At 49.6% G+C, this 131,131-nt stretch overlaps 4 protein-coding genes across 8 annotated transcripts; 2 read left to right on the forward strand and 2 right to left on the reverse strand.

The window, feature by feature from the left end:
- The first annotated feature begins 2,470 nt into the window (after window positions 1–2,470).
- On the forward strand, window positions 2,471–27,665 carry CEP72 (centrosomal protein 72). Its single transcript, XM_080681450.1, has 12 exons — window positions 2,471–2,576; window positions 3,803–3,930; window positions 7,617–7,809; window positions 9,934–10,042; window positions 12,105–12,283; window positions 14,041–14,253; window positions 15,720–15,997; window positions 16,838–16,961; window positions 18,047–18,243; window positions 21,758–21,884; window positions 25,819–25,930; window positions 27,145–27,665. Exons 1-12 carry the CDS (start codon window positions 2,495–2,497, stop codon window positions 27,302–27,304), a joined length of 1,902 nt encoding a protein of 633 aa, XP_080537576.1. The 5' UTR covers window positions 2,471–2,494; the 3' UTR covers window positions 27,305–27,665.
- A 2,656-nt stretch (window positions 27,666–30,321) lies between these two features.
- TPPP (tubulin polymerization promoting protein) lies at window positions 30,322–61,481 on the reverse strand. Of its 3 annotated transcripts, none has more exons than XM_080681451.1 (4): window positions 61,365–61,481; window positions 42,468–42,788; window positions 35,270–35,423; window positions 30,322–34,991 (listed from the first exon to the last, which is right to left on the reverse strand). In XM_080681451.1, the coding sequence occupies exons 2-4, from the start codon at window positions 42,782–42,784 to the stop codon at window positions 34,797–34,799; spliced, it is 666 nt and encodes a 221-aa protein (XP_080537577.1). In that variant the 5' UTR covers window positions 42,785–42,788; window positions 61,365–61,481; the 3' UTR covers window positions 30,322–34,796. The 3 variants fall into 3 exon arrangements, with proteins under 3 accessions (XP_080537577.1, XP_080537579.1, XP_080537578.1); XM_080681453.1 differs by having other exon boundaries at window positions 61,251–61,373; XM_080681452.1 differs by lacking the exon at window positions 61,365–61,481 and adding an exon at window positions 44,000–44,539.
- A 25,883-nt stretch (window positions 61,482–87,364) lies between these two features.
- Window positions 87,365–112,700, reverse strand: BRD9 (bromodomain containing 9). 3 transcript variants are annotated; one of them, XM_080682122.1, is made up of 16 exons: window positions 112,507–112,700; window positions 111,684–111,898; window positions 111,249–111,381; window positions 109,087–109,147; window positions 108,546–108,690; window positions 105,008–105,118; window positions 104,153–104,265; window positions 102,702–102,834; window positions 100,603–100,678; window positions 99,258–99,359; window positions 97,868–98,000; window positions 95,779–95,890; window positions 94,830–94,868; window positions 92,385–92,484; window positions 89,518–89,685; window positions 87,365–88,196 (listed from the first exon to the last, which is right to left on the reverse strand). In XM_080682122.1, exons 1-16 carry the CDS (start codon window positions 112,556–112,558, stop codon window positions 88,096–88,098), a joined length of 1,794 nt encoding a protein of 597 aa, XP_080538248.1. In that variant the 5' UTR covers window positions 112,559–112,700; the 3' UTR covers window positions 87,365–88,095. The 3 variants fall into 3 exon arrangements, with proteins under 3 accessions (XP_080538248.1, XP_080538247.1, XP_080538246.1); XM_080682121.1 differs by having other exon boundaries at window positions 104,153–104,268; XM_080682120.1 differs by having other exon boundaries at window positions 104,153–104,328.
- Window positions 112,701–112,720: 20 nt separating this feature from the next.
- On the forward strand, window positions 112,721–130,399 carry TRIP13 (thyroid hormone receptor interactor 13). The gene is made up of 13 exons (XM_080682123.1): window positions 112,721–112,997; window positions 113,841–114,006; window positions 117,106–117,235; window positions 117,945–118,000; window positions 118,733–118,823; window positions 120,109–120,181; window positions 123,322–123,385; window positions 124,125–124,211; window positions 124,493–124,599; window positions 125,506–125,659; window positions 127,621–127,733; window positions 128,966–129,035; window positions 129,459–130,399. Exons 1-13 carry the CDS (start codon window positions 112,906–112,908, stop codon window positions 129,552–129,554), a joined length of 1,299 nt encoding a protein of 432 aa, XP_080538249.1. The 5' UTR covers window positions 112,721–112,905; the 3' UTR covers window positions 129,555–130,399.
- The last annotated feature ends 732 nt before the right edge of the window (window positions 130,400–131,131 follow it).

Consider the following 131,131-nt stretch of genomic DNA (forward strand, 5'->3'; position numbering starts at 1 on the left):
TATTTGCTCCTGATTAGCTTGTGGGCGTGGCTTGTGGGTGTGGCTTGTGGGTGTAGCGGAGTGATGGTTAATTTGCATATTACTCTTTTATTTGATAGTATGAGCACAAGAGGAAGTATATCCACTGCGAAGCTGTCCTTGATCATATGCTTCCCAAGAAAAAGCTTTGATGCGGTAACGGGAGGGTGGGAAGGGCTTGCTCCCTGGGCTGATGGCCTCCTCGAGACTTGGAAGCAGCATGGACCACAGGCACATCAATGAGAAGTCTTTCAGGTGCATCTGCTCAGTATCCACTTTGTCCAGGGTTGGGGTGAGCCAACAGAGCAATCAGGCTCAACAGTGCCTCACAGGTGACCAAGGACGGTTCCCTCCATCTGGCTGGTAAAGACCCACAGAGTTGGAGCACGGGCTGTGTGCTGGCTCTGGGGGTCTGTGTGCAAGTGTGCATTTGGGTATATGGCTGAGAGCCTGCCTGAGGGTGTGTAGTGGTGTTAGTGAGTGCAGGAATATGCATGTGTGTGAGTTGTCAGTGGACACAGGGGAGATGTGGGTGTGTGGGTTCATCTTCAGGCTCACGGGAGCTCCTATATGACATTGATTTTCAGTCAAATTGAGCCCAGTTGGCCACTGTTCCCTTGTTGGCTTTTGTCACAATGCAGAGATGAAAACTCATAGCAGCTAACACACTTCAGGAGCACATAGGTTCCCCTCAGCCGCTCTGGCTCTGAAGACCTGGGATAAGCTCCTGAGTCTCGGGGAAGGTGGGAAAACGCCCCATTTTACATTCCTGGCTCACTCAGAGCATCTCAAGAGGAACTTCAAAACAACACCTGACTAGATTTGTCACCACAAAAAAAGTGGAAACAGACAGGTTAAATAAATGTGGGTTTAGTTCATGATCTAATGTGACCATTAAAAATGACGTTTAATAAGTGATGTTGAAGAATATCTAGTAACTGTTTATAAAAAGCAAAAAAAAAAAAAGCATCTTTGAGAATGCTCAGCATAATCTCACCACTGTTAAATACACACAGGCTTGGAAGACATCCCTGAGGATACACGTGAAAGTGTTAACACTGGTTATCTCTGTGTGGTTTAATCTTTGTTTTCTTCTGAAATTTTTTGTCTTTCCACAATGAATATGCAACACTTCAGTAACAGAAAACATGATTTTCAAAGTTTTTATTGGCACTTCCAATACATTAGATACACTGTGTGTGCTGTCCCATAGGACATGTGCAGAGGTTTGTTCTCCACAACTCAGCCCCAAAGACTGGGCCACCTGACCTGAAGTGACCGCAGGCAGGAGGAAGCCGCGGGTGTTTGGAGTGTGGGCTGTGCCTGACAAGCTACTTGTCTTCCGTTGGGGCCGACAGAAGCCTTTTGTCTGCCTTTGTTTGCTTCTGAAAAGCAAAGATATTTGTTCACTTTCCTGGCTGCACAAGTTCCACTCAGCGGAAACCTGGTGTGGTGACCACAGCTGGCCTGGGATGTGCTGGAATCCTTCCAGTCTTGTAGGAAGGGGACTGCGGAGCAGTATCGGGACATATTGTGTTACAGGACAATCTTGACCCAGTGTTACTGAGTGCTCTCCTGTCGAATTAATCGCTCTGCACAGGTGCCCAACGAGGCCTGGGTGCCAGGTTTGAGGTTCTGCTCTGCTTAGTATGGGGCACCCTGCATAACCCACCCTGCACCCCACCACCTGGGCTGTGACATGCCAGGGGACGTTACCAACAAGCTGTTTAAATCTGGGGTCAGGGGTAGCAGGGGCGCCCCCATATACCAGGAGGGGGGTAGGGAAAGGCACTCAGAGCGCAGGGTGGGTGGGGCAGATTCAGACCCGGAATGGGGTCTTCCCTAAATCCTGCAGATCTCAAAAGTTCCTCATGACACCCCATAAGGACCCAGAGGGACAGACACGCAATGAGCTTTCCGGGAGCGGGTGCCTGGCTAGAGCCGACCCCAGAAATCGCCGGGAAGTTGAGGACAGAGACGGAGGATGACTGGCCGCCACCGAGTGGCTACGGAGGGAGAGACCTACGACTCCACGTGCGGGGGTTCCGCCCAGGACGCCGGGGCAAGGCTGGGAGCCCGCAGAGTCCTGAGGTGGGGCGGGCCTCCAGGTAGAGCGGGTCCCTACGGGCAAGCGGTCTTTCCAAGGGAGGGCACCGCGCCCAGCAAGCGGCAGCATTCCAGGGGCATCGTAGGCAGAGCTGGCCGGGGTCGCCGCCCCGCGCCCTAAGAGGGGCTCCAACTCAACCCAACCCTGTGGCTGGTGGCCCGACCCACCCCCCTCCCCTCCTCCCAGAGGCCCAGCCATTTTCTCCACCCACTTTGGTCCTTGGCCACCCCTTTCCGCCGGGTTCCAGCTCCCGGCCACGCCCACTAGGAGGCCCCGCCCCATCTCGTCCTGACCACGCCCCCATGCCATCCCTAGCGGGGGCCTCAGCGGCCAAACAGCGCAGGCGCAGGCTCAGGTCCGTTTGAAAGCATGGCGCCGGCGGGCCCGCGGTTGGTGCTGAGTGAGGAGAAGATCTGGGAGAAGAGCGGCCTGTCGCCTCACCACGACCTGGGTGCGTGGCGGCGGGCAGGCCGGCTGGCGGGCGGGGGGCGCTGGCTGAGGGCGCAAGCTTCCCACCAGACGGTCAGGATCAGGCCAGAGAGGGCGGCACTAGGACCGAATGGTCACAGGCCAGGGTCGTGAGGGTTGGGGGTCCCCAGGGGCACGTGTGCAAAGGAGGGGGTGAGGGGTGGAGGGCTGGGTATGGGGGCCTGTGCGGGGAAGAGGTGGGATGTGGGGGTAGGTGGTTGGGGGTGAGGGGGGCCTAACTGTAATTGTAGATTTGTCTACTCCTTTCACTTCATGTGTTTTGAAGGTGTGCTATTTGTGGCAAACTATTTAGGATTTTTATGTCTTCTTGTTGGAGTGACTCTTGTAGCATAATACTTTGTGGAGACATCTTGCCCCGATAATTTTCTTTGTTGAGACATCCACTTTATCTGATATTAGTGTAGCCACTCCAGCTGTACTTTGGTGTTCGCAGGGCATATCTTTACCCATCTATTTACTATTTTATCTTTTAACCTACCTATATCATTTTATTTGAAATTAGTTTCTTGTAGATAGTGAATAGTTCATTCATTTTAATGCACTCTCACAATCTCTGTCTTTTATTGTGTGTTTAGACCATTTACACTTAATGTAATTATCAATATAGTAGGGCTTATGTATGCCATTTTATTATTTGTTTTCTGTTTGTTCTCTTTGTTTTTCTTGTGTTGTTCCCCTTTTCCTGCTTTCCCTGTGGTTTACTTGAATATTTTTAGTTTTCTATTTTGATTTGTCTTTTATATTTCTGAGCATATATATATATATATATATATATAATTATTTTTTTAAAATATATTTGTATTGACTTCAGAGAGGAAGCGGGGGGGGGGGGGGGGAGGGGAAGAGATAGAAACCTCTCTGGTGAGAGAGAGAGAATCATTGGTGAGAGAGAACCATTGATCAGCTGTCTCCTGTTTGCCTCACACTGGGGATCGAGCCCGCAACCTGGGTATGTGCCCTGATGGGAATTGAACTGTGACCTCCTGGTTCCTGGTCCATAGGTTGATGCTCACCCACTGAGCTATGCCAGCCGGGCTGAGCATATCTTTTTGTGTAGCGTCTTTAGTGGTGAACATAAGCTGAAACTTTATATGCAATTCTTGTTTTTGAGATTATGATATCTTGCTTTTATGATGATTTATTTTCAATTAAAAATAATGTTAAAATCTCACAATTTTCTTTTCTTAGCTGAACTTCAGTCATTATCTATTCCTGGAACTTATCAAGAAAAGATTACTCACCTAGGAAATTCTTTGATGAGTTTAACAGGTCTAAAATCTTTAGATCTCTCACGCAACTCCTTGGTTAGTCTGGAGGTAAGTTTTAGGTTTGTGTCGTCTTTTTTTTTTTTTTTAAGGAGGAAGTTGGGAGAGGTTGTTTTATTTTATTTTATTTTTAATCCCCAGCCGAGGATATGCTTAGAGAGAGGGGAAGAGAGAGAGAGAGAGAGAGAGAGAGAGAGAGAGAGAGAGAGAGAGAGAAACATCGATGTGAGAGAGACACATTGGTCAGTTGCCTTCCGAATGCTCCCCAACTGGGTATCAAACCTGCAATCCAGGTATGCTTTGACCGGGAATCGAACACACAACCTTTCGGTGCATGGGACGATGTTAAACCCATCTTTTTTAAAGGAAAATTTATTACTATTAGTAGCAGTGGAAACTATATTCATAATTAAAAATGCAATGTTTTATAAATATGTTTATAATACTGGTAAACTGTATACTTAAAAATGATTTAAGCGTGCAGTTGTTTTTCTTGTGTTTACAATGAACTAGATTTCTTAGGCATCACATTACATCTTTACTACTCTGCCAGCAAAAAGTTGTAACTCTCTGACGAAGACAGTTGTATCTTTAAAGGAATAAAATAAAACCCAGAAGACTTGTGTGTGTGTGCCCATCACTCTCCATCCCTCTGTCAGCTGTGTTTTTCTTCATCCACTTTCTGCACTGCACCTCTTTTTATAGTCTGCCTCTCGGTGGCTGCAGGCCTTTGAATGGCAGGGCCACTAGTGTAGTCTTGCTGCAGGGGGTCTGACCTAGCAGGGGCTCAGTCCTGATGAGTAAGTGAGAAGTTAACACAGGTGATGGCAAATGGTGTATATGGAGAGAGGGGTTCTTGCCTGAAAGAAAGGCAGCACATCACTGCCCTGGATCATGATACTCTCAGCGCCCCTGACATGGGGGTCAGGAGTCTGCTCAGAGTCAGAGGCGAGTTACAATCCAGGTTGCACCCAGTACTGGCTCATCTCTCAGCCTCCAATTCTCAGTTTTCTAATCTGTGAAATGAGAGCAGTAGTAGGGCTTACCCTGTAGGGTTGTGTGCAATGGGATGAAGTTATTTGAGTAAATCACTTAGCGTGGTACCTGCCAGCTGTCCTTAGTCACATCTGTTATGAACTTCCCTGAACTGTCATATCACTGTGTGCAAGACAGAAATTGATAGACAAGAACACATTTCATCTTTATGCTCTTCCTATAATATTATAAGTTCATTTGTTAAGTTGGTTGATCACTTCCTACTGGTGGCCCATTTTTCTGTGTGTTTTTTAAAATTTTTTTATGTTTTTTTTAAATAAATCTTTATTGTTCAGATTATTACAATTGTTCCTCTTTTTTCCCTCCCATAGCTCCCCTCCACCCAGTTCCCATCCTACCCTCTGCTCTTCCCCTCCCCCCACCCACCCACTGTCCTCATCCATAGGTGTACGATTTTTGTCCAGTCTCTTCCCACACTCCCCACACCCCTTTCCCCCCGAGAATTGTCAGTCCACTCCCTTTCTATGTCCCTGATTCTATTATATCCACCAGTTTATTCTGTTCATCAGATTTTTTATTCACTTGATTTTTAGATTCACTTGTTGATAGATATGTATTTGTTGTTCATAATTTTTATCTTTACCTTTTTCTTCTTCTTCCTCTTAAAGAATACCTTTCAGCATTTCATATAATACTGGTTTGATGGTGATGAACTTCTTTAGCTTTTTCTTATCTGTGAACCTCTTTATCTGACCTTCAATTCTGAATGATAGCTTTGCTGGGTAGAGTAATCTTGGTTGTAGGTTCTTGCTATTCATCACTTTGAATATTTCTTGCCACTCCCATCTGGCCTGCATAGTTTCTGTTGAGAAATCAGCTGACAATCGTATGGGTGCTCCCTTGTAGGTAACTAACTGTTTTTCTCTTGCTGCTTTTAATATTCTCTCTGTGTCTTTTGCTCTTGGCATTTTAATTATGATGTGTCTTGGTGTGGTCCTCTTTGGATTCCTCTTGTATGGGGTTCTGTGCACTTCCTGGACTTGTATTTCTTTCACCAGGTGGGGGAAGTTTTCTGTCATTATTTCTTCAAATAGGTTTTCAGTATCTTGCTCTCTCACTTTTTCTGGCACCCCCATAATCCGGATGTTGGTACGCTTGAAATTGTCCCAGAGGCTCCTTACACTATCTTCATATTTTTGGATCCTTTTTGCTTTTCCGGTTGAGTCTTTTTTGCTTCTTTGTATTTCAAATCTTTGACTTGATTCTTGCGATCCTCTAGTCTGCTATTGGATCTCTGTATATTATTTTTTATTTCAGTCAGTGTATGCTTAATTTCTAGTTGGTCCTTTTTCATATCCTTGAGGGTCTCACTAAATTTATCGGCCTTTTCTAGAAAATTCTTGAAAAACCTTATAACCATGGTTTTGAACTCTATATCCAGTCATTTGCTTTCCTCCATTCCTTTCATTTGTGACCTGTTTCTTTGTCTCCGCATTTTGGCTGCTTCCCTGAGTTGATAGAGTGGCTTTGTGTGCTAGGTGTCCTATAGGGCCCAGTGGCTCAGCCTCCCCAGTTACCTGAGGTGGACACTCTTGGTGCACCCCTTTGTGGGCTGTGTGCACAGTCTTTGTTGTAGTTAAGCCTTGATTGTTGTTGGTATCACTGGGAGGAATTGACCTCCAGGCCAGTTGGCTGTGAGGATCAGCTGTGTCTACGATGGGAGAACTTCTGTGCTGGAGACACCCTTATGAGACAAGACTTGCTTCAGTGGGGCTTTGGTGCTCACTGAGTCTGCCCCCTGAGTGTGTCCTCTATGGATTAGAGGAGTTGTAATCTGGATGGTCCTCCTCTGACCCCTGGGTACACTGGCTCTTGGATCTCCAAGGAGATGCTAATTTAGCCTCTGCCTGAGGCCACCCATCAGGAGCTACGGAGAGATCTGCAGATTCCTCTTCTTTGTTTGGGTTTTGGAGTGGCCCAGATAAGGCCCAGCTGTGAAGCAATGCAAGCTGCTGTGGGGCCTTGGGCCTTCTTTTGGATGTTCTGGGTCTCACTGACTCAGCTGCAGTTTGTTAGGTAAGTTTAGAGTTCAAGGACCAGACCATTCATATGCAAAAGCCTCTGCACTCAGCTTGGATGGGGCGGAGTCTCAGGGCGGAGCAAACAGCATTGGCTTCCCGTCAGCCCTGCCCTAAGAGGCCCCTGGGTCTCAGTGTCCCGCTGTAATCAAGCACCTCTGCGATAAAGCCGCCCTCGAGTTTTGCCCACTGCCAGACAGTCCAGTTTCTCCCCGTATGAGTCTGGGTCCCCAGAGTCTCGCCCGGAACTGGAGTTCAGAGCAGTTGGGAGCTTTTGTCTCCCTCTCGATAGAGAAAGCCAGCCGCACACTCAGTTGCCAGCCCTCTTCGTGCGTGCGCCTCCGTACTTCTGCCTTCCGCAGCTCCTCTGAGTCTCAGTGTGCTTTTCTTCTAGTTGTAGAATTTCCACTCATCCAGCCTTCCTGTGGTTCTGGATGATGTCTGTTTTATCTTTTATTTTTTCTTTTATCTTTTAGTTGTAGTTTTGAAAGTGTTGTGCGAGGCAGCAGTTCAGGTGTTTACCTATGCCGCCATCTTGGTTTCTCCCTGGCCTTCATCCTTTTTAAACTACGATAAAGACCACTCAGATGGCATCTTCCCCCTCTCTGTTTTTTTGGTTTTTTTTAAAGCGTAAACTCATTCAGCACTGTGTCCTGTTAACAGGGTATTCAGTACCTGGTTGCATTGGAAAGCCTCAATCTTTACTACAACTGCATTTCCTCGCTAGCAGAAGTGTTCCGGCTCCACTGCTTGACTGAGCTCACGGACGTGGACTTCCGACTAAACCCTGTGGTGAAGAATGAGTCTGATTACCGCCTCTTTGTTGTGCACATGCTCCCGAAGCTCAGGCAGCTGGGTAGGTGTGGTGTGCTCACACCCTTGCTCAGTAGAGCCCTGACTGGTGTTTGGTACTATCAGATCCATCGCACTGTTGATCTTCCTGAAAAGGGAAGTTATTTTATACTCTGATGGCATGAGTCCCTGTATTACAGAATGGGTCTTATAGGAAAGCCGCCTGGGAAGGTGACAGGGAGCCCCATGGCCAGAGATAATTGCCAGGAGACCAGGAGCACAGGCATGGGCTGGACTGCTCAGTCTCAGTCTGGCTTCGCTGTCTAGCTGTTTGACTGGGGCCTGTTCCTGAACTTCTGGTGCCCTGTTTCCATGCATGGCCCCTGGGCATCGTCTCAGGCTCAGGTGGACAGCTGGATTCTGCTGGCTTGGCATCTACCTGGAGAAATACAGGACTATAAGTTCATTGTGCCACACCCTCCCCCAGATGACCTGGATGAGAGAGGGTGTTCTGTTGGTAGGTACCGCCACCATTTAGGCTTATTAACCCATGTCTCTAAAAAAAATGGATCGCTGTGACAGCCTCACAGGCAGAGTTTGCAGGTTGCCAACTGGACAAGTCCTTTCGGGAGGATCACACCCAGGGAAGCCACATCAATGCCTTCCCACCTGCTTCACCACCCACCAGGAGGGGTCTTTGCCCTGAGCAGTGAGGCCATTGGCGATTCCGATGCTCCCTCACATCGCACTTCAAGGGGAGAGAGCTGGAGCATGAGTCCAGGATGCACTGACCATGCCAGTCATGGGGAAGGGAGGGAGGGGGCCTCAGACCCTTAGTCTTCTTGTGTGAAGGGTGGTGGTGAGTGCTGGGTAGCTGTGGTGCAGGAATATCTGATTGAAGGGTGTGGTCATGTGCCCCAGTGATCACAGCGTGTCCCTAATCCATTCACTTCACGGCGAGGCTGGGGATGCATTTGAGGCATCTCCATCTCCTGGGTTCTGACCTAATGACACCAAAGTGAGACCCACATTAGGCCAGCATTTGTCAGGGAAGACATTGCTCCACACCTGTCCCTGTGGTAAATACTAAGCTGCAGGCAGACCACTGCCACTGTCCTGTCACTTCCAGCTAGTGTCTGTAGAAACGCATGTTCTGCATCTCTTGGCTATGAGTGGATATATGCACATCTCAGCAGCACATGCGTGTCAGCTTATCCTCTAGTCCCCTCTGCACTGCCTGGGCCTCGGAGCAGGCCTGGGCTGTGGGTATGAATGACTGACCCCCAAAGGGTCAAACCTACTTAGAATTTCAATGTTTCATTTTAATTTTTAGATATTTTGGAGGAATAAGTGCTTCTGTTCTAACTTTTGACTTTAAGTAACTTATAAATAGTTGAATTGGGCTCTTTTTCAGAAGCATTACAATTCTTATTATGGGAAATTTTTGCAATCTTCAGTCTTAAATAATTTCTTTTGTCATAAAAGTTTTAGGTTCAAAATTGTATAATGTTTGTATAGAGAAGGGAAATGAGAGTCTTGCCACATGGGAAAGTTATCTTCAGACATGAAAAAGGAACATAATTGAAATTCAAAGTCATTGCAGGACTGGGAGTTGCTGAGTAGAGGCCTCAGGCCCAGAGCACACATGTGGGGACAGTTTACACTTATCTCTCTGTTTCCCAGTCCTGAGGATCTGAGGATCCAAACACACAGCTAAGATGTCTCCTCTCTTTAGTGTGTTCAGAAATCTCGCACCAGAGATTCTTAGTGTGCTCAGTGTGGTTCGAGAACCTCGTGCAGCACCCAAAATGTACATTGATAAGAGGGAGCCCCGAAGGAGATGCCTGTGTGTGAACTTGTCTGTGTATTTCTTTTCCTGGGGCAGTAGCCTGCCTCCAAAGCAGTGTCTGAAGAGTGAGCTTTGTGGGAGCAGAACAGTCCTCTTGGAATCAGCACTCAGCATCCCTGAGAAACCACGTGTAGCCACCAGAGCCCAGCACCCCTTTACTGGGTGTGCTCAGTGCTTATGGGGGACGCTGTGGCAGGGTCAGCCCCGAGGGGACAGAAGGTCCGGAACAAGTGGTGGCAGCTTGGTCATGTGTGGTGTGCTGCAGGGCGGTGATGGGGTGCCGGAAGGTGCACCTGCTCCATGGTGGTGTTTGCTAGTTTCTCTGGCATTTCTCCCTAGATGACCGTCCCGTGAGAGAGAGCGAGCGGAAAGCATCCCAGTTGCATTTTGCTTCAGAGGAATCACTCGACTCCACACAAAGCTTCCCAGCTGTTTGCAGAGTTGGAAGGTATGAACACGAGTGGTGTTCAGATGTGGAAAGAAGGTGCTCAGGCTTACCTATTCATAGAATGACTAGAAGATATAAAGCTCTGTATTAACTAACACATGTAAATGTTTTTGTGCTCTGAACGCCACTTAAAGGGCAGACATGCAGGAAAAGGGAAGCAAAAATGCCCGGATACCAGATGGGACTCAAGGAGACAGTGGGACAGAGTCTCTCTCTCTGTTGTCCACATTTTCTGTAAATTATTTTTAATGTTAAAATGTTTGTTAAACTAATACATGTAAATAAATAGCACAGAAGACTTGTGATGAGAAACAACAGTCCCCTTTCCCCACTGCCGGGCCCACTCCTCAGAGCAGCCACTTTCATTCACTTCTGTGATTGTCTCTGCTTCCTTCCTCATCCCCGGAAAATACAAATTAATTGCCATTTCTGGGTGTGCACACTTGAAGCAGGACCTGATAGCTGCCATAGCCCCTTCCCCACCCCGTGGTGACAGTTTGTGGGCTATGCCCTCCTGTATTCTCTGCTCAATGCCCTGTGGCCAGTGCTCAAGGCTCTGCTCTGGTGGGGCTGTGGGAGCATGTGCCCTTCCCCCTCCTGCCATCTGCAGCTTTATGTTTAATTTTAGATTGTCAGGGTTGATAGTATTTAAATGTCCTAAAGCCATAAAGAGTCTTCATGCTTTGTGTATGGGTTGATTCTAAAGGCAAAAGTCAATAAACTGTTTACGTTTCTTATAATGTGCTAGGATTATTCACTCCTTGTACATCATTTTGTTTTGTCTGAAGTTTTTAATAGTTTTTTTTTTCTTCTAGCATTATATGCCTTAGCTTATTTATAAATTCCTTAAATGTAAAGGTCAGCCAACTTTTTTTGTAAAGAGCTGGAGAGTGAATATTTTAATTTAATTTTATTTATTTATTTGAAAGTAATTTATGAAATTTTATTTCCATTTGCCACTTTTAGGGGAAGAATCAAATGATCTCTCCACCCTGACAAAAAGAATTCTTGCTTATTTATTTCCTTTTTTTTTTTTTAACACTTTATCATTTTTTATTACTGTTTATATACATTATATTATTTTAGTTTCAGGTATACATCCCAGTGATTAGACATTACATAACTTACTAAGTGATCATCCCAATAAATCTCACACCCATCTGACACCATACATAGTTATTCGAATATTATTGACTGTATTTCCTATGCTGTACTTTTTATCCCCATGACTATTCTATAATAACCAATTTGTACTTCTTAATCCCTTCACCTTTTCTTCCCTTCCCCTCCAACCCCCCTCCCATCTGGCAAGTGTCAAAATGTTCTCTGTATCTATGAGTCTGTTTCTTTTCTGCTTGTTTGTTTATTTTGTTTTTAGATTCAGTTGTTGATAGGTATGTATTTATTGCCGTTTTATTCATATTTTTTATCTGTTTAAAGAAAACCCTTTAACATTTCATATAATAATGGTTTGGTGATGATGAACTCCTTTAGCTTTTTCTTGTCTGGGAAGCTATTTGTCTTTTGATTCTAAATGATAGCTTTGCAGGGTAGAGTAATCTTGGTTGTAGGTTTTTGCTTTTCATCACTTTGAATATTTCTTGCCAATCTCTTTTGGCCTGCCTAGTTTCTTTTGAGAAATCAGCTCACAGTCTTGAGGGAGCTCCCTTGTAGGAGAGGGAGATCATCTTCTAAACCACCTCACATTTTTGTCACTTCATGTTAAAATAGAAATTTGGAACATCATATCCTTTAACTTCCTTGATCATATGATATGCTAGGAAAAGAGGAGCTTTCTGAACTTTTGTTCTTGAACAAACCGTAGTGGGACTCTGCACATACTGGATGGTGTGATGACATCACACACCCTTGCTTTCCATCACCAGTTGTCCTGCTGGGTCCCTCCTAGACCTCACTTTAGTAGAGGCACAAGAGCCATTTCCTGCAGTTACATCAACTGCTCTTCCCAAGAGCCCTGTGGCTGTGCTGGCAGCACATTCGTGTCCCCGCACAGGGTCTGCTCAGGTTGGAGCGACAGCACTGAGTTGGCTTTTCTTTGCAGACTGCACCACTCCAGAGTTAAGTGCACTGACCCCTCAGCCAAGAAGTGCTTAGTCATGGATGCGGATGACGAGGCAGTCCTGAACCTCATTGCCGAGTGTGAGTGGGACTTGAGCAACCCTCCTAGGAGTACAAGTTCCAGCCAGAAGGAGCAAGAGGATGACTTCCATAGTTCCCAAGGTACACTGCCCCACCCGAAGGCCCAGCGGGTCCAGCTTGCTCTGGGCACAGATGTACTTTTTAGGAAGCTTACTTTTAAATATAGAACCTTCATGAAGTCCTGTGTACTTATAAATATCAGTAATTTGGATTACAGAATTATAAAAGGAAAAGCCATGTATTTAAGTTGAGTATAGTCATATACTACATGGTGGTTTAAATTCTTCCTCAGATCAATTACAATTGTAGGGAAAAGGTAAAATGTCCAAGTGGGCAAGAAGGTAACATGTCCTGTGGCTAGTGGAACTGATGTCTGTGTCAGCCTCAAGGGGGTGTTCAGTTAGCATTAGGGAGCACTTAGAGCTCAGGCTCACGCGTTAGAACTTTAAACCTGGCAAGCTCATTGTGAAGGCTTCTAGTGCAGGCATGAAAGTCATTATTTTGCCAGGGACTCTTTCCCACTGGGACTTTAGCACCATTTCTTCTTCCATTATGAGTTTCTGAGAGCTTTTCATGAAGACGACAACAGGCTGAGGTATAAGTTTGGGCTGAAATCCCAGGATTCACCTGCTGGCACAAAAACATCTGCTCTTTGGGTATCCTTGCCAGCTCTTAGATGTTCAGTCTTTTTCATTCTGGCTGTTCTTCTGAGTAAATATTAATATTTAATTATGGTTTTAATTTGTATTTCAATAAAGTCCAGTTTATCAGTTTTTTCTTTATATGATTTGTGCTTTTTTTGTGCCCTGAAAAAAAAAAAATCTTTGTCTGTCCCATGCTCATGAAGATTTTCTCCTGTGGACGCGTACATGTCCTTTGGTTCCAGTGTTCAGGTCTGTGCTCCTCCACGCTTAAGAGTGGATTTGTGACCGTAGTGAGCGATGGGTCAGGTTGTCTCCCCCTCACTCCCACCCCATAGATCCAGTTGTGCTAATGCTATTTGTTGAAAATACTGTCTTTTGTCTCATTTAATAACCCTAGCACATTTGTTAATTCAGTTAACCTGAGTCTCTCTCTGGGTTCTGGATGCTGTTTTATCTGTCATCATGTCTGACTTTGTATCGATGCCACACTGTCTTTTTTTTTTTTTTTTTTTTAATATATTTTATTGATATTTTTACAGAGAGGAAGGGAGAGGGATAGAGAGCTGGAAACATCGATGAGAGAGAAACATCGATCAGCTGCCTCCTGCACACCTCCCGCTGGGGATGTGCCCGCAACCAATGTACGTGCCCTTGACCGGAATCGAATCCAGGACCCTTCAGTCCGCAGGCTGACGCTCTATCCACTGAGCCAAACCGGTTTCGGCGCCACACTGTCTTGACTCCTCAGCTGTATAGCGAGTGGTGGTTGGTCAGTGTCAGTCTTGCACCTGTTAACACTGTTTGAAGTGACTGCTAGACTCACTACAGGTTTAGCGGTTGCATTATTATTTTTTAAAAATATTTTATTGATTTTTTTACAGAGAGGGATAGAGAGTTAGAAACATTGATGAGAGAGAAACATCGATCAGCTGCCTCCTGCATACCCTCTACTGGGGATGTGCCCACAACCAACGTACATGCCCTTGACCAGAATGGAACCTGGGACCTTTCAGTCCATGGGCTGACGCTCTATCCACTGAGCCAAACCGGGTAGGGCAGCGGTTGCATTATTAACTCACTCAGTCATCTTTTTCTTATTTAATTGGTACACTTAATAGATATAACACACTGTCAGAAGCTTAAAGTGTAATTTTTAATGAACTAAAACTTTTTAAATGTTCTTTAATAAAATAGAATCCAGACATCTGTTGAGTCCTCACTTAGTCCAGCACCAGTGTGGGGACTCCATAAAGAAGGGCCATGAGAAGAGGAAAAGCAGCTCTAGAGGATGTTGTCCAGAAAAGAGGCTTCAGAACCAGTACTGTGGAGAGCTCCCGCCCCAGCAGGGAGACCAGCCCGAGGCCTGCTGCTCCTTCGGACATCATGTGCACTTTCTCCCACACCCAGGTAATCTCACGCAACAACTGCCATTGACTCCTTCTTAATCATGCCTATTTCTCCTATTCTCTTTCTTTCTTTGTTTGTGGAACTCTCTAAAATGTCTTAGGAAAGAACCTTATACATTGAAATTTAGAATACAACCACACTGGCCAGATGGTTCAGTTGGTTGGAGCGTCACCTCCTACACCAAAAGGTTGCAGGTACGATTCCCCATCGGAGTGCATGTGAGAGACAACTGATCGATGTTTCTTGCATTAATATTTCTCTCTCTCTCCTGCCCACCCCCACCCCTTCTCTCTTTTTTTCTCTCTCTTCCTTCTCTAAAAATCAATGGAAACATATCCTCGGGTAAGGATAAAAAATTTAGAATATTCATATTTCAGATTCCTAGTCTGTGAGTACTTCATTGCTTTTCTGTACACACACACCATACTTTTTCTCCCTCTCCCTCTCTCTCACTCACACACGTACAATTTCTTATAACTGCATGGGCCCAGGTTATGACAATAGCTGTATTTTAAAAAGTAAAGATGAAGAAAATGAGTAAGTTAATTGAGAGTGTTGTGTGCACACATGTGACAAAAATGTCAGAAAACTTCCCAATGTGAGTGAACCTAGCACCTTCCTGAGGCTTGTTCAGGTGAGTTCATGGTTCTTCGGCGTTGGGGTGGGTTGTGGTGATGACCTGCCCAAGTTGCCTGTGGCCACTGCAGAGCAGGGTGTGATGTTGAGTCCAGGTAACACACACCCCTATTATATTCTCTACTTTCATTGTCCTGTTCTTTCACCCTATATCCTGAGACTTCATAATGATGCTGTGGTGTATGGGTACACAGGACCTCCATTTCTGTTGACTGTCAGAATTCATCATTTCACCTCTGTTCACAAAGGTGCATGTGCTTGACCTTTAGACCTCTTTATTGACCTGTAGTCCTTGTGAATTCCCAGAGTGAACACAGAAAGGCTGCCACAGCAGAATAAGGAAGTTTCATATCTACATCATCCAGACCCCTAAAGTCAGCACTGACCACATTTGCTCTGTTGTACCCTTGTCCCCGCCCTGTGTGTGTGCATGTTTCTATGTGTGCATGTACATGTGTGCATGTATAGACGTATGTGTGTCCATATGTGTGTATGCACACACTATCTTTGTCAGCAGATGTGGGGCCGTGTCCCCTGAGGTAGGGAGGGTCCCAGGTGCTAAAGTTAACAGAATCTCCTAAAGGAACAAATTGTTGAGTCCTCTCTAATTTCCAAAATTTTCCTAATTTTTCCATCTTTGTTATACATAATTTTGGCAAGAAAACATATAATCATCGGTCACTTAATTTGTTAAAGTTATTACTTCAGTCTTGTTACTCTGATGGATTTCCCATATGTGCACACATGCATACACACACAGTGCATGCACAGGTACACCTGTGCCCAGAGAACTTGGTCTGATGAGGGTTGTGTTCTCCCCTCTGTTATAGACTGCATAGCCATTGAGAACTCAACCTCCTCTTCTCAGACGTCAAGTTTGTCAACACAAAAGGTGCTAAATCCTTTGCCTGGTCTTGAAAAGTACAGGAAGCGAAGAATGCCTGGAGGGAGATTCCAGGCCCCTGCAGACCAGGAGTGTCTCAGCTGCCTGGAGGAGAGTCTGAGCAGGCAGAATGGCTCCGAGAGCAGGAGCGAGAGGACCTGTTCTCACCTGGAGACGTCTGAGTCTGAAGAGCAGAGGCCCCACAGCACGAGTGGTGCCAGGGAGGTGAGCAGAGAGCTGAGGGTGCCTGGATGTTCTAGTTGAGGGGCTGATGTCTTTGGTAACACCGTGTCTTCTATTTTCAACATTAACTGTGATCCCAAGATAAATACAGCTCTTAAATGCATGTTTCATTGGTGTTTGTCACCTCTCTATTTTGTTTGAAATGTGCTTCCATGCATTGGGACCCGGACATGGCAGGCTGGCTTCCCGGCTGGTCACTGCAGGCTGTGGGTCAGAGTCTGCTTTTACAGAGGGCCTGGCTGTCATCTGTTCTTACATGCAGTCTCTCACTGTCTCACTGTCTGGATGAGGGAAGGAAGGAAAATGGGATGTGCGCAGGCCTTTCCTGTCTGCCAAGGGATAGCACCAGGGGCAGAGCTGTGTCGCAGATATGCATACTCGCTATGGGTTTGGGACTTTACAGGAGGGGGTGATGCCCAGGGCTCCCTCTCCTCTCGGCTCAGAGCTATGACCTCATGGTGGTCGTCCTTATGGAAAGGGCACGACCCGTGCTCCGCAGATAGAAGACAGAAATCTGTGTGACTGCACTGTGTCCACCCTGAAGACTTTGGCTCTGTACTCATGCCTGTCACCCTGGCCCAGTGTCCGGATTCAGCTTGTGATGGAGGTGTTTGTGCCGAACACTCACTGGGCTGGTCTCAGCCTCAGTTCTAGGCAGCAAGGAGCCAGGCCGTAGTGCTGCCATGCTGACCCGTTATAGGATATGGGCTGTCCTGCCCCTGGTGTGAACTTGGGCCAAGCAGTGCTCCCTTGGCATGTGGTGTTAGAAGCCTTGTGTTTCAGGAACTGAAAACCTATGTCATGGTTTTGTTTCTATTGCAGGTGTCTCCCAAACTGCTCTCAGCTGTGCCACCTGGGAAGGCCACCTCCCTAGAAACACTCCTCGACCTGGTGGACAGGTACTGGAGTGGCTGCAAGTCCCTGCATAGCAACGAGGTGTTCCTGGGTGAGTTGGGAAGGGACAGTCAGCTCATCAGTTCAGAGCCACGTGCAGGCCCACCCTTTGGGTAGCATTGTGTTAGTGGGTACTTGCTCTCCCGTGGGGTTCTGGGTTCCTCACATGCTGCACCCTCATCAGCTGTCACTGTGGCTGCTGCACTGCAGGGAGTACCCTGACAGTGTCCTCTCAGTAACTGGGGGCTCCCCTGAGGTATAGCTTTTGGTTTTCCCAGCCACTGGCTTTGGTGTTTGAGGAGATGCCTCGTTGCCTGGTTTTGTTGGAAGTGCCATTCACAGGTATTTGGTTCTCATGGCTTTGTTTTCATATGGGGATTTGGAGAGGTTAAAAAGCTGCTACTGTCTTCTTCAACCTGGCATTTGCCGAGATTTTGATGGAAAATAAATTTTTTTTTAAATAAATTTTGATGGAAATTAAATTCTGAGGTCCAGGAGGATGGCCCCTCCCCTGAGAGGACTTTGGTTTGCTTCCACCTGGTGCCTGGGTGCAAGAGCACATTGAGGACCCCGTCACCCAGAGTCAGAATGTGAAACAGGGTGCTGCATCCCCAGTGGGACATCTCTTTCCTCCTCAGTCTGCAGGGCGATGTTCAGTGTCCCAATGGGAGTGGGGACCTGCCAGCCCTCTCCTTCCTGAGAGACCCTGGGCCCTGCTTGAAGCTGCCATCCTAGCCACACCAGAGGCTCCTGAGCACTTCAGAATCAGGATGCCCCAAGAATGCTGATCCCATAAATCTACACCCTCTTGTTAGGATAGCAGCAGGGCTGTTGAAGAGAGTGTGGTGGGCTGCTAGGGCATTCAGCCCAATCTTCCTAGTTGTAGCCTTCTGCTGAGGGGTACCTTTTCTCTGGAACAAAACTTTTTTCTGCTCTTTTCTGCCTCTCATCCTTGACTGGATGTAAAACAGCCTGAGTGAAGGTAATGTTGATGGTACCCTAATCCCTTTGCAAGTCTCCATGCCTATCAGTGTTTTTAAGGCATGCAGTCTGTGTTATTCAAAATGTATTGAACATATTTTGTTTACACGTTCTTTTGGCATAAATGCAATAATAATACTTGATTTTTACTTCTAGCTCAGGCAAGACATATTTTGTCATCTGTTCAAGATTTTACAGCAACTCAGGACAGTTCGACAACTGCGAGTGAAGAAATTAACTACCTGACTCTTGAAAATAAATCTTTGCAAAATCACCTTGTTGAACAACAGCAGCAATATAGTGAGAAGATGAGTGAGGTTGTGTCGGAGCTCAACAGCACTCGGAAAGAGATGGTGAGCCACGCCCCTCGCATTTCCTTTTGTTCACAGATGGGGTGAAAACATTGTTTTGACTTCACAGAATGAGGGGGGATTCTTCACTTCCCCTTAGCTGCTATCGGGCTACAGCACTGGGGCTCCTCTTCCCCTCCAGGATCACAAACCCTCACCACAGGTTTCCCCACCTGGGGGAACTCTGGCCTGATTTTGTATCACTCCCAGACCCCACAGCAACAGCTATTTGCAGATGGAGGCATCGCCACTTCTCCCAGCTCTATCTCTTTTGACTGGTTGCCTTCTCTTCTGAGAAAGGGTTAGTGGGAGAGACAGAGAGAAGATGAAGCTGGGCTTAAAGTGGGGTTTTTGTGGCCCCATGTTCCCTGGCCCAGGTTCCCCAGACCTCTGATGAGAGAGGTTTCAGTTAGCTGTGTGATCCTAGGGTTCTTGCTCCTGTCCTGCTTGCAACAGCCACAGGACCCCAGGTGTCCTATTGGACTTGAGGGAATTTCCACCACCAGGTGGCACCAGAGGGCAACCAGTGCCAGCACAGCTGGGCCTGCTAGTTGAGCCTAAGACTTCCGGCTGTTAGGGATGCACTTGTCCTTTGTAACCTCACCATAAGACCATCACACATAAATGTCTACATTAAAAAAGAAGAAAGATCTCAAATGTACAACCTAAATTTAAACCTCATAGAACTAGAAAAAGAAAAACAAAGTAAACCCAAAGTTGACAGAAGGAAGAAAATAATAAAGATCAGAGCAGAAATAGAGAATAGAAAAGCAATAGAAAAAATCAACAAAACTCAGTTGGGTTTTTGAAAAAATATATATACAAAATCAACAAACCCTTAGCTAGACTAAGAAAAATAAGAGAGAAGAATCAAAATCAGAAATGAAAGAGGAGACATTACAATATGCCCCAGAAATAAGTAAAAATCAGAAAGGACTATTATGAATGGTTATATGCAAACACATTAAATAATCTAGAAGAAATGGATAAATCCTAGAAACATGCAACCTACCACGATTGTATCAAGAAGAAATAAAACCTGAACAGACCAATAACAAATAAGGAGATTGAGCAGTAATCAAAAAGCTCCCAAAGAAGAAAAGACCTGGGCCAGATGGCCTCACGGATGAGTTCTACCAAACATTGAAAGAAGAATCAATACTGAACCTTCTTAAACTCTTCCAAAAAATAGAAGTAGAGGTAACACTCTCAAACTCATTTTATGAAGCAGCATCACCTGATTTCAAAGCCAGACAGACACCACAAGAAAGGAAACTACAGGCCAGTATGTTTGATGAACACAGGTGTAAAAACCTCAATAAAATACTAGAGAACTGAATTCAGCATCACATCAAGAAGATTATTCACCATGATCAAATGGGATTTTCCCCGGAATGCAAGGCTGGTTCAACGTATGCAAATTAACATACCACATTAACAGATTGAAGGATAAAAACCACACAATCATCTCAATAGGTGTAGAAAAAGCACTTGACAAAGTTCAGCATTCATTCATGATTAAGAAAAATAACCTTTCAACAAAATAGGTAAAGAACATATGTATATACAACATTTATTCAGCCTATTTAAAAAAAGGAAATCCTGTCATTTGCAACAATATGGATGGACCTTGAGGTTAAGTGAAGTAAGTCAGGCAGAACAAACTGCATGATCTCACATATGGGATATTAAAAAGTTGGAGGGAAGCTACCTGCCCAGGTGGACCATAAAAGCCTGGGATCTGCCTGTACTCTTGCTGTGGCGACCATGGGGCCTTCCTGGAGGAGTTAAGGCTCGAGCATCTGTTCCCCTCAGCACCAGTGCTGTGGCTCCTATTGAAACACCCCTCACCAGGGAACATGGGAAGCACACCCCTCACCAGGGAACATGGGAAGCACACCCCTCACCAGGGAACATGGGAAGCACACCCCTCACCAGGGAACATGGGAAGGTGGGTGCTCCCTTGTAAGTTGGACTACCTCTTTTCCTGTCCTCTCTGAAGGACACAGGCCTCAGCCTGCTGACAGAGAAGATGCATGCTTATAGTCATGTGCCACACAACAACATTTCAGTCAATGCTAGACTGCACATATGACAGTGGTTCCATAAGATTATAATGGAGCTGAAAAGTTCTTATCACCTAGTGATGTCATAGCTGCCCTGACGTTGTAGCACAAAGGTTGTAAAAATCACCAGAGCTGTGGTGATATGGGAAACAGCTTTAACCAAGGTGTGCCTGAGGATGACATTAGGGAGCTCCTAAAGGTGTTGCTGTAGGACTGACTACTGAGGAGTTGTTGGAACAGGAACAGGAATGCATAGCTGAAGAAGAAACAAAAGAAAAAGAAACTGCAGAAGATAAAGAACCCCCAAGAAAATTCACAGTGAAGGGTTAAGCAGAAGCTTTTGCAGACCTCAACAAGCTCCTTAAAAGTTTAGAAAACATGGGCCTCAACACCAAAACTTTTTCATTAATAGAGCGAATGCTTGTGGTGCATTGTTTGCTTACAAGCAAATTATGATGAAAAAAGGAAGCAAGCTGAGCAAACCACCCTGGTCATATTTCTACAAAGAGTGATGTCCTCAAGTAGAGCCTCAGGCAGGTTCTTCAGGAGGTGTTCGAGAAGAAGGCATTGTTATAGGACATGACAGCTCCATGCCTGTTGTTGTCCCTACAGACCTTGTGGGACAAGATGTGGAGGTGGACGACAGTGATATTGGTGATCCTGACCGTGTGTGGGCCTAATGTGTGAGTTTGTGTCACAGTTTTTAACAAAAACAATTAAAAAGTAAAAAAAAAAAAAAACATTTTTTGCAAAAAGGTCTATCGAATAAGGATATAAAGAAAAAATATTTTATACAGCTGTACAGTGTGTTTGTGTTTTAAGCTACGTGTTATTACAAGAGTAAAAAGGTTAAAAATTTAAAGTTTATAAAGTAAAAAAGTTATAGTAAATTAAGGTTAATATACTATTGAAGGAAAAATTTTTTTGTAAATTAGTGTAGCCTAAGGTACTGTGTTTATAAAGTCTACAGTTGTGTACAATAATGTCTTAGGCCATCACTAACCACTCACTCACTGACTCACCACAGCAACTTCTAGTCCTGCAGGCTCAGTTCATGGTAAGTGCCCTACACATGCATACCATGTTTTCTCTTTTATACCGTATTTTTACTGGACCTTTTTTGTGTTTAGGTATGTTTATTCCCACAAATACTTAACATGTGTTACAGTTGCCTGCATTACAGTAACATGCTGTACAGGCTTGTAGCCAGTGTACAGTGGACTGTACCATCTAGGTTTGTGTACACAAAATGACAAAACAATGCATTTCTCAGAACATATCTCTGTTGTTATGTGACAAATGACTGTACAGCTTTTCACATTGTGATTCAGAATTCTGATATGTAAAAGGAAACTACTATCTGGTTATTTCAAAGGATTTTATTTAATTTTCTATATGCATCTCACTGAAGTTGATTTGTCATTTTAAAATGTATTGTTCTGTGACCTTAGGATGACTTGAGGCAACATTTAGACAGATCTTTGGAGGAGAATAGTAGCTTAAAGTCTCTCTTGTGCAGCATGAAAAGAGAAGTAAAAAATGCAGATGCTTCAGCTGCGTTAAATTTGCAGATCACTGGTGAGTTTATGGTTTGTTTGGGACCACTGCTTGGTGAAATGTACGTGTTTAAACACTCATGAAACCTATTTTAAACTAGAGGCCCGGTGCACAAAATTCGTGCATGGGGGCGGGGGTCCCTCAGCCCAGCCTGCACCCTCTCCAATCTGGGACCCCACTGGGATCGGGCCTAAACGGACAGTTGGACATCCCTCTCACAATCCAGGACTGCTGGCTCCCAACTGCTCGCCTGCTTCCCTTCCTGATTGCCCCTAACCACTTCTGCCTGCCAGCCTGAAAACCCCCTAACCACTCCCCTGCCAGCCTGATTGATGCCTAACTGCTCCCCTGCCAGCCTGTTTGCCCCTAACTGCCTTCCCCTGCAGGCCTGGTCAACCCTAACTGCCCTCCCCTGCAGGCCTGGTACCCTCCAACTGCTCTCCCCTGCAGGCCTGGGTCCCCCACAACTGCCCTTCCCTGCAGGCCCGGTCACCCCCAACTTCCCTCCTCTGCTGGCCTGGTCACCCCTAACTGCCCTTCCCTGTAGGCTTGATTGCCCCCAACTGCCCTCCCTTGCAGGCCTGGTCCCTCCCAACTGCCTCCCCTGCTGGCCATCTTGTGGTGGCCATCTTGTGTCCACAGGGGGGCAGGATCTTTGACCACATGGGGGCAGCCATCTTGTGTTGGAGTGCTGGTCAATCTGCATATTACTCTTATTAGATAGGATTTATTAGATAGGCTAGAGGCCTGGTGCATGGGTGGGGGCCAGCTGGTTTGCCCTGAAGGGTGTCCCAGATCAGGGTGGGGGTTCCCTTGGGGTATGGGGTGGCCTGGGCGAGGGGCCTGTGGTGGTTTGCAGGCCAGCCACACCCCCCGGCAACCCAAGCAGAGGCCGTGGGATCTGGGATTTATTTATCTTCTACAATTGAAACTTTGTAGCCTGGAGTGGAGCCAAGCCTTCTGCTCACTCCGTGGCGGCAGCCATTTCTGTTGGGATTTATGTATCTTCTATAATTGAAACTTTGTAGCCTTAAGTGGAGGCCAAAGCAGGCCAGGGCTGCAGAAGCTTGGCTTCCTCCATCGCCATGGGCAACCCTAGCCTCCTGCTCTCTCCAGCTCTGTGGCTGCCACCATTTCTGTTGGGCTTTATTTATCTTCTATAATTGAAATTTTGTAACTTTGAGTGGAGGCCTGGGCCTGCAAGGGCAGGTGGAAAGCTTGGCTTCCTCCATTGCCAGGGAAACCCAAGCCTCCCTCCTGCTGTCTGTGGCTGCAGCCATCTTGGTTGGGTTTATTTGCATATTCCCTCCTGATTGGCTGGTGGGCGTGGCTGGTGGATGTGGCGGAGGTACGGTCAATTTGCATAGTACTCTTTTATTAGATAGGATTATTACCAGAATTCAGAACCAGCAAATAATGTAAAATAGGTATTAGAGCCCACACCCTTGGTTGGTCTGAGTTGCTTTGGCTCATGAATGATGCGCATGCTTGCCCATGGCACGCTCAGGTGTATATGGAAAGAGAGCTGTGCCTGAGGGAGAGGCGCCTCCCCTGTGGGCTCCGACAGGTCCTCACTGCTCAGTCCTTTGACTCCTTAGGAGCTCAGGGATCATCCCATGGATGTGGCGCCATGGACCATGGTGCCAGCCTGTCTGCCCCTGGCATGTGCAGGATACTAGCCTTCTGCTCAGCCTTATCTGTTCCCAGCAGGCGCAGTGGCCTTTCTCCTTGATCACTGTACCTTCCAGACCCAGATAATTTTCATTTTCCTCTCTTCACTTCTTTGATTCTGTTTTGCCATTTTACAAAAGTCCACTCTCAGTATCTCAGGTTCAGATACTGGGCTTTAGAATGAGGAGGTGTTGGTGGTATCTGTTTTCCATGGTAACTTTCTCTGGATGAAATGGGGTCTCTTGAAAGTTTTAATTTCACTGAAGAAGGACAGGTTGAGCATCTTTTCCCATTCTCACCTCTCAGGGATCCAAAAGCTTTTATTTAAAGATCCAGATAGTAACTATTTCAAGGCCTTACGTGTGGCCTCTGTCCCAAGTACTTACTGTGGCCTTTGTCACATGAATGCAGCCACAGAGAGTTGCCCTGGTCTGTCCTTGCCCATTGTGTTTATTGGGTTAATTTATTGAGTGGTAAGAGTTGTTTATAGTCTTCTCTTTTTTTAATTCTTTTTAAAGAACAGTTTATTGATTTTTAGAGAAAGAGGAAGGGAGAGGGAGAGAAACATCAATGCAAGAGCGCAATATGGATCAGCTGCCTCTTGCATGCCCCCCACCAAGGATAGAGTCCACAATCCTGGCATGTGCCCTTGACCAGGAATCTAACCAGCAGCCTCCTGGTGCCCTGGACGATGCCCAACTAACTGAGCCACACTGCCTAGGGCTGAATTTTTATTTTAAAACTTACCCCTTTGTATCTTCTGTTTCTTTGAGATGTCATTGGCATGTTCACTGCTCTTGGGTTCCTTCTAGTTCAGCCTTCCTTTTGCCTTCTTGCCTGAGCTCAGCCACCTCCTTTCTAACGTTGTCTGATTCTGAATTTAGTTCATTCTGAAACCGTTGTGGTTTTTATCTGTTCTGGGTGTGGCTTTTGTTGTGCTCATGCCATAACTTGTGTGGGGTTTGACCTCAGTACATCTCTATTGTTCATTGTCAAGTGAAGTCTGTTCTAAATTTCTAGAAGGAGCAGGGCAGACGGCTTCTCTAACTTCACAAATAAATATGGTAGCCTCCTTTGCCCTGGACCCCTCATCATCTGTTTCTCTACAGAATGGCCCTGTTCTAGAAGGGACTAGGCAGGTCAGCCCCAAGGGGTCATGGGGTGCTCCAGCCCCTTCAGACTACACAGGACACCTCCCACTCCACCCGAGTTCATCTCATTTGAAGAGACTGAACCCCCTCATGCCAGCCCTGTTCCCTAGTTAGCCTACAAGGATTTCCCAGGAAAACGGGATGCTTGGAGGTGCTCTGTCCTCAGGTCAGCTTCCCCACTGCTGAGTGCTGCACCCACACAGACATGGATACCATGCAGAACCGTGGCTGCCTTGTTAGGGGTCTTGAGGCTACCTTATCACCAAGTGCTATAATGTTGTCTGTGGGGTTCTGGTATTGTCATCTAGTTACTCTTGGTGTCAACTAGTGTAGGGTTCTGAGCTCTGACCCATGCCACCACTGCCCTCTTCCCAGAGGCTCATCATGCCCTCTAGGGAGGTTTGGGTGGACACAGATTCTGAGTAGGGTTTTCTTGTCCAAGTGCAGGAGGACGCCCTCCATTGCTGGGGTGATCATTGTGAGAAGGATCCACTGTCAGTGTTGGCATCCCTTTGCCCATTACCTTCCCATGCTGGCTTTCTTAGTGTCAGTCGTGTGGTTTGGCAGTGGCATGTCTGCATGTGGAGTTATTTGTATCCTGGTTATCCTCCGTTTGGATTTAGGAGCCCATAAATAGTAAATTTCTCCCCCACCCCCTCCTGCCTTGAGAAGGAAACCCAGAGAGAGGCAACACCCTATAGATGGACTATAGGCACAGGCTCTGTCATTGCTGGACATGGGACCTGTGGCCACAGAGGTCTTCTAATCACTGCCAGTTGCTTCTCCTGAAAGCCTCAGGTCCTTCCCTTGCCAGAGCTTGATGCTCTGGAAAAGAGGCCCTGAGGCCCACCTCTGTCATCACTTGGCCCTCCACACAGGCGAGGGTTCCTCAGGGATATCGCAGGGCAGATCCCTGCAACTTCAGCCCCGAGGAGGGAGCCAGAACTGGGTCCTTGGGGTAGACATGGTTGAATGTGTTCACCCCTGTCTTTGAGTTCCTTACAAAAATTGATCTTTTCTAAGCTATATTCTTTTTCTTGTGTCCCAGGTCCAGTTTAAACTCTAGAATTGTTTTAATGTTCCAAATGTATAAATGAATTTCACTAAATAATACTACTTATTTTCTTTATCAGGGCTTCAAACAAATGTGAAGAGGCTCTCGGGTGAAATTGTGGAATTGAAGCAGCACCTTGAACATTACGACAAGGTCCAGGAGCTCACGCAGATGCTGCAGGAGAGCCACAGGTGCGGGCCGGGAGGGGAGTGGGGCGTGGAGCCGAGGCAAGGGAGGGTCCAGGAGCTCACACAGATGCTGCAGGAGAGCCACAGGTTTCGGGGGGGGGGGGGGGAGGGGAGTGCTGTGGAGCTGAGCAGTGGAGGGTGCAGGAGCAGCAGCTGCTGGTGGCCAGTGTTCTGGGCCCGCATGTGTTGCTGTGCTGACTTGGCACTTCCATGAGCTTTTCTTTCTGCTGCAGTATTCTTAGAGGTGAGGGGCATGTGAGTGATGGTGAGTGATGATGCGGGTGTGTGTTCCCTGAGAGGTGGGACTGAACTGAGACTAGATGGAGCAGCAGAAGGAAGGAAATGAGACACAGTCACGGTACAGGGAAGTGGCAGGCAAGGCAAGATCACTCCCTGGAGCCCTACGGCCCATCTGTGGCAGGTCACAAGGTATTGGCACCATGGGATTAATGTGGACAAGGCAGGGTGCAGAGCCTGTAAGTGCAGTGGAGTGGGGTTCACAAGGAGGTGTCCACTCTGAGCCTCCGCCTGGTCAGTGGCTGTTTCTGTGGTCCAAGCAAACAGGGCTGCCACCTGCATGGGGGTTGTCAGTGGGGAGACCTGTATGGAGAAAATGGCCCTGCTTTCGCCCATTTCTTGTGATGCCACAAATGTGCTTGAGTCATTGCTGACCAAGTGAGTAGGGAACTTTGGCAAAATATAGCACCACTTTCTTTCTGAAGTCCCCTCTATAATTAAAAATGGTTAACAATATTTAAAAATGAGGACTTTCCAATTATATATTACACTGTTACAATGTCAGGATTTTTTAACGGGTCCTTTATATTTGACTGGGAATTAGAAATACTTCAGTGTTGAGTCTTTCCTAGAATTAGAACATTTTTGCTGGCCATAGACTGTGACAAGTCTTTTCAATAAACCATGCATGGCCAGAGCATTGAGGGATCCATCTATTCATGCTGAGTTGGATCCATTCCATGGATGCCGCCAGTGCTTGCAGGGCAGTGATGGCTGAGGGGTTGAGTCAGACCTGGCCCCACCTGGTCTGGAGGCAAGGGGCAGATGGGTAGCCGCCAGGAGAGATCAGGAGGGGACAGGTTTGAGGGGACATGGCTGGGGCATGTGGGGTCAACAGGCAGGCTTGGCCAGGTGAGAGAGGATGCTGCTGGAGAGGACAGCAGCAGAGCCGGGACATGGCTGCCCTGTGTTCTCTTCAGTTCCCTGGTCAGCACCAATGAGCACCTCCTGCAGGAGCTGGGCCAGGTGCGGGCTCAGCACAGGGCCGAGGTGGAGCAGCTGCACTGGAGCTACAAGGAGCTCAAGAAGACCATGGCCCTGTTCCCAGTCAGCAGCACCCGCCTCAGTGGCTGCTCCTAACCCTGACCTTCCTAGTTGTGTGGCGTGCACGTGTGTTTTCTTTACCTGGTGTACTTGTATGAGAGTTGTTTCTTCTGTTTGCAGTTATCTTGTGAGTTCTGAAATATATTCAGGGCCCACAGCTCAGTTTGCTAAAATATTCTAAAAAGACAGGATTAATCCAGGCCCTTCACATGTTTTGAGACAAAACACACTGACATATTTTAAGACAAAACATTATTAATTTTTCATCAAATGTCTTAAGATAAAGAAAATCTTGTGTTTTTCTTCCTACTGTCAAAGAGAACTATGTATGATGATTAAAGAAAAAAATTTATTGTATAATAAGCAGTTCTTATTTAATAAATGAATACATTGTTCTAAAAAGTGGCTCTTCATAAATTATAACTGATTTTTATCATTGAATTCTTTCGTAAAACAAGCTATGTACCATGGTTGGTGAGCAGAAAAAAAGTAAGTTCTGGGACTTAATAAAAGTAATATTTATAGTGTGGGAAACATAAAAAATAAAAATGTTTTGTGATATTAACATCCTACAGTAAAAATATCTACCCAAGCTCTGATTCTCTTTTTGCTTACTGTGTATTTCTGAAAATTAGGTCATAACAAGGCATAATATTAGATTTTTTAGTTTGAAAACTTTATATCTTATGTAATATTCGTTTCTTTGATAAAACAAAGTAATTTTTTAGAACAATGTTTAATTGAGGAAGAAGAACGGGCCTCGGAGAAGATGCTGTGTGTAGCTATGTGGGTCAGGACTCTCTGGGGAAGTCAGAGGGGCATCAGGTCTCCCCCATAGAGGGGTCTCTGGGCTTCAGGTGTCCTTCCATTCACCTGTCTGTCTGGTCACGGTTGTGTCCAGAGGCATCAGTTTTTATACTTAGCCAGAAAATGTGTTATACCAAAAGTATGGGGGTGGAATTTCTTGTCATCAGATCATTTTTAAACTTATTTATTGTTAATGTGGTTAATTACAAAATTTGCTAATGTAAAAATCACCTTGAATTTCTGGAGTAAGCACAACTTAGTAATGATGGGTTTTCTTTTATAGATACATTGTTATATTTAGTTTGTTAATATTTTGTTTAAGATTTTATACACCGTTTAATGTTTAACTTTGGGTAATTTAAATTCTCTGTTCCTCGATTTCTTCATTTGTAAAATGGGGTAATACTGGTGCCTGCCTTATAGGTTGCTGTGAAGATTAAATGATTTATTATAAATAAGGTTCTAGGACAGTACTGACACATAATAAGCATGATGTAATTGTGTGGTGGGCCACTCTGGTACTTCCTGTCCCTCATGACATTGCCAGCTATGTCACAAGATCAAGAAGCCTGTTTCTCTTCTGCTGAAGAGACCTCTACTTGACCTCAGTTGGACTTCTTGTGAGTGAGAAATAACTTTGTTGTGTCTAGTCACTAAGATTTGGGAGGTTTTCCACTATAGTTGGTAGTTATTTACCTTAAAATATAGGACTTGCAGGCTTTCCGTTTCTTCAGTTAGTTTTCATAAATTATGAATCTCTAGGAATTTGTTTCATTGCCTAATTTTCAAAATTTTTGGCATAATACTCAATCTTTTAATATCGTTTTAATAGCTTCAGCATTTGAAGTGTGTCCCCATGGCAGAGATGTAGAGGCAGTTGTGTCCCTTCAAGTAAGACCTTACCATGCTTGTAAGAGATGACCGCCAACTGCTGGTGGCCTGGGCTCTGCCTCAGCTTTCATCTGTGGGGCCTGGCCCTCCTGCCACGGGGATCATCTGCCATGGGGATCGCCTCCAGAGACCCTGTTGGGCTGGTGAGACTTTGTCAAGTCTTCATCATGGCCTGGAGGGTTCCCTGCTCTTGTGTCCTCCCAGTAAGATGCCAACTGCTCAGCATCTGCTTCCTATGCCCAACGCCCACTCCCCTCGGTCGTCATCTCATTGGTTGTTTGAATTTTATTTCTTCATTAATCCATCAGAAGTTGGTTGAGTTGATCAGTCCTGTCAAAGAACCAGCCTTGGTCTTCATTTCATTTTCATTTTCTGCTCTTCCCTTTCCTTTTTAGCCATGCTGAAATAAATGATACACTTGGCTTAAAAGTATTATTCTATCAATTTTCCTGTTCTGTGTTTCTATTGCTTTATTCTCTAATGGAATTGATATATTTTAGTATAAATCTGCCATATCATTTTGTGCTATTCAGTGTCTTCTGTCAGTTTTTCCCTCGCCACTGTTGCTGTTTTTAGATTTTTATCATTTAGCATTTCACCTCTACTAGTGTGGAAGCCATGCATGTTTCTGGTGTATTCTTACATGTTCATATTTATTTAATCAGCTCTTTCATGCGCATCTGCTATCATACAGCAGCCATGAGCATGGGGCTCCCCCGAGGATCCCTTCTGGCTCACACGCGATGCTCTTCAGTCATTTTAATGAAATATTGTTAATCCCACAGAGATTATTTATATAGTTAGTCACAATGTATTTGTAGTTATTTACTATTTATTCTTTGTTTCACTTTCTTTCCTCACATCTCAGACATTCCATCTGCGATCATTTTCCTTCTGCATTTATAATTTCTATGCATGTCTACTGGAGGCAGTTCCCCGTTATAGTCTAAAAATGCCTTTATTTTATCTTTATTTTTGAAAACTATTTTCTGGGATGGAATTTCAGGTTGGCAGTTATTTGATGACGGCCTTCCTGTTGGGGCTGCTGTGTTGTTTGTAATATAGTTTGTGTCCTGTACCCCTGGATCTAAACACCCACCCCCCACCCCTCCACTCCCCCAGGGCTGCATTAGAACTCGACCAGGCCTGTGACATAGCATGGGGTTGAGTCAGTGGTCGCCTAAGTGAGGAGTGAATAGTTTTGGGTGAGAGAGAGGAGGCTCTCTGCCCTCGAAGTCATGGCTCTGCACCCCCTCCCAGGACCCCTCTCAGGACCTCTCCCAGGGCCTGTCCCATGTTAGATGTTGGTGCCCATGTTATTGCCTGTCCAGACCATACACTTTGAAGATAAGAGATCCACCATTTAACACTTTATTTATCACTTTTGACAACAATGTTAACAACAGCGAACACATGAGGAGCGTTGTGCAGACAGACATTAGCTCTTTCACTAAAGGTTTGCAGGCCAGGCCTTGACAGCACCCCCATAGGTGACTCTGAGCCTCACACTCTGAGAGAGGGGGAGCAGGGCCCTTCCAACCCCAGGGATGTTGCTGCTTAATGCCATTTAGACTTTCTGAGTCAGAACACCCATGACATTGACGTTACTGTACCCATCACTCTGATAAAGTGATACACTCAGTACTCCCTAACAATAAGATGGTGTAAAAATATATTGCATGTATATATAAATTTTATTTCCCTTTCCTGAAAAAACTTAGTACAAACTAGTATATGATCACTTTCAAGTTTATTTTAAGTTGTGCAGGTTTCCTTTGTTTGGCTTGGTTTGGTTTTTCAAAAGTCTAAAGGAAGAGAGAGAGTTAACTAAAGCATCTCCAAGCACAGTGACCACTGCCTGGCATGCTGCCACACTGGCCATGCTCTCCACGTGCCCACAGACGAAGGCCAGGCCCCTGAGCCACCAGATTTCATAAAGTGTTCAGTGGTAAATCAGTGGAAGGAAACTACTCAGGGTAAAAATTTCACAGTACAGCTAAATTGTCAACCTGTACTGTATTGAACAGGTGACAACAGAGCGCCCCCATATGGTGTGTGCTGCAGGACAGGGAGTAGCCAGCTTGTGTATAAATACCCAGGAGGGAATGAGCACAAGTGGGTCCTCAAGGGCTCGCCTGTCAAGGGCCAGATGGTGAATATTTTAGGTTTCATGGGTCATGGCATCTGTATCAACCCCCCCAAGTGCCAATGTCGCTGCAAAAGCAGCCACAGATAGTATATAAGCACATGGGCGTGGCCTGTGCCATTAAAACTATTCACAGAAATAGGCGATTGTACTGGCCCAGGGTGTCGGTGATCCTCTGCCTGCTGCCATAGTCTCTGTCCACTCGGGCGGTCAGACGGCCACTGGCCTGCCCGGAGCTCTCAGCCACTGGGACACAGCGGCGAGGAGCGCAGACAGGCAGTGAGCCATGCCAGTGGAAGGCCTCCGCGGACCTTTCCCCGAAGGGTCAGCATCCACTCTAATTTTCATCTGTCTCAAAACTCAAGCCCGAGAATATTAAAGGTGTAAAAATACTCCAGTATAAATATATATCTTACTATAATATTTTAAAATCATGTAATTTGAACTTCAGTTTTGGTAAAGCTAACTCTATTCATGACTACAGCCCAGTTGTGTTAAATAGAAATAAATAGGTATTCTGGTATAATCAGTGTTCTCAAATGCACTCCTGCTGTTCTCTGCTGATGTTTGGACACCGTTGCACTGGCCCCCTCTCGGAATGCATCCTATCTCCCGGGTGTCCTCCCCTCGGACGCGGCCTGTCTCCTGGGGTGCCTGCTGTGCAGTTTTCCTTTGTTCACAGATAGACATTTAATTTCTATGTGACTGTGGTTAGAAGCTGACTGGCATTGCATAAAAACATGCAGCACAGACACACACTGCCTACGTAGTCACAATACTCAGAACCCGGTGGAGGGACATGCATGTGTGTCAGTTTTGTGCAGTGAAGTCAGAGTTTAGAGGCTACACACAGACGCAATGATGCATTCACCAGGCGATTAAAGGGGCAGAACGGTGGATACTGAGTCTGCATGACTTAGCCCTTCTTCCTCCTTCTCTGACAGAGAGGGGAGGGTGGGTTTTCAAAGCTCTACTTGACTGGAGAACAATGTGTTGGCTTGTGTGTGAGCCTGACGAAGCCTGGGGATGGGCAGGGGACACAGGGTGACCGCAGTGCCTGTGTGGCCAGCGGGACCGTGGAGCTGTGGACAGACTCCCGGCCCGGGCATGTGGGGAGTCGGGCCCAGGGTGTGGGGCTCTCCCCTGAGTTTGGGTGGACGGGGACAGGGAGGGCCACTGACAGGGAGCAGCTGTGTGCACTTGATTTCATTCAGAAAACCCAAAAAGAAGCTGCTGCTATTAGGGTCAGCAGAGCATTCTGACATTTTCCTCAGATGTGGGCCAATGGTTTCCTATCAAGTAGCTCACCTCCACCAGCCTGAAGGGGTGGGGTTGGTGCTCCGCGGCCAGGGCTGCCTCGTAGGGCCGTAGGGGTCCAGTTCGGAGGCGGCACCATGGGAGAAAGCACGGGCTGCCACGGGGTCGGAGGACACACGCACGTTGTTTCTTTTGCTTAGACCCCATTTCCCAGGGTGCTCCGGCAGGCTGGCCCTCAGCGGGGGTTGGAACCTTCGTGTGGAGGCTGTTCTTGCCTGAAGACAATGCTCTGGGACAGGATACCTGTCCTGGTGCCGGGCACCTCTCTCCAGGGTCCAGCAGGCAAGGAAGGGCTGAGAAGGGCCTGCATCCATGGCAGGCCCAGGTGACATCTGTCTCTGTGGGCTGTGGCGTGGGGAGCCTTTGCCAGCGTGCATTGCTGTAGTAGCTGAGGTCCTGCCGATTCCAGTGTCTGTGACGAGGGGAACAGTGCTGCTCAGGGGCAGGAGACCACGGCATTTCCCCATGGCAGTGCCGCCAGGCATGGGGAGAAATGTGGCCATGGAAGAAAACCTCGCCAGCACTGGAACACAAGGGCTGTGGTTTGTGATCAGCTTATTGTCAAGAAACACTGCACGTTCGGTTGTCTTCAGACACGTTTTCCACAGGTTACCCTTGCCTTTGGGTTTCCCCTAAAGGTCCATCCTGGGGGAGGAGAGAGGCACAGGGTGGGGACTGGCATCCTGCCTGCCTTTGCCCAGCCCCTGCTCCTCAGTTTCCTCACTGCGAGTAGCCTTGCCAGGCAGCTTAGGATCCCCAAGTTAGAAACTTTCGAGAGAATGGTGAGATTAGCCCTAGAAGTGGCCCTTGGAGCCTGCGCTCCAATGCCACATGCTGTGAGCTCCCAGAACCTCCAACTAAGCTGTCCACAGAGGCGGACAGGGGGATGGTGAAGGGAGGCCAGCGTGCGAGGGGCCTGGTGGAGACACAGCTGGAGATGCTGGCCCTGAGCCTTTCCCAGCCCCAGCGGTGACCAGCCCGTGTGCCATGGCAGTGCCGGTCCCTGCTTCAGCCGCCCGTGCTAGGCCAGGCCATATGACCGGGAAGGGGTGCAGAGCAGACACTGGCTGTGGCAGCCGGGCTCCAGGAAGCATTTTCTGAGACTGCCGTGGGCTTTTCCCAGGACCGGCTCCAGGACCACGTGTCCAGCAGGGGACACACCAGGCTGTGGCTGCATTCATGCAAATGGTGTGTTGCCTTGTGGCCACTGTGAAAGCGCCCACCAACCCCAGCATATGCATGGGGGAGGCCCTCCCTGGCCTGGTCTTGTTGTGCAGTTTCCTGCACTCCCAGGTCGGGAGAGTTCAGAATTAACTGCAGAGGCTGGAGCCGCAGAGATCTGTGCTGCACTGTGAGCAAAGGGAGTAGCCACGGCAATGGCAGCCTCGAGGCCCTGATTTCAGAACAGGGACGGGCAGAAGATGCCCCATCACACACCTGTCTGTGAGGGAGCCTCAGGGCCAACAGGGTCTCGTGACCTGGAGACACAGGGACAATAGGGAGAGAGTCACAGAAACAGGATATTCTGAATCTTCCCTGATCCGCTCTGGGAATAAACACACGGCCACTGTTTCTTCTGATTTCTTCTTTTCTTTAAAAAGCAAAATGAATTGACCTGTCCTTAGTTCCCATCTTAAAAACTTCTAACTTCACACTTCAGATCACTTTCCTTTGGTTTCCTGAGGAGCATTCTTTCACTGGCTCACCTTCCTTTGCACACCAGCCTTCACTCACATGACCGTCCTCGGCACAGACCTGGTCCGTGGGCATGTGTGTAAGCATGTGTGTGTGAGTGGATGTGTGGGTGCATGGGCAAGTGTAAGCATGTGTCCATGAGTGCATGAGCCTGTGTGTGCGTGTGTAAGCATGCACCTGTATGTCGCACATCTGAATGGAGCCTTCACAGACGTCCCTCTGTCCTGTTCGAGGTTCACTTCATCTCGCTGGTGCTGCTGGTTAGTGCATTAGTGCATGTTGCCCTCGTGGTTCCTGGGCAGGTCTGCTGGTCAGGAGGTCAGCATCACCTTTGGCAGGGTCTGTCCCACCTGCTCCTTTAAAACACCCCTTTCACCTGCAAACCAGGTGGCCTGTGTGGTCTGGATCCAGGAAACCCTTTGGAAATGACCATCTGTTGACTTCCCAACATGGGATGAGGCAGGTGCATTAGAGGAAGATCAGTGAGTTCAGGGTCCGCACCTGGGGTAGGAGAGGAGCATGCCGGGGCTCCAGGCAGGAGGAGGTCTGGGAGTCACCCACAGCCCCTCCACCCCAGCGTCTGAGTTCTGCCCCAGTGAGCCCAGGAATGTAAAGAAGTGTGAGGTGATGTGGGGCCAGCAAAGGAGGAAGGCCCTGTCCCCGGGGGACTGGCTACTTGCCCCCCTGCACCTTCTGGTCGTAGGTGCCCGCGTGCTTGTAGCCTGGCACGTAGCCTGACTCGTCCACCAGGTCCACGCGGCCGGCCTTGCCCTTGCCCCTGCCTGATGGGTCGAAGCGCTCCTTGTGGGAGCCCGTGAACTTGGTGGTGTCCGTGAGCCGCGACACGGTGGGAGAGGAGATGGCTTTCTGCAGGAGAGCAGGGAGGGAGATTAACTGTCATCGAACCACAGGAGAAAAAATGGGTATGTCGCGGGGAGCTGGAGAGGGGAACCAAAGTGGGTAGGCCCGAGCACAAGGGGTGCTAGTGCTCCTGGAATCCACTGTCAACTTAACCCAGGGAGGTGGCCTGGGCCAGCCCACACCTGGGGATTAGGGATCCCACCCTGTCTTTAGGCCACTGCCATCTGTCCCCTCCACCTCATGGACCCCATTTCCTGAGGGACCGGCCCAGCGGCCCTGCTCACCGTCACTCCTGAGATGATGGGGGCCTTGCCCTCGATGAGCCTGTGCACCTCTCGCACGGCCTCCTCACTGCTCTTGTCCTTGAATCTCTTCTTGGAGAGCTCCTCCAGCGCCTCCTTGAACTGCTCGAATGTGATGGTCCGACAGGACTTGCCCCTGCAGGAGAAGGAACTTGGGCACTGGACCCAGGACCCAGTGACATTGGGGAAACCTAACGCGGCCTGGCACCCACTGACATCGGGGGACCCCAGCCCTGCCTGGGGACCCCCACCCTGCCTCTTGCCCACACCAGAAGTGAGTCTAACATTAAAACACAGAACATGCCCCTCCCCCTGCAGTGTTTTCACCCAACAGTCAGTTGCCATTGGCAACAGCAGCAAATATAAATTGTCTTGGAAAAAAGCTTAAAGGAAGCACATCCTTTATGAACAACTGGACATTAAAACAGAGCTGTTGTCTGGTTCTAAATGGAGCATGTGTGTGGCCTCCACTTGGGAGGACTTTCAAAGAAAAGTTAGGGTGAGAAGCCTGTCAGATCTGAACCATAGGGAAGAGGCCTTGGTCCTGGCTGGCAGGCAGTCTGTGGGTCATGGTTACCACCCAGGGACAAGATGGGGGACTCCCAGGATACCCAGCAAGGTGTGCCCAGGGCCCGCACATGAGGCCCACCACCTGAGACCCTGCTGCCCCCTGCCCAGAGCCCGTACAGCCTGACAGGTGCCAGTCCAGATGCGCAGCACAGGGTGAGCCACAGGGCTGGGCAGAGGCCGCGTGCAACCCTTCATCCAGACGCACCGATGGCAGCACAGTTTCCCACAGGAGGTCAGTCCTACAATTTTGAAACGCTCTAAAATGGCTTTTCACCTTTTATAATTTTAACTAAAAAAAGCATTTTTGCCAGTTTGACTGGATATTCCCCAGTTCAAAATGGCAAAAATGTTTTCCACAAAAGAGCAAAGGCTGTTCAGTGGAGCCAGGATCATCTTTCACCAACTGGACATCCACGTAAAGTAATGCGCTTCGACCTGTGCCTTTCACCATATACCAAGGCTAACTCAAAGTGGTCCGTCTAACCTTATTATAAAACCTAAAACTATAGCACTTCTGAACAACATCTAAGAAAATTCTTACGACCTTGGTTAGACAGAGATGTCTTAGAAATGACACCAGAAAACAGGCCATCCAAAAGAAGGATGACTTACAACTATTTTCTTCAAAAGACACTATAATGCAAAGACAAGCCACAGACTGGGAGAAAATACTCGCAAAGCATGTCTGATAAAGGACTGTATTGGAAATATATGAAGAACTCTGAAAACTCAACAAGAAGAAGAAATCCAGTGTAAGCAATTGGACAAAATATTGGAAGCAGACACTTCACCAAGATCAGTGGGTGGCAAACAAGCACACGGAGAGACTGCACGTCGTCAGTTCCCGGGGAGACACCGCACACCACAGGTGGCCCAGTGACTAGAGGACTGGGAAGACATCCCCAGTGCTGGGGAGATGCGGGCTCTGGGGCTCTGACGCAGCCGGTGGGCACACAGCGTGGCGGCCACTGTGGAAAGCTGTCTGGCAGTTTCTTAAAGGTCACACCTATGGCATGACCTCAAGACCCACTCCTGAGTTCTCACTCAAGAGCAATGAAGTCAAGCTCACGTATTATTGCCTCTCTGCTCACAGTTCTGCTCGTGGTCACCAAGACCCAGAAATAGCCCCTGTCCTTCAGCAGTGGACGGACAAGCATGCCCCCAGCACAGAGGTTCCTTCCCACGTTACATGTGTGTCTGAAGACCGGGCCATGCTGACCGACAGGCCCATGAGCAGGAGACTGCTGATTGGAGGTTGCGGCCCAACCTCACCCCTCAGGGAGGCCATTTGGCAGGAGGGATGGGCCCTCTGGCACATTCAGAGCCGTCTGTCCCAAGGGCGTTTGCATGGACAGGACCACAGGGCAGGGGCTTAGACCAACAGTGTTTGGTGGTGGGTTCTGCCCCTCAAAGCTCTCAGACAACATCCACAAATGCATGAAGTCTGTGGGCATGGAGGGCCATTCCAGGGAAGGTGCCTGGAATGGTGCAAACACAGCCTCTCGTCTTACTCCTGCTGGTGGGTAACCTCTGGGGCCCGAAAGGCCTGTTTGTCCTGGGCTGTCACAGGCGCTCCTGTCTCCTATTCACTGCCTGCCCAGGCTGGCATGTGGATACCAGGCCCGACGGCTGGCCCGGTGACCAGCTGCTAGAGTGCACAGCCCTCTCTGGGCATTGCGGCACCAGGCGCCACCAGGGTGAGTCACTCCGGCCGGGGCGGGGGGGGGGGGGGTGGTGGCCCACAGGGACTCCCATCAAAGGGTGCATTCAGATTGGGCTGGACACACAGGTCCAGGGCCCTGACTTGCCCGCTCCACCTGGCCGGGCCAGGTGTCCCCCAGGATCCCACTGTGGCTGATGGGTGGGTCTCAGAGCCCTCCCCAGGGCACCTGGTGCCCTACTGCTGAGAGAGTCCCCAGGGAGTTCTACAGTGACAATGCCAGGCGCTTCCCCGGGGACAGGATCACATCACGCTGCAGTCCACACAGAGCGAGCCTGTTCCCAGGTGCACATGGCGGTGTCCCCACAGCTCTCCACCCCCACAGCTCTGCTCAGAGGCTGTTGTTCTGCTGGAAAGCCAGACGCAAGGCCCCTGCGTCCCCTGGGCCTCCAGGTCCAACTCAGGGCAAGCAGGGAGGGGCTGGGCGGGCTGCTCCTGAAGGCCACCTAGGGACACTCGGGCCAGTCCAGCCCTCCCAGGACAGACCCAGGCCTGTGTGTCTCCAGGGCCAACACCCAGGATGCACCCAGGATGGAGCACCCACCGTGACCCCCGTGCCCTCCTTGCCAGCACCTTCGAGTATCAGAGCGAACTGCACTCTCCCAGGCCCCTCTCTGAGGGCCAGCATCCAGCCTACTGAGCCACTGGGGGCGGAGGGATGGGAGTGCCAGAGAAAGTGCTGGTTCTCCCCGGCTCCCCTGACCAGCAGCAGCTGGGACCTGGCGACCTGTCCAGAGAGCAGCCGGGATGCCACTGTGGGCAGGAAGTGGGGTGTCGAGGGGGGGATCTAAAGCACTGATGAGGGTCAGAGAGCTGGGAGCCTCTATAGCATTCCCATCATCCCCTGGGCCAGTGAGATGTGGGGGAGCCTGGAGGAGCTGTCTGGGGGGGACGCACCCCTTGGGGAGCCCTGCCTGGAGGATTGCTTGCTATGCTCGTGGAGGGCTCTCCTGGCAGACACTTGCCCTCACCCCTGCCCAGGGCCGCCCCCTCCACTGACCGGTCTGCCTGCCTGGGCCCCAGCAGGTGTGGAGCCGAGTGCAGACCCAGTTGACAGCCACTCAAATCGTAGGTCTGGTTGCAGATGGCCCCGACCTGCCTGAAGGACAGCTGTGACCTGCCCCCCACCCCTCCCGCCCACCACATTCAGTTACTTCCCCTAAGTAGGGAAAAACACCCTCAAGGTTCTTCCTAATCCTGTGGTGGCTTGGATTTACCCTGGGAGGGGCAGGGCCCAGAGGCCTGGTGGATGATTTGCACTGCTGCCAGTGGTCACCAGAGGGCCCCACAAAGAAGCACTCCCCACCACAGCCACCCTGACACTGGGAGACCCCAACCCGAAGCTGAAAGCACAGCAAGGGGCTGGGTGCACCAACCCCAATGCCCCAACTGCACTGCCAGCCTGGAGGGAGGGGCTGGGACTGCCCCTCCCTCCCGGAGCATGGCCATATCAGCTCTCTGTGACACCCCACCCCAACCCACCCCACACTCAAGCTTTGCTGGGGCTCCTGCTATGGGTTCAGCCTTCTCTGGGCGCTGGACACCCCTGGATGGCATCTAGGCCCCAGGCCTGTGCCTCTATGCTGAGCCTCTGAGGTACACACCCATGGCCCAGGAGCCCCTGCTTCAAACAATTTCTGTGTGTCCTGGCTTTGACTGTAGGGTGTGTGGCAAGAATGGAGCAGCTTTCCAAGTCTTCAGTGACAGGGAGCCCCGCCCACCTGCTTCCTTCTAACCTGAGACCCAGATGCCAGACACGGGTTGAGCTGTGTCCCTGCACCAGTATCACAAGAAACAGGTTGCTTTCTCTGCACTCACACAGCACCCACCAGACAGGCGTGTGCATGGGTCAGGAGAAGCTGCAGCAGAGACCCCGCCCTCCTCTGCCCCCTTGGTCTGTCCTCTCCACCTGCAGGATGGGAACCGCATGCCTGACCCCACACCTGCAGACAGGATGGAAGGGGATGGTGCCGTCCATGGCCCCCCAAATGAGACTGTCAGGGTGACCCTCCTGCTTGTGCATATGAGGTCCTGATTAATTAATCTTTCAGACAGACCATCATCTGTCCTTTGGGGCGTGGAGGATGTCAGAGTCTCTGTCTAGGTAACAATAGTCTTCCATCTAGACCTGGTATAGAGCTGCAAGAAATTTGTTTAAAATTTAACACATAGTAACATCAAAACAAACAGGCACTGCCATGGCGACAGGACCTAAACAAAGGCTGCAGATACCCTGGCTGGCGTCACCGCCCAGAGCCCTGGCAACCGCCCCCAAACAGAAGAGCTGCTCTTCTCTACCAAGTCAGCAACTTTGAGGTCTCAGTCCGTCTTGCAGGATCCTGTGACCCTACCCAGGGCACTGTCCACCCCTCCCACCCAGGGATAAGGGCGTGAGTCCCTCCCACTGTAACCTGTGGTATCCAGCAAAGCCACCCAGGCAGGGGGTTCCCTGCTCCCTTCTAGGGGCCCCTGTAGCCACCACAAACTGGTCTTCACTGTGTAGCGACCACAACCCCTCACTGGGCTGGGCCATAGTTACCCGTTCTCCCATTCCATGTCCTCCAAAGTGACCTGGGCAGAGACACCAGGGGACTACAAATAGTCCTGGGCTCTGCAATGGGGGGCCCACCATGCCCATGAGCTGAGGTCCACCCTCAGCCCTGAGCCCAAGCAGCTGACATCCTGCTTCCCAGGATAGGCATGGGGAGCAGATGGAGTCCTTCCTGGTGCCCACTCACTCCTTGAAGCCAGTGCCCCCCATGTGGGTAATGGAGTGCACATGCCTCCTGCACACAGGGTTTCTGGGCTTGTCCAGGGCAGCTGTCTTCTGATTGAGCCACCACCGCACTTGCCACCTCCCCCCTTCAAGGTATTGTACGTGTGTGTGCGTGTGCACTGTGAGCTCATGTGCACAGGCAGGTCTGTGTATACATGTGTGAGCTCCTGTGTGAACATGTGTGTACATGCCTGCATGCAATAGCTTAAAGGAAACTTACTGCAGAAGAAATTAAGAGCGAGGAAAGAAGAATTGTCCCCACCTGCCCCGACACTTTGCATGTCTGGGCCAGTGCCAAGGGTGTGAAACCTGTGGCACTCCTTGGTGGGGTGACCTGTCCCTGGACACAATACTTATCTCACCTGCCTCCAGCCCTTCTGTAACATTCCCCAACAGACACAGCTCTTGGGGTTCCTTTGCTCCTGGGTCTGTCCCTCTTCCTCTCCTGGACACACTGGGTTTACAAAGACCAATGCTAAAGGCCTAGAGAACCTGCCCGGGAATTGGACAGAGGGCCCATGCTGGGCCTCATCCCAGTCCCTGCTGCAGCTCCTCCTCCTCACCTGGCCCAGCTCCTGCTCCACCTCACAGGTTCCCACTTCTTCTTCCCCTCCACACCTGTGCCCTCCTCCTCCTCTCCTCACCTGCACCCCACCTCCTTACCTGCATCCACCCCTCCCTTCAATTCCTGGTCCCACACCCTTCTCTAACCCTAGGCCTTGAGAAGGCACAGGCTCACAGGAAATGGAGTGTCCACCAGGATCCCATACCCTGCGCTATTGTGTCGTTGGGGCTCTGACCCGACTGTAGTATTTCTGCAATGTTCCACCTCTTCAGGTGAGACTGAGAGGCCGAGTCCCTCTACCTGGCGAATGCCAGTCTCCTGTGCTGGTGACTAGGTCCTGATGGCTGGCCCTCAGGGACCACTTGTGGGGCCACCTCCACCCTGCCCCAGCCAGGCCACCCCATGCAACCTCCCACTTGGTGGGAATGAGCCAACCCCAGCAGAGCTGGCCTATGGCTCCATGGTGACTGGCCCGTCTGCCTGGCGTGGCTGTCAGGATGGTATGTCAGGCTGGGGAGTTGGGGAGACCTCACCATGATGGAGATACACCAAACATTTCCACAAGCAAAGTGGGGACATAAAATCATAGGCTCTGGGGGTGCAAAGAAAAACCCTTTTCACTGCCTCTGTGCTCAGAGGAGGATGGAGGGAGGGAGGAGCCAGGCCATCAGCAGGGAGGGTGCAAGGGCATCTGAGATGAAAGATGGCAAGGTCACAGTAACATATAACTAAAGGATCACACCAACCTTGATGGACACAGGCCAAAAATAAACTGAAATAAAGCCATTTTCTAGCAACAAGTATGACCTGGATAGAGAGGGCTGGATGCTTGATGGTCTTGGGGGTGCTGTTAATTTTCCCACATGTGGTCATGGGTGCAGAGGGCAGGAGAATATTTTCATGCTCCAGAGATGCCCAGTGGAAAGGGAAGGGTGTGTGTGTAACCTTTCCTGGATACACACCCTATGTCCAGGAAAAAGGTTGTGTGCAGGAGCACATGTACATGCACACACACATGTGTCTTCACAGGTGTACAGGAACACACACCTGCATGCACACAGATGTATATGCATACGAGGAAGCACATGAGCACACTGCTCACAGTCACTGGGTCACAGCTGAAGACTCAGGTGCTAACTGCTCTGTCACCTACACTCTTCTTCATGTGCCATCATTCCCAAAGGAAAGGGGAGCCCCTCAGAGGGGCTGCGGGCAGGGGCAGGTGAGATGCAGGTCAGACCTGGGGGACAGGCTTCAGAGCGGCACCTCTCAGGCTCAGCCCACAGTGGGCCAGGAGCTCTGCCACTGAGACCCCTCCAAGCTCCCGAGGGCAGGGCAGTGCCCCCTCCCCGGGTCCCAGCTAACCCCAAGGCAGCCTGCTCTGGTTCCAATCCCTGGGCATCTGATGGGAAGGGAAGGATCTTGAAGCATCACACTTCCTCACAGCCTGTTAAGATACAAAATCCATCAGTGGACCCTGGATTGCGGCCTGGCTGACCACAGGCCTCTGGGAAGCTGGCTCTGCAGCGAGAGAGCCCAGGTCACTTACTTGATTTTGCTGAATACGATGTCCACGTCGGTGACAGTCACGTTCTTCCCGTCGATCACCTGGCAGTCCTTGCACAGTTTCGACCAGTTCTTGCCATGCATCTCCTTCCCAGTGGCTCTGGTGTCCCCATGCACCGCGAACCGCCGAAAGGCCTCCTCCAGGGCGCTGAGCTCCTGGGCCGAGGCGGTCGCCCCCTCGTTGGCACCTTCTGACTCCAGTGACAGCCTCTTAGCTGCTTTGTCCTTTGCAGGGTCCCCTGGGGATTTGGGGGGTGTCTTGTTGGCAGCCTTGGTGGGCTTTGCCTTGCTGTCGGCCATGTTTCTGGTGGAGAAAGAGAGAAGAAAGAGGTTATTCTGTTTCTTCAGGGCCGCTGCCCAAGGCTCCTCCAGCTCACTCACCGGACAGGGGGCTGGCAGGCACCTGGGATGTAGCAGGGCCCCTGGGGCCCCTCGGAGCCGAGCCCTGGGCATGAGGGGGCAGAACCCCTGCCCAGGGGCCACAGCAGGATGGTGAGCACTTGTCCTGCTGCTGGGCTCGACACTGCCCCTCAAGCACCAGCACCCTGCCAGCAATTGCTGGGTTAAAGACCCTCCCCAAATAGTCAAAGCCATCAGCAACTGGCAGGGCCATGGGTAGTGCACCCAGCTCAGACACCTGGGGCTCAGGGCCCCTTCCTTGTCACGCCCCCATCAGGGTCTCTTCCCTGGGCCACACCTGCTGGGTGACTCCCCAGAAAGACATCCTTCCCGGGGTCTATGGAGTGACGCCATCCTTGGGGAGGGGGTGTCCAGAATCGGCTGCTACCCTCACCTTAGGGCTGAGCCTGCTGCCCTCCTGCGAGTGGGAGAGGGAGACGCCAGGGCATCAGCCAGGCACAGGGTGGTGGGGGGATTGCATGCACTGGGGGAAGGCCACCACTGAGGGTCCTGTGTGGGGAGATGGGGAGCCTGCACTGACCTGCCCGTGAGGCTCTGCCTCTGTGAGGTGCCAGATCCCCAAAGGTGGGCTGGGTCCCCGGGGGCTCAGAAGATAGGAGCCCGTGCTGCCTCTAGCGGGTTCATGAGCACAGAACGCGATGCAGCCATGCAGCCTCCCACTGCAACAGGCTGTAGCCAGGGCAAGACCCAGAGATGCCCAGCCACATGTAAGATCCCCCTGGATCCCTGAGGAGTGCCTCATCTCTGTCTGCCTCGCTGAGAAAGGACACTGCCGGGGCTCAATGAGAGGACAGAACTCGGGACCCACTGGCGCACAACACACAATCCAGGGGAAGTCTGTGCAAGCTTGCTCACAACTCTGCCATTCACTGAACATCCCCTTCAATCTATCTTCTCAACACCCATTAGGACAGAGGAAGATGGGCGACTGGGCATTGTGGGGGGTCCTGGTGGCCCTGCTGAACTCAAGATCCTACAAATTCCCAACAGGAAGAAGTCAAATGCCCTCCACCACTGGACTGGATGTTCTCAGGGGCCGCGGGGGCTGTGGTCCCACTCTGCCCCCCATCCTCTGTGATGGCGCAAAAAGTGCACCTGCTGCTGAGAGAAATCCTGGACACCCGGTGATGGAGCACAGCTGGCTCTGGGTGTGAGTGAGAGTTGGACAGCACTTCCGGCTTCCCACAGGGTTCAGGGGTGGGACCAGGAGCGCTATCCCTCCAAGGAATCGGTGCAGAGGCGAGGAGTCAGGTGGCGGCAGAATCGCTTCCAGGTTTATTGCTGACACTATTCCTCTGTCTGAAACAGGAGCTTCCTGAGGGGTCGGCTGAGCATCTCTTCAGCACTCGGTGCCCAGGAAGGAGACGTGGCTCAGCAGTTATTAGAAGCATGTGTTGACTGGTGGGAATGTGCACGTACGTTCAACTTGGTCAAAGAGGAGGAAACCTCCTTGATGCTTCCAGCCCAGTGCATGGTCCAGGAAGCAGCATATCGTGAGAAGAAAGCACGCCCGAGTACGTTGGGGAGAGCTGGCTCTGGTGTTGGAACTATGGGCCATTCTTGTGCTTTTCTGTATTTTGCAGCATCCTAGCAGCACTATTTTATAGCAAGAACCTGGATGGGGGAAGCTAGGGCTCCTCCCCAAAGCGCACCCTCCCTTCCCCCGCCGCACCCCGCTCAGTGTCTGGGGCTGAGCCAACCCCCCAGGGAACCAACAACAAACCCCTCCCCCCACAAGCCACATGTGGCGGGACCGGGCACCCCACCAATGACAAGAACAAAACAAATCCCTGTGAAGTGCTCTGAGCACATGCTGACAGATACATTGATTCTGGCACGCAGAGTGGGCTCTCTGAGAGCCTCAGCCTCTAGGGACCCTGAGGATAAAGGACAGCAGGGGCGGCCGGGAGGGGGGTGAACACCAACCTGCTCGGGCACCGCACATTCCTCAGCCCACCAACTCGTGCTGGGCACGGGGCTTTAATGAGTCCATTAAAAAGTGAGAAGGAGCCCTGACCGGTTTGGCTCAGTGGATAGAGCGTCGGCCTGCGGACTGAAGGGTCCCAGGTTCGATTCCGGTTAAGGGCATGTACCTTGGTTGCGGGCACATCTCCAGTGGGAGGTGTGCAGGAGGCAGCTGATCGATGTTTCTCTCTCATCGATGTTCCTGACTCTCTATCCCTCTCCCATCCTCTCTGTAAAAAATCAATAAAATATATTTTTTTTAAAAAAAAAAGTGAGAAGGACGGAATAAGATGTGAAAAAGTTCTATTGTCGTAGCTTTACTTTCCAGCTGGATACGGGCAACAAAGAGGTAAACAACATGAATGGTGTGACCTCAGGTAGGGAGCAGTGCACCGAGGAGAATGAAGGCAGGTAAGAGGGCGATGGTGCGTGTGATTTTAGACGAATTGGCGGGGGAGCCCGAGTGGAGACTGGAACCGCAGGAAGGCGCCGGCATGTGGCTGCAATGCATGAACGGTCTGCACCGATGCTGCCCCGAATCCCACCGGACAGCTGAGGTTCCTCCCAGACTGAAAACCCCACCTGGTCTCCGTCTGCCGCCCTGCGCGCCAGAAGAAAGGGGCCCATGCTTTAAAGGTGCTGAAGAAAAGCCCTTCCAGACCACGCCCCCGGGGTGAGGGGCCGACGGCTGCGGACAGATGAGCTGGGGGCTCTGCCACACTTGTCAAGCAGGCTGTTGGTGGCAGTCAGCCTGGCGAGAATCCACGGTAACCCTGGGGAGGGCGCTGTGGCCGCCCCGAGTGGGCAGGCAGCGGAAAGGAGCAGGAGACCGTCAGACAGAAGCCTCTAACCTCAGCCCTGGGGGCGGCAGGCCCAGGGCCTTTCTCACCAGGTGGCCGGCAGCTTCAACCTGCCATGTTTTTTTCCGGAGCTGTGGCCGCAGGCGGCGTGCCTCTACCGTCAATGCCATTTTAGGGCTGTCTGTGTGTGTTGATGGGTTGTCACTTCGGATCAGCTCACAGACGTTTGCAGTGATGGTGGACAGAACGGCCCTGGAGCAATGACCCAGGTGGGAGGTGGGTGGAGCAGGGCACCTCCCCTCCCCCACCACACCCTCACTGCCCCTGCCGCCCTCAACCTTGCCAACCACTCAGTCTGTGACCTTGAAGCTGCAAAGGTAACTCGGCCACAAGACCCAGAACACAGCTCTCTGTTCTGGGTTTCTGCTTTGTTTTACTATGAAAATGCATGATCATCATAAAATATTTTAAAAATTACTTTAACAAAAATAACAGAAGGAGTTAGATCCTATGTATGATACCGGAAGATCTCCAAGACTATTGTTTGTTGTGTGGAGATGTAGGACATGGGATAGCAGAAATCACGCCCCCACTCTGGGAAAGCAGACAATGGGGACGAGAGAAATAAGTGTCAGAGCTGCTAGGAAGACTGAGGGCGGCTGGGGCTGAGGGGAGGGGTCACGTCCTTCTGCTGTTTGAATCGCCCCAGTAAATCCATGTGCTAGTTCCATAATGATGTAATCATAATAAATTTAATTTAAAAAGAAGCCGAGGGCTCCACCAGAGGTCTACTGGGATACAGGGGTGTCCAGAGAGCCCTTCTGTACCAGCAATGACAGCCTGCACACAGGGGCCTCCCTCCAAGGGCCAGCCTCCAGCACCCTACCTACTGGCTCCTCTCCTACCCTTCCTCCCCTCCACCCCCGTGGAGGCTGTGGTACCCCTCTGCTTTCCTGCGCCAACGGTTTCTGGGGAGTGAGGTGAGTCTGAACCCAGGGCAGCCTTCCATGCCCATTCCCACCTGTGCCACCCACTTTCCACATAATGAAAACTGAAGTCACTTAGAGGAAGAGGCTGCCAGGAGGTCAAAATGCCAACCCACTGAATGAAGCGTTCTCTGAGGTGTGGCCTGTATTCTCAGGTGTGTACTGTGTTTCCAGGTGTGTATTCTGCACCCCCAGGTGAGTGTCCTGCATCTCCAGGTATGTGTCCTGTATGCCCAGGTGTGTGCCCAGGTATGTGTCCTATGTTGCCAGATGTGTGTCCTGCATTACCAGGGGAGCTGACCCTCCCTGGCCAATATTCCCCTTAGGGGCACAAGGCAATGTATGGTAGAAGTGGAGACTGATCAGGTATCACTCAGACTGGCCACAGACATGGCAGCCTGGATGCCCAGCAGGCTCTGTTCCCGTTTCTTCAAAGCAAGCATTTTTCAACAGCTCGGGAAAGCCCCAGTGAGTCAAGTTCTGATTTATTTCATGGTCCATGGCCCCTGGCTCCAGGTGAAAACCCAGTCTCTCTCCTGGTCCTCTCTCATCTGCTTCCCTAGAAAGACCCCTCAGTAGCCCTGGGCTCTGATGGTGTCAAAGAGGACGGCGAGGAACAGGGAGAAGAGTAGGCGGGAGGCTGGTGAGGTGTGGGGAGCCAGTATGTCCAGTTCTGGGGGAGCCATTAGCCTCCGCCAGGTCCTGCTTGAGGCGGGGCAGGCGCTGTCCTAGAGGGGTCAGGAGGGAACTGATACACTGGGTGTGGGGCAGACTGTGTTACCGGATTTGCATTTTTAAAGGAGGCTTAGAGAGGGCAAGGCAGTCAAAAGGTGGAATTACAGACTGGAGCAGCATGAGATACAGGGGCAGGCGCTGGGTACCCAGAAGGCAGCCACCCGGGAAAGAGTCAAACAGAAGCTCCTGGCCAGGTGACCCATCTGGACCTGTGAACACCTGCCCCTGAGTGCCCACCAGGCTCCAGGGGCTGCCTCACCACTGGGTGGGCTGTCTCTCAGATATCACATGGTATCCCTGGCCCCCCGCCCCCTCACAGGGTATAGATGCTCCAAAGACCAGCCATGACAAGGTCCCTATTTCCAGAATGAACTAGGCGCCATTTCAGAATGACTCTTCCTAATCATGCTTAAGACTTGACAGCCTGAGGCAAAACCTATAGAAAAAGTGACACAGAACAGACCCCAAAAAGTGACAGTCACAGTTGCCACATGACATTAGCACACAGCGCCCCAATCAGGAGGAATGAAAATCTGTGTTAGTGACATGCCTGCCAAAGGACCCGGTGTCTGTGAGCAGGGCCAGGTGTGTCTGTGAGCAGGGCCAGGTGTGTCTGTGAGCAGGGCCAGGTGTGTCTGTGAGCAGGGGGAGGTATGTGTCAGTAGGACCAGGTGTGTCTGTGAGCAGGGGGAGGTATGTGTCAGTAGGGCCAGGTGTGTCTGTGTGCAGGGTGAGGTTTGTCTGTGAGCAGGGCCAGGTGTGTCTGTGAGCAGGGCCAGGTGTGTCTGTGAGCAGGGGGAGGTATGTGTCAGTAGGGCCAGGTGTGTCTGTGAGCAGGGTGAGGTATGTGTCAGTAGGGCCAGGTGTGTCTGTGAGCAGGGCCAGGTGTGGTTTTAAAGGGTGTCAGCAACAGCAGCTCTGTGCTCTCCTGGTTCCCCTTCCTGGACAGAACATGGTTGTGCCCTGAATATAAAGATAGATGTGAATCATCTCTACTCTCTGGCTCCCCCAAGCACATGCCCAGCAACTCATTTCTGATGCCCCACGAGCTCCTTGTCCTGTCCCCAATCTACACCTTCACCTGCTGGCATTTCCTGCAATCTGACCTGGCCAGTGGAGCGGACCATCTTGCCTCTTATAACCGGGTGCTTTCTGGCTCCCAAGGCCCCTCACAGTCTGTAGCTGCCTCTTACTTCCCCTCCGCTCTCTGGTGCCACTGTCTGTGGCATGCTGGGCATTAATAAGCCAACTGACACTGTCCTCCCCAAGTAGGAGCTGGGTGCACCCAAATGGCCGACCCTTATTGGAGTGAGGGCCTGGGCAAGCTGCACGAACACTGGGGTGAGCAGCCAGAGAGCGTGCAGAGTGGGGCAGGGGGCAGGCCAGCAGGATGCATGGGGCTGGGGACTGGCACCTGCCGTAGGGTTCCCAGAGCTCACACAGGACCATCCACACCACCTCCTACTCCCATGGCCCTACCGGGGGACTGATGTGCGAGACCTTCCTGATGGCCCCTTCGCCCAGGGAGCCTCTGCCTCGCAGACAGCCTCCCTGGGACCACCTCTGGGAAATGCTGGGCCTGACCAGCCTCTCCTCCCCAGGATGCTCTCAGACTCTCAAGGGGGAGCCTACAGAGAGAGCCCGGTGGCCCCAGCCCTGCCCAGGAGCATGTCCACAGCAGCCGCCCCTGTCCTCAGGCTCCATTCTGCCTGACTCCGCCAAACTGCTGGAAACTCAGTCCCACCCTTGAGAGGGACAAAGCCCCGCCCCCACCCTACCTTCCTGAGCTCAGAGCCCGCGGTGGAATGAAGACACCTGTGCACTAAGACCCCACTCTGCGGAGAAAGGTCCTGCAACCAGGGCCACCTGATTCCACCGTGAACACAAGAGAAACGTTCTTTGCCAAAGCACCAGGTGTAGGTGTCTAACTGGTGAGACATCACACAATCTTAACTCCGGAACCTTCTGGTGTAACTAGAGTTATGCAGAAATCCCACTGGAGAAGTCCCCTTTTAAAAAGAACAGGACCCTTGTGATTCAGACGCCTGTGGGCCTGGTTGGGAAGCCGCACCTGCTGAGCTCCTGGCGAGGCTGCTGGCCTCCGAGGAGGCTGCTTCCTGGCAGTGGCTCTGCTGTCTAAATGCAGGATCTCGGCTTGGGTTCTTGACATTAACCTCTTCCTCTAAAGGCACAGCGCCAACTGCCTCGGGTGGGCTGAGTTTCCTGGGTTGCACATGTTGCAAGCTGGATTGGGAAATGAGTGGCCGGGCCCCACCCACTGTGCTCTGCGGGAATGGGGTGTGTCTCTGAGGCTGGTGACAGATGCCGCCACAGGCCCTGCAGGTGGGAAAGGGCTCCCAGGAGAGTGGGCATCAGAAGGAAGCCGCCCGGGCTCCCTGAGCTCCTGCCTGGGCATCACTGGTCCTCCACCCCGAGGGGTGGGTGTGGTGCCACCCAAATCCTCTGAATCTTTCTTTCTTTCTTTCTTTCTCTCTTTCTTTCTTTCTTTCTTTCTTTCTTTCTTTCTTTCTTTCTCTCTCTCTCTCTCTCTCTCTCTCTCTCTCTCTCTCTCTCTCTCTCTCTCTCCTTTCTTTTCCTTCCTTCCTTCCTTCCTTCCTTCCTTCTTTCCTTTTTTTGTTAATCCTCACCCGAGGCTATTTTCCCATAGATTTTTAGGGAGAGTGTTAGAGAGAGGGAAAGACAGAGAGAGACACATCAATGTGAGAGAAATACATCGATTGGTTGCCTCCTCCATAAGCCCCGACCAGGGCCTGGGCCAGGGAGGAGCCTGCAACCAAAGTACGTGTCCTTGATAGGAATTGAACCTTTGACCCTTTGGTCCGCAGGCCGACCATCTGTCCACTGAGCCAAACAGGTTAGGGCTGAATCTTTACACCCACTGGGGGTCTGAGATACCATCTCACCACTGGGACTATGAACCAGAGCCTTTGGAGTGTCACTGGGCCCACGGCTGTGACCCCCAAGGCCCAGGGTCTGTGTGAGAAGCCCCACAGGCCCTGGAAATGCAAGCATTCCTGAGGGTCTGATAAACTGACTCCCACACAGACCTCGATGGAGGGCATGACACTTGCAGGGTTGACTGGCAGCCAGGGAGCAGCTCTGGTGATGGAGCTGAGCTGAGGGCACCTGTGGGGAGGCTGTGGGCGCAGGAAGAGCCTTGCCACATGCCGCTGGACTCTCAAAGGCAACCAGGAAGTTCCAAACAAAGTGTGCAGAAGGAGAAAAAGAAAAAGTAGAGAGAGCCTGTGCCTCCCTCTCCTCAGAGACTTCCATGGCAGGTGATCCTGGGACCCAGGCGCCAAGGATCCAGGAAGGCCCGCCCGGAAGTGTTCCCTGGGCACCATTAGGGCCTGGTCCCAGGACACTGATCTGGAGGGAGAGGGAGTTGGAGGGATAATGGTAAGAGCCCCCAGGTAAATGCCAAGCACAACTGCCCCAGTGGCACCGAGGGAGGCTTACGCCTGGCCAGCAGGTCCAGGGAGACCTGCTGTTCACAGAGGCAATCTGCCAGGCTCCCACAGGCCCTGACCTCCTGGGATATTCAGATGTGTGTGTGAGGCCCTCAGCAAAGGCAAGGTCAGGATAGGACAGTAAATTCGAAAGGCCATAGGGACCTGAAGCCGGAGGCAGCTGGTGTCTGTTCACCTCCCGCTTCTCACTTCCATCCCACCAGAGGCTCGGGCTCCCAGTGTCAAGGTCTAGGAGTATTGGTGCTGCCCCGTGGAGAGGGCACCTCCCTCCAGTAAACAGCCCAGGGGAACAAAGGCCATCAGAATCCTGTGGACCTCCCAGGGCCAGCCCAGCCCTGCCCCCATCATCTTCAGCTCTTTATTTGAGTCCATTTGAGTATAACACGGCCCTTTGGCAATTGTTCACATTGCTAATCATAACATGGCCACCCACCCCGCGGTGCCCCGGACACTCGATGTCAATGACCACTCGTCTCACCAGAGGGCCGTCCCAGGCAGCGGGAGCCTCCAAGAGCTGCACAAAGCCGCCTTTCTGAGTCCACAGTCGCCCGCCAAGCGCACGGGGATGGTCTCGGAGCCCCAGCTCAGTGCGGAGAGCAGCCCTGCAACCCAGCACCCTGCCCTCCACAGTCCTGGTGCTGAGCAGCCCGACAGGCGGGGCTGGCTGGACTATGGCTGTGTGAGTGGGATGCAGCTCCTGTCCTGTCATGTAGCCTCAGGTTGCTGCCCAGAAGGTCCATGGGGTCCAAGAAGCCTGGGAACTAATCACACCCTCGCTGTTCCCTGTTCACAGGTCAAAGGTAATTTCTCCCAGTCACAAGGGAAGAAAGAGCAGAGGAGGCAAGCTTCCCCAGGCCACCCAGCCACCCTAGGGTTGTGGCCCATCCTGCCACTGCTGTCCTCACCCTGGACCCCCAAAGGACCTGGGCAGGACAGGGCTGGGTGGAATGGGGCAGCCCCAGGACAGGCTGTGAGCTCTCCAAAAGGTGGCTCATGGGCTAGGAAAACCGAGGAAGGTGGAGTTGTCCTCCCCTACGGCTCAAAAGAATTGGTGTCCACAACAGAAACTTCTCCGGGCACCATGGGGTTGGTGGTTTCAGGGGGACCCACCTCCCAGGAGCCACACTTTACTGTAGCCCCCAGAGCCGCCCTGGTTTCCGTCAGCATGTTTCCTGTGAATCCCAAGCATGCAGCTGGCCGGCAGTGCCAAGGGGAGCACTGGGCACAGGGAGCTAAGAAAATGAGGTCTCACGGTTAAGGGAAAGCCCTCTAGGGCGACGTAGCCACCCCACTCTGAGAGGGGCCCCTTCAGGGCCCAGGACCGCAGAGCAGCTGGAAGGAAGGTCCCCCAGAACCAACAGGAACAGAAAAGCAAGGAGCTTGCTGTTACCTGCCCACTCGGGGACCCAAGAAGTCCTTGGAGTGGCCCCCAAACCAGCATGGGTACCAGGCTCCAAGATGCCTGCCCAGCGCCCCATGAATTAAATCCCATCCCTGTCACGAGATGTTCTGCCAGCAGAGCACCCAGCAGGAGCCCATGCCATGAGGTGGGAGAGAAAGAAGACCCAGGGAGCACAGGTACCACGTAGCGCAGACGGGATGGAGAACTGGAAGATACTTCACGTCAATAGACAGGCATCCACCATGTGGGGGTGACGCGTACCCTCTCGCCAGAAGTGCCCTGAGGGTTAGATGAGGACACTCATAGAAACTTCTAGTCATCATAGAAACCTCAGTCGATCAGCATAAGCCCCTGACCCCACAAGGAACCAGTGGGCGTAGAGGGGTCTCTCATCTTACAGCCAACAGTCAGGAGGGCTCTCTATGCAGGGGGCTATTATACTGGTGGCCCCAAATTAGGTGTGTCCTGTCCTCACCCCAGAACCTGAAAATGGGATCGTGTTTGGGAAAAGGTTCTTTGCAGATGTGATCAAGCCAAAGGCGTTGAGATGAGCTCGGCCTGGGTCATCCGGGCAGCACTCAGTCCAGTGAGAGTGTCCTTATGAGACAGAAGAGGAGAGACACGGACACATGAGGAGGCCACACAATGACAGAGGACGAGCCTGGAGTGCCGGGTGCTGGAAGGGGTGGGAAGGACCCTCCCTTAGAGGTTCCAGAGGGAGTATGCCCTGGGACACTTGGATCTCGGGCTTCTGGCCACAGAGAGAGTGAGTGAAAGGCCCGGAGAAGGCAGTGCTATCGGGCGTGGCACAGAGAACCCAGGGCCAAGACCCAGCAGCTGGTCCCCGTGCAGTGGATTCCAGAGGCCCCTGGAGGTCACTCCGAGCCAGGATGAGCTCTAAGTAGGGGACTACCAAAGGACACCTGTCCTCTAAGATACCCACTCTGGCTTCAGGTTAGAGGTATTTGGGCAGAAAATAAAGGTGGGTACACATTCAAGGAGAGGAAAAATACTGGTGAAGCACATGAGATCGGGACAGGAAACTTTTAAATTCGGGGCAAAGATAAACATGTGCGCCTGCTGCTGGCCTCTTCCAGATGGGGCCCTTCCTGAGCGACGAGCTGGGGCCAGAGTCGCTCCCTAGTGTGTCTCCTGCTTTGCAGATGCCCCAGGCCAAACCAACAAGGATGGCAGGCAACGGAGGGCAGGTCGGAAAGAACTGGGGTTTGCTCAGGCGAGTGCAGTGACAATAGGAACAACAGGAATGTGACCAGAAAGGACAGAGGACCTGCAGGAAAGGGCTGCTGACCAGGTTTGCCTGGTTCACAGTGTGTCAGTACCTTTAAGCCTCAAAGATCTCCTGCCCCAAAAAGCAGCCAATGTGGGAAGAGACTGACAGAACACTGTAGTCAGAGAGAAAGAATGGAGGACTGAGCAGGGCCCAGCTGTGGGTGAGACGTTGAGGAACCTGGCGCAGCTGTGACGTGCAGCACGCGTTAAAGAGAAGTGTGAGTGGGCGTGTTCCCTGCAAACACCATCTTCATCTGGGGGGGCACTGTTCAGCCCAGACAGCACATGGGCCACAGTGAAGGGGTTTTCAGCCAGGTCACCCCTCAGAGTCAGCTGGGAGCTTTGAAAATACAGTTGCTGCACTCCTACTTCCTGTGATGGAGCCAGGCCTTCCAGCCCACAGGGCAGCGCGGAAGAGTGGACAATGAGAAAACCCATCTTCTTCAATACACCCATGTGCTAACAGGAGAGAGAAAAGTAAGCAGCCAGGACCCGGGAAAGAGGGAACCCTGGACAGGCCAGCGTGCACTCAGCCGTTTCTCTGTGGGCACTGGCTGGTGCTGGAGGAAGGGGGAGTGGGGGAAGCTCTGCAGGCTGAGCACACTGTTCGTAGCTGTTCCTGGAGGGACGTGCCGGGTGAGCTGGCAGGAGACCGAATCAGCTCAGCTTCTCAACCCACAACTTGGATTCAGGTGACTCTGATTGCTAGTGCCTCGAAATGCCAACAGGACACATATAAAAACTCTCTAGAGAAAGAGACTGCCATCGAGACCATAGACTATTTCTATGAACATATTTTGATTACAATATCTAGTACACAGTAAAAAAAATAATAATAACCAGGCATATGAGGGGGGAAAGTGCAAAACAAAGGCAATAGGAACAATCTAGAGGTTCCAATTATTGGCACTCGATCAGACACTGGAGTTGAAGTAACTATGAATGCCGTGTGCAAAGAAAAAGCGGCAGCATGCGCCATATGCAAAGAAGAAAATGGACAAGATGGAAAATTCCAGCAAAAACTGGGAACTATAAAAATGTAGATAGCAACTTTGAAAGAGAATATGTTAGAAATTCTAGCACTAAGAAACACAATAACTAAAATTGAGAACTCGGTGGATATGTTTAATAGCAGAGCAGATTCAACACAGCATTAACAAGAACTCATGCATTGGAAATACCCAAGAGAAAACACCTAGATGTGATAGAAATGTGTGTGTGTGTGTGTGTGTGTGTGTGTGTGTGTGTGTGTGTACAGACATGGATATAAGGACAAAAACAACAGAAATAATAAAGATAAGCACAAAATTAATAAATTAGAAAATAAATATACACTACAGAGGTCCAACAATATAAAAAAGTTGTGCCTTAAAACATTAATTATATTGATAAATACTGGGGATATTGATCAAGGGGAAAAAAGAGATTTAAAACTTTTCTCAAAAAAAGAAAACTCCAATCATGGCTGTTTTTGCCAACAGATTCTACCTTATATTAAAAGAAGAAATAATGTCAATCTTACACAAATTCTTCCAAAGAAGAGTAGAAGATGGGACACTCCCAATCATTTTATAAGACTAAAATAATCCTGGTACCAAAACTTAATAAGGGTGTTAACAAGTAAAGAATAATTTATGGCCCTGGCCAGGTGGCTCAGTTGGTTGGAGCATCATTCATGCACCAAAAGGGTTGTGGGTTCAATTCCTAGTCAAAGTACATGCCTGGGTTTTGGGTTTGATCCCTGGTTGGGGCTCATATAGGAGGCAACCAAATGATGTTTATGTCTCACATCAATGTCTCTCTCTCTCTTTTTCTTCTCTCTTTTTCCCTCTCTCTCTGCCTCCCTTTCTCTCTCTCTAAAAAATCAACAAACATATCCTCGGTTGAGAATTTTTAAAAAAGAATAATTTATGTCAATCTCACTTATGAAGGTAAATGCAAAAATCCTAAACAAAATATTAACAAACTGAACCCAGTAATAAATAAAAAGAATCAATACCTTACAATCAGGTCAGGTTTATGCCAGGAATGCAAGGTTGGTTTAACATTAACATCAATCAATATCATTCATCACACTAACAGAATAGAGGATAAAAATCATATTATCTTCTTAATTAAATGCAGGACAAGCATTCAATGGAATTCAGCATCTATTAACCATAAAAATTCTTAGCAAATTAGAAAAAAAAAGGAAATTCCTTAATTTGATACAAACCATCACACTTAACAATAATGGTCCTGACACGAGGAGAGAAATGAACCAATAAGACAGAATAAAGCCCCAACAGACCCAAGCATATATTGACCTATTCAGAATAACAAAGGTGGCCCTGCAGGGGAGGAAAAAATGGAAAAGAATGATTTTAGTCAGTGGAGATGGGCCCATTGAATAGACACATGAAAAAAAAGCACACTGGGTCCTGACACCATCAGCTCAGCCCATGGCAGATCGAAGCGGGGAAGGCAGGGTAATGAGGATGCAAGAAGATAATGCACAAGAGCATCTGATGTCCTCAGGGCAGGGGAAGATTCCTTACATAGGACACAAGCATCACTACCCCCAAAGGAAGAGCTTATCAAATGGCACCAAGTTAAAATTAAGAACTTCTATTCATCAAAAAATGGAGGGAGTGAAAAAGCAAGCCGCAGGGAAGGAGGAATCTGCAACTTATAATGAACATAGGCTCCTCTCAGTCTATGAGGAACCCTGTTCATCAGCAGGAGAGAGACAACCGACTCTAGGACAAGGGCAAGGACTTGGCCTGGCATTCAGTGAGAGCACACCCGATGCCCAATACACGGGGAAAGTGCAAAAGACCCCAAGGCAGATACCACCACACCCTCCAGAGTGGCGGACGACTGCAAATGGCGGTGATGCCAAGTGCTGTGGGATGAGGAGCGACAGGGAACTGTGGGGGCACATGGTTCCAGCTGCCTTAACAACGTGTACTGCAGCGGGACATCAGGATAAACGAGAGCCTACACTCGTCAGCATTCACCAACAGAAACACTTGCACGTGTGCTCCAGAGAGCATCACAGAAGGTCAGGCAGCTCCATTCACCACGGCCAAAAACTGGAAGTGCCCCGCGCCCATCAGCCACACCGTGGGTAAATGACGGTGGTGGGCTCCCAGCATGGCACATACACACTGGACACGTGAGACCACACGGGAGAGCCACTCACAGCACTGACAGAAACAAGCCAGCACCGCAGAATGTGTTCTCCGTGGCTCCCTAGACATAAAGGTTGAACACAACCACAGTGGTAGGTGGTAAAACCACAGCAAAGGCACACCCCTCCCCCAGGGACAGAAGAGCAGCCACCACATCCGGCCTGGGGACAGCTGGGTGCCAGCATCCCAGGGAAGGCTGGGCGGTGATGGGAGGCTCAGATGACCTCCTTCATCCTCCAGCACCATTCTGTCCATAGCCTGCCCCCCACACAGGCACAGAGGCTTGAGGCCGACCCTGCGCCAGAGGCAGGTGGGACATGTGGCACATGCAGCACCATGGTGGCCACAGATAGATGCCATCACTGTCTTAACTCCTGGTTTGGGATGGGCTGTGGAACAGCATTAGGAAACCAGAGCGGGGTGGGGTACAGGGAGGGGCTGAGGGTCATCAAGTGGACAGTGGTGAGAACCAGGAGGCACGCATGGTGTGTGAAGCATGCTTCCTTAGGGGCAGTGCACCACCCTGCAGGCTCCTGGGAGTTCACTCCAATCAGATGTGAGGGGTCATCTGAGTTAACACTGACTCTGGGGCCAGACTCCTGGGTGTGAGGCCCACATGCACACCCACCCCCCCCACAAGGGAAGCTCAACCTGCCCGCCTGGCTCATCCCTCGCCAAAAGGAGATGAGACAGTGGGAGTGTGAGGCTTAAATGAGGTCACCTAGAGAACGCTGGCTGTTTTGTGACATTCCAGCTAGAGTGAGAGCTCCCCAGGGCGGAGGCCACACCGGCTCACCTGGCACCTGGCAGGTGCTCAGACATCTGCTGAACAAAAGGGTGCAACAGGGTTACAGGATGAGATCTCGGGGAAAAGTGGCCCAGGGCGGGGGAGATCACGTGGAGCCCACATGGGATGCCCCACTTAGCATGCCAAAAAAAATTAGAGACTTGGGACTGATGGAGACAAGCTGGGGACATGTGGAGACACTGTGCCACAGAAGAAGAGGGCATAAAGGACTCTAGGTGGGTAAGGACCTTTCACAAATCTAACTTAAAAAAGAAAAAGTCACCCAGGCGGTGTGGCTCAGTGGTTGAGTGTCGACCTATGAACCAGGAGGCAGCCATGGTTCAATACCCAGTTAAGGCACCTGACAGGGTTATGGGCTTGATTCCCAGTGGGGGGCATGCAGGAGGCAGTCAATCAATGATTCTCTCATCACTGATTTCTCTCTCCCTCTCCCTTCCTCTCTGAAATCAATAAAAATCTATACTAATAAAAGGGTAATATGCTAATTAGACCAGGAGACCTTCTGGACGTCCTTCTGGACAAAGCCATGGTGGCGGGGCTGAGGCAGAGGCAGTTAGGGGCAATCAGGCCAGGAGGGGAGGGCAGTTGGGGGTGATCAGGCCAGCAGGGGGAGGGCAGTTGGGGGCAAGCAGGCTGGCAGTGGGGGGCAGTTGGGGGTGGGAAGGCCAGTGCGGGGGGGGGGGGCAGTTAGGAGCTAGCAGGCCGGCGGGGGGAGGGGGGCAGTTAGGGGCAATCAAGCAGGCAGGCAGGTGAGTGGTTAGGAGCCAGCAGTCCTGGATTGCAAGAAGGATGTCTGACTGCCGGCAGACATCCCCCAAGGGGTCCCAGATTGGAGAGGGTGCAGGCCGGGCTGAGGGACACCCGCCACTAGTATATATATACATATATATATTTAAAGTCAGCGTGAACGTGGCCTTATAAGGATGAGCTCACAGTACCCACAGCTAAGAAGCTCAGGTCTCCGAGCGTATGGGGGGGTTGCAGAAGACATTTTAGTTGGTGCAAAAGTCAGAAAGTCATCATTTTCTTATACTTTGTGAAAGATTTTTTACAGTTGCTCCCCAAAGAAGATCCTGCATTTGGACGTTTAGAGAATCAATCACAGTCACAACTGAGCTGCCATTACAAGCCTTTGTACAGTTAAAGGGAAAATATGGAAGTGAAAACCAGTCTTAATTCCTCTATCAGGAGCCGAGATTTGGACACAGTTCCTGGATTTGGATGCTGCGTTCCTGTGGGGAGCTGCCCTTCCTCCATATGCAGTTCCTGGGGGCTGCCAACGGATCACAGACCCTACACCGCCCCCCTACCCCCGGGACCCCAGCAGGGCCAAGTAAAGCCATTGCCAGGAACTGGCACTTGAAAGCTGCCCAGGAGGCTCTGCGGAGGTGAGATGCCATGGTTAGGGATGGCGTGGATTATGACACTGTGGCTACCTCCCCACCAAAGAGGAAGCTGGTCTCCCAGGAGGGGGCTGAATAGTGTAGAGGGCTCACACGGGAGTTGGAGACGCAGGTAGTGTGGGCCCCACCCAGGCAGCCCTACTCCTTCCTTCCCACCTGTTATTTAAGCAGTAGGGTCTCGGTGGGTGTCCATTCTCCTGCCTAGTCCCTGCATCTGCCTGGTCCTGGGTTTGTAGGCTCAGGTGGACTTGGCACCATGCCCAAACCACCCTCAGTCCAGAGAAGTTTCTGGAAGGAGCTCAGGGCCTGGATCTCACAGCCCGAGGAGGACCTGATACTTCAAGGTGCCGCAGGGCCCCTTGCTCAAGATTCCCAGATGGCATCTCTGTGCATGCTCCTCCAGCCTCACCAGCAACATCACCAGCTAAATATAGGCCTGGCTCCAAGTCAGCACAGCCTCTCCCCAGGAAGCCTTTCCTTAAAAAAAAAATCTTTCAATTACAATTTACTTTCAATATTATTTTGTTTTGGTTTCATGTGTACAACATAGTGGCTGGACAATCAATATATTCTACAAAGTGTTCCCCTGGCTACTTCCAGTGCTTCTCAGCCTCTTCCACAGGGAACAGCTCTGCTGCCCCCCCGGGGAAGGAAGCCACGTGGACGCGGCATCCCTGAGGACAGTCTGGCTGCTCGAAGGTTTCTCTTAAACCTCCATCAGCCCTGAGTAGTTTTAATTTTCTTTATGAAATGTGCGCATTTTCCACCATTAGCATTTATAACCATGTACATAGTTATTTGTTGCAACTTCAAAGGATCCAGGAAGACCAGCCAAACAACGCAGGAGAGATAAGACTACAGCTTCCTCTAATCTCCATCACCCCATCATTCCAAAGAGATGGAGATACATTTTTTTTTTATTGTAGCCCTTAAATTGTGGTACCTTTCTGAGTCAGACCTCTTTGGAAACCATGACTATAGAACCACCACTGGCATGCATTTACAGACGCTCCCAGCTCCCGGAAAGTTCACCAGCACCACCTCCCCCCCACCACCCATCACTGAGCCCTGTGATTCCCACTGTGTGATGGGAACAGGGGCTGGTACCAGAGACAGGACCTTGGAATCCAGTTTAAGGCATTGGGAAGCCTTGAGGCCTGTCTCACCGCCCCCCACACACACCCCATTTCCTGCCTGTTTGGAGCTCTCCCTCCCAGCCCCATCACTTCATCCCCGGATGTGATCCCAGTGCACTCAGAGTTCAGGTCAGTTTACTGCTCACTTCCTAGAGGCCAGGGGCTGGTCTAGGCTCTGGGGACAACCCCCTTCCCCCCCCCCCCCCCCCCCCCCCGCCTCCCACTTGTGCTCCCGGAGAGGGAGGCCATGGGGAGTGCCTGGAGGCGGTGGTGGCCAGGGTTGCTGGGTCCTTTTATCAGCGTCCCCCGATAGGGGCTTGATCACAAGGAACAACAACAGCCTGTAATTCTTGGAATCGAGAGTCTAGGGACTCGGCAAGTATCTAATAAATGTCAGGGGAATCAGCCAATGAAATGCGCAGGTGGATGACAGCATGGCCGGCTCGTCCCAAAAGGTGTCGGATCCTCGGAGAACACACAACGCCTATCAAAATAGCAGTCCCAACAGGGAGGCGCGAATTAATTCCGCCCCCCCCCCACCTCCTCGCAAGGCTTCTGTACAAAACCGAAACCTCAGAATAAAGGGTTTCTCGGGACCCTCCCTCAAAGGCAGGCACTGGCCCCAGAGGTGCGTGGGAATGCACCGGCAGCAACCTCTTTATCTTGCGGGTTCGGTACTCACAGGCGATCAGAAAATAGAATACCCCTTGGGAAGCTTCGATTTGCAGACTGCAGGCCTGACACTTGGCCCGGGAAATGTGACGTTTGTGCCGGACCCATTGGGCTGGGAACCTGAGAGGGGCAGCGCAGCCCTTGCCCAGAATCACGCTCATTCTGGGCCCCTGGACACAAACGGCCGTTCCGTGCTGCAGGGCAGTGGCTTCATTTCAAACCCGTTTAGTCTAATTTCCCACTGTCTCGTGGGGAGCGGCACCCCAGGCCTGGGCGTCGCTAAACAGCGCTCCTGCAGCTAGACATGAAGGGCGGGGAGATACACTGCCGCGCGGCGTGTGAAAGAAGGCGCAAGAGGCACCTCTCCGAAGAAAGGCCAAGTGCCTCGCTTGGGGCCCAATTATAAACCTCCTGTCCTTTGCACCGCCAGTCTCCCCCGCCCGCCTCCCCCGTGTCTCCATTCCCGCACCCTACACAGCGCCGACCTCCTGGCAGTCTGGGCGCAGGTGGCGGGCGGCGCAGGCTGGCCTGAGGCCCTGCGTCCCCGAGGGGTGTCCCGTCTGCCCGGTGCGCCGGTACCGAGCCCCGCGATCGCTTACCTCGCAGACGCAGGGACTGCTGCGGCGGCGCCTCCGCGACTCGGCCGCGCGCAACCGAGTTCCTGGCGGTGCGCTCGCGCCGCCACCGCCCCGGCCCCGCCCCGGCCCCGCCCCCACTGGTCTGCTCACGCCCTCCAGCCTCGCTTCGCCCGGCTTCACGGCCTCCACCCCCAAGCGCCCCACGCGCCCCGCGTGCCCCAGACCCCCACCCAAGCCAACCCCCGGCCCCGCCCACATTGGCCCGAGTTTGCCTCCAGCCTCGCCCCGGCCCCCACCTCAGCCCACCCGGGCGCTCCGCGGCCCCGCCCCCGTCCTTCCAAGCCGGGGGAGCGCGCTGGCCTCACGGAGGCCGGTCCAAGCGCCGCCTCTGCCTTACAAGGCCGTCTCTGCGCAGGCCACCGGCTCTACGCCCAGGGCCGTGGGAACCGCGCGGGGCAGTGCCGGTAGGGCCCGCAGCCGGGGCCCGGTCTCCGCGCCACCTCCCACCAGGACGCTGGCGATGGAGGGTGGAGGCGCAGGGAAGATGAATGGGTGCGCAGACAGGCTTTCCAGGATGGGGCAGCCAAGAGCACTGGCCTCTTCGCTAAGGCGCTCGGGCCAGGAGGGGGACCGGGGTGGCGGGGAACTCGGACCGCACGGAAGGTGGGAAGGTCAGGGAGCGGGGAGTGGGCCGCGTTCGGGGATTTGAGGAGAGAGTACGCGGGGGAAGGTTGTGTGGTGAGCACCTGGGTGGAGCACCGAGGCAAAGCAGCAGGTCCGTGCCCAGCACCAGCAGCAGCATCAGCACCATGGGCAGCTGGCTCGCCTTCCCCCACCCCCCGCCCCGCCCCCGTCACCGACAAGCAGCGGCTGCACCACCACCCTAGCCCTCCACTCAGCTTGCGGCCTTCCTTCTTCCTATGGACGATGTGGGTCTCCCCTGGTTGCCTGTGTGAAAAGCGTCATCCTGAAATCCTCTTTTAGTTTCTCCCCTCCCCTCCCCTCCCCTCCCCTCCCCTCCCCTCCCCTCCCCTCCCCTCCCCTCCCCTCCCCTCCCCTCCCCTCCCCTCCTCTCCCCTCTCCTTCCCTTTTCTTTGGGGCACCTGCTGCCCGTTCCCCCACCTGGCCCGTGCTGCAGAGGGGAGGGGCGGGTCAGCCTTCAGCAGAAGGTTCTCCAGCCCCAGCCAGGGAGTACTGGCCAGAGTGCTGGACTTGGGGTGCAGGGGTCTCCCTCTAACCCTCCAAGACCCCTCCAGTGGAAGAGGTCTCAGGCTACTGAGAGGCTCAGCCTCCAGGGGGGAGGGTGGCCCTGAGATCACTTCTAGCTTCACTGCTATGGTTCCTTTGGAGCTAGCCAAGGAACCCCACCCCAGGCTCTGTCTTCAACCTCCTGGCTGAAGACCCCTCCCCCACCCCCGCCACACACACACACACACACACACACACACACACACGCAGGCACACACACACAGGCTCTGTCCTCACTCTCCCAGCTGCAGATGCCCTCCCTATAAACACTTCTAGATTCGATCCTGATTCTCCTCAATGAAGACCCCCTGCGCACACTTACCCATCCTCCAGGTGTGTCCTGATGTCAGCACCTCAACTGAACCACAAGCGCCTGACGCAGGAGTCAGCCTGTGGGAGCACAGCTTCCAGGCTCACCGCAGAGTCCAGCCAGGTCAGGGAGCCTGGCAAAGGCGACAGAGGAAGTTGGGGTGCTGAGCCAGAGAAGGAGCAATAGGTGTTGGCTGTCCACCAGACCACAAGTGAGAGAACATGGTTTCCTGATGCTCACGAGCCACACGTGGCTGCTGCACAGCCCTCATGATGGTCCTGGGTCCCAGTGCCTTCCTCTCAAAACCGCTGGTTTCTACTTCTGCTTAACACTGGCCCAAGGATGGGCTTCTAATTCTCACTCCCCTGAAAAGTTCCATACCCCAGAGGCCAGGCAAGTCCAAAAACTTAGAGTTGGAGAAACAGGGAGAACTCAAGCCGGTCCCCCTGAGGCCCTGCTCCCCTGACTCACGGTTCTGTTCTATTTAGGTTGAAGCTGGGCTGTGCCTTCTCTGTGTCCACACAGGCCTGGAAGTTATTAACAATGCAAATGAAGTAACGAAAAACATTACTAGTATGTTCGCATAATCATATTAGCCAGGTGATGGTTTAATTCCATTTTTCAAAGCCAGCACAGTGCTCTGACATAAATGCAGTGATTCTGCCAACCTCTTCCTCCGTCTTCATGTGCCCACCCCCCTTTGTCCTCTTCCCTGTGTCTCTTATAACAACACGCTCATTGGGTTTGGGGCCATCGGATAATCTAAGATGATCTCATGTCGAGGTCCCTAGTTATATCTGCAGAGACCTTTCTCCAAATGAAGCCACATTCTGAGGTTCTGGTGGACTGTCACACAGTACAGATGCTCTTCCTGGCTCTCCGGCAGAGGTCATCTCGACCCAGCAGCCATGGCAGGTCGCCAGTAGATGTCTCCAAGTCCCTCGCTGCGCGCGCCACCCCCCCCAAAAAAACCCCTGACTTCCTGAGCAGGTTTTGTGTCACACAGTGGGGAGCATGAAGGACAACCCAGCACCCCGTGTCTCAGGTAATGATGGCAAGGGAAGGGTCCCACCCAGGCTCCCTGACAGCCCTTCACTGAAACAGCCACCCAAGAGCCAAAGATTTAAAATTACCAAGACTGATTTTAAGTTTGTTGCCATTAAAATTATTTTTTATTACTTCCTATAAAACTTTCTAAAGAATGCTGAAGAATTTCCTTAAAAGCTACTTAAACTCATAAACTTATCAACATTACTAACCAACAAGAGTAAGCACATTGTACCAAGTCCATTTTGAATTACTTTCTTCCTTGAATAACATAGACATGTTTAGAATAACATGTTTAGAAAACTATGAATGTCTTTTAAAATATGGTTTCCAAACTGAGTAAATGCAGAGTTCGTTAAAATCACAGATAGCCAAAAACAGAGGAGGAACACTGGTTCCCTCTCTTCTTGGCTCTCTTAGAAAGAGTGGAAGCCTGTGCAGGCAGAGGGGATCGGTGGGTCTTGGGCGCCCCTTCTGGGCCCTGGAGTTAGAGGGTGGGAAAGGGAAGGGTCTGGGAGATGTGCACACATTTTCTTTCTTTTATTTTAAACACCTTCTTAGGCCAGTTCCTTCCCCAAGCTCCAGGTCATCAGGCACCATGGTCAGGGGTGACTCTGGAGGAGTGACTGCTTCTACCTCAATGAGCTGAGCTCCACACTGGGGACCAGGGACAGGTTGGTCCTGATCCATCCCCGAGGGATGTGGAGGGTTAGGGATGTGGAGGCTTACTTGGCTGAACTTCCTGGCCCAGCACAGTCACCTCCTGTTTAGGTTCTGAAAGTTGGTTAGGCTGGAGGGGCACTCATCCTGGGGGCCTGCCCCTCATCTAGCTCCTTCACAATGATGATGGCGGGGGTGGGGGCAGCACACTCTGGAAGGGCGGCCTGGGGGCTCCTGAGGCGGCACATTCAGCAGGTGAGTGGCTTAAAAAACGGTGGGACATCTACACAATGGAATACTATACTGTTGTAAAAAAGAAAGAACTCTTACCATTTGCAACAACATGGATGGACCTGGAGAGTATTACGCTAAGCAAAATAAGCCAGTCGGAGAAAGATAAAAAATCACATGATCTCACTCATTTGTGAAATATAATGAATAACATAAACTGATGAACAAGACATAGAAGCATCGAACAGACCCACAAACCTCAGAGGGAAGGCAGGGGAGTAAGAGAGGGTAAGAGATCAACCAAAGGACTTGTATGCATGCATATAAGCATAACCAATGGACACAGACACTAGGGGGGGTGAGAGCTTGTGCTGGGGGCAGAAGCGGTCAGGGAGAGGTCAATGGGGGGGAGGGGAGGAGACGTGTGTAATATTTTCAACAATAAAGAATTTAAATTAAAAAAAAAAGATTGGGCATGGCAGCACCAGCTTGGTAGCAGAACCCTGGGAACCATCCTGAGGCCCATCCACAGCAGGGGGGCGGTAAATGCAGTGTGGAAGGACAAAGCCACAGAAGCAAAAGCAAATGGACTGCAGTGACACAATGTGGACAGTCTTGGCAATTTGGTATCAAGTGAAAAAGGTGATTCCCCAAAGATTCAAACTTTACATATACAAAAATAAAACAAAAAAGGGCAACCAATGGATTGCATGTACTTTTTAGAAATATGTGTAATCTAGACTACTAAATTAAAGGGAAAACATGAGAATGAAGAACATGGGTAGGGTGCAAGGACTTGGAATGAGGGCCACGTCGGCAGATGTAGACCATGTCAGGACCCTGCCTTTTTTTGAGTGGTGGTCCTTCTGCTGTTATCAAAATTAAATAACTAGCCCTGGCTGGGTGGCTCAGTTGGTTAGAGCATAGTCCTGATGCACTAGGTAGCAGGTTCAATCTCTGGTCAGGGCACATACAAGAATCAACCAATGAACGCATAACTAAATGGAACAACAAATCTATGTTGTTGTTCTCTCTCTCTCTTTCTCCCTCCCTCTCTTTCTAAAAAAAATCAATCATCAAACAAACAAACATTAAGTAAACTTACAAAGCATGTCGTGCTTAGATCAATGATGAGTCTGTGTACCCAAACCAGGATTATGATTAATGTAACTCTGTGCGCCAAGGTGCAAAGCAAGTGTGTGGTGATGATGGGGCAGCTGTTTACTGAGCATCACTTTGAGCCAGACACTGGGCGGCAGTGCTCATGGTCCCTCATTGGGACTTCTCACGCATCCTGCTCTGGGAAGTAGATATTAATACTCCCTTATTTCCGCATGAGGAAACAGGGACTCAGAGGTCTAACAAGCTTACTCAAGGTTATCTAGCACTAGCAACACTTTGCCCTACATCCTTTATCACCTAACTGTCCACCATCACTTTATAGCTGATGCATTGCAAAGCTGGAGGCAGATATCAGTACACCTCACAGCAAGCATATGACACTTCAGTTTTAGCAAAAACCATTTTGTACTCTATCTGCTTCCATCTCCACATTCACACCTCCTACAGTTAAGAACAATCTTGCCCCTCACTTTTTCTTCTATTCCACACTCACCTTTGTTGTCATTTCAGTAGCATCCCTGAGAACACTATAACCGCTTAACATGTCAAACAAGCAACACAGCAGATTGTCCTAACCTCAGTTCCCGGGCAGCCTTCGACCCTACCTGCCTCTCACCCTTGCCTGGGAGGCTCAGTAACCAGCAGTCCTGGCTTACCTTCATCTGTATTGGTGGGGCGCTCTCTGGGCTGGCAGGAGTGATGGAGCTCGGATTCAGCACCTAGACAGCCCCAGAAACTCCCTAGGTTCACTCTGCATGGTTGGAGCAGAGAAAACACACGTATCAACAAAGAAGGCCCTGGCTAGGGGGTCGAGCTCCCCGAGGCCGCTGGAGGCTGCCAAGTGCCATACAATTGCCTGGTTATTGTGGTTCCCCTCTTACCTGCACAGTCTCAGGGACAGGCAGCTCCTGGGGGGTTGAGTGCTTGAGAGCTCACTGTACAATAAGCAGGCCCACACCTCATGCGGAAAGGACCCCGCATGCGTGTCGGTGGGATGGCTCAGAGATGCTTCCACCCACCAGCAGAAAAGTAGGACAAGCCACATGGTGTATTTTAGCTGAGTGGAACTCCTTTAAAATTAGACAGGTGGCAGCTTCATATGTGTGACTGATCCTACTCCCTAGTCATGTTTTCATTTCATTTGGTCAGTACTGTGGTTTCTAGCCAATCATTCAAGTTAATATCCCCTAACACAGTGGTCGGCAAACTGCAGCTCGCGAGCCACATGCGGCTCACGAGCCGCGGTTTGCCACTCTGTTGACTAATGAGTTTGTCGACCATTGTCATTGACTTCAGATTAAAGACATTAGTACATTATTAAAATGTTTTTTTTTAAATCACTGCCTGAGATGGCTATTTAGCCTGCCAGTGTAGCACCACTACCTTTTAAAAAAATTTTATTTTATTTTTATTTCTTTATTGATTTCAGAGAGGAAGGGGGAAGGAGAGAGAGATAGAAACATCAATGATGAGAGAGAATCATTGATCGGCTGCCTCCTGCACGCCCCCTACTGGGGATCGAGCCTGCAACCCAGGCATGTGCCCTTGGCCGGATTCCAACCTGGGACCCCTCAGTCCGCAGGCTGACGCTCTATCCACTGAACCAAACCGGCTAGGGCATACATTATTAAAATGTTTTTTAAGTGTTTTTCCCTAAGGCAGTGGTCGGCAAACTCATTAGTCAACTGCCGACCACTGCCCTAACAGATAAACAGACTAGAAAAAAAAATCCCAATAACTTTGTCTGATAACTACCACTAGAGACAGACACTTTCTAAAGTCTAAACAATGCTTTACAATAAAATTTGCCCGTGATTAACGTGCTCTCACTCCACAGACACTCAGTGAGTGGACTCTCGCCCGTTGGCGTGCTTCCGACAGACAGAGGCCTGGCCTGCAGGAACTGAGACCCAATCTGCCCCAGGGGCTCTGGATGAACAGTGGTTGAGGTTAGAGGGTGAGGATGCCACATCCACATGCTTAAAACACATAGAACTAGCCTTCTAAAGACAAAGGCAACATGTGCTCATTGTGCGATCGGGTAGATATTGTGGGGAACAAAGTGTTTATAACCTACATTCATGTTGTGAGTATATTTCTTGTTACTCAATTTGAGAAGATGACTTTTACTGGCTGTACACAGTTTTGTCATGAGGACAGAGTATACTCTTTAAAATGTGCGCCTGAATCTGGATTATGATCTTTATAATGGGCAACTTCCTGCCTTTGTAATAGCAGAGGTGAAAAGTCATGTGTACTCGGGGTGGGCCTGTGTGCCTTGCTCTTGGGGCAGAGCTGTCATCGCGAACGTGTTCACTTAGCCTCTACTTGACTCCGGAATGAGTAAAGGACAAGCCCTACTTAACCAAACACGACTGTAAACCATCGAAAGGGCATCCAGGCATAGAACGCTGCAGGAAGACAGAAGGGAAATGAGCACTACTTACATTTGTGCCCTAGTTCAGATGTCAGTTGTGAAGAATATAGAGAAGAATTGTTAAAATTTTTAAGTAAGGTAAGTGCAAAAGCTACATAAATGGCCACTAGTGTCAATAATGTTAAATGAAACCAGTTTATTTATTTTGTTATGCCATCACAATATTTTTAACTATATCATTATATATGAATTATTTAAGCAATTTTAGTTAAGACAAATACATAGCTTTTTTTTCAGAAAGATAAAACAACTCCTGTAAGCTTGTAAACATACCCGAGTACAGGGAGACTCTATTTCTTGTCAGGGCATATATGATAATTCATAAAATGAAAATTGAAGTAGTTGTTGACATTGAGCTTGTCCTTAAACAAAATTCAAGTCCATTATGAGTAGATTTTGAGTAATGTTACCTCATGGGCTCCTGGGTCCAGGGAAAGGGTCTCTGGCAGGCGGTGCCCTTCCTCCCAACCCTTGTGTTTTGTCCCCTGAATTGTGTTTCCTTCAATTTCATATGTTGAAGTCCTCTCTTCAAATACAGTCACATTCTGAGTGCTCCAGAGTTACTGCACAAGGGGAAACCCCCAGAAAAGGGAGCAGGGAAAAGGTCACCTGGAGGGGGGGCGGGTAAGAGGAGGGACAGAGGGAAGCAGTGAGAGAAGTTTGAACAAGAGTGGGCAGGAGCCCTAGCCGTTTGGCTCAGTGGATAGAGCATCAGCCAGTGGACTGAAGGGTCCCAGGTTTGATTCCGGTCAAAGGCACATGCCTGGATTGTGGGCTCGGTCCTTAGTAGTCAGTGCACAAGAGGCAGCCAATTAATGATCCTCTCTCATAATTGATGTTTCTATCTCTCTCCCTCTCCCTTTTTCTCTGAAATCAATAAAATATATATATATATATATATATATTTTTTTTTTAAAAGAGGGGGCAGGGCCCTAACCAGTTTGGCTCAGTGGATAGAGCATAGGCCTGCGGACTGAAGGGTCCCGGGTTCGATTCCGGTCAAGGGCATGTACCTGGGTTGCGGGCACATCCCCAGTAGGGGGCGTGCAGGAGGCAGCTGATCGATGTCTCTCTCTCATCGATGTTTCTAACTCTCTATCCCTCTCTCTTCCTCTCTGTAAAAAATCAATAAAATATATTTAAAAAAAATAAATAAAAGAGGGGGCAGGAAGGGTGCTACCACGTGCATCTGTAGGTCAGGAGGAGAGCCAGGCCAGCAAAAGCCCCGGGTTTGGCAAGAAGGAGGTTTTTAGGATTACCAAGAGTAACGGTGGGAAGATAGGTCATGGTGTGGTAGGCTTACAAACTCACCCAAGGGTTCTCATTCATTTCCTGTATGGGGGAAGGGGGTAAATGATAATTCACAAAATTAAAAAGGAAGTTGTTGACACTGAGCATATCTTACACTAAATTCAAGCCAATATTTAGCTGATTTTGAGTACTGATGCCTCAGAGTCTCCTGGGTCCTAGAAAAGGACCTCATTGTGGGAACAGCCTCTCGTGACAGGTGTACCTGTGTTTTCTCTTCCATAAGAAACTGGGAATGGATTGCTGGCTCATATGATAAATATGTATTTCAGCAAACTGCTTTCTAAAGTGGTGCAGTTTTGCCTTCCCACTAGCTATGTGGGAGACTTCCAGTTTCTCTTCAGCTTCATCGACACTTGGTGCTGCTGGTCTTTTGACTTTATCCTCTCACTTCTGCTGTTCACCCGCATCCCCCCAGTGCCCAGTGAGGCCAACCATCTTTTCACGTGCTTTTTTGCCACCCATAGTTCCACCTTGGTAAACAGTTTGCTCAAATCTTTTGCCAATTTTAAAACTTAAGTTATTTTTTTCATACTTGAGTTTTGAAAGTTCTTTATACTTTTCCGGATACAAGTATATGATTTTCAAATATTTTATTTGTCTGTGGCTTCTATTTTTATTTTTAAAGTATATTTTTATTTATTTCAGAGGGGAAGGGAGAGGTAGAGAGAGATAGAAACATCAATGATGAGAGAGAATCATCGATCGGCTGCCTCCTGCACACCCCCCACTGGGGATCGAGCCCACAACCCAGGCATGTGCCCTTGACTGGAATAGAACCCAGGACTCTTCAGTCCCCAGGCTGATGCTCTATCCACTGAGCAAAACCAGCCAGGGCTATTTTTATTTTCTTAATGGTGCCCGTTGAGGAGCAAGTGTTTGTAATGTTGATGAGGAGTAGCCCAAGAAATGGGCCTCACGGGGAATCAGCCCTGCTGGCGGGATCCCAGGCAGAGCGAGTGCAGAAATGATGTAACACAAACATGCACACCATACACACACGCGCGCGCACGCATTGCACACACAGAGCCGTGCCCACACAGAAGCAAAGGACCGTGACTAAGTGGTCCTAGCCACCAGGTGACCTGGAGCCTTGTCCCAGCTCTGGATAAACAGGAAGGATGCAGCACAGGGACATCTGTACCTGTCTGTGGGCATCCTTGTATTTAAAATGTAAAATTTTTATTCCTTGATGAGGCTTTTGACCTGTTGTGTGTGGCCCCGTGTCATGTAATCAAATGCACCCATCCTGTTGGACATCGGCAAGGAGAAAGGACAGGGCAGTTCCCAGCCTCCACTGTGACTCATGACCCAGGGCTCCACCCCAGGGTGTCGGGGCTGGGTCCTAACATTACTTGCTCCTCAACGGGCACCATTAAGAAAATAAAAATAGCCCTAGCAGCCCACCTGGCCCTTGGGCAGCAGGAGCTCCTCACACTCGCCTGAGGCCTGAGGCCGCCTGGGCCCCTGTCCCTGGGGGCTGCTGCCCTGCCTGCCTTACAGCCCACAGTGAGAATATGGACCCGCGGGAGTGCTGTGCACAGCCTGTGACAGGAGCACCTCAGGTACTGAAAGAGCATCTGAGACGCGTTTGTCAATAGGAAAGCAACATCGATGAGAATGGGTTCTAGGCCTGTTTCAGCCACGTGCTTCCACGGAGGGGACAAACTTCCATTTCTCTTCCCCTAGAAACTAACATGAGAACAGATGGTTTATAATTATTTCTGGAAAGTGAAAAGGGCCACCCACAGAAGCCTATTTGAAGCTCGAGGAGCAGGAGGCGGAGAGGGCCCCCCCCGCCCCCCCCCCCCCAGTGACACCCCCAGCTGCTCATTCAAGCAGGGGCAGCTCTGTGGAGCAGACCCCCATCCCCTCCCTGGCCAGTCTTGATCGAGTGCTTTTGTTTTTGTTGCCTTTGGGCCTGGCTTTTCTTTCCTGATTCACTCCACCTGGCTCTTACTGCATTCTTCCACATTCCCTCCCAACCTGGGCTGCAGTTGGAGGATATAAACGTGCACTTGTGTATAGTCTAGTGGAAGTATTCATTCTTTTGCATGGGTTTGCTCGAATGCCATCAAAATCAGCTTGTAAAACATGCCCTGTATGTCTCCCAGGGCTCACACTCATTCTGAGTAAGTTTCATGTAAAACATTTAAGTCTGACATAATGATAAAGCAGAGGAGACACAGCCCAGAACTTTAAAGCTCACAGGCGAGGAACTTTTGAGGCCAGAGTGCAGCGTGCCATTAAATGGACGTCCACTGTGTTTCCTCTAACATTAGCTGGGGCAGTTTGTGGAATCCTGCTCTCCCTTCGTATCATCCAGGATGTGTTTTGTTTCATTTTCCGTGGGTGTGGCTTTTCTTCACACCTCTGCAGTGGGCACTCTCCAGGTCCACCCATCTTTCCACGAGATCTCACCCTCACCAGTGTCACTCCCACTCATGTTCTGAGGACTCATCAGGATGCTCCTGTCTCAAGCTTCAAAATGGAGCATCCGATGGCCAACAGCCTCCCCCGCAGCGCTCTCCGAGGGCGTTGGTACCTTGTGGACTTTACCCTCTGGAGTGTGGGCTGCTTCTAGTGACTCGCAGAAAAGGCAATAGGACACCACCTCCACGACTGGTTAGAGAGGCTGGCTTCCTTCCCCCTGCTGCCCTTTCACACGCCCTCTCTCGAGCCCTCTCATTTGCTCAGCTGCCCTCTTATGAGAGGCTCCATCATGCTGGAACATCCATGTGACAAGGACTAGAAGGAGGCCCCTGACTGACAACTCATGAGGACCGCCCCTGCCAACAACCTGGTGCTGAGCCTGGAGGGGTCCTCCCAGTCGGGTGAGACCAGAGGCCCCGCCAGCTCCTTGACAAAGCCTCATGAAGATCCAGGGCCAGAGCACCCGGCTGGGCTGAGCTGGACCCCTGACCCGGACACTGTGAGGTAATAAGTGTACTGGTTTGAGTGGCTGCATTTTAGGGTAATTCTACTATAATAGCCCAATGTTTTCCTGGAAATCTGCTCTTTGATGTCCAAATGCCCTAGAATAGACATGTTTAGTCCTGAACTCAGTATGCATCTCCCCTCTCTGGGATCTCCCCCTGTGAGTCCCCACTTGTGGGCTCAATGCCTGGTTAGGGCACATAGAAGAATCAACCAATGAATGCATAAGTGAGTGGGACAACAAATCTCTCCCTCTCTCAAAACCAATAAATTAAAAAAAAAGAAGTACCAGCTGCAGTAGAAGCAGACATGGCTCAGAGTGGGCAACTGTGGCCCTGACAACACTGTGACCCAAGCCTGTCCCTAAGGTGTAGGGACTCGGGCGTCCCAGGTGGCTGAGGACAAATGCCTAAGTGTCCCCATGGCGTGGGCAACCTGTATGCTGCCCCGGTTGCATTGTCAAGCTCAGCCCTTTCTCTCCCACTCTGTCCTCTGAACATTTCTTTCCAGAACTCTAGGTGACATCACTGATTTGTGGTCACCACTGACCACACCTCTAGTTTTATGCTGCCTCACAACATACAAACACGATCTCATTTAATCCCCACAAGACGTTGCCAGGAGGGGGGCCACCCGCAGTTCACAAACAGGGAAACTGAGTCTCAGAGATGGGGTGTTACCTGCCCAAGCCACCTGAGTCCACCTAGAACGTTGGTGCAGCCCACAGGCCACCTGCTTTTCCCTGCTCCCTCTTATCCAGGCCAGAGCTCCCTCCAACCCACAACTCGCTCGGTCCCCCAACGCTTAAGCCCTGGAATCATGAAAAATGAGCCTTCTGGGCTCAGCCTAGAGTCAGTCAGGCAATGACCTTGAACAGAATCAGGTGGTGGGGCTCCTCAGTGCCATGCTACCATCAAGGGCCCCTGGAGGGGCACGGAGCCAGGAGTGCGCCATGAAGGGTGCCCAGATGGCATGCAGTGCCCACAGGCAGGCCCGGAGGAGCTTGACCCCTTTGTGGCCCATGCACACATCTGGGCCACAAACGATTAGGCTGTCTCGTGTCTGTCCGCAAAGGACATGGAGAATGATCCATCCATCCAAAAATTAAATTCTAGATAGCAATTCTTGGAATATGCTTTCACAAAAATGTCTTCCTTTAGTTTTTGTGCCATTATAATATTTTTTTTAAAAAAATATTCCTTTGCATTTTCAATGTTAAACAATGTTTTGTTCACTGGAAATGTAGTTAATCCCATTTTTCTTTAAAGAACTTCTTGAAGTTTCTTTACACAAATCCTTAGGCGGAGGGTTAAATATGAGTGTTCTCAGAGGGTCGGGTGGATGTGGAACGGTGTTCAGGGTAAGACGTGGCCCTGAGGCGGCTCCACTGTCCCTCCGAGGTGTCCCTTCTGGGACCAAAGCCTGTCCCTAAGGTGTAGGGCAGCCTTGGGCAAACTACGGCCCGCGGGCCGGATCCGGCTGTTCTATCCGGTTCTCTTGCTCTCCCCTCTGCTCCTTTACTTTGAATTTATATTAGTTCACACAAACACTCCATCCATGCTTTTGTTCGGGCCCTCCGGTCCAGTTTAAGAACCCATTGTGGCCCTTGAGTCAAAAAGTTTGCCCATCCCTGGTGTAGGGACTCGGGCGTCCCAGGTGGTTTGAGTGGCTGCATTTGATGCAGTAACCCTGCACAGGCTGACTCTCCTGTGTGAGTGTGGGTGCTCCAGGGCCTGTGTCCAAGACCCCACAGCTCTAGAGGACACAGGCTGTGGCCCTCCATATCTGGCTCTAGTCTCAGGAGCCTGGGAGGTGGGAAAGCAGGAGGTGGGCCTGCCACACCTGCAGCTCCTCACAGTCACCTTGGTCCCTGCAGAATTCCCTCTCACCTGGTGCAAGAGGCAGACCCTAGGACGGAGTGGGGGTGGGGGTTCAACCAAAAGGTCAAGCTTTTCATCGTCATCTCCCCTCAAACATCCACAAAGAATCGTCTCCTCCTTTGATTCCTGTATTATTCTTGTACCACATCTCTCTTTAGCTTTTAACCTGGCACCATTTCTCATTCTCCTCTAGTCCTGACGATGAAAGACACAGCCTCTCTCAGGGCCTCTGTTATATATAATTAGAGCCAAATTATGTTCTAAATGCTGTTTTCCTCTCTGTCCTACAGTTGAAGGGAATGGGAGCAATTGGAGACAGATGTCGGCAGTGGTCTATTCCCACCACTCAGGGTGGCAATGTCCCTTGCTCTCTGTCTGACTCAGTCCCAGTCTTTGTGGGCACAATGTCCCTTACCCACTGTGTGCTCCTACCGAGGTAAGCAGACCTCTCCTGGCTGTGTGCCAGCACCTGGTCTGTCCTGCCCACCCTGCCAGGGTTGTGCGTAGGGCTCCTTTGGAAGGGGAGGAGGTGGGAGGAGGGCTCCCAGCTCCCTTCCAGGCACGCAATTCTGCTTGGATTTGTCTAATTATGGGATCTTTGGATTTCCTTCTGCTTAAAGCATGAAACTTCTTTTCATGCAGGAGCAAGTGCTGCATTTCCCATGCGGTCTCCTGTGCGTGGTGATGGGAGCTCTGTGCATATTTGCTGTTGAAGGTGGGTAAGCAATGGAGCCCCTCTCCGCGCTGGGAGGCCATGTGACGTGCCTGCAAAGGCTTCCCTTTCCAAGTCCCGCATGGGTTGGGGGAGGGAGCACTTGTGTTCTGGCGACACACAGCTCTCTAAGGCCAGCAGAGCTGACAGACCTGGTAAAGCCACAGGCCCTGCACCCAGGGCTCACAGAGAAAAGGCCTCCGGTCATGGCTGGATGCTCACTCCTGGCACAGACCCCAGCCCACATCCTCTGTGCTCGGGGCTTGGCAGGAGGAAGGCAGAGGGACCCAGGCCAAGCAGGCCAAGGACTCGTCAGCCTGGTTTGTGTCCTGTGGATAGCGGCTCCTCATCAATCTAATGAGGGTCTCCAGTGACTGACTTTGTGAAGATGGGCTTGACACGGCATGTCCAGGGACAGCTCCATCCAAACCCGTTTCAGAACCAGACAAGGAGACCTGAGGGACGCTGAGTGCCCTGTGGCTGGGGGATGAGACACAGCCCCCCACTGCCCGTGGCCCCCAGCTCTAACCCATGAGGCCCGGCCCACAGACCCCCTCCTGGGTCCTCCTCCTTGCTTCGCCCTCCCTCCTCCCAGACCCCTCACCAGTAATCCCCACTCCCAATGCATCTGTTGAGCCATTTGCAGTGACGGTCAGAGCCATTGATGCACTTGTTTCAGGTGCTACAATATTTGGCTTTCGTGCTGCTGGAAGGAAAAATTTGGGAGGAGCCGTCTGTTAGCCACTTGTGCAGGTCAGAGCCCCTCTGTCTATAAGGGAGAGCCAGGCAGCAGCAGCCTAAGTCAGACAGGACCTGCGCCACGGGGTGCCAGGGTTTGAGCCCTGGAGGCTGGGCTAGGATCACACCCTTAGACACTGGGCCTCCCTCCCAGGCCACCCATGCATGAGCCCAGAACCGCTAGAGACCCTGGGGTCCTGGTCAGCTCTGCGATCCAGTGGGGGCAGGGGGCTCACCTGAGAAACCCCAAGAAAGTCATGCTCTCCTGCTCCTAGATCAGCATGAGGCCAGGGGTGGGGAATGGGGGTGGGGGCTGTGTGTCTGAGGGCCACAGCACCAGTCAGCGGCATGAAAACAGCCCCTACTCTATGAGGAAACAGCACCGCAGTGGCCCTCACGAGTGGCTGGAGAATTAAATCTGGCTGCTTACCGAGTGGGTGTAGGGCCATGAGTGTCGCCTGGCCCCACGCCCCAGCACCACCACGGTAACCTCACAGAGAGCAATACGGGTCCTGGATGACATGACGGTGTTACGATTGGCTGAAAGAGGCAGTGGTTGACCAGTAATCATGTCTAATGCTCACTTCAGCCAGGTCAGTGGAGACAGACACCAAGTGCAGGATGAGATGAAAAAAGAAAATTCTCCAGTCACCTGCTGTTGAGGAGTAACTCCGCCCTAGGCCTGGCCAGCTGGAGGTGTCAGCCCTGGTGGCTGGTCGGGGAGCTATGGGCCCAGCTGGTGGCAGGGACCGAGGGCGACCTCTCTTGCCCTCCATTTTCCCTCAGGAAGATGAAACAGGGCCTGCTGGAGGGAGGCTTGCAAATTGGAGCCCTGGCCCCACAAGGGGCAAACACTTGTTCCCCTAAGGGTGTGGCTCCCACACGCTTCTAAGGGAAAGGCCTGCATGCACAGGTGGGAATCAAGCCCCACAGGCGGGAATCAAGCCCCGTGCTGAAGGTTGGGGGTGGCGATCTTTGGGCAGCCGAGATGTCTGAAAGCATGGGTGGCATTAGGAAGTAAGTGTATCATCAAGAAACAAAGGAGGGAGGGGGATAGGGAGGATTCAAACACCAGCCAATGAGCTTTGGGGTGAGTGGGAGGGCTTTCTCTACCCCCTCCATCCCCCCCACCACCCCCGCCCCAGGGCTTTCTCCAGCTCTCACTCCCTGCAGGGTTCGGAAGTAAAATCAAGCCCTCACATCCCACCTTTCCACCTCCTCTCCCCTGGGGACCAACACACCATCCCCATAGAAACCAAACAGAAGGGGGCGGAAGCACAGGCTTGGCCTCCCCATTAGCCCAGCCCTGCTTCCTAGGAACAAGCCCTGAGCCTGGAGGAAAGGAAGGGCCCAGGGTTTACAAGCCCATCTCCAGGACAGAGGGCAGCCAGCATGGGGGGAGCCTGCCACAGGGTCTCCTCTGGGCCTGGGAGGGCGTCATCGGACTCACCGCCGTGTACAAAAGGCTCTAGAAGTTTATAGAAGGGCCAACAAGCAGGACAGGCGCTGGACAGGGAGGTGGGATTGGGGCTCCATCCTGTGGAACCCCCTTCTCAGAGTCTGCCTGGTCTGCTGCTCGGCGTGCAAGGCCGGCCTCGGTGTGGAGCCTGGGGGCTCTGGGTCCTGGGTTTCTATGAGCAGCCCTGTCCTGGTGAGGGTCCAGTCACAAATGGAACCAGATTCTGGCCAAAGTTGCACATTCCTCCCTCGACCTCTGGCTTCCAGGCAGCGAGTGCAGAGCCAGGGCCCTAGGGCCCACCTGGTTGGGGTGCCCTGAGACAACCCAGGGTGGGCAGGTAAGAGGGAGGCAACAAGAAAGTCAGATAGGGAAGCTGGTACCTGGGCCAGGGATGGGCAGGTGCAGAGCCAGGAGGGGCTGGGAAGTGGGAGTGGGGAGATGGCTGAGAACCAGCCATTCCCTGGGGGTGGGGGGGGTGGGGGATGTATGCGGGGGCGAGACAGAAATGACCAGGCCTCTCTGGTGGGGGACAAGGTGACACTCAGGCCCTTCCCATGGCCACCAGACCCTGCAAGGCTGGGGGTAAGGCCTGAGCCTCCTCTACTCTGCTGTTGAGCAGATTGAGGCCAGGCTCCTGTGCAGGGTGTGGGGCTGCAGGCAGGTGGCCAGCGGCTGGGCCTCACTGTCGCAGCTGGTAATATTAACAAGGTCTTGGCACGCTGGTCCCCCTGCACCTGGTCCCTGAAGCCTGAGGAGCCTGCGGCACTGTTTGTGTGGTTACTGGGGAAACAGGAGCACGTCCTGAGTGGCAAGACACAGGAGGGTGACAGCCAGCGAGGACAATGAGACACAGCAGGAAGTGGCACCGTGGCCCAGGTGCAGCCCCTACTCGGCAGAGCAACAGTAGAAGAGCTTTTGTCAGAAACCAGTGGGTGGGATGGTGGAGGGGAGTGGGGTAGGCAGTGGGTCCTCCTCCTGGGCCGCAGGTGAGGCTGGGACTGAAGCGTGCGGCCCAAGCCTTTGCCCCCATGTCCACACTTCCCTCACACACGAGACCACTGTCATGGAGTGTGGGGACAGCAGAGTCTGCACGAGGACCCTCAGCCTCAAAGTAGAGGTGCCGGGGCACCTGACTGGGCCTGCCGGGCCAGCCCTGCTGAGCTGCCTGTGGCCCATTTCCCAAGCTGTCCCAAACCTGCAAGGCTGTGGGCAGGTCACCTCTTGGAACATGTCCCCTAGGAACAAAGAGGTGAGGCTTCCGGGGGGGTGGGGACCCTGAGATTCTAGGGTGGTGTCCTGCCCAGACACAGTGGGCAAGCTGCCTTCAGCCCCCTTGGACATGGAGCTGTCCAAACCAAGAGCAAACAAGCACACCTTGCGCAGCGTGAGCATCTGAGCAAACACCTCGGCCAGCACTCAGCACCCAGCACTCAACACTCAGCACCCAGCACTCAGCACCCAGCACTCAGCACTCACACCCAGCATTCAGCACTCAGCCAGGTCTGAGCTGCCCCTCAACACACAGATCACCCACAGGGATGACTGCTGAGCAGAAGTTGATCACATTCTGCCCAAGATGACCTGGCCATTCACACTCACTGAACTTCACTGGGGGTGGGTGAGCCCCTGGAATGGAAAGGTCACAGGGTAGGGGCTGCACCTCAAGTTCCCTGCTTTCACTTTCAGAGGCAATTTCATCTTAGGTTCAAGTTTATAATAAAGAGAAAAAAGAAGGGGGTTTGTGATCACACTTTCATTACAAATCAGGAGCCGCCTGACCAGCCCTGAGGGTTCGCAGGAGCTGTTCTGAGAACTGGCTGGAAAGTCCCCTAGCAACAATCTCTGTTTGGTAAACAAACAGCACAGAGGGCGCCAGCCCAGGACACGCCCTCGTCACACTGTTAACCTCTTGTCCTGTTTGCAGCAGGAAGGGGCGGGGAGCAGGGCCCACAGCAGGGTTCCCACTGCCACAGTCACGTCCCATCCCCTCTCCCGGGCCAGCCCTGGAGCCAGAGCAGATGCTGGGGGTGCCAGCTTCATTGTCCTCACTGGAGGCTTCTCCACCACGTGCCCACATTCACTTTGCCTCTGTCCACAGGACAGGATGCCCAGATTAAATGAAGTTCCATCAGATTCCAGTGCCTTCTGCACTGTGGACCACAGGGGTCAGACAGCAAGGGGAGCACGGACTCAGAGGGTCAGCCAGTACTGGACGTTGACCTCAGCCCTGTGCAGAGGTCCACCTCTGCTATTCCTTCCTTGTTCCCATTGGGGCACCCCACCCTGCCTGCTCTAGAGCCCTGGGCCACAGTCTCTGCAGGCACCGAATGATGTTGGTGTCCCCCCAGTGGCCAGAGCATGGAGCCCCAGTGCAGCTGCTGGGGCCTGAAGGATGTCACTGGCGGGAAGGGGGTGCTATTTTGCATCCACCACTTAGGACAAGTGGGAAGGGCAGCACAGACTGGGCTCTAAGCTGCCCAGGGGTGGGGAAGGCCAGGGCAGGTGTGCAGGGAGTGCAGGGGAGCCTGAAATCCTTGCTGCCCCATAAAGCACATACGAGCTCAGGATAACCACTGGACAAAGAACACGAGGCCAAAACAGGGCTGAGTTCTGGGTCAAAAGAGAACAAAGATAATTGGTATAATCCAGCACATAAGCAAAATCAACAGTTAGGGGCTGAACTGTGTCCCCCAAAAGATGTTGACGTCCTAACCCTCAGAACCTGTAAATGTGACCTTATTTGGAAATAGGGTCTTTGTAAATGAACAGGTTATGATAAGGGCGTTAGGGTGGGTCCTAATCCATACGACTGGTTTCCTAATAACAAGAAATTAGGACATAGACATGCAGAGGGAAGACCATGTGAGGACACAGAGGAGGTGGCCACCTATAAGCCAAGGGACACGTAAGGCCATGAGAGCAGGAGAGAGGCCTGGAATGGGTCCCCCTGGAGCCTTCGGAGGGAGCATGGCCCTGCCCGTGCCTTGATCTCAGCCTTCTGGCCTCAGAACTGAGAGAGAATAAATTTCTTTAAGCCACCCAGTCTGTGATACTTACTGGTATTATGGCAGCAACCAGGGGAGCTCACACAGCCCATGAGTTTCAGCTGTGACATGGCTCACTTATGGGGTTTCAGGTCTGAGATCCACCCTGGTGGCTGTGTTCTGTGGTGCGCCCCAAAAGACATCTGCCTTTATAGCTCAGTCATTTGTGTCAGGGCGGCTTGAAGTTTTGTGTTTCTTGTTCAGTCCTCTTGCAACATCAGCCCGTTTGCAGGCCAGGCCTGTGAGTGTCAGCACCCCCTTAGCAGCACCTCTTCCCTGTCCCTGCAGCTCCCTGCCCCCACCCCGGGGCGCACTCGCCACCCCCTTGTAGCCAAGTGCACTTACTCTACACCAACCACAGGTGAGGGACAGATGCTACCGTGTAAGCATCTGCACTTTTAGCCAGGACCCCGAGCTGCACAGAGAACAGAAGTGTGTGTGTGTGTGTGTGTTGGGGGGGTGCATTGTGACAATGGGGGGGTACATGGGGTGAGAAGTGGGGAGTAGGAAACGACCCCTGTAGTGACTCAGGGTAGAGGACAGGGCAGAAGGAGAGCTTCGCAGGCAGGCCCTGGAGTCCACTAGGGTGGAGGAGTCTCCCCACGCCAGGTCACAGGCAGGTGCTGCCCCAGAAAAGGATACTCCATGGGTGAGATACTTCCTCTCATGTGTCAGCATGTGAATAAAAATGCAAAATGTGGCTACGCCAAGATCACGAACATGGCCCAGGATATCACCGGGTATTGGCGGAGAGGCATCCACCGCCTGTTCACTCGGGACAGGCAAGGCACAATGTCCACTTGGCCCTACTGGTCAGAGGCCTGAGAGGATCCGTGTCTGGCCCCTGCCACAGCAGTCCATTTGCAAGACAAAGGAGGGGAGCGTGCAAGGCCTGGGGCCTCCTGCCCACAGCCCTGCATGGCTGGGGAGACCCCAGGGGTGGGACCCACAGCCTGGCATCGCCCAGGACCACTGTCGGTAGCAGAGGTGGCAGGGCAGGGGCTGGAGCTGGGGCTGGACGGGCAGAGGGGCCTCCACAGGAGAAACGACGGAAATTCTGCAGCACCCCGCCAGGCCAGAGCCACGATGCTGCTGCGGAAAACAGTCCTTAAGGGGTATGTGGCCCACATGGCCAAGGAACCGAAGGGGCACCCACCCGCCAGGACCCAGATGTGGGCAGCTACCACTCCCTCTTGGCCAGGGGACAGCCTACAGCAGTGGTCGGCAAACTCATTAGTCAGCAGAGCCAAGTATCAACAGTACAACCATTGAAATTTCTTTTGAGAGCCAAATTTTTTAAACTTAAACTTCTTCTAACGTCACTTCTTCAAAATAGACTCACCCAGGCCGTGGTGTTTTGTGGAAGAGCCACACTCAAGGGGCCAAAGAGCCCCATGTGGCTCGCGAGCCGCAGTTTGCCGACCACAGGCCTACAGTGATGCAGAAGGCGGCTGAGGCCACGACCAGGAGCATGGACCCGGCCATCGCCTGGCAGGAGTGGCTTTATAAACAAGTCCGGGGCTTGTTCATCAATGTGCACAGGCTCATCAGAAGGTCCACCAGTGTGAGATGAAAACCCACATCAGCACGAGGCCCTCATCCCTGGGGAAACGGAGGTGATGCAGGAAAGGCAGACTCTGCCAGTGTGATGAGGTGATGCTTTTATCCACAGAAATCCTCCCTGAGCATTCTCCCTGCAAGCTCCCCTTCAGAACAGAACCACAGATGTTTGCAGAGAGTTCCTTCATTTCTTCCTTGGAGACAGGGAGGGCTGTGACCTCTGGGCATCCTGGTGTTGCCCAGGGAGAGCGGCTGGGAGGGAGCCCTGGCTCCTCCTGGCCAGTCAGGTGGTCAGGAGCCACTGAAAAAGAAAAGGACATGCGTAGAGACTGCGGAGTGAGTGCTTGAGGGTGTGGGATTTGGCACGAACGTTACACAGCGGCTACCCGTGGGCTTTCAGAAAACTCTGCCACATGATGTGTCCTGAGCAGAGAGCCCTTCGTTGTCCCTTCAGAATAAAATGCACAGAACATGTCGTTGATAGCAATGTATTTCTTTGGGACTAGACAGAGATATTGAAAAGCATTCTAAGATTTTCTTATGAGTTATGAATTCTCTTGGGAATTTTCCTAAGAGCACCTTTTGGCTGCTGCCCACTGCTTTTGGTCATCCGCTCTGGTTCGCAGGTGGACATGGGACCACAGTGGCCCCGAGGTTATTTGGGTTACATGAGAATCTCAGGAAAAGCTGAGAGAATATCAAATTTATGAAACAAGAACACATAAAACATGCTTCACAAATAAAAACAACATGCAGGTATAAGAGCTGACAAACAGAAAAAAAAGCCAAAAATCAGTCTTGTAATCTGGAAAGTGAAATCAGAGGAGAGAGGTGAAGAAGTGAAAATTATGAGAGAAAATTTAAGTGACATGGAGAACAGAAACTAGACACAATATTATCTGTTAGGCTTTCTGGAAGAGGCAATGGAGAGGATGTAAGAGGAGAAACAAAGAAAAAAGGTGAAGAAAATATGTACTTCGAGGAGATTTAAGACTTCAAGACTCAAAATATGCCCCAAGAGCCAGACAGGAATAAGGAAAAAAAGAAATGAGATTTCCTATAATAGATGGATACCTAAAAGCTGTAACTGGCTTCAGATTTTGTAGAATTTTATTATTTATTTATTTATTTATTTATTTATTTATTTATTTAAAATATTTGTATTGATTTCAGAGAGGAAGGAAGAGAGAGATAGAAACATCAATGATGAGAGAGAATCATTGATCTGCTTCCTGCACACCCCACAATGGGGAGTGAGCCCACAACCCGGGCATGGCATGTGCCCTGACCGGGAATCGAACTATGACCTCCTGGTTCATAGGTCGATCGATGCTCAACCACTGAGCCACATCGGCTGGGCAGATTTTGTAGAATTTAAAACAGAGCAATTCTTCACGTTCAGACAGTCTTTTGAACCTAAAATAGATGAAACCAAATTATCACCACAGTGTGGGAGAAAACTGAAAGATCTTGAAATGTGAGACTCAAGGAATACCGAAAGTGTTCACGCCATCACATCTGAAAATTAACCACAGTGGTGAGCAAATGAATCTACAATTATGTCTGGATCAAATCTACAATAAAATCAAGTTGAAACAAAGCCTGATGACAGAGCTATGAGTCTGTGCAACTGTCAGCAGACACGCTTGGTCGGAAGGCAAGGTGCCAGCAAGATGACATATGCCAAAATGATGAGTGCGAGGCATGCGCTTACCAGTTTCCTAGGACACAGATGATCTGCAGCGGTGGCTGAAGCCCGACACTTTCTGGGGTGCTGTGCGGAGCTCTCCCAGGCGCTTCGCTGGGCTTTGGGTTCTTCAGAAACAGAGGGGCTGCATGCCACCCCACCCTAAGGTGCTGCACACCCTCATCTCACTCCTTCCCTCTCAGCAGGGTCTGCGCTCTTTTCCATGAATAAAAACCAAGTGTTCTTTCACCCAGTTTGAAATATGTGCAAAAGGGAAAATGTTTCTAGTTCAAACTCTTATCTCTTATTTCTAATTCAAACTCTTCTCTCGGGAGATCAGATCAGTTAAAAAAACCTGGGACCAAACACCTGGCTGTCAACAAATGTGGTACTTCCTGCTTCCTTCGGGGTGAAATGGGCACAATTAAAGTGGGCTCCCCGTGAGCACCCCCGCTGTCTCCTTGTGTGGACAAAGTACTCGTCAGGGGACAGTCCCTTCCCCTGCATTGAGGGAATCAGAGCCTCCACCTCCAGCCACCATCCCTTCAACTTCAAGGAATTTCTGGAAATACCACTTCCTACTGAGATTCAGCTCTCCCCTGCCTGCTCCATACGTAGAGAAATGAAACCGTAGTGCTGTCTCGTCTGCCAATGGCACAGACCCATTCCTCCACACTGCTTGAGAGGAGTGAGGTGAGTACCGCAGGGCTGGGAGAGCACCGTGGAGGCCGCATGCTCTCCTTCTTACCCTATCTGACACATGGCTTTGATATTGCTGCTGCATGTGAACACATGCACACCACACCACACCCACATCACACACACCACACCCACACACATAAACCACACACCAAGCACACATGCACACACACATTGCACCCACCACTCATTGGCGTGGGAGATGGGCCCGCAGGGCTGGTGCTGAGGCTGACCTCTGGTTGTGGTCAGTCCACTCTGCCCAGCCACCTGGCTCATGCGCCCCCTGCACCTCCATTCACCTGGCATTCCATTTTCTCACACTTGCAGCAGTGTCATCCTAATAAACAGCACAGGAACAAAGCACCCTAGGGATGACAGGGACACTCATCCTGGAAACCTGTGCAAACCACAGGTGAGCAGGAGACAGGGCCTGAGAGGCTCTCCGGGATCACCAGCCTCAGAGGCCCCAGGGAATGAGGGGTCCGGAGGCCTTGTCACCAGGCCACTGTGGGGTGGGTGGCTGTCTCCCAGGGCTCCTGGACACCAGTACCACCTGTGGGCAGGCCTGGGCAGGCCCAAGCTGGCACCAACACAGCTCTGCTACACTGACCTCCACCTAGAAGCCACGCCCAAGCAAGGTTAGAGCCCAGACACCCACAGCTGACCAGATAGCCACTATGGCTGCTGGGCACCGCTGTCCATGGTGCTGCCCAGGCCAGGCCCTTGTTGACAGGGTCCCATCAAGTGCCAGACCAAGGCACTACCAGAGACACAGGGTAGACAACTGGGCTGCTCGACTGGGTCTCTGACCCCTGAGAATCTAACCAATAGCACACGGAGGCCACAGATTGCGGAAGACATCAGAGCCATGATTACGGTAACTGACAACCAGGACACAACACCCCTCAGGGAGGGCGGTCAGTCTAAGGCACCCACACCCCCAAAAGGACTGACTGAGGAAGCCCTGTTCCTGGACGGCAATGTCTCAGTGGATTCACCTTGCAAGCTGTTGGTCTGCGTGACCTTCACAGTTCTTGAAAGTGCTTCCTGGTAACTAATGATTAACACTGTCTCTGCCTCGTGCACAGAACATGCATGCTCTTCCCGACACACATGCACAGTCCCTAGATGGTGCAGGGTGGCCACACTGCCGTTACTCTAGGGACAGATGACCTCAACACTTGTTGTCCTGAAGGCTGACAGGCCCCAAAACAGTTCCTGTGTGACCCTGAAGGAGGCCAGGCATAAGGGGTGGGGGAAGCACTACCCCAGGGCACCCTAAGTCTGCAGGTGGTGGGGGCCTCCAGACTGACCCAGACACAGAGTGACCTCAGCCTTTGAGAAATGACCCTACCTCAGGGTCATCTTTGCTTCATGAAAATAACTTTAGAAGCTACAAAATCAGGGCACAGGCACAGCCACCTGAACTGATCGCCCTCTTGGTGGCATCACAGGTTCACTGTATAAACATTAGGAAATAGAGATAAGAACAGAGAACCTGCAAAGTCAGGCCTCTAGCCTGGGGCCACCAGGCCTTCTGTGCATAGACACGCACACAGGGGCTTAAAAGTGACCAGTGTTTTGTGGGGCCCATGTCACAGCCTTCTTTTGTCCCCTAACTGCAGCACGCTGTTGTCGCTTCCAATGCAGATGCACCACAGATTTTATGGATTGCACAACACCCATCTAGTGTGACTGATCAACACACTGAAATTCAGGTTGTCCAAGACTTTCCATTATAATGCTCTGTGAACCTGCGTGCCATTCTGCTGTGCACATCTGAGATCCTAATGAACACCCCCTCACTGTAAGGGTCTACACTACAGGTGAGGGAGGTTGGTGTGGGCAGGAGGGAGCAGAGGTAGGCACAGGGCCAGCCAGGCAAAGATGCTCACACACAGCTCACCTGAGCACACGCACCTGGGTACAGGGCTTCCCTTTGGGTAGTGGAAATAACACTGTGAAGGTGCAAAGGCCATTGAATTGTGTATTGGCAATGGGTAATGGTTAAATTTCTCAGGTAGATTTTACCAAAATAAAAAGATTTAACAAAACACGAAGCCTGTGGGTCAGAGGTTCCTCCAGTCCTGATGATTCCTTCATCTTCATTCCCTGTGGGCCTGCAGCTTTCTGAGCAAAAATGCCTTGTCCCGGGCTGGGCCTAAATTTATATTGACAAAGTATAAGTAAAGATAATTGTTAAAGATAAAAATATCTTTAAAAAAAATTCTTTTCTGCTCTGGCCAGATGCCCTGGTTGGAGCATCGTTCCATACACCATGATTGTGGGTTCAATTTCTGGTCAGGGCACATACCTAGGTTGTGGGTTCGATCCCTGGTCGGGAGCATATAGGAGGCAAGATGTCGATGTTTCTTTCTCTCTCTCTCTCTCTCAAATAAATACATACCCTTGGGCAATGATAAAAAAAAATTCCCTTTCTGCTCTTGTAAGTCATAGCTGCTTTTTAAAAAAATATTTTTATTGATTTCAGAGAGGAAGGGAGAGGGAAAGAAATATCAATGATGAGAATCATTGATCGGCTGCCTCCTGCATGCCCCACATTGGAGACCGAGCCCACAACCCAGGCATGAGCCCCAACCAGGAATTGAACTATGACCTCCTGGTTCATAGGTTGATGCTCAATCACTGAGCCACGCTGGCCGGGCCACAGCTGCTTCTTGACGGTTCACTTGTGACAGGTTTTGCTTCCCTTTCTCCAGCAGGGCCCTGTCCAGCAATGCTCATGGGCCCACTACCTCCAAGTCACACACATTCTCCCCCTAGGACTGCCAACCTGGAAAGTAACCGATTCTCCAATTTTGTGTTTTCACAAAAAGGGAACAAAGCAGAAAGTTGTGCAGTGATCCCCAGACGTCACTGTGAGGGCTGAGAACCAGGCTAGATGCTGAGGAGATGGCAGGAAGAACGGACACTGTCAAACTCTCCTGACAAAGGATTTTTACTGAAAAGTCACACAAAAGTGGACACCTAGCAGTGCTGTAAGTAATTCTATACAATTACACTCTTGGTATATCTTATTAAGATCTTTATACTTTGCCAATATAAGCAGGCATCCAGCAAACATATCCAGAACAAACATTTTATGGACAGAACACTTCATCGTAACTGGTAGGACAGTTGACCTCCAAGTTTTCCAGAAGAATGTACTTTCTCAGGCACGTGAATTAGGCACAGGGAAGCTGCACGCAACTCCTGCCTGTCCAGGGCCAGGAGGGTGCTCGGCCGGCTCCCCAAGTGCTTCTGTATGGCTCCCACCATGATTTGCCTCAGAAATGCGGGGATGTGGGGGACAGCGGGAAAGAATACATAGGCTCTGCTTCCCAAAGGCCACTTGTGGGGGACATGGGGGCGCCCACACCCGCCACAGAGATGGGCTTCACTGACACCACGAAGCTCAGAGAAAGGCCACACCAGCTTTACACACCCTTTATTTAGGATTCCCACTATTCAGGCTCACCGGACTATCTACAGAAACACTGGGTCCACACGCGGCTGACATGATCAGAGACAATTCACCCCTTCCCTGCACTGCTTCCTGCAGGCCCAAGGGAACATGATAGACTTTGTCTCACAACAAAAACTCTGTACATGCAAATAAAAACAAAATAAAATAAAAACAAAACAAAAAAACAATTAATGACTATCTACAAGGCTAGCTCTTTGTAGAGGCTGGAGGTTCTGGAGACTGAAGAAATTCGTATGGGTCATGGGTCACCTCTGGCTGCTCACCGACACTGAGGCGAGAAGGGCTTCCTGCAAGCATGGGAAAGACAAGACATTTCAGTAGATCTGTATGGTCCAGGCTCAAATCTCGTGTCTGCTGTTAGCAAAGCCCAGAGGAATGGCTCCTGGGGTGCAAGCCACCCCCTCATCCTGCCCAGGGTACCACCCCCATCACTCCTGGGGAGGAGGCAGAGAGCCACCTGTCACAGACATGGCTGTAAACACCCTGAAGCTAGAGGCTGGCCCTGACTTCTGCAAGAACAAAGGCTCCTTGGCCAGGAGTCCCTCAGACAAACCCTAGGCCCGTCCCCCAACCACCGCCAGGCTCCAGTGTACCTTAGGAGTCCACCAGGATGATCCTCAGATCTGGAGCCAACCTAGGGGTCTACCTGGAACCTACTTCATGGGCCGTTTCTTACAAGGTTAATGGGACCAGAAATACCTTATTTGGACAGTTTTCGCCAAAACTCTGAAGCTGATTACTTCCCCCCACCAATTATTCTCAGAAAGAATAATTCAATATTCCTATCTGGGAACTAAACTAGTAGCACAGACATTCAAGGAGCCACGAGACAAATATTTGGTTCCCCTCCTGGCAGGGCTATGATACTCATTAAATACAGGAGCCCTGCCCTGACCAGTGCCTCAATGGTTAGAGTGTCGGCCCACATTTCAAAGGTTTGGGGTTTGATTCCCAGTCAAGGGCACATACCTGGGTTGCAGGTTCTATCCCTAGCCAATCAATGTGTCTCTCTCAAATCAACGTATCTCCCTTCTCTCCCCCAGCCCCCATCTCTCTAAAAATCAATGGAAAAATAGCCTCGGATGAGAATTAACAACAAATAACAAAAAACACAGGACTCCTCCCCACCAAGGCCAAGGAAGGTCCTGTGCTCTCCCCAAATAAGGAACCTGGAGGAATAAACTTGTCAACACACTGTTTTACAACTATTCATGGGAACAACAGAAAGAAACAAATACTCCAATGTCTAACTCTGCATGGCTGCAGGGTCTGCAGCCTCGGCCTCCTTCTGCTCCTGACCAAGGGCCTCAGTATGCGGCCACCTAGGACTCCTCGACACATGGACTGCCAGTATCTTATGGCCAAGGCCACAAATTCCTAACACGAACTGAATTCCACTCAAACACTTCACCTCAGTGCCCACATGACCAGGGAGGCCCACTCTCCAAGCTCCAGGGAGATGAAGTCCCGATGGAGCCTGGACTCACTGCCCACACAAGCTGCAACCTCCTAGGAACGCTAGCCTTTCATGACAGTCACCAGCACTCCTGCTCTCTCCCCAGACTGATGAAAGATCTGGGGCAGAGGTCAGGCCAGGGGCCGCCTTACCCAGGTGGTGCTGATCCCTGTCGGAGGTGTTAGACAGGGAGCTGAGGTTGGATGATGGCCGGGAGCCCCCACGCTCTGCTTGCGCCTCATGCAGATCCTGTAGGAGCTTTGTCGTCTCGTCCAAGTTCAGATGGCTGTCATCATGGTCCAGCTCCTTCTTCACTTTCCCTGTGCAAACACAGGTGACAACCTGCCCTAACCGGTTTGGCTCAGTGGACAGAGCATCGGCCGGTGGACTGAAAGGTCCCAGGTTCGATTCCGGTCAAGGGCATGTACCTTGGTTGCGGGCACATCTCCAGCAGGAGGTGTGCAGGAGGCAGCTGATCGATGTTTCTCTCTCATCGATGTTTCTAACTCTATCCTTCTCCCTTCCTCTCTGTAAAAATCAATAAAATACATTAAAAAAAAAAAACCCCCACAGGTGACAAGACATCGACACAGGTCCACCTATCAAGCACTGAGTGCTGGCACTTCTGGTCTGCAATTGCAGTCTCCTACTTGTCACCCGTACACTCAGGACAATGACCCCTCATAAGTGAAGCCAGATGAGCACAGGCAGGCTTTGGAGGACAGGGAGATAAAGTTGGAGCAAGTGGAAGGGGTGGAGAATGACGGGAGGGGCAACGTGCCTTACAAGAAACCAGGCGCCATGCCAGAGGCCTTATGGACAGAGGCCTTGCATTCCTGTCACAAACAGCTAGAAGACAGGATGATGTGTGGGACAGAGGCCTGCAGAGACCAGGACTGGACACAGGCTACAGCCAGGGCAGCGACCTGCAGGGCCAGGCGGTCCGTGGGCTACCAGCTGGAGAAGACAGGCTGCCTGGAACTCACAAGTCTTGGCCAAGCACTGCTCTGCGCCCCTCCAGGGAGTTCAACAGCTCACACATGTGTGTGACTATCTGTGTCCCAAGCAGGTGAAGGATACAGCCTATGGGTGGGACCACGTTCACCCTACACTGAGGATCTGTGCCCACCCAAAGAATTCCTCAAAGCAAAACCCAGATAGGGTCCGATAGCTCCAGGTTTCCCAACAGCCTGTTGGAGCAAGGCCCACCACAGTTTAAAGGTATGTGACCAATAAACCACCGGGCAGGTAACAAAGCAAGAAAACACGGCCCGACCAGAGAGAAACATTGTGAAGAGATGCAGAAATGAGCATACAGGGTGTTAAAATGACAATTGGGTACATACTCCATGTGTTAAAGGCAGAGAAACCAGGACCATGGGGTGAGAAAGGGATGACAACACTGAAAAGCAGAATGGAGCTGGCTGGGAAGGGAAACCCCAGGAAGGATAACACGGCAGAAGGGATGACCAGTGCCCTTGAGGATGCAGCATGGGACAGCCCAAACCATAGACTCAACAACAAATGGGCAGGATCAGAGTATAGCTAAACTTCCCATATTTGATAAAACCTCTAAACCTTCAGGATCAAGCAGCTGAACATAAGCCAGGAAGAATAAACGTAAAGAAAAACAACGCATATTATGACCAAACTACTGACAACCAGAAATAAGGAGAAAATCTTCTGACGCAGCCAGAGGAAAAAAGGATGGCTGGTGTAGGAAAGCGCTATTACAGCAGCTCTAGACTGCTACCTTACTGAGTAAGGATTTCAGGAGGGCTCCTGCCACCCAAATGACAGGAAGGGCTCCCTGAGACTAAGCCTTTGCGCAAAGGCATGCTTGATGCTGAACACCTGCTTTCCTTTTGGGAGCCTGGAATTTGGGGCTGTGCCACGCACAGGTGCGGTGCTGTCGCAATCACCGTTGGGGGTTGGGTAAATCCCGTAAGACACATGGGGATGGGGCTCTGGAAGCTGTGCCTGGTCTCCAGATGCACCCCTTCTTCCTTTGGGGAGCCTGGTCGGTGTCCTCTTGCTATAATAAACCACAACTGTGAGGACAACTATATACTAAGTCCTAGGGAATCCCCAAACCTGGGGGTAGTCTTGGGGACCCCCAAATATTGGGAAAATGAGAAAAAAAAAAGCAAGATGGCAGGCATGAATCCAATCATACTGACAATTGCTTTAAACACAAATGGTGTAAACACACTCCAACCAAGAGGCAGAGAATGTCAGAATGGATGACAAAGCAAGACCTGACTTTACGCTCTTAAAAAGGTTTGATGAAACCCACTTTTAACATAAGGCACTATAGACACTGGGCTGGGTCACTCTGTGGGGGACTATTCTTTGGGCTTCAGAAGGTTTAGCAGCATCTCTAGCCTTTACAGGTGATGCCAGAAGCACCACACCCCAATTTTGACAAGCGAACATGTCTCTAGATGTTGCCACATGTCCCTGGGGGCGAGTTGCTCTCAGGTGAAAACATAGGTGTGTCCAAAGTAAGAGAGAAGAAGATGTATCACGAATACCACTAGTCAACAGGGAGCTGGGATGGCAGAGTATATTTCAAAAGATTGAATGCTATATGAGATACAGAGGGCATTTCACTGGGGGAGGGGGAGCATGGGGTCAGCAGTCCACGAGGAAACATCCTGGTGGGCACACAAGCACACTAATGCACTAACAGCAGGTGTCTGCACCAACAGAATGAAGGACCCAGCGATTGGAAGACGGAGCCTGAAGTCGGGAAGGAGATCCAGGCGCACCCCATCTGGAGCCACCTGAAGGTGGTCCTGAGGACAGCGGGGCACTCACCTATGGCCACCTCACCAGGCTATGCCACCCTCTCGGGAGCAAGCACAGGCAGCATTATACCAGCCCTGTGCCCCCCCGGGACTGCCCCCCTCAGGCTACTAGTAAGTGGAAATGCAGTACTAGGGGCCACTTCCTTTCAGCTGAGCCTGATGATCCGACTGCAGTGTTACAAGGGAGGGATGTGCCCAGCAAAACTTACCCAGAGAGCTGAGCATGGAGATGTCCAAAGAGACGTCAGAATATGTCTTCATTGACATGAAATCCAGCACAGAGCCACCATCTCCTAGGGAATCCCCAGACTGCAGACACAGGAAACAAAGGAAAGGTGTTACTAAGTGGGCAGTGAACATCCACTGGCAGGACAGGCCTGCTCTGTCATGCCCAGTCCCAAGGAGTGTCCAGCCCATGCCACAGTCCAGTGACCACGGAGTATGAGCTCATAAGTGAGCCACTACCTAGACCCAGTGGTTGGCAAACTGCGGCTCGGGAGCCACATGCGGCTTTTTGGCCCCTTGAGTGTGGCTCTTCCACAAAATACCACGTGCGGGCGCGCACATACAGTGTGATTGAAGGAGTACCCTAATTAAGTTAATAATGTACCTACCTATATAGTTTAAGTTTTAAAAATTTGGCTCTCAAAAGAAATTTCAATCGTTGTACTGTTGATACTTGGCTCTGTTGACTAATGGGTTTGCTGACCACTGACCTAGACCAACAATTCTAGACCGACACACAAAGGCTGCTGGCTCTCGGGGGACGACAGGTGCTGAGGGAACATGGAAGAAACTCTGTATCAGGCCAGTAGGTACACAGCACCTGGGAAGTCCACAACTGTCTTTCAGGGACTTCACTTAACAAGTAATGTAGCAGATTCCAGAACGTTCTCTTTCCTTCTCCAGGTGAGCCCCCATGATCACACACTGTAGTCCACCCCCACCCCCCATTCCAACTCTCCTGGCCCTCCTGGGGCACAACTTATCTCTGGAAGTCTTCTGCTGTGTCAATTCCCCACTCTCTACACTGTTACAGAAATGGCCAGCCCCACCTTCTCAGAAATACTCTACCCCCTCACACACACATTTTCTTCCGTGCAATTTGCTTCTCTCAGACTGTTTGAATTTTAGGATTAACATATAGCATATTTTAATATTTGAAGGGTCATCTCTAGTATTTTAAGGCCCTCAAAATTCTGCCAAATCGCACACTCTTACACGGGTGCTGAATCCTAAGTCACTACTAGATAATTTAGTGACAAATGACAGTACCCTCCCCAACTGACAGTCGCAGCTGTGGGCAAACTACGGCCCACGGGCCGGATCCGGCCCGTTCGGCTGTTCTATCCGGCCCGCGGAGCCAAAAGAGCGGAGGGTTCTCTTGCTCTCCCCTCCGCTCCTTTACTTTGAATTTATATTAGTTCACACAAACACTCCATCCATGCTTTTGTTCCGGCCCTCCGGTCCAGTTTAAGAACCCATTGTGGCCCTCGAGTCAAAAAGTTTGCCCACCCCTGGAGAGTGACAATTTCCTCACCAAATAGTTAAGAAACAAAAGTTCCACATGACAGATGCTGAGTCTGTGGGCCTGGCTTGTGCAGATGCCTTTTATGCTCCCCCCACTGACCCTTAGCACTCTCCCAGGACTCAGGACCTCCGCCAGCATGAACAGTAGGGAGAGGTGTCCACCTCCACCCCGTGGCTCACAGTGACTAGAAGAAGCGAGGGAACACCAGGCCTACAACCCCCGTGCCTGTGGGGTTGCCTTGGCCTTGATGTGAAACCCTCTGCCTATGGAGGCCCTGGCAGCAAGGCAGAAGCATGTGCCAGGTTCTCAGCTCAAGGCAGCTTGCTGTACATTCCCGGTTTTTAAAGATGAGTGTGGGGATTGCACTCTACCCCATGGGGCATCTGCAAAACTGGACAGAGACGCTGAGCAGAACCCTAACTGCCTTATGTACCCAGCCGCATTGGGCAGCACACCCTCCAAGGAGATCCCATGTCACCGTCTTTGATCTGTCACTCAACAAGCCCCACCTGCCAGGTACCCGATCCCTCTGCCCCAGGCAAGCCCTCCAACCACCAAGCCCAGGTAACAACTGTGGCCCAGGCCCCAACGCCCTGCTCAGTGTCCTGGCTTGTCCGCTCCAACATGTGCTCCAAGTCATTCGCAAGAATCAGGAAAGGGGGGTGGGGGAGGGATCACAACGAACAGTTTCCTCAAACAGAGACCATCTATAGTAGGCGCTGGTGAGGTCCCGATGACCTAGACCTGACAAGCTGCTCTCACAAGTGTGCAGTGCACATGCATCCAGCTGACGGCACACACCTTCCAGGACTGGAAGAACCCACTGCTTCCAGGACTGGAAGAACCCATTGCAGAGACAGTGCTTGCTGCAGGCCCTCCCTGCCTGGTACCTGTGAAATCCTGAGTCTGGATTTGGAGGAATGTACTGTAGCTTTATATCCCTCACCCCAAGCCATTAAAAATCAGGGGGTAGAAAGAGACTACCACTTAATCTTACTCATCAGAAACTTAATCAGTTTCTAAATAAGACAATACATGAAGCTCTTCTCAACCATCCCCGTTCAAAGGCAGAGCACAACTGCTTTCCTAGAACCCTTTTTACTTACATGTCCATGGAACTCACCTTTACTTCATCTGATGGCTTCATCGCGACATTTCTCCTCTGCAAAGCAAAACAGGCAGAAAATCAGTTTTTCCAAACGATTTTATATAAGATAATACTCTTGGGCTGTGTTCATTATGTTCCCACTATTTTGTGAATCTGAGCTGGGCCTGGATGCTTCTGTACAGCTGGAAGTCTGAGATAGTTAACTCACCATGGAGGGCCCCAGTCATGCAGCACCAGCCATGATTCCCATGAGAGCCCAGGGGCAAGACAGATGAAGGGGTGAGAGGACACCCAACCTTGTTTCTGCAGCTTTGCATGGCATAAAATAAAATAAAAAAGTCAGATATCGTACCCTGGGTCTCCAGGGCAGCTCAGGAAAATACCAGGCCTGGTGATTTAACCTGGAAGAGCTGCACAAGACCAGCTGGAATTCTGACAGAGTCAGGGTGCCTGATGGTGCCACTGCCCTCGGATGGGCAGAGCTATGGGGCCATGCACCCCTCTCCTCGGCCTGTACGGTACCTGGAAGAGGGCTTATGCTTGACTACTACGTGTGACTACAGTATGAATGTGGCACTGAGCCACTGTTCTATAATCTGGCAGAAGCATTACCGTAAAAATACCCTAGGCTTGCATATATACCTAAAAAATAGCCATTCAGTTTGTACACGTTTGTATCTGGGACCTCTTGTTCAAAATACTGTTTCTGAGATTCATTTACGATTTTCATAAACTTCTAAGCAGAAAAATAAGTATCAAAAAGGTCAGGTCACTCAGAAGTAACAACTCTGCCAAAATGAACATAAACATTCTTTTAAAGAAGAAAATAAAATCCAGACCAGCCTTGTCCAACAGAAACATAATGTAAGAACTGCAACGGACGACCTAAAAACAGCATTCTTCCCTGAGAATCCAGTTGTTTGGATGGGCCCTATTACAGGAGTGGAACCACAGCACAGCCCACCTGCCTCAGCTGGAAGAGCATCCGGGAGTGGTCTCCGCCTGTGATCTGGTCCAGAAGGTCGTCCACCATTCTCTTGCTGTAGCTCCCAGCATCCTTCACAAACTCCTGCAGGCTGGAAAGGGCCAGGAGAGAACAGGCTGACACAAACGCTATGTGCTCTCATCTTCCAGACTCTGCTGCCACCAATGCCAGCAGTCCTGTGCAGAAGCCTGTGACATCAGTACACCTCAGCCGCTTCTCCATGAGAGGGTCTTCCTGAGAGCTGCGAACCTCCCAGAGGTGGTAGGTATGGGAAATGGAGCAACAAACTTCATCAGATCCTCAAAGTGGTCCATGACCCAAAAAAGTTAGAAAGATCTCAATTTTTTAAAAGCAAGGTGAAGAACAGTGTGTATACATACACACGATGACGTTCGCTAACTTTGTAAAAGCACATTCATACCTATTTGTTTTGGGTTTTAAAATACAAGTAGACTGAGGAGACGCACAGTGTAAATAGCTCTTACTGAAGAAGGAGGGAGCAGTTGTGGGAGCCAGGCTCCCCAAGGACACCTTTTAGTTTCACTTTGATTTTTGGGCCATGTGAATGCTTTAAAAACTAAATAAAACTACCAAGAAATGTAAAAGGAAGCAGCAAACGGAAAACCTATGGTCCTAGCATCAAAGCCAGGCAAAGGCTCAAAAGGACTGCCAAGACTTCAAAGGCCTCCGGAGAGCCAGGAGGCTGCTGGACAGAAGCGGCACCACCCGTCTCTACCAGGAGAAACATTTTATGAGAAACCACCACACTGACAGCTGAGAAGTGTTCAGGGACTGGCCAGAACACTCACAGCGGGTCTGAAAGTGCCTCAGGACAAAGTGTCTGGGGAAAGTGGTGTGGGGCGTCTAATAGGAAGAGGCCCTGGTACCAAGGCCAGGCCCTGTCTGCCTGCCTTTGAGTGGTGTCCATGTGCTGACTCTCACTGTACGGCAGACAGAATCTGTATGCATTTCAGGAATGCACTTGGGGAAAGCAAGCATGGCCCAGCTACATGGTGCTACCTGAAAAAAAGATGACTGGTGCCCCTGAAGAGCTGTGAGATGCTGCCAAGTTAAGCAGGAGTGAAGAGAGGGTCACCAACTTATGATACCACTCTCTCCTATAAGAAATTTCCTCCTCATTTTTCTCACAAAAATATGGGCTAGTATTCATTTACTGCATGAGGGGCTGACTTTATTTTTCATATATTCTGTTTCTTTATAAAATAAAACAAAGATATAGTATGAAAAGACCCAATTTCTTAGAGGCTATAGTAAAACTAAGTTACTTTTTCCATAGAACATTACTAAAATTCTACAAGAGTGACCAACTTCTATTTTTCCACAGAAAACAAAAAATACACACTAAAAACAGTCCTACAGAAACAGAGTACTACACCTATAATGTTAATATCCAGTCTCTGTTAGGGGCTGGAACCAAGTCCCCAAAATTCATAGGTTGAAGCCCTAACCCCCTGCACCTCAGAATGACAGCTTTTGGAGACAGGGCCTTTAAAAAGGTGGTTAGGTTAAAATTAAGTCTTCAGGGTGGCCCCTAACTCTGTATGATTGGTGTCATTATAGGAAAAGGAGATCCGGACACAGACACACAGAGTGACGTGACAGAGGCCCCAGAAGAAAGCGGTTCTGCTGACACCTGCAGCTCAGACGTGCAGCCTGCGGGACTAGGAGACAATGTATGTCAGTTGTTCACTGCTCTGTCTGTGGGGCTTGTTATGCAGCCATCAAGAACCACATCTCAATACAATTGTGAAACAAACTCCTACTGAACATACACAGGTGGTTACACATACACACACAAATACTTTTTTGAACTACAGCCTGGATCACCACCTTCTTAAAATTGTGACCGAGTTACCCTAATTTCATGACCAGCCTACAGCAGACCACAACAGTTTACTGAAAAGAACTTGGAAATTTTTGCTATTTGAACCTGCTATCAGTGGCTGTCTCCATTTGCCTACAGATGGGCTCTGAACTGCTCAGTAGGAAAATAGCTCCTATCACAGAGCAAGCAAGAAGCCCGCCCGTGTCTCTGTGCACAGCTTACCTCAGCGCACACTGCACACCCGTCTCATCTCCATAGGCAGAATACAGAAGCTCTGTTTCGTCTGATTTCAAGTCTCCAAATACAGAATTATTATGCATTGAAAGTGCAGTACTGGCACTTGAGAGAAATGTGACTAAGAGTGAAAGAAAAAGGGAAAGCATAAGAAACAGATTTACATCAAATTACATCTGGCACAAGATGCACTCCAGCTTTCTCCTTGTGTTGCTCACTTGCATAATGCATCCCCCTGCAGCACCCTTTCTCCTCTATGAAATTCTTGCTGAACTAATGAGTATAGCTGAGCTATTGGAAGCTTTTGGGGTCATAACCAGCAGAAACACTTCATAACCCTCTTTTTACCTCCATGGCAAATGGCTGCAGTGTTTGTAAGGGAGTGAGGTTGACAAGTAGAAGGGCTTCCTGGTGCCGGCTCACGTCCCATCCCAGACATCACTGGGACCTGGGCCGACAGAGGCTGGCTCATGCTGAGGAAATGTAAAGGCTGAGTTTGGCTCAGTGGATAGAGCGTCAGCCTGAGGACTGAAGGGTCCCACATTCAATTCCGGTCAAAGACATGTGCCTCGATTGCAGGAAGCCCCAGTTGGGGCGTGTGCGGGAGGCAACCAATTGATGTGTCTCTTACACATCGATGTTTCTCTCTCTCTGTCTCTCCCCCTCCCTTCCACTCTAAAAATCAATGGAAAAATATCCTCGGGTGAGGATTAACAAACTAAGAAAAGGGGGGGGGGGGGCAGGAATCAGAGGGTCGCTACCCTGAAAGAGGTATGAGCTGGGACCTCTGCATGAATGATGTCAGGAGCCAGGAAGGCTGTGTCCTGGGCACAGAAGGGTGTGAAGCAGCAGCCTGGGCCTCTCCCCACTAGTAGCACACCAGTATGATAATCAAAATGTCCCCATGGGAACAAAACAGCTACACATACTAACAGACACTCCAAAACAAACCAGAAAGCCAACCACAAATACAAATGCAGCCAACGCAACCAAACCCTCCCTCATTCTATCTGGAGACAGTCACACACAGATCTCTCTGGGCTGCAGGCAGCATCACCACCCCTCCAAGCAGATAGAATGGATAGTCTGTTGGAGGAAATTAAATTTCCACCACAGTTCACCAGCACCTAGCCCCAAGAGTCTCCGCTATCACGGCAACAGCTCATCTGGAGAATTTGAAGTGCGGGGCTGAGACCCAGCCATGAGTCAAGAACCAATGGCAAAGGAGGAACTTGCCCAATGTCATTTTTATTACCATCACTTCAAATGGTCTTTATTACTGGTTTCAAAATCAGAATCGGGATACAGTTCTAAAGACAGGTAAGTGAGGAAGATCCCCTGCGGTGACGCTCTCACCCGTGCTCCTCCCCACACTCACCTTTGCTCCTTCTCTCATCTTTGAAGCCCAGAGTGGTGAAGCTGAAGCCGGGGAGCAGCTTGCTGGAGAGGGAGCTCAGGTCCACTGGGTGGGTCTCCTCCTCTGCAAGAAGACCAGAGCTGTGAGCTAGCGGTTCGTGGAGCCCCAGCCCACACAACACCTCCAGCACTCTCTCCAACCCACAGTGGGTATGTGTGGGAGAGAGCGCCTGGGGCCTCTCCATAAAGACCATCTAATATCAGATTTACAAACGCCAACTACCATTCTCAAACCTTAACTGCACTCCAATTTCACTCTATGATTACCCCGAAGTCAACATAATGAAAACCTTCAGCTCGCAGACCATGATACCAGCAACATAACATTTTCAAACTCAACACTCGGCACCTCTGAGAAATGCTGTATGTGTTCTAATAGCAACAGTGAGTCCCCACCTTCGTACACCCTCCAACTGCACATTCCTACGCTGAAGTTGTCATTCACCCACTATTCATGTGACTTGCACAGGGTTCTGCAAATCCCCAATCAGAACCTCCACCTCATGTTCTCTTCCTAAGTTAACTGCTAATCAACTTATCTATTCTCTTAGGAAGGACAGTATGACTCATTCTGGCTAAAGAGCAAAGAAACTGATCAGAGCTTATACTCGGTGCAAGGCCAAGAAAAGTATTTCATTTTCCAGGTGTGTGCGCATGTGTGCGAATTCAATTCAAGTGAGTTTTGCTTTTCTTCAAAGGACAAGCCTTTGAAATCTTTTTCAAGCAGATGGAAAAGTATAAAAATACTTTTTCAAGACTACAAAAATGATCATACAGGTAGGATGGAACCAACATTTATGCCTCCTTCCAGACTGTCCTTGATAGAATCATCAACTGGGGTTTTTCTTCTAAAACTTGTGTTTGAGCTGACAGTTACCTCTTTCAAGTCTGAGAATGGGGCAGAGTTGGGCTCTGGTCTCTGACAAAGGAGGTCTTAGTGAACTTGTGAGGTGAATCCCTCAAGATACTACCAGGAAGCCCAGCCCCAAGTCCGTCGCTCTGTGGGAGCACAATCGCAGTCCTGCTGGCTGTCCTAGTGTCTCTCGGTCAGAAAAGTCTGGCCAACACCTCCGCCCCCACTGCGACCACCCTCAGTCCATTTACCATCCAGGTGTTGTGGTGAGGGGGGTGTGCAGGCACAGGGAACTGACAGGACTTCTCATCTATACTTTACCACCGGTGTCACACACTCCAGGGAAAGTAGACATCACAAACAGGTTGAAAGGTTTTAAAATCACTGAATAGGAATAGAGGTTAGAACCGCATGAAGGCTCTAAGAAGAAAACAGCCCTGAGAGGACCACCCACCGTCGGCATCTGGCTCAGCCGTGTTGACCACGCTGTAGAGCAGGCTCCCATCTCCGCTCTTCTTCAGGTAGCCCATCTGCAAGGAAGCAGGCCTGAGTACACTCTCCCCCAGAAGTGATAGCCCTGAGCTTCTACAGTTGGGGTTTCTACAGAAGCTCCAACAAAATAAAGGCCTAGGAGCATGGCCTCGCTTGGACAACCCTGAAAGGCCATAATGGTCACTTGTTTCTCCATGAACAAAGACCAGAGGCCCCTCTCATATCCTCCCCTGGAGTTTAAGACCCACTTGCAAATAAAGTGCACACAAATACAATGAAAGAACTTAGAAAAGCTCCTTATGATACCTTCTAAAAAGGAGCTTTTGAAACAGAAAACTTTACCTAGTAATAACCTTTTACAATAGGTTAGAAGCCTCAATGAAACAATCAGAACAAGACACTGGTCAACGAATGTCATGTTATCAACGAATAGCCTAGAGGTTCCATCTCTAAAGCACATGGGAGCTATTTCCATTTAAAAACCAACCACCATATAAGACCAACTCCTCCTCTGCATGCCACAAGGAGAATAAGGTAGAGAAGGCACCTGTGTGTCATGTGTGTGGGGAAGAGATAGAGAAGGGTGCCCACTTGTCCAGGTGCTGGAGCCCAAATTCAGGGACTGAATGTCTGAATGGGAGCAGCAAGGCCCGAAGGGGAAACAGGGTTCAAGCAGGGTGAGTAGGGCATAAGGGATGTGAAATTGGTTACTCTTGGTCAAATAAGTGTATTAAGGATAACACAAGTTAGGTTTCTCACTGTGAATTACAAAACCGAAAAGGAGAAAGATAAAGCAGACCCGGTTATACTGGATGGCATCTGAGGTTCAGTATAAAAACATGGGTTTTGGTGAATATAAACAAAGACATCAGGCTAGGTTCCTTCTAAATGCTGTATGTAATGGCCTAGGTCTGGGTTTCTGAACACTGTTCTCCACTAAGGAACTAGGGATCCTTTGGGAAATGGCCAATTCCACAGCTCAAGTGCAACAGGGGTGCAGACCACCAACAGAACAACAGCATAAGCCACACAGGGAACCTCAAATTTTCTAGCAGGCATGTTAAAAATAAGTAAAGAGCCCAGCTGGTGTGGCTCAGTGGCTGAGCGTCAACCTATGAATCAGGTGGTCACAGTTCAATTCCAGGTCTGGGCACATGCCCGATTGCAAGCTAAATCCCCAGTTTGATCACTTGCTATGATATGCTCTGACCACCAGGGGGTGGCACTGAACGAAGGAAGGCAGCCAGCAGCCCCTAGGGACCCTACCTGTGCACGAATTTCGTGCACTGGGCCTCCAGTAGAATTTATATAATCCAATGTATCCAAAAAGTTATTTCAAAATTCTTTACAATCTGCATTTCACAGACTTAGTATGAAAAAAATGTGAAATAGTTCAGACATGTTGAAATAAGATGTTGAGTATATCAGGTCAAGTAAAATATATTAGAATTTCACCTGTGTCCTTGTTAACACAACTACTAGGAAGTTTAAATTCTGTATATGTGACGTGCACAATTTCTACTGAACATGTTGGCCTATAATGTCTTCTTGTGTCAGAGAGGAGATGGTCACAGAATGGTGCAACCTCCTCCTGAGGACCAGCAGCCCCTGGAGAGTCTTCCACCAGGCACACAGGGTCAGACCCATGGGTGACTGCAGGGGCACACAAAGATGTGAGCACACAGGGTCAGACCCATGAGTGACTGCAGGGGCACAGATGTAAGTACACAGGGAAAAGAACTAACCTGCAGCAGAGAAGCTGGCAGGCTCAGCCGTGGTGTGATGGAGGGTAACATACACCTGACCCAGGCATCTGTTCCTGGAGGACCCCTTTAGCCTCCATGAGATGGGGCCAGTGGCTACAATGGCCAGTGAGGACAAGGAGCTGACCCTGATTGTAGCATGTGCTCCTGAGCTGGACCCTACAGTGACAAAGGCACCCCATGACAGCAACGGAGCTTGGACTAGATACTTGTAACATCCTGACGTTAATGTCTTGATTCTGACGGCTGTGTCAATGTTCTGGCAGAAAACACACCCACCCGCCAGGGAGCACTCTACCTTGCCACCTGGAAGGAGTCGGTTGATCCTGTCCCGAGCCTCGTCTGCTGCATGCTCCACCAAGGCCAGCACATGTTCTTCTGCTGTGCTGTCAGTTAAGCTGCAAGCATTGCCTTCTGGCTCAAACATGCAGCTACAAGGCAGGAACACACACACACAAGTCACCAGGAGGCACACGCCTCATCCCTCCCCTCTGTGGTCAGTCCCTACTGCCCCCCAGAGTCACACAAAGGGCCAGTAGGAGTGACACAAAGTGCACTTTTGCTCCCTTTCCTTTTAGTTCTAACCACTTAAAACAAAACCCTTTCTTTCACGAAGATGAAAAGTGTAAGCCAAGTAAACTTTGTTTCTCATCTCAGTTACGTTTCAGTTGCTTTAAGAAAAAGAGAAGAAACATCACATAACAGCAGCCTCACTGGTTAAAGCATAATTCAAGGCACCATTAGAAAAAGTGGCAAAAAAACCCTGTGGAGGGTTGAGGTGCTGGTGGTGAGCTGAGGCTGGGAACACAAGGCTGCTTGCTGGGCTGAAGAGCAGCCCCCACTGCAAGGCACAAGGGACTCCCCAAGACTTTAGCAGGCCAGCCTCAGGTTCCAGTAGAGTTCTGGATTAAAAAAGCTGAGAGGTGCAGCACCGAAGGGAGACAGCCTCTGCTGTGGAAGGTTCTAGAAGCAGGTGGGTGGGACCCCTTCAGGAAACCATGGGATCAAGCCCTGCCTAAGGATCCTGAGCTTATAGCAAGGCCCTTCCTCTGGACCAGCATTTACAGCTATAGGAGTAAGAAATGCATGTTGTCATGTGTGTTGTCTGTCCAACGTGACATAATTTTGTTCCCTGAGCCTGGGACAGGCAAGCCCAGGTCACCAGCAGGTGTCCTGCATGTAAGAAGGCTTCTTGGAAGTAAAGAGCCAACAAATACTCATAAACAGGACACATGTGGGATCAGCAGTGACAGTAGACATACTGCAGGGCTGGACAGATGAGCTCAGTGTCACACCTGGGACAGAACCTTGTGTGCATGCAGCAGGGGTTGTCTCAGCCCTTTTGTCTTCTGTGTCCGTCAGTGTGACATTGACTCTCCTCCAGGACAAGTTACTGTGCTCCCTGTAGGAGAGTATGGGTCACACAGCAAACTACCACTCTTCCCAGAACTGACTGTGAGGTCCCATGGTCTTCCAACACCTTCCAGTGACAATGGTGACATTCATTACCCACACACGATGGTCACCTAACTCTCAAGGTGGGCAGGAAGGGTGGTCATGTGCCTCCGAACATTGACCTAAGCTTCTCAGGAGCTGTGCTCCGCCCACCAGGCTGCACAAGCAGCCAGTCCCTAAGCTACTCCAGATAAAGCAGAAACACAGGCCTGTGTCCCTAACCTGCTCTCCCAAGGAGCACCCGCCTTCCCAAGGTGGGCGTCCTACTCCACAGGCGAGTGCACTTCTCTTTACCTGATGACTTCTCTACTCGGCCTTTTGGATTTCTTAGCAGTTTCTACTTGTACGGGTACAACTTCGGGAACTGGTTCCTCAACAGCTGTGTCTTCATTGCCCAGAAGAGCTGCCTGCTGAGAAAAATCCATGTCCTGCATAAACGACATGCTGCGCTTCAAAGCTAACAGCCGCTCCTAGAATCAGAAAGGACAGAGCAGCACGACTTTACCTCTCCCTCACAGCCAAGGCGCCATGACGATGGGATGGGATGGGGATGGCCACAGCCTCACCTGGCCTAACAGCTAATTTTCCATGCAGTGCAGCGGGAGGTGGTCGTGGGGTCAGCACCAAAGGGTGCAGCAAATTAGCTGGTGAGCGCTCAGAGCTGGCAGAAGGGAACAGGCCAGAGGGCACAGGGCTGCACCTCACCCACAGGCTCATCAGGCACAAGGCACTGGTCCTAGACATGTGACACATGCAACATGGCTCACAGGACAGATCTGGGAAGCCATTCAGGATGGCCAGGATGTCCTGGCTGATTCAGTGAGGCAGCCATACAAAACAAACCCAAAAGGCTAGCGGCAGTCCAGAGAGACACCTAGACTTGAGATCAACAGATCCGGAACTTTCCACCCATCCTAACGGAGACGTTACAGCTAGGGCAGGAGCAGGAACAGAAAGAGGAGAGTGCCTGGAGGAGAGGGACATGGAGGGGGAAGCCTGGGGTGTCTACCCTAGAGCAGAGGGGTCCACGCCGTGGCCAGTGACGGAAAGATGGAAGCATGTCATTCACTGTGAGTTTCTGTTTAGGCATAAACAACGTAGAGGAGAACTCTCGTTTCTGTGGCTCCTCGCTATTAGTGGCTTTCTTACTTTGCTCATCATCTTAAAGCCTGCGTGAAGGATCTTCTTAGCTAACTTGTAGTACACAGTGTCTGGTCTGTTGTATGTCATTGCATTATCACACATCAGTTTGAAATCTGCCTGAAAAAAAAGCACATCAAGTTTGAAACATCACCCAGACAACAGCAAAGAGTTTAGATTCCTGTCAAAGGGGCAAAAATGAAGAGCTAGAAATTAAGTGAAAAACAATTTAATTTGGCTCTTAGATTAAAAAATTAACTTTAAAACTCTTTCCGAGAAAATTTCGTAATTGTTCATTAATCTTTAAACAAAACCTGTACTTCTTTGAGCATAATACAGTAAACCCTCGATTTTGTGGATCTTGATTTAACGGACAGTATTTCTGTTCCGAATGTCATATTTGAAAATGAACATCCTGTTAATTTTAAAAAGCTTTTAACCAAGATTTGCTTATAATTAAATAAACAGGGTGTTGTTTTTAATTCACTGTTAATTTTAACAAATTTTAGCAAATAGGCCACATGTTGGAAAGAACACTAATTTTGCCAATATAAATATTACATATTTATAGTAATAGTTAAATCCAAGAGTCACCATTTGTAAACGTTCAGCAAATGATTAGTACGTGATCATACTGCATTGCTCGTGGTAACTGGTTCTGTCGTCCCATGGCATGACTTTCTGCAGCAGTTTTAAAGCATGAAGGCCATGATGCTCCAACTGGCGCTAAGGCACACCCAGCCACATGCATTTGTTTATTTGCAGTGACTGGTTAATGCACGCACTTACTAGACCTATTCAGTATAAATTTAAAATTGTAACAATACATACAGGAAACTTTTCTGTGAAATAAAACTTTTCATACATACTTAATTTTAATTATACAAATGTATCTACATAAACAGATAAACTAATTTGTCAATTTCTTAACATATACACTTTGAAAACCTGCTTTATTATATAAGGACTTTCGGCTTTAACAGACACCCCTTGCCTGAATTAGTCCATTATATAGAGGCTTTACTGTACCCCACACTTCATGAGAAGAAGATGATGGCTCCCTCTACTTCATTCCCATCTCCAGCCCGCTCCTCTCTATTGGGGAGGAACTCAGACATAAATAGGAGCAAGGACCAACAGCTAAGTTAAGTGAAAGTCCAGGGGTGAACTGAGAGGTGGACATAGTCATATGTTCTATCTCTGTGGTTTTTCCATGGAATTTAAAATTTTGTCTACAGATAGTTATTCTAGTGCTATTAGAAAAAAACTAAAACATGGACAGTCTTATTGAACAATTTACATTTAAAACATCAGTATTTTAACATCTTAACTAAATTATGTAGCACACAGCTATCACAGGTGAATTAGATAGCAAGATGGACAATGACCACTGAAGCCACACACCAACATAGCACATGTTATTCAGGGATCTTATCAAGTCACTGTGCCAGCGTCCCGAGGGCTGGAACTGAGGCTATGAAGCCCCTGTCCATCACAGGTCGCAACTGTGTCAGGTTCAGAACACTCTTGACTTATCTTTCTCTGACTAGCTTTTTTTACTTAACATAATGCTCTTTCCATATCCATAAGACAAGTACCATGTGATTTCACTCATATGTGAAATCTAACAAATAAAATTAACAAACAAAATAGAAACAGACTCATAGATAGAAAACTGACAGCTGTTAGAGGAGAGGGGGGATGTGGGGCTGGGTGAAAATGGTGGAGGGACTAAACAAACAATTCATAGACACAGATAACAGCATGGTGATTACCAGAGGGAAAGGGGGAAGGGTGAGGTAGAGGAGGGTAAAGGGTGGATAAATGGTGATGGAAGGAGACTTGACTTGGTGTGGTGAACATAATACATTATACAGATGACGTATTGTAGAATTGTACACCCAGAACACATATAATTTTATCAATCAATAAAAAAAACCCCACTTTTCTGAGGACAAGAGATGGGGTGAACATTGCTCCCACCGTGGCTTTGTCACTGGGTGAGACCAAATTGGGGGCCTTAGTCAGAAAAGGCAGAGGACTTTATGGCATGGATCACTGTTATCACCTGCCCTCTGGAGTGTTAGGGTACCCTCCTGTGAAAACTTTCCTTTCCTCCTACTCTCCTTCTAGTCTGTCGTATTGTTTCTGCAGGTCAGCAAACCCTTTCAGTGACGTTTCCAGTAAACAGAGAAAAGCCAAGCTTTTTCTGAAGTTGACAGACCTAAGAAAGAAGCCTAATGGCACCCTGGCCGGTTTGGCTCAGTATAGCGTCGGCCTTCGGACTGAAGGGTCCCAGGTTTGATTCTGGTCAAGGGCATGTACCCTGGTCGCAGACACACCCCCAGTAGGGGGTGTGCAGGAGGCAGTTGATCGATGCTTCTCTCTCATCAATGTTTCTAACTCTCTATCCTTCTCCCTTCCTCTCTGTAAGAAATCAATAAAATATATTTTAAAAAAAAGAAGCCTAATGGCCTTTTCTAAATAGCTCTACTGCCAATGTGACCAAACATTTGTTTTTATTCCCCTCACGCTTCCTACCTCTCACAGCCGATACTAAGAAAGGGATTTAAGAGCAAAGCACTCAAGGGATGTAAGAATTTATTATTTTATAAAACCCAGTTGTTACAAAACAAAACTAAGAATTAGGAAAGTTGTATTTTAAAAAATACCCATTCTGGAACCAGGTCAAATAAGACACATCCTTGCTTGACCTAATGTGTCTCAATTATGCCAACACAGGAACTTAAAAAAAAAAAATGGAAATGCATTTCAAATAGCATGTAACATATGGGCCAGCTTCTAAGCCAGATATTTTCAAACACTATGCCGCAAGAATTTTTAAAACATGCAATACCTGACTAGTTTAGTTAGGGCCACTGACCTCGTTTTTTCTTTCCATTGATTTTTTTAGAGTGGAAGGAAGGGAGGGAAGGAGAAAGGTGGAGACAGGGAGAGACATTGATGTGAGAAAGACACATCGACTGATTGCCTTCCAACCCTGACTGGGACTGGGGATCAAACCTGCAACGCGAGTACATGCCCTTGACTGGGAATTGAATCCATGACCCTTCCGTGCGAGAGCCAATGCTCTAACCACTGAGCACACTGGCCAGGAGCACTGACTTCTTTTCCCTTAGATTGTCAAATAAATAAATAAATGACATATGTAATAGCTTCAACAATAAAGAATTTTTAAAAAATGACAGTCCCCAACACAATAGCCATCTGGTGTGAATGAATCAAAATTATAGCTATTTTTTGGTCAGATCAGCAAAAAATATATTTTTTGGTGTGCCACAGAATTTTAATAATTAGTTTATGCATGTCATGAGATGAAGAAGGTTGAAAATCACTGTTCTAGACAAAATACAAAGAAAATTACAACTAACCCATTTTCTTGATGCTATGTGAAACTTCAACCCGAACACAGAAAAACCTGTGAAAACTTGCAACTGGAAATGACCTAAGATGAATGAAGCATTTACTGGACATAAACTAATACAGAGCTTCCAAACAATTGTTTTAGGAACTGAAATTAATTTACCTTAAATTCCGTGACTGATTTGTATTCATTAGCCATGATTTTGTCTTTCATTGTGCCAAAATCCATTGGATGTTTTATTATCATTGAGTATCCAGGAGCAATTGCATCCGTGACAGGAAAAGCAAAAAACCCATGAGGATCTTTTCTGAAAACAAAAACATCTTTATTTAAACTGGAAACTCCTAAAACCTAAATTTCTGAATGATACAAAATCCTTCATAATAAAAATATTAATTTACTAAAGTTTGTTTCTTAACCATAAAAAATAAAATTTGTGCTCTTTAAAACTGTGGTAGGTATTTTTGAATACACTAAAAATTCCAAAACTAGCACCCTGGCTGCAGCTAAGACACCTACATTATAGCATCTCTGACAGTCCCCCACATTGCCCACATGCCTGCCCACACAGTCAGACTGGGCATTACCAATGAAAGGCAAGTGTCTACTTCACATGTGATGGTAGTGAGGGCAAGAACACCTCAGACATAGAGAAGGACACCCAAATGTCCCCAAGCACAAGCTCTTTAGAAACACTCTTTACCTCTGGAGCTGGCGGAGGAAATGTTCTAGTAGTTGCTGAATAGGCGTGCTCTCATTTTCAGCTGATGATTTAAAAAGTAGAAAAAATAAATTGAACAAAAAGGTTTAGATATCACTTCACTGGAGAGCTCCAATTTCCAGTACGTACTTATTTGTTTCAAGTTCCACAGCATTTTAAGAAGAACTGGATACAAAGATAAACCAGACCCAGCCTTGCTCCCTCTCCCCTCAAGCTCAGCTGGGTAGAAAGGACACCCACACATCAGTCCCCAAAACCGAGTGCCAATATCCCTTAAAACAACAACACATAGATATCAGTCATCTATTTCTAGTGCCTATCATCAAAGGGCCTGCTACATTCCAGACAAGGTATAAAGGGGAGAACAAAGGCTTTAGATATAGAAGTTGATCCTGGATTAACCAACTATCATTTCACTTGCGAGTCCTAAATGTCTGAATATGCCTGCACTCCCTGTGTGAAATGCGGATAGGAATACACACTACACTGGTTATTGTGAGCACTGCAGTTATTAGCTACATCTCTGGGCACACTTGTGAAAACATGGTTTTTGGTGAATGTAAACACAGATGTCAGTCTAGTTTCCCTCTACAAGTTGCATGTATGTAAATGGCCTTTCCTAGCTCTGTCCACTGAGGGTTACACCCAGGACCCAGACTTGGTTTCTAAATGCCATTCTCCATTGAGGAAACAAGGCTGAAGCACAACAGGAGTGCAGACCAGCAAGTCCCCAACAGTGACCCTCTTCAGAATGATCAAGAAAGCATCATGTGATCATTAGCTCTTCAGACATACTGGGGGGGGGGGGGGGAGGAGAAGAGGGGGAGCACCAGTGTATGACCTCAAGGAAGAAGTCAGATTAAGCTAGCAATTACCAGTGACTGTACTAACTTTGTAGACACATTCATTTAATGAAATGTTGTTTGCACTTGACCTTCTCTTCTCAACATGCTCAGCAGCCACGAGTCCTACCCATTCACCATGGCAATGACTCGCACAGGGGAGGGCACTGCTAGAAAACAGCACCCACCATGATTGCGATACAATACCTCCAACCTCCCCCAGCAAGAAATAAGTCCCCAAAGAACAAACTTCCTGACCATCTGGAAGCCTTTGAGGCAAGTGACCACACACAGATCAGAGGGTTCTGGAAGCTCTCCTTTGGTGGAGCCAGCACAGCTCCCAGGTTCTGAAGTCCTGAATAACTGATTGAAAACTAGCCTCCTCCCATCTATGATGAGCTTCTTAGCTCATGTGCTTAAAGAAAAAAGCCAGGAGCAGCAGCTGGCCAAACCATGCTCTAGAGCAGGGGTTCTCAACCTTTCTAATGCCGTGACCCTTTAATACAGTTCCTCATGTTGTGGTGACCCCCAACCATAAAATTATTTTCGTTGCTACTTCATAACTGTCATTTTGCTACCGTTAATGAATTGTAACGTAAATATCTGTGTTTTCCGATGGTCTTAGGCTCTACTCGCAGCCCACAGGTTGAGAACCGCTGGCAGAGTCGCCTAAGACCATCGGAAAACACAGATATTTACATTACGATTCATAATAGTAGCAAAATGACAGTTATGAAGTAGCAACGAAAATAATTTTATGGTTGGGGGTCACCACAACATGAGGAACTGTATTAAAGGGTCATGGCATTAGAAAGGTTGAGAACCACTGCTCTAGAGGTTCAAAGATGATGGCAAGAATTTCGGATCCTACATTAGCCAGTTTGGCTTGGTGGATAGAGCACTGGCCCCCGGAATGAAAGGTCCTGGGTTTGATTCTGGTCAAAGGGCACATACCTCGGTTGCAGGCTCGATCCCTGGCCCTGGTCGGGGCTCGTGTGGGAGGCAACCAAACGATGTCTCTCTCTCTCACATCGATGTTTCTCTCTGTCTCTCCTCTCCCTTCCACTCTCTCTAAAAAAATCAATGGAAAAATATCCTAAGGTGAGGATTAACAACAATAAAGTCAACCCCTTCCTTTAATAATAACAACAATAAAAAAGAATCTCAGACCCAGCTATATTTCGTGTGAGACCTTGCAAGATTAAACACTGCTCCTTCCTTCTGTGCTTCTCCCCCAAAGCTGAAGGTCACAGTAACAAGCTCCAAGATTCCAAGAAAGGCTTTGAAAATGCCAGCACTTGCCTGGCTGTGTCCGGCACGCTCGGACTGGCCGATCAGGAGGCGGCTCCACCTCTACCTTCTTTCCAGGATCAAAGTCATCAGCCTCTCCCTCTGTGTCGCAGTGTTCCTTTTCCCGTTTCCGCTTCTTCTCTTCCTGTGAGGCAAAGTCAAGGCAGTGAGAGTAATGCGAACAGTTTTAAACAAACTGTTTCTAAGGGGAAACACAAAGCTGAGAGAGAAACACCCTCTTCCAGAGACTCTTCTCACTCCAGACTCCACCCTTGCAAAGACCCTCTCCAGGGATCAATGGAGAGGTGATGCTCAAAGAACCAGAAAGGAAGCAACTACCTCTGTGGTCTGTTTTGCTGCAAACAAATCACCCCCTTTCCTAAGCCCTGTAGCACTCATCCTGTATGCCCCACCCTCAGGGGCTTGGGGGCCACCACCCTCATTTACCTTTCGTTTCCTTCTTTCTTCATCGTCCAGATATTTCTCCTTCTCTGACTTTTTCTTCTTTTTCTTCTTCTTTTCTTTGTGCCTCTCTCGCTCATGGTCTGACCTGTCATCATAGTAACTGGAATCGTGGCCAGATCCAGAGAGTTCAGTCACTTCACTTCCTCCAACCTTAAGTACCAGCTTCAGGGGCTTCTCCAAGGGTTTGTCTGCATACTCTGTAGAGACAGAGACGGGGCCCTCACGGTGTATGCTTAGAGAAAACACCGCCCAGGTGGGTGGCGTGGGCCCAATGTGTGGGTGTTACAGTGAAGGCTCAAGAAAGAGGAGGACCGGCCCTTCTAAGGCATAAGGTAGAGCAGGAGAATGCTAAAACGGTGGAGCAAAGCTGAGAGTGGCTGGGTGTTACTTCAACTTCCTCTTCACCTCTTTCCCGTTACACTGCATTATCCTCAGGGAGCCAGAGAGAGGGGGGCGCAACAAGGCCAGGACCTGGGACCCCGCCGCGCGATCCCGCATCCCCAAGGCCCCTGGCCCCTGTCCACCCCCTTGTCAGCTGACACGAACGAGCTGCTGCAGGACCGGGCGGGAAAGGCGGGAGGACAGAGCAGTAAGAGCTTCTCCCGGAGATCCGGACACAAGTCAACTCACATGCTCGGCTTCTCTCCAGGACTTGCGAGGTGAACCAGACTCCGGACTCGAGCCCCCGCCCACCGCGAAAGCACACGAGCCCTGTTCCTTAGCACGTCCCCGGGACCCTTGCCCGCCAGTCCACCGCGCGAACGCCCGCCCGGCCCGGCGTCACAAAGCGCGCCCGCCGCCTCACCCTCGTACGAGGAGCGCCACTCGGTCTTGTGCTTCTTGTGCTTCTTGCCCATGGCAGCGGCGGGGCAGGGGCGTGGGGCCGAGGGCAGCAGCAACCGCGGCCAGAGAGTGGCCGCTGCCCCCGCGGCCCTGGCTCTGTGCCCGCCTCACCCCTGGAGGTCGTGGGGCCACGCCGGAAGTAGACCCGACGCCGGAACTGGCCCCGCCCGCTCGCAGGCCCGAGTACTTCCGGGTCGGGGGAGGGCGCGCTGCGCGCGGCAGATTCGAAGTACGGGCTGGGCAGGTCTTTTTGGCAGCTGTGGAGGAGGACGTGGAAGTGGAGGTGGTGGTGGCGCCGGGCGTCAGGCGGCGGCCACGATCGGGCCTGGTACCCGCTGCTCCTGGCAGCGGCGACGGTGCTATGGACCAGGCCGTGGGCGACCTGAAGCAGGCGCTGCCCTGCGTGCCCGAGACGCCGTCCATCCATGTGGAGGTGCACCAGCGAAGCGGCAGGTAAGCCAGCCTGACCCGACCCTATGGGACCCGGGTAGGTCTGAGCCGATTCGGTCTCTGCGTGGCCCCTACGGACAACACTCGGCCCGGACCTCCACCGGAGCCCACTGCGCCGGACACGGACCTGACCCATCAGGCCCGGCCCTGAACGGGACCCACGCAGAGCCCAGCCGGGCGCAGCCCAGGAAAGCTGGAAGTTAGGATGGGCCAGATACTCAGAGCTCTCAGTTCTAGGGGAAATATAGATACTATCATTGGAGCCAGCATTTCTCAGGCTCTTTTGTGCAAGGAGGCATACCACATTGATCGCACACCTTGGTGTGATCTCAGAACCAGTCAGCGTGGCCGTCAGGTGGCAAGGTGGGCAGCGTGGAGCCTTGAATGCCAAGCCGGAAGTGTTCGGTTTTCTCAGTGTGAATGCCAGCCTTGGGCACTTGTTAAAATGCAAACTCCTGACCTGACCCCACAGCGGTGGGCTTTCCTTCTTTCACTAACAATAGGAATAGCCAACATTTATTGAGTGCTTACTATATGCTAGGCATTGTCCTAAACATTTTGAATTTATTGACTAATCTCCAAAGTAGTCCAGTGTAGCAAAAACTGTTGCTACTGCCCCCTTTACCTGATGAAGAGATGAGGCACCAGGTGAGCTGCTCTCCAGGTTCCACAGCTGGCAGGCAAGGAGTGGCTCTCGTTGGATCCCCAGGCAGGCCCACTCCCTCCTGTACTCTGCACTACTGCACTTTCTTATGTATGCCCCAATTTCTTTTTTTGTTTTTAAGTGTTAAAATCTTGGTGTGTGTTTTTAAACTTAGAACTGACCTTTGTGTTTTGTTTGTCCAGCACGGCAAAAAAAGAAGATATAAAGCTGAGTGTTAGAAAGCTACTTAACAGACATAATATTGTGTTTGGTGATTACACATGGACTGAATTTGATGATCCTTTTCTGACCAGAAATGTGCAGTCTGTGTCTATTGTTGACACAGAATTAAAGGTTAAAGACTCACAGGTAAGTTACTAATTCCCTGTGCCAAGAAACAGTTAACCATTAGCTAAATAGAAAGTTGTTGCCATGAATGTCTGCTTGCTGCTTTGATAGTGTTATGTCAGAAACTGGTTTGCTTTGCTTACCTGTTGGTTTGACGATCGAATAAGCACTGGTTCTCTGGCAGGGGCCAGGTGCTGGGAGTAGATGTGGCCCCACTGCCAGCCTGCTGTCAGGACAGTCGGGGAGAGATTGGAAACCAGGAATTAGAAGACAGTACCAAGAATAGTGGGCTGTGCTGATGAGGCCTGTGTGCCTTCTCTCTTACGCTTTCAGTCAACAAAATTTATGGAGTGCTCAGAATGTATTACGACCATAGGACATGCTGGGGCAACAGAGATGAGGAAATGGGCTTGTCTTCTTGAATCTCTTCACTTAGTCCAGCATATGGATTGCCTCACCTGTTCATGTGTGGGAGCTAAGAAGAGCTTAGATGACAGTGTGGATGCGTTGGGGCAGTTCTATCACCAGAGTAAAAACGATATGACACTAAAATAACACTTATGTGGTGGACCTCTTCATTCTTATACTAGAGGCCCACTGCATGAAATTCGTGCAAGGGGCTTGGCCTTCACAGCTGCAGTGGCTTGCCTCGGCCCTCGCAGCCCTGGCTTCGTCTGGAAGGTCATTTGGCTGTCCGGTCTAATTAGCATATTACACTTTTATTATAGATTAGGACCAACAATTGTGGCATTGTTGGAGTTTTATCCACACTGAGATTTGATGTCATTGTACTCAATTTTGGCCAGCTGAGGGGAATTGGAGAGCTTTCCAACACTGCTGTGGAGGGACAGGTAGCACAGCCTAGCTGGAAGACATGGGTGCTAACCACTAAACATTTTAATGTTCTCATCTTTGACTGCAGATTCATCTCAAGGAACTTATCTTAACATATAAGTATGTAATTTTGTAGAGATATATGAACAAATAATATTGTTAATAATAGCTATCACTTTGAAATATTTTAACTATCTTTCTAATGTGTTCTTTATTTGTGCAATATCATGCTTTATTTCCGTTTTTATAGTTGCTATATCTTTTCTCATTCTGTTGAGCATCTTTACCATCATTACTCTGAACACTTTCAGATAAATTTCTTGTCTCTTTCATTTATCTCTTCTGGAGAATTCTTTTGTTCTTTCATTTGGGGGTTGTTTCTTTGTCTCCTCATTTTGGCTGCCTGTTTGGGTTTGTGACTAGGTATTAGGTAGATCTGCTATACCTCTCAATCTCTAGTGCAGGACAGTGTCAAGTGCTTTTTCTGACTAATTAGATCAGGCAAATACTCAAAGCCTCCAGAGACCGCCTCTGCCTACCAACTGATAGGATGCTTGAATTGCCACAGGCAATCATCCTCAGGGGCATCCAGAGTTGCTTTTTTATTTTTCTCAATAGGGTGGGGCAGTTGCTTCTGCCTGGAGGCTGTTATTTTTAGTCTCTTAAGTGACCTCAGGGAAAGGTGTTTTCCAATAGGGTGGGTCAACTGTCCCCCATCCCCCCCCCCCCCCCCCCCCAGGCAAGGCTGCCTGAAAAGCAAATGTCTGTGTGGGAAAGGTGTCCTCCACTGCATGAGGGAATGACTCAGCACAGGAAACTAGGGGTGTCTGCATTCTGAACTCTAACCCCTGAGTCCCCAACCCTGATTCTGTTCACACAGCTCCAGTCCACTCTGCCCTCCCTGCTGGAGCACATGGTGGGTGGCTCCACAGGGAATTTTGTGTGTTGGCCCTTTAAGAGGATGCTTGAATTTCCAGCCGTCACTCCCTGGCATATAGCAACCCTGCTGCTTTTCACAGCCAGATGTTATGTGGGCACCCTTCTCAGTTCTGGTGCTCTTTGCTAGGGGGCCCAGCTTGGGGATGGGATCACAGAGTTCTCAGTGGCAATCCCCCACAGCTGAGCTATCTCTCAGGAACTTCAATTGCTGTCAGTGGGTGCCCAGCCAGCCCTTTTGCGCCTCTGCCTCTCCAATAGTCTCTATGCGGTCTCTACTTCCAGTCCTCAGGTATCAGGGTTCACTCCAACGAGTTTTCCATTGATTATTCAGGAAGTTTTTCTGTATTTTAGTTGTAATTCCAGTTTGTTCCTGGGAGCATGTCCGTGCAACATCCACCTACTCTGCTGCCATTTTTAATCTTTTAGATAATGGGAAACATTTGGGTAACGTAAGATGAACACGAGATAGATTGTGGAGAGCAGCAGGCTCTAGCTATGGCTCCAGGAGTGACTCCCAGAATATGAACTGAGAACCACCCTCTGAAGAAAGGGCTTCCTCTGCAATTGTCTGGATGCTGGGGAGTCAGGAAGGCCTCATGGGCACACTGGTTCCAAAACCACACCACCTTAGCTATCAAAATATTTTAACTATTTAGTAGAGATTGGTTAAATGTCTGACATATTCACACCAAATATGCTATAACCATGAAAGAATGGTATTTCTATCTACTGATGTAAAATGTCTCCTAGTTCTAGTAACTGGGAAAAGCATGGTTAGGAAACTGTGATAGAATTAATTTTGAGTCAGATGTATGTGATGTATTATAGGCTAACATTTATGAGGTTGATTGTAGGGGACTTTGACATTTTTTAAATGTTTTTGTTGATTTCAGATAGAGAAAAGGAGAGGGAGAGAGGAATAGAAACATCAATGATGAGAGAGAATCACTGATCATCTGCCTCCTATATGCCCCATACTGGGAATCGAACCTGCAACCCAGGCATGTGCCCAGACCTGAAATCTAACCGTGGACACTCAACCACTGAACCATGCTGGGCAACTTTGACATTCTTCATTCCATAATTACAATTTTTAACAAGTATGTTACTTTTATAATTATAAAAACAATAAGTTGTTTTTTCAAATAGATGTTATATACCAAAAGGAGAGGGAGGGATATACACATTTAAAGAGCTAATTCTGAATCTGAAATAATAGACTTTTTTTCTATTAACATCACCTTCAATCTTTATTTTTGGACTTTAGGATTCAAATTGGATATAGAATTGAAAAGCAAGTGATTTTTCCATTTGTGTAGACTTATTTGATTTTCCTTCTCATCACAGCCCATCAATTTGAGTGTATGCACTATTGCACTTCACATCTTCCACCTAAATGAAGATGGCCCCACCAGTGAAAATTTGGAAGAAGAGACAGAAAATATAATTGCAGCAAATCATTGGGTTCTGCCCGCAGGTGGGTGTGACAATAACAGTAGGTAGAGCATGCTGAGTCCACAAGGTCAGAGGATGGCATAATCTCAGACTTTCCAAGTCAGTTAACCAGAGAGGTTTTTGTTCATTTGTTTTATAGGATTTTAAGGTATTTTATATCTTACAAAAGAGGAAAGTAGAGAGTTCCTTTGCACTGGATCCTCACAGATGGTGTTCATTGAGAATGGGACTATTCTCTTCCTTCCTGCCCACTTGGTCAGTCCTGCTAGACCACTCCTTCCTCCTACTGTCTCGATGCTTATTCGTGGACTTGCCATGTGTTCTTGTAGGCAGAGTCCTGGGGTTAACTTAGTCATCAAGTTTTATGCCTGATGTCCTAATGGCTAGACTAGACCTGCTGCTCTGCCTTGCCCAAGTGTTGACCTATAGGGAGAGTGGTGGATTAGAGTCTGGGTTGTGGAAAGCGCAGGTCCACAAGAGATGGCTGTATGTAACAACATGACAAAAAGTAACTCTTACCCAGTTAATTACCTGTCAAAAGTCCCTCATAGCTGACATTTATTTTACATATTTAATTTTAAGACAGTTTTTAAAAATGTAACTTCCCTGTAATCAGAATCTTAGCATGCCATGTGTGGAGCAGGGGAGAGCATCGATGGCTCAGGGCAGATCTAGCTGGTAGGTGTAATGCTTGCTTTCTAAAGTTAAGTTTTTGTTTCATTTTGTCACAGCTGAATTCCATGGGCTGTGGGACAGCCTGGTGTATGATGTGGAAGTCAAATCTCACGTAAGTTTAACTTTTTTTCCCAAAAGGCCCCCTTGTTTGAAGTAGAGTCACTATTGTGTTGCTAACAACTCAGAGCTCTTTGACTCAAATAGGCTAGATGTCTGTCCTCTGAGACTGCTCCCACATGGAGTTGGTCTCTGGGGCATCCCCTGAGGGGAAGAGGGAGGGTGCCAAATGTGAAGACAGCTTACATGGGGTTTCACTCTTAGGAACCATGGGGGCTGAGGGGAACACTGCAGACAGAGCAGGTTGGCAGAATGGGGCAAGTACTAGCACGTCTAAACCGCCTTCAAGGGAGGAGTCCTTCTGCACGCTGTGGGGGATACTGGAAGTCTTTATCCTGGCCTCCCAGGCTGTTCTGGGCAGCCACAGTGAGAGGAGGGAGTCCTGACGGTTATATTGTAGTAAGTGTGCTGTGTGCTTGCCTACTGCTGTGTCAGCCCAGAGGAAGGAGCTTAGTCCTACTTGACAAGTCCCTTAGTTATTTTGTGTAATCTAGGCATTCAAATATTTGTTTATCCTTTATGCTTACAATAGTAATAGCCAGCAGCTATCGTTTTCTGCTTTAAGTTACCTTCTAAGACGAAAGCTTGTGATGTATCCAGGAAGCGTCTGGTTGTGGCGTCTCTGGAGGGCTGCCTTGCTCCTGTCCTGCTGCTCGTGCAGGAGCACACAGAGTGGGAGCCTTTGCCTGTTAGCCTCTTTATCTGCATGTTTCCTTTCTTCACTCAGCTCCTCGATTATGTGATGACAGCGTTACTGTTTTCAGACAGGAATGTTGACAGCAATCTCATCACCTGGAACCGGGTGGTGCTGCTTCACGGTAAGGCATGCGAGGTTGCATGTGATGAGGTAGACTGTGATGTCAGGTTTTACTTGTACCTTTGTCCTTCTGGGAGGAGTTACAGCAGTTTCGTTCTGGTGGAGCCAGAGTTGTCCTAGAATGTTCCTTCTCCATGAAGCCGATGCAGCTGACATTACTCTGGGCATTTGTTACTTGACCCTTTGCCTGGCAGCCACCCAATTACTGCCTTGTGACTTTTTATATTATTATTAAACATTTCGATTAACTCTCATTTCCCCCAACTCATCATAAATTCCTTGGAAAAGAAATTGCCTGGATTTACTTTGTAGCATTCTTAGAGCTTTGCTTTGTGAGCAGTAAGCTGCAAAACCATACTTTACAGAAATTTTGTCTGGTTCTTCTCAGAGAAAGATAGGGGGTATTTTTCTTAGCTTAGGAGCGCAGAGTAACCAGCCTCTTTCTACCAGTTAAGATTGTACACTTGTATACACCTTTTAAAAAGTGTCTTTTAAATAGCAGATACCTCAGCACATTATCCTGATACCAGGATCAGAGTAGGCAATCAATAGGTATTTAAATTATTTCATTTAGAACTTGTTACATATTTTCTTTTTCATTATTGAAAATGCTTGCAGAAAATCAGTTGAATGTACCAGCATTTTCTATTAGATGCATTTGTTCTTCTACATTGGTCACCTCAGAACTTTTGCAAGGCATGTTAGGTGACACACAGAGCAAGAGGCTGTACAATCAGGGGTCCTTGCCTTCATCCTCTGGTTTAGTGTGGGGTGCAGGCCGGTGTAGAAATAGCCATAGTGAAAGACGGTGTTGCCGTGGGCTGCAGACACAGCAAGTTTCAGTGCCTAAGAGTCCTGATGATTAGCAAGAAAGGTGGGTTTGACTTTTGAAAGATGCCTTAATAAGTAAATTTCATAGATGACATGTGGGGACAAGGAGGGTGTCAGTGAAGCCATAGACCAGGAAATGCAGTGCTCACTCAGAGAGCTGAGCCAGCCCCTCGGCCCAGAAGCAGGGTTTGTGTCAGGGGCAGTGGAAGCTAAGACAAGAAGCACAAGTTAAATTCAAATTAGGAAAAAAGACTTTTAAAGTGTACAGTATTGGTAATATTTTATGGCACTTTGCTAGCAGATTTCTTTGTGAGTTAATAAGCAGTGCTTGTAATAACATAGTATTGAACTCTCCGCTTCTTCTTTTGTATTCTGTGGAAAATGCAACTGCTGTTGTTTTAAGAAATTTGTCACAACACTGACTTAAACAAGTATTTGGTTAAATTTTGTTACAGGTCCTCCAGGAACTGGAAAAACATCCCTGTGTAGAGCCTTGGCCCAGAAATTAACCATTCGACTTTCAAGCAGGTAACTGGTGATTTGAGGGAGGAGAGTAGTGGGAATGAGATTCCCTGCTTTTCCTTTATAATAGCATAAGCTGACTTTTTAATACATGAATAGTAGGTCCCTCTCTTTCATTGTAAAATAATTCCTCTATACGCAACATAGTCTTGAGTTATGACTTCAGTCTTTTTAAACTTACGGAGACTTGCTTAGTGACCAGCACGTGTTCTGTCCTGTGGACCATTCCATGTGCACTTCAAAGAACATGTTTCTACTCTTGTTGGGTGGAATGCTTCATGGATGTCAGCGCAGGGTACTTGATGTCCCTGCTGATGGTCTGGTCTGATGTTCTATCACTTACTGGAAAGGAATGGCCAAGCTTCTAATGGTGAATTTGTCTGTTTCCTCCTTGAGTTCTGTCTTTTGGAATTTATGGTCTCATCCCATTTGGAAAATAGTTGGCCATTATTTTCTCAACTAATTTTCCTAGTCTCCCCTCGGCCCCTTTTCTGGGAGCCCATTGATTTGCAACTTAGACTGTGTGATGTTATCCCAGAGGCCACTGGTACACTTTTTTGTTTTTTCAGGTTTTAAACTTTTTCTGTCTGTGTTTCACTTTGGATAATTTCCTGCAGTATCTAATTTGCTTTTAATTCCATTCAGAGAAATTTTCATTTCGGATAGTGAATTTTTTTTCTCTGAAGTGCCATTTGGTTCCTTTTATACTTTTTACTTATGTTCTGTAAAGTCCTTGATCAAGTGTATAATAGCTGTTTTAATGTTCTTGTGGACTAACTCCATAATCATTATTTCTGAGTCTTTCTATTGACTGGTTTTTCTTCTGGTTACAGGTCACATTTTTTGCTCTTGGCATGTCAGGTAATTTCTGTTGGAATGCAGACATTGTGATCTGAAGAGTCTGGGTTCCCCAAAGGCTGTTTGTTGGGTCTTGTTCTGATAGGCATTTCCGTTACTCATGATTTGTTGTGATCCTTTTGAGGTTTGTTTTTAAGCTTTGTTAGAGAGGGGTCTGGGTGTAATCTATTTTTAATTCTCTAGGGGGCCCCTCCTGGGGTCTCAGTTGAACACCTTGAGTGAGTAACAAGTATTCTCTGCTTTGGCTGTTGGGAACTTGAACACAGCCAGTCTGTGTGAGCTCTGGGAACCATTTAGCTCACAGGTCTGGAGAGCCTCATGGATTTCTCTGCTCCTAGATATCCAAGTGTTCAGTAAAGACTTGAGGGAACATCAGGGTGATTTCTGATGCTTTATTTCTGAAAATTTTCCTGCCCTCTGGACCTCTGCTCTGTCGCCTCGGGCTCTTTGAACTCTGACCTCTGTCTACTCAATTCAGCACCATGGTTGTCTTCTTCTTATGTCTTCTCCACACAGAGAGCTGGACGATTGTAGCACCAATTTATTTCCCTTCTCTCAGGTCACAGTCCTCTGGTGCCTGTTGTCCAGTGCCCTTCATAGATGTTGCTTCATTTATGGGGTTCAGTAGTCTAGTTGGTGAAAGCACAGTGTAAATCTGGTACCTGTTACTCCCATTTGGCTTTAGAAAAGGGAATTCTATGAGATTTACTTTTAAATATCTACGTTCTTTTCAAAATGTCTTGTATTTTTTCATAGGGAAATTGCTTTATTTCAACCCTTTATTTTATGCTTAGCAACTTGGCCTTTGTCTTGACATATTGAAATGCATCTGTGTTTTAAAGATCTCTATGGGCAGTTTCCTAAAACACCACAGAGTGAAAATGTTGTTACAAGAAATAGAAGTTTTCTCAGCACAGTCATGCATGGTATGAGTACTTTTTGGTCAACAACCAGCTGCATAAATGATGATGGTCCCATAAGATTATAATGGAGCTGCAAAATTCCTATTGCCTAGTGACATTGAAGCCATCATAACATCAGAGCACAACACATTACTCACGTGTTTGTGCTGATGCTAGTGTAAACAAACCCACTGAGCTGCCAGTTGTATAAAAGTACAGCACATACAGTTATGTAAAATACATAATATTTAATAATGATAATAAACGATTATGTTACTGGCTTATGTATTTAGTGTGTATACTTTCTGTTGTTATACTTTTTTTTATTTACAGTGTACTCTTTCTACTTATAAAAAGAGTTTGCTGTAAAACAGTGTGGTGTGTGTGTGTGTGTGTGTGTGTGTGTGGTGTGTTTTGCGGGGTCATACATCATGTTTATCAAGTGTCTCTGTGTAATTGCCTCTGTAAAGTTCTCACAATGAGGAAATCGCCTCACTATGCATTTCTCAAATGTATCCCCTCATTAAACGACACGTGACTGTACAAAAATCTGATAATGTATAACTCTGTTTGATACTCAACCCAGTCTTTATTTTGTTACGTTGTCTGTCTTCCCTCTCCTCTTTTGTGAACAGAATTAGTAAGTGGCCTTTTTTCTTATTTAAATGGAAAGTCTCTTTTTTAAATTTGAAAGTAATTCTTTTCCTTCTGTGGACTTACGACATGAAAGACACTGGAGAGGACCTGGGAGTTAGCTCCTGTCCTGCCTCAGTCTGGTTTCCTGTGTGATTCTAGTCAGAACTGCTAGTAAGTGTGTCTAGACATCTCAGCTGCCTCCTGAGTGGCTGCAGGATTACTGCTGATGTCATTCAGTTTGTGTGTTAAGGTTCACTTTTTGCCATCTGAGTATCCACGGTGCTAGAATTTGTGCTGGAAAATAAATTGTCACAGTCTTTAAGGTTTTGTGGAAGGAGGAAAAAATATTCAACGCCAGGTAAAACTTCTGATGCTTGTTTAGATTTGTTTGCTTATTAGTACCAGTAGTACTTTTAAAAAATAAATATAAATTTTAAGTAGATTAAAAATGAGAGGAATTTTACTGTTGTTTTAATTCAAATGAAGATATTCAGTTTGAAACTTAATTTGCTTCAACTGGAACTGTTGGTTGCATTCTTTTAGATTTTTCATACTAGTTAGTATGCAGACTACTAGGTACCTCAGTTCTTTGTCAATAATTACAATGACTTGTTAGTAATGCTTACCACACTGGGCAGCTGAGAGGTGGTGTATTTAATGAGCAAAAGTGCTGCCACTGGGGTTGCCAGAGGACTAATTTGTAAAGTAATTGTCTTAACTCTTTTTTTTTTTTTTTTTTTATCATCCTAGGTACCGGTATGGCCAACTAATTGAAATAAATAGCCACAGCCTCTTTTCTAAGTGGTTTTCAGAAGTAAGTATTAGTTCTCTGGATTGTCAATCATTTAGTTGAAAAGATGGCCTGTATATTAGGCAAACTTTCTGTGCATCTGACTTTGTGGTCAGAGGAAACTTTCAGAGCTAAGCAGTCACTTGGAAATAGTGTGAGGCCTGAAAGCCTGGGAACAACAGACCTTTGACTATCAACATTGTCTGAGGAGGGAGGGCATCCTGAGTTCTAACCTGGACTGCACCCCTCAGCTGAGCATGCACTCGGAGTTCTGAGCCTTTTTCTGCCATCTGTGAACTGAGGGGCGTGGACAAGGTGATGTTACAGGTATCCCTCACTTCTGAAGTGTTCTGTCGCAGGCAGCCCTGTCAGTGGGCCCTTCTGGTAGGTTGGAGTGGGGACAGGGAGTGTCCATAAGGAGTGTGCCTGGCTGGTTTGCATCTTGGCACCCATGATTCATCTCATTCCCAGTCGTGAAGACAGCTGGGAAAGGGGAAGTAAGAAGAAAACAGACAAGTGAGCCATGTGGCCCCTGGACAGGAGTCTGTGGGCTCAAGTCTCAGTGTCCTGGCACATGAAGCAGGAAAAGAGGGCATTTGGCTTTACCTCCACCCCTGCAGACCTGGCTTCTCTGATTAGGGAGTTCTCCGAGGGCTGTCAGGAAATGGCAGGGGTACCTGGGGTCAGAGTGATGCCAGGTGGGGACAGGTATGCACCAGGCAGCATGATGAGTACAAGTCAACACTGAGTGTTTTGGTTCCAGAGTGGCAAGCTAGTAACTAAGATGTTCCAGAAGATCCAGGATCTGATTGATGACAAGGATGCTCTGGTGTTCGTACTGATTGACGAGGTAAGCATGTTCAGGCATTAAACCTATGGTGGAGGAAATTTAAGACTGAGCGCCTCTTACTGCTGCTAGGGTGCAGTCAACCCCGCGCTCAGCCCAGCCTCCATTGAGCAGTCGCTGTCTCATGCAGCCCTGTCCTCTTTGGCATCCCACATGTTAAGCTCCTGGCACACCTGGACACCTGACACCCATTCATTTGTTCATTCACTTGCTCATTCACATGTTCCGTGGCTGCCCTGTGGGGCCAGATGCTGTAATTTTTTTCCATTGCTCTGTCCCCACAGGTGGAGAGCCTCACAGCTTCCCGCAATGCCTGCAGGGCAGGCACCGAGCCTTCAGATGCCATCCGTGTGGTCAACGCTGTCTTGACCCAAATCGATCAAATTAAAAGGTACTACAGTCATGTGCCACTTAACGATGGGGGTACATGCATTGTTAGGTGATTTTGTTGAATGAACATCACAGAGGCACTGATATAAACCCAGATGGCATAGCCACTGCACACTTAAGCTATATGGTACAGCCTTTTGCTCCTCAGCTACAAGCCTGTACAGCAAGTATGTCAAATTCCCATCCCTGCCCTCGTTTGGCTCACCCTGTTCACCCTGTGAGGGTTGCACACCTGTTGCCAGAGTCCAGGTGAAGCTGATCTTCCTAGATGCTCCCTGGCTATACAGCTGCCTGTGAACCATCTGTATGCCAACCACAGTCCCTGAGAGCAGCACTGCCCCTGTGCTCAAGCCTACCAGGATGGGAAGCATGCTCCCCAGGGCACCTTGTGCCAGCCCAGGTTGGAGAGCAGAGTGGCAATGGTGGCTCTCGGAATTTGGAAGCTAGAGGGGAAAGCTGGTAAAGGGGATTTTAAATCTGCTCCATGGTTGTCGATAGCTGTGTGATGAGCAGTTGTATGCTGTGTCTAGGCAGACGGGGTGTAGGTACTGGGGGAGGGGTCAGGAGATGGAGCAGTCAGGGATGCCCTCAGAGATTAGACCTTTACCACAATTGAAAGAAGTAAGGGAACAGCCAGCAGGTGTTTAGGAGAGCTTTCCAGAGGGCAGAGAAGTGACCAGAGCAAAGGTCCCCAGAGAGTTGGCCTGGCACACTGTGTTGGCCAGGAGCTCAAGAGTTGCAGGACCTCAGGAGGCCTCATGGGCTGGTATTGGGATAGGAAGGATAGCTAGCTGAATGACAGCTAAGTGCTTAGAACCTTCAGGCAGCTCCTGACAATCCCTGTGTAGGATAGGGTATAATCAAGTCACAGGCACGGGCTGACTGGTCCTCGCTCCTCTGCCTCCAGGCACTCCAACGTGGTAATACTGACCACTTCCAACATCACGGAGAGGATCGACGTGGCCTTTGTGGACAGGGCTGACATCAGGCAGTATATCGGGCCCCCCTCTGCCGCAGCCATCTTCAAAATCTATCTCTCCTGTTTGGAAGAACTGATGAAGGTGCTTTGATGTTTTTTTCTCTTACTAACCATTAGACTTTTTATATTTTTTTAATTCCTTGACATAGCTTAAAATAGTTAGAATATAGAATAAGGTATTTTGACAAGGCATTAACCATTTCTTTAGATTGAAAATTTCAGTTTGTTATATCTGGCAGGTTGCATTAATGGTCAAAATCATGGGCACTGACTCAATATTTTTGCTCTTTTGGCACAAAATGATCATCGTGGTTGTTTGATTTACCTGCAAGAGATGAATGGATAGGAAGTGTATGGGCTGTGGTCAGCATTCCTGGCAAGTTCTGGTTCTGACGGCCTTTGCAAGTGACCCGCTCTCTGAGCCTCATTTTCCTCCCCTGAAAGAAGAGCAGTAGAGGTCCTGGTTGACAGGAAGGTCATCTGACAGGAGGTCCTGGTTGACAGGGAGGTCATCTGACAGGAGGTCCTGGTTCACGGGGAATCATCCTGACTAGACAGACGCTCACAGCGTGTCATCGGCTACGGTGTTCATGTCCCTGTGGTCCCATGTTCTGGTGATAGCAGTGAGTGCAGCAATGTTCACAGTCTCTCATAATTCAGTCTAACAGGGACCTGACCTGTGCCTGGTGCCAAGAGCTCTGGGCACTGGGAGGACATGGGCTGTAACCAAGCCAACCAACAAATGGGCATTTACCTGGTGATCACAGTAAGACATCATTGTAATTACTGATGGGGTGGAATCACCACCCCCCTCTTGCAGCCACCTCCTGGCACCACAGATCTAGGACCCCAACATCCTCAACAAAGATGACACAGCCTCTGTGGCAGGGACAGGAGAGCTGGGCTCAGCACTGGTCTCAGAGCTGGGTCAGCACTGTCCCGGCATGCACAGTCCACCCTACTTTTCTGGGGTGTGGGAGAGGCAGAGGGGTCCCAGGAAGCTTTGACTTGAGACCCCAAGTGGCCATCAGAAATGTTGCAGTGCAGTGCAGTGCGATTGCGGGTCCTGCTGGAGATCGCCCTCAGTGTGATGTCGTACTCACACTTGTGCGAATCCAGGGATGTTCTAAGGTTCAGCCAGGTGCACTGACTTTTTCTGGGAGCTGAGCATGTGGGCAGGGGTAGTTTCTTACACAGATTACAGGAAGTTAGGGTATTCTAATGCTGTAGTGGAGATTTGGCTGGTCCTGAAGGCTGACGTGTGATTGTGTTCTTTCTGTCAAGACCCTGAGGTCTGCCATCCTTGCACAAGCCTGCAGGATGGTGCCTGTTAATGGAGGGGCCGCAGTGGCAGCTCGGGAGGCTGCAGGGAGCCTGAGGTAGTCACTTAGGCGGGGGTCGAAATACATCGAGCTCAAACCCTGCCTCTTAATTTTACCCACGACCCTCATCAAACCTCCAAAATGTGCGGAGGAAGCCTTTCCTTCATTCTTTTCTCTTCTGGTTCCTGAATCGAAACAGTTCATGTTGGAATTCCTTCAGTGGTGGCAGTCTGACAGTCCAGTGTGGCTACTTGGCAAAGAACATTCAACATGCAGGCTTGTGGTCTACAAGGTGCTCTCTGACTCAGATCCTGGGTGTGTCATTCCACCAAATGAGAGTCTTATCTTAAAAACAACAAACACAGACCCTCCTTGAAAGGCAGGCGAAGTCCTGGTTCCAAAGCCCAGCTCTGCCGTCTGTGGGTTGTGTCATGTCCTTGAAACCAAATACCAGACTGAACTCCCATGTTGACACGTGACGTGGTGAGGACACATTTTGGCCAAAAGCCTAGAAGAGGCTGGGTCGCTGCTGGTTTCCGAGACGTGTTTTGTTGTTTGTATTCTTGCCTTTGTTTGAAGAATCAGGGAGATGTGTGTTGGGGAAGAGTGAGTGTGCATGCACTTGTTAAATGGCCCGTTTGCGTTTTATAAGATGTGATGTGCTTGCTCTCTCCGTGCTGTCCTGTTGCTGACCGTATGCATTCTGCCCCTATCTTCCCAGTGTCAGATCATATACCCTCGCCAGCAGCTGCTGACCCTCCGTGAACTAGAGATGATTGGCTTCATTGAAAACAACGTGTCAAAGTTGAGCCTCCTTCTGAGTGAAATTTCAAGGTGTGAATGGACCTAATTTTTGTAACCAAGAAAAGTCCATTCGCTGTAGTAATAGGGAGTCATAATTGACTGTAGCCATCTGGGGTCAGGGTTTGGGGGTCAGAGGATAGAGAGTTGAACCCCAAGTCATCATACACAGGCTGGTGGAGCTTCGGAGCCCCCTAGCCCTGGGTTCCTGGTCCAGGGCTGGTAGTGCTTTCAAGTTCTCAGACGGCTTTGGGGATCAAAGAACGTGGAGAAATGGGGCAGAGCCTCAAAGAACAGTTAGAATTCAGATAAACTGGAGAGAAATCGATGAGGCCGCCGGCACCGTGTGTGCAGGGACCTCAGGTGGGTTGCGCTGCCGAGGGCCAATTCTGGAGCACTTCTGAGTTCTGACCAGAGTTTGAACTTTATTCTGAGGTCGTGAGGCGTGTGGAAGGTTTTGAATGAAGGGCTAGCATAAAGAATGGTATTATTATTTTTATATATATATAATTTTTTTTATACTTTTAGAGTGGGAGGAAGGAGAGAGGGAGAGAGAGAAAGAGAAACATCAGTGTGATAGAGATAACATCCATCGGTTGCCTCTCATACACTCCCTGATTGGGGATGGAACCCGAAACCTGGCTATGTGCCCTGACCAGGAATTGAACTGGTAACCTTTCATTGCACAGTACAGTGCTCCAACCAACTGAGCCACACTGGCCAGGGCAGGAATGGTACTTTTAAAGATTTTTTTTTTTTAATTTCAGAGAGAGGAAGAAAGATAGAAACATCAATGATGAGAGAGAATCCTTGATCGGCTGCCTCCTGCACGCCCTCTACTGGGGATTGAGCCCGCAACCTGGGCATGTGCCCTGACCAGGAATCAAACTGTGACCTCCAGGTTCATGGGTCAACGCTCAACCACTGAGTCACACCAGCTGGGTTAAAGGGTATTTTATTTTTTAATTATCTGTTGAAGAAATTTAAACCAGTTGAGATGGGACAGAGGAGAGCAGTTCAGAAATTTCTGCAAAAATTAATAAAGATATGAGGTAATCCATGCCTCTGGGCTGGCATTGGGTCCCTGAGCACAGCAGTGCCTGTAGGTGGCACATCAGGGCAGCAAGGACCCTTCCCCACCTGGAGCAGTAGCTAAGGACTCCTCGAGGGGTTGTGGGAGAAGGGACATTCAGAAATGGGTAGGAAAACTAGTCCTAAAACACAATTGTTCACTTGACATCCCCAAACTTGGCTTACATTCACAGGAAGAGCGAGGGCCTCAGCGGCCGTGTCTTAAGAAAACTCCCTTTTCTGGCTCATGCACTGTACATTCAGGTAAGTCTTCCAAAGCCACCCTCCACCTCTGGGTACTTTTCTCTTTACCATCCACTCTGTCCAGCAGTGTGTGGCCTTGCTAGGAGTCACACTTAAACCATTGGGATATCTGCCTTCTTTTACCTCAGTTTCTAAAGGGACAGGCTCCTGGGGCTTAGGAGGTGCTAGCCTTGGTGCCTTAATGGTGGGGCCCCGCCAAGCTCTTTGGGAGGAGGTGGCTGTGCTGTGTGTCTCTGCTTGTGCACATCCAGAGCTCACATCCCAGCCTCCGAGAGGTGCTCATGCCCCTCGGGTCTGGGCCACCTCACTCAAAACAGCTGTTCGGAGTTGCCTCTCTGATGTCTGAGTCATGGAAGGGGTGAGTGCTGCCAGTGGCCCTCAGGCGAGGGTCACCCCTCAATTCCTTCATATCTATCCTTCCAGGCTCCCACCGTCACCATCGAGGGCTTCCTCCAGGCCCTGTCTCTGGCGGTGGACAAGCAGTTTGAAGAGAGAGAGAAGCTTTCCTCTTGTGATTGATTGAGCGGGGCTCCCGCCTGTGGTTTTCAAATCATGAATGCGACCCGTGAGGTCACTTCCCCAGAAATCTGTACAATGTGGCATAGACCTGCAGGGCCAAGCATTGTTAAAAGGAAGTGCTGTATTTATATATTTTAAAATGCACACTAGAAGACAGGTGGCCTGTCATTTTCACTGTTTTAAAGGGAGATAGTTCAAGTTCTGTTATCTCTTTGTAAAGAACTGTCTAGATGTGTTTCATCCTGCCTGCGGTTGATTGGACACAAAATGTTTACAAATTTTGTTTAAAAATGATGACTAATATAGGTTAGGGAAACAAAAGAGAAATTACATTGTCGTAAATAAGAATCTGGTCATAGCATTAAAATTGTAAAAATCACTCAAGATAGAAGGTGGCACTTGCTATCTGCAGTGAGCTTGTTTTACTTAGTGCAGACATTGCAAAGACTATTTAATGCATAAGGAAAAGCTATTCCTGTGTTACAGAAATCAAGAAAAAATTCTAGGTAAAGTATTCTTCACAGCAGTCAGACATGGCCCTCCTTGTGGGAAGGCAGTCCTCGATGTTCCTCCGAACGCGTGTCAGATGCCCTCAGCTGCGCAGGCAAGGGTGCAGCAGCGCCTCTCCCTGCGTTCAGTTCCGTAGCGTTACCACTGTTCAAGTTGAAAATTCACATTAACAGATGTGAAACAACTGGCCAGTAACTGGTATATTCCACAGAATATTATGTTTTGCTTTTATCTCATGCTAAAATAAATTTTATATTAGTGTTGTGTACACTTTTAAAGAACATGTTGCCTTTTGTTATATAACTTTTTAAGTATTAAAAGTTTTTTTTTTCCAGAATTTTCTTGCTTTGTTTCTCTTATCACGCTTATCCTCTTCGAATATTATTTAAAAATTGCTCACACGATTACTTAACTTTTAGCCCATTTTATGCTTTGGGGATAAAGGCAGAAGAGGCTGTGCCCATTTTATGGGAACTGCACACACAGCTGTGGGGAGGGTTTCAGGCTGCACGGTGGAGGACCCCAAGGCCGTGCACACTCTGTGCCATCTGCCGTCCTTGGTGTTAGCCAGGTCCAGAACCAGATCCAATGACTTCTGCCTTGGAGCCAGAGCCTGGTTCTGTGGTTTCCTAAAGACCCTATAATGGGGTAAGGTGGGTCTGGGCACCAGGAGCGAAGGGAGTGGGATGCTCCACACCCTAGTATTGGGGCTGGAGTAGGCAGGGACCATGAAACAACTTCATTTCACAGGTTGCTGCTGAAATGCCCAATGTCCAGGTACCCAGGTGGAAGGAAGGGGTCTGGGAGAAAAGGGAGAGCCTGGGCACTGTGGATAAAGAGATAGACAGCAAGGGAGGCAGGCATGGGGGAGAGAGCTCAGAAAGACGGGGGTGGGCAGGGCCTTAGAGCCCAAACTCTGCCGGAAGAGGATGAGAGATTGGGGAGCGGGGGATTGGTAACATTCACCAGACCTAGACCCATTTCCCAGAAAGGGTTCTAGGGGTCTGTGGGTGCAGCTGACACATCTGCCCATGGGCCACTAGAGGGCAACACCACTCTGTGGGATG

This window comes from Plecotus auritus (assembly GCF_963455305.1).
Source record: "Plecotus auritus genome assembly, chromosome: 7".
NCBI lineage: Eukaryota > Metazoa > Chordata > Mammalia > Chiroptera > Vespertilionidae > Plecotus > Plecotus auritus.

Coding starts and splice junctions, on each gene's coding strand:
- CEP72 (XM_080681450.1), top strand. CDS start 2,495: ATGGCGCCGGCGGGCCCGCGGTTGGTGCTGAGTGAGGAGAAGATCTGG. Junction 12,284..14,040: donor TGACTTCCATAGTTCCCAAG/GTACACTGCCCC, acceptor TTAATAAAATAG/AATCCAGACATCTGTTGAGT. Junction 16,962..18,046: donor TAGCAACGAGGTGTTCCTGG/GTGAGTTGGGAA, acceptor TTTTACTTCTAG/CTCAGGCAAGACATATTTTG.
- TPPP (XM_080681451.1), bottom strand. CDS start 42,784: ATGGCCGACAGCAAGGCAAAGCCCACCAAGGCTGCCAACAAGACACCC. Junction 35,424..42,467: donor ATCGTATTCAGCAAAATCAA/GTAAGTGACCTG, acceptor CTTCTCCTGCAG/GGGCAAGTCCTGTCGGACCA. Junction 34,992..35,269: donor CCATCATCTCAGGAGTGACG/GTGAGCAGGGCC, acceptor GCTCTCCTGCAG/AAAGCCATCTCCTCTCCCAC.
- BRD9 (XM_080682120.1), bottom strand. CDS start 112,558: ATGGGCAAGAAGCACAAGAAGCACAAGACCGAGTGGCGCTCCTCGTAC. Junction 100,679..102,701: donor GACTCCTTCCAGGTGGCAAG/GTAGAGTGCTCC, acceptor GCTTCCTTGCAG/ATGGGCTACCTGAAGAAGAG. Junction 89,686..92,384: donor CTCCATGCTCAGCTCTCTGG/GTAAGTTTTGCT, acceptor GTGTTTGCACAG/GGAAAGTGAAGAAGGAGCTG.
- TRIP13 (XM_080682123.1), top strand. CDS start 112,906: ATGGACCAGGCCGTGGGCGACCTGAAGCAGGCGCTGCCCTGCGTGCCC. Junction 112,998..113,840: donor GTGCACCAGCGAAGCGGCAG/GTAAGCCAGCCT, acceptor TTGTTTGTCCAG/CACGGCAAAAAAAGAAGATA. Junction 127,734..128,965: donor CTTCTGAGTGAAATTTCAAG/GTGTGAATGGAC, acceptor TTACATTCACAG/GAAGAGCGAGGGCCTCAGCG.